Source organism: Pipistrellus hanaki, assembly GCF_964339955.1.
Source record: "Pipistrellus hanaki genome assembly, chromosome: 2".
NCBI classification, from domain to species: domain Eukaryota; kingdom Metazoa; phylum Chordata; class Mammalia; order Chiroptera; family Vespertilionidae; genus Pipistrellus; species Pipistrellus hanaki.
The window spans coordinates 41540134-41684312 of record NC_140504.1 but is presented as its reverse complement, the minus strand read 5'-3'; the positions used below and the strand labels follow the sequence as shown (position 1 = coordinate 41684312).

General features: G+C 41.8%; 2 protein-coding genes and 1 long non-coding RNA gene across 7 annotated transcripts; 1 reads left to right on the top strand and 2 right to left on the bottom strand.

The window, feature by feature from the left end:
* Positions 1 to 31978: 31978 nt before the first annotated feature.
* LOC311618248 lies at positions 31979 to 35781 on the bottom strand. Its single transcript, XR_014794282.1, has 3 exons — positions 35654 to 35781; positions 35336 to 35432; positions 31979 to 32208 (listed from the first exon to the last, which is right to left on the bottom strand). It is a non-coding gene; the product is annotated as an uncharacterized lncRNA (long non-coding RNA).
* Positions 35782 to 35973: 192 nt separating this feature from the next.
* Positions 35974 to 95038, top strand: MASP1 (MBL associated serine protease 1; the record flags this gene model as incomplete). 5 transcript variants are annotated; one of them, XM_084875644.1, is made up of 16 exons in its annotated part: positions 35974 to 36094; positions 41871 to 42102; positions 60546 to 60723; positions 61725 to 61856; positions 63973 to 64169; positions 65491 to 65638; positions 66925 to 67043; positions 68058 to 68136; positions 74548 to 74685; positions 75527 to 75601; positions 84508 to 84645; positions 88009 to 88122; positions 89068 to 89253; positions 90963 to 91030; positions 93787 to 93860; positions 94299 to 95038. In XM_084875644.1, the coding sequence occupies 16 exons, from the start codon at positions 36090 to 36092 to the stop codon at positions 94321 to 94323; spliced, it is 1908 nt and encodes a 635-aa protein (XP_084731770.1). In that variant the 3' UTR covers positions 94324 to 95038. The 5 variants fall into 5 exon arrangements, with proteins under 5 accessions (XP_084731770.1, XP_084731769.1, XP_084731768.1 ...); XM_084875643.1 differs by having other exon boundaries at positions 93761 to 93860; XM_084875642.1 differs by lacking the exons at positions 84508 to 84645; positions 88009 to 88122; positions 89068 to 89253; ... (1 more) ...; positions 93787 to 93860; positions 94299 to 95038 and adding an exon at positions 79913 to 82368.
* Positions 95039 to 109048: 14010 nt separating this feature from the next.
* RTP1 (receptor transporter protein 1) lies at positions 109049 to 111591 on the bottom strand (the record flags this gene model as incomplete). Its single annotated transcript, XM_084872855.1, has 2 exons — positions 109049 to 109568; positions 111320 to 111591. 2 exons carry the CDS (start codon positions 111589 to 111591, stop codon positions 109049 to 109051), a joined length of 792 nt encoding a protein of 263 aa, XP_084728981.1.
* Between the last annotated feature and the right edge of the window lie 32588 nt (positions 111592 to 144179).

Below are 144179 nucleotides of genomic sequence, written 5' to 3'. Positions count from 1 at the left end.
GAAACATGGCTCCTGCCAGTGCCCAGGACACCCAAAATGGGTTGGTTATGGCCAGGAGAGAGCCTTGGCTCTACCCTGAGACCCTTGAAGCAGCCTGCACACAGCCATGAGTCTCAAGAGCAATACAGTGGCCATGCTCAGAAGGAGCTGCAATACAAAGAGTTTTCCGGAGAATCCGAGCTTTCTAAATCAAGGTGCCTTCAAGGGTGTTCCTTTAATAATATCACCCTCACCCCCTTCCTATTTACCTTCTTAAAGGAGCCAAAAGGGCAGAATTAAAGCTTCAGGCGAGGAATGTTTGTAACTCTGGGAAGGTCCACAACAACATATGCAGAAAGTAGCAGACTTTCAGGCAGGGGGAAAGCCTCAAAAAGTCTGGAGATTTTCATTCTAGTCTCGAGGCTGACTGGGGCTGCCTGGGGCTGCCTCTGAGTGTTTGTGATGTGAGCAAGTCACTTTCCAGCTCTAGGCCTCAGTTTCCTCATCTGTGAAATGGACAAGGTGATCCTCAGGGCCTCTTCAGGTAATCATGCAGTTCAAGAGAGAAATTAAGAACCTTTTAAAACCTTTGCTTAATCATTGAGTTGCTACTGTCCCATTTTTTAAAGCAAGTGTCTTAGCCAAGCTGAAACATGAGAGACACAACCAGGGCCTCACAGATAGAGGGAGGCATAGAAATCGAACCTGTACAGGGGTGGACTAGGAGTGAGGATAGATATAAGAACTACTGGTGAGAAAGGCAGAAGAAGGTTTGAAATCAGCTGTGTTCTCAACACATCTCAATAACTTGCTCTGGGTGAGAAGTTTTTGAGGGAAGAAAAGGCTTAATTTCAAGCCATTTGGGAGTTTGTCCTTGAATGGGGCCAACTTACCCCAAGTGTGAGGGATCGGGAAACAATGGGACCTGGAAACTGCCTTGCACAGTGTCACTGCGGGGACTCATGTGGAGGCTGCTAGGCCAGCTGGGAGTCCGCAGACGGAGGTGGGTGCTGGGATGTACGTGGATGGTCCTGAGAAGGGATTCCGAGCTCCCTGCTGCAGATTCTTCAGCTCAAAACCCTGTTCTCTAAAAACATGTCTCATTTTGTACTGCTAATCATTTCGTTCCTTTCCTTTCATTTTTTAAAAGTTCTTTCCCAATGTCATACAGAATTAATTGTACTAAAATTATATTTAAAAACAAAACAAAAACATGAGGGCTCAGAATGGGGGAGGGCATGAAGCTGGGTACCCAGCACTAGATATGGTGAAGGAAGTCAGTCGATAAAAACTCTTGAGGGACATGAGACTTGGAGGATGCCTGGGGGTATGCTGTCCTGCCTAGATTCTCTGCAAGATCATGCCTGTCAGCCCAAACCCCCGTGGAGAATTTGTGTTTTGTTTTAATAGTGCAAGTCCCAGCCCAAGTAGTTTATCTTCTTGGAAGACAGACTACAATGAGAAACCCAGGACAGGAGGAGCCAGCCCCATTACAATTTCCCTCCCACCAGGGAGAAGGTCGTCAACTCTGCCTGGAGGAAACTTCCTGCCTTGTAATGTTTGTAATCCTGGGGCTGTTTCCTGTTAAAATAGGCTGCAAACCCATTCAAACAAAAACAGTAGGCCAAGGGTTTGTCAGCTTCATCAGGGCAGAGAAACTGTGTCTGTCTCAATCACGTCTCCACAGAGCTTGGAGCAGAGATAGGCAGCTACTAGGCACTCCATGCATATTTGTTGAACAAATGAACTCTGAGGGGTCATTATTCCCATTTTATAATGGAGGCCAACAGCCTCCCAGTTAATAAATGGCAGAGCCGGGGCCAGAACGAGATTTCCAATCCCAAATTCATTGCTACCCATTTTGTCCAGTTATGTTTCTAGGTCACTAGGCTCAGGAACAAAGAAGCCCAGGGCATGAGTGCAGGAAGCAGCTGTACCTTGCACAGAAAAGCACAAAGAAAGATTTCCCAAGAAAACGCAGGACAGAAATGTGGGCGTGAATCCTCCTGTGTATCAAAGGTGCGTTCCCAGCGCGAGCAGACAGGCGCTGGCTGAGAATATGCAGCTCTGCAGCCTCCCCTGCAGCAGAGCTCCAGAATGCAGCCTCTCTGAGTGGCTGGAACACTCATGGAAAGCCCAGATCCAAACACATCCTCGTTATGTCTAACTGACCCCTACATGGTTTGCTACTTAGGTATTAGCCATGATAAAACTCAGGACTCATCATCCCCACTATTCCTTCTCCAAGAAAATAACGAAGAGTTTAGTTTTCTACAAATTGAAGAGCTAATGTGTGTAGCTGGCCATGAGAGTGACCACATATTAGGTTCTTAAGGATGATTGGAACTCTGGGTGGCCTACTGCCTGGGTCTGAGAAGTTGCTGAAATAACATACATATTACAAATCTTCTCGAAGACAGGCTCCATGCCTTTCATCAGGTCCTCACAGGGGTCTCTTATTCAAATCCAGCCACAGGAGGAACTACTAGCATGATCACTTCAGCTCCCCAACTGCCCAGCTTTGCTCAAAGCCCCAGAGATGGGACATCGGTCCTTTGCAAGGCAGCTCATGCCATTTCCTGTGATCAATGTCTGCCCTCACACACACAGAGGTTAGGAGGAGCAAGTTGTCCCACTAGGACCTGGTCTCTTTCCACAAGTCCAGCACAGGTGGTCAGAACCAGAGCTGTAGCATAGAAATGCTAAGATAGCCCCCAAAAGGCATTAGCTGTCATTGAAGGGGCTGCTTTTTAAATTTTTTGTATTCAAAGGCAGCTAATAAATAGTTCCCCAAAGTGAGGTTTTTAATAGGAATTTATGCTCATATGACTCAGAAGATTCTTGCATAGAGGCCAGACCTGGAGCTGGTTGCACCCATCAGCTCCAAATTCCAGTGGACCAGCCCCAGAATAGGCTTCAATAATAAAGCCCAAATTTCTGTGGAAAGAGATCCTTTAGTGCCACCTGGTGGCTAATACTTATTAGTGCAGCATTCACAGCAGTATTTGTACCAAGTGCACATATACAGTATATAATGTTTTTGTTTTATTTTAGAGAGAGAGGAAAGGGAGAGGAAGAGAGAGAAACATCAATTGGCTGCTTCAGACATGCCTCCTACTGGCATTGAGCATGCACCCTGACCAGGAATCCAACCAGGACCTCTCAGTGACACTCAACTAACTGAGCCACATTGACCAGGTATATATATTTTTTTTATCTCTTCAAGGTTTTGGAAACTGAACTCAGTTCAAACTTCTCCCTTTATTTATATGCAAATTGCAGCTCAGGGATTGTATAAGCAATGTGTCAACCGTTTACCTGCGGCAGAGCAAGATGGAGGCTCAAGCTTTCACTCCGGCCTTCTAGGCTTTCTCACCCTGTGCAATGCTGACATGTTGAAGCTTTCCTACCATTTTGTACAGGTATTTTCCATCCTTCTCTGTGCTCCCACATTACCCTGCATTACTCTCTGTAACAGTATCCTTTTCCCAAGTTATCCTGACTAGTCTTCCTGTACCTTTTTTTTTTTAAATATATATTTTATTGATTTTTTACAGAGAGGAAGGGAGAGGGATAGAGAGCTAGAAACATTGATGAGAGAGAAACATCGACCAGCTGCCTCTTGCACACCCCCTATTGGGAATGTGCCCACAACCAATGTATATGCCCTTGACCGGAATCAAACCTGGGACCTTTCAGTCCACAGGCCGAAACTCTATCCACTGAGCCAAACCAGTTTCAGCTCTTTCTGTACCTTTTACTCAGCAGGAGATCCTTGAGAGCACAGACTGCTTATATTTTGCACCCCAGGGCCCATCCTGGAGCCTGGAACATATGAACAGATGAGTGAAGTCAGCCATCACCCAGATGAGTGACCCAACATGTGTCTGGGCCAGGAGTACTCTTGCCTCGCCTATCACCATGCACTGTCTTCCTGTTTTGTACTGTGGAGCCCTGTGCTTCTGGGGTCCTGGAGGGAATAGACACGGTCCCTTATTGTGAAGCTGCAGTCAGGTCAAAGGCCAGGAAGGTCAGTCATTGATCACAATACTATGCAGAGAGTCTTACCCATGGGGTGGGGGGCCCTAAGCACAAAGAGAAAACACTGGTGTGAGGCTGGACAAAGAGAGAACACCTGTGTGGGGCGGGCTGTGAAGCTCAAGGTAGTTTCAAAACAGAGCATTCAAGGTAGTTTCCCAGACTTGAAGGTGAATTCAGATGAACCTTGGTGGAGGGCATTGAGGCAACAGGAACAGCCATGCCAGAGGTGTGAGTGAGCAGGTGTGTTAAAGATATACCTAAGTACAGAAAGCACTAGACAGTTGGCAGAAGAGGGGAGTCAAACTCAGGAGCTGCTGTGCAAGGGACAGATGACAAAAGCCTTTAATGCCAGGATATGGAAGCTTAACCTCCATGTCTAAGAGTGAGATCTCTATGAAAATTTTAAGGGTAAAAAAGAAAAATGAGGCAGGGTCTAGGCAATAATGCAGACAATTGGGAAACAGACTAGAGAGTGTGGCCCAGGGAAAGTCTTTAGAGTCATTATCCTCATATTTTAGTGTGCTTTAGAATCTCCAGGGAGAGTAGCTTAGAATGCAGATTCCCAGGTCCATTCCCCAGATTCTGGTTTAGTAGGTCTGGGCTAGGGCTGCAGGAATTTGTATTTTCAGCCAGAAGCAAGCTCGTTGGGTGCTTCTGATAAAAACGGCGCAAGGGCCCCCCTTGGAGAACCATTAGAGACCAAGAGGGAGAACCGAGGACAGAAGGCCCACAAGGGAGGCATAGGAAGTGAGAGAAATACTCACAGCGGTTGCCCAGAGGAATAGCTAGAGGGGTGGGAAGGGAAATGGGAAGAAGTGGCGCCAGAGAAACCAAAGGAAGATTGTTTGAAGAAAGAGAATGGTTCCCAAAAGCAAACTCAACAGGAAGGTTAAATTAAGTATGAACTGAAAATGGGTTATTAGATTTGAGCAATGACATGGTCCTTAATGACACTACCCAGCGGTGGTTTTACTGGAACAGTGGGGAGCAAAGCCAGAAACAGAGGAGTGGGCAGCAAGTGGAGAAACAAAACACTTGCACTCAGGAGATATTCTCCCCTCCAGAAACTTGGCTGGGGACGAAATGAGAAGGGGATGGAGGCTGTTGTGCTGGAGAAGACTTTGGTTTTTAGACAGGAAATACTTGACTATCTTTCCTGCTATGGAGAAGGAGGAGATGGGGTCACAAGCAGAGGGTCCATGATAGAGGTGGCTGGGGAAGGGAAGCTCTTAGGGAACAATCAGGATTTGGAGACATGTCCTGAGCACCCCCTTCCCAATAGGAGGGAAAGGCCCCTCCTTTTCTGAGGCAGGTGGAGAAAGGGGGAGAGTGAGGGTGAAAATAAGTTTGCAGAATGATTAAAATAAGAGACAAAGAAAGCAAATACCATATAGATTCACTCTGTCCAAATTAGAGTTCATATAAATCTGGGAGAAATAGTCAGTTCTTTAAATAACTGATGAAGGGTCAAAAAGTCATTAAGAGTCTAGAGGGAAGAGCTAAGTACTGGCTGCGATAGTGCAAGTGTAAACTCTTCACTCTGTTTAAAAATAAGCTTTCACAAACACAGGAGGGCAACTTGACCAAATAGCAGCCAACAATTTAAAAAATTAATTGATGATGTTCTCCACCTGATGAAAAAGGGTTAGGAGGCTTTTAAAAGCTAAGAATCTGAAATGGTCAATGAGGCATCCAGGGATTTGCAGAATCCTAGCCTATCCCTTCTAAAGGTATGAAGGCAACGAGGGGTGGGTGGCATGATTGTTGAGAGAACTTGGTCCATACTTTGCTCTCTACTTTTTAATTTTTTAAATGTATTTTCTTTATTTCAGAGAGGAAGGGAGAGATAGAAACATCCATGATGAGAGAGAATCATTGATTGGTTGCCTCCTGCACTCCCCACAGTGGGGATTGAGCCCACAACCTAGGCTTATGCCCTGACCAGAAATTGAACCATGGCCTCCCGGTTCATAGGTTGATGTATGCTCAATGATGCCAGCCAGCTATACTTTTTTTTAAAAGCTACTCATTTGCAAACCTTGATATTTCACTCTGATAGAAAGCAGGTTTTTGAGGTTTCTCTCAAAACTTATTACACTGGTTGCACCAAACAAAATTCACAGGTGTCTCTGACCTCCAGGGAAATCTATTCGAGAACAAAGTGTCCTAAGACCTCCCTACCTCATATTCCTGACTGCATAGGTCTTGGGAGGAGAAATGGTCAATGAGTCATTCTAATAACCAGTTAGCTTTGGAAGCCACTAAACTGGTTAGGAAATCTTTAGAGGTTTATCATTCCCAATGTAAGGAGAGACAAAACATTCTTCCTTATGCTCCATAAGCATTGAGATCCACTAGATTGTGTTCTCTGTTGTTAGAGAGGATGACAAGCTTACATGCTTGAAACTGTGGCTAATTATGGTCTGCTGATGGCATTGGTTGGTATGGCATATAAAAATGTGAGATGACTTCCTTAGAATTTTAAAATCCTTTTCTAAAAACGTTTAGTTTTCAAGATAAGTCAGTCAGTATCTATTTATCCTTTTCTAATCTTTTCAAATGACTAAGTCATTTATGAGCAAAGATCTGTGCATAATAATGCTTGGATTTATGAAGAGAGATTGCTAAAGTAGTACGGTAAGAAGTGGTTTGGAATTAACTCATCATGTCTAAGGAACTTGACACAAATGAACACACCATGTATCATCTTTCTTTTTTAGGTTTAAGTTTGTTAGTTGTTATGTCTGAGTTATGATTTATCTACTATAAAATTTATCCATTCTAAGTATACAGTTTATTTTTAGCCAATTTCTAAAGCTGTGGAATCATAACCAGTTTCAAAACACTGCCATCATCCCACAGACTCCCCTCATGCCTGTTAATAACTCTGCAGCACAAGTAAACCTCTGATCTGCTTTTTATTTCTAATGGTTTGCCTTTTTTAGAAATTTAATGTGAATGGAAACAGAGTATTTAGTCTTTCATGTTTGTCTTCTTTCACTTTGGATAATGTTTGTGAAGATTATTCTTTAAGTTACATGAACACAGAATTCACTCCTTTTTTTTAGCTCTTACATTTCAGTGTATAACCCATTTTAATTCATTTTTTATGTATTGTGTAAACTAAGTGTCTAAGTTTATGTATTTATACAGTCCTGGCAGGGTAGCTCAGTTAGAGCATCATCCCAATATGTCAAGGTTTTGGGTTTGATCTCTGTTTAGGGCACATACAAGAATTAACCAATAGTCCCTTGTGTTGCAATTGTTGAGCATTGACCTATGAACCAGGAGGTCATGGTTAGATTCCTGGTCAGGGCACATTCCCAGATTGCAGGCTCTCTACTGCATTTAAATACCCAATTATGTCTCCACCATTTTAAAAGGTTATCTTTCCCTCATTGAATTGCGTTAGCACTTTTGTTGGAAATCAATTGACCATAAATGTGTAGGGTTTTTTTTTTCCCTGCACTCTTTTTTGTTCCATTGATCCACATGTCTATCCTTGTAGGAAGAGTGCCTGTTGATTTGTGAAACATTTGTTTCAGTTCTATACAGTGTGTAAAATGTATTTCTTATTGAGGATAATGGAAAAGTATTTTCTTGAAAAATATTTGGTCAGGCAGTACCCCATAATCTATACTAATAATAGCCTAGGTGGTTGTCATCACAAGGAGGCTGGGTGTGCTGCAGTCATGTGTGGGTGAGTGGGTGGGGATACGGTGCTGCATACGGGGCTTGGAGGCAGGGCCTGTGGCCACTCAGTGCAGCCAGGCCTGGGGGTCCCACAGCTGTAGGTGCTGTGGAGGCGAGACCACCAGCTCTGGCCTACCTCTTTGGGGCAATCTTAGGAGGAGCCCCAGGGTCCCAGGTACTGTGCGATTTTGTGTGCCAGGTCACTAGTATTCACAATAAGAGACCAAAGCAGGGCTCTGGAATAGGCTATAGGACCCACAAAGGCTGTGGAGCAGAATGCAGCCTCAAGCTTTGCAGAAGGGGAAAATGATGCCCATGGGGAGGAAGTAAATTATCTAAGGTTGTGCCAGAATGCATTGAGAACCAGTTGCCCCAGATGCAAACCAGTTGCCCTTCCTGGAAGCCCCATCTCCTCCCTGTGCTGCTGTACCTTCCTCCTCTTGGGCAACACCTTAAGCTGTTTCCACCGTTCCTCCCCCTACTAAGATCCTGCTGGCAGCAGCTGGTGGAGCCCAGGTGGGCACGGGGCTGGGCAGGGGCCTCAGGTGAGCCTGTCTCCCCCTCCTCCCTTTCTTCCCCCCTCACCAGCCACCTTTGGATACTCTCTGAACACAGTTCCTCAGGCCTTGCTGCTCTCAGATGACTGTTCCCTGAGTGCCTGCCCCTCCCTCTTGCTGGACTTGGCTTTTCTTCAGGGACTCTTCTCAGAATGGAAAAAAGAGAGCAGTGCCATCGACGTCAACTGGCTCTTACACAACGGCCGTGAATCGTGTAAAGAACTCGGGAACATATGGATTGAATTTCCCTCAACTTACCCAGGAATGTAATAAGTCAGGGCCATGGAGGAAGGCTGCCACTCTGCCACAGCGCTCAGAAAACTTGAAAGAGTCATCGCCTCCACAACCCCCCAGGGACTTCTTACCCTGCAGCTCTCCTTGTCCCTCTCAAGTTCCAAGGGCTCCCACCCTCCGCAAGGCTCAGGCATGCGGGCTTTGTCCCCAGCAGGCCTGGCTGGTGGGGATGGCGGTGGCCCAGTCAGCTCCTGCCACTGCTTTCCTGCAGAGAATCACTGTGCCCCCAACCTCACAGAACTGGGCAGAATGTCTGCTCATTACTTCATTCATTCCTCCATTCATTCAACCCTTGTTTATTAGCACGGTCCTGCTTTCATGTCTGGTGAGAGAACTTCCTCGCATGCCTGAAAGCTTTTAAATACAGGCAAGTTCCCAGCACTGGCAGTGCTCCAGCAGAGGTTGATAGAGACTCCAGCATCAGTGAAGAATGGGTGGCTGACCTCCCAGAGCCCTCCCAAGTGCAAGGTTTCGTGAGGTTTTATTATACAATAGGTCCCTGGAGCACTGCTTCCTGCTGGCACCATCTCTTTGGAAGGCACCTGCAGGAGCTCAGAGCCAGAGGCTTCTGTTCGAGGCACGGGTGGTCCCTGGAGAAGCAACAGTGGATCCAGAAAAAGCAGATGCCCATCCTTGCTGCTGAGAAAACCATTTTCATTTTCAATTATTTTTGTTTTTTTGTCTTTATCCCATCAGAAGAGATCTGAAAACTTTCTCCTGAGTAGGATGAACCTGAAGAATAAGACAAAAACACATAAACAAACATTAAGGTTCTGGATAAAATGTTCCCATTTGGGGAAACTGCAGAACCCTCTGTAATGTTTCTCGCTTTTTCATGTTGTAAACATTATATTCTTGTACAAATGTGCAGAGTACAAAAAAGCAGAAAAATAAAAGAAATATTATTCACAAGTCCATTCTTTTGGTGGTGCTGGGTGTGTGTTGTGTTATTTCTTATGACTGAATGCAAATCTACAATTACCTCAAAATAAAAAAATTAATTAAACTTGGCCAAAAGGAGTTTGGCTCAGTGGTAGAGCTTCGGCCTGTGGACTAAAAGGTCCTGGGTTCGATTCTGGTCAAGGACATGTACCTTGGATGTGGGCACATCCCCGGTGGGGGGTGTGCAAGAGGCAGCTGGTCGATGTTTCTCTCTCACCTACGTTTCTAGCTCTCTATCTCTCTCCCTTCCTCTCTGTAAAAAATAAATAAAATATATTTTTTAAAAATTAAACTCCCTGAAAGTTCTTGATAACTAGACTATGAATGTGTAAAATGTTACTTCTAGATAAGCAGAATGAGGAATGTGAGGGAACTTTAAATTATTTTCCCAACTTTTCAATAAATCTGAAATTATTTCAAAACAAAATGTTGAAATGCAGGACTGAGTGCTGGATGATGAATTAATACACATTGACTTTCTACATGACCTTGGGCAAGTCTATTGCCCTTCTGACCCTCAGTTTCCCTATCTGTAAATTAAACATGTTGGACAAGACAATCTTCATGGATAAGGTACTACCCCATCTATGGTCCAGTCCATGGTCCTATATCTGTGTAACTCTCCTCTTCTTCACTTTTCCCTTTCCCCAGCCCAAATCTTAGATTCTCCATCTTTAATGTAAGGGAAAACAAAATGACTTTAAAAATTTTGTTAAATTAATTATGAAAGAACCCAGTGGATGCCAAGTGCCTGCCCCATACTAGATACTTAGTAAAAGTTGGATCCCTGCCTCTTTGGCCCTGCCTTTCCCAAAGAGCATAGCTAAGTCTGAGTTCCTCCCCCTGCCCCCCATCCTGACCCCTGAGCAAGCACAGCTCTCGCCAGCAACTTGGGAGGTTCTAACTGAGCTTGGCAAGAAGATAAATGGAATGCTCTTGTCTTCAGTTGTGTCCCAAGACAGTGGTTTTCACACTCTGAATGCATCCAAATCACCTGGGAGCTGGTTAAAAGGATTGCTGGGCCCCATCCCCAGAGTTCTCATTGGGTTGCTCTGGTGCAGAACTTCAGAGTTGCACCCCTCTAGCAGGTTCCCAGGTTCTTTGTAGGCCTCGGGCACAACTGCTTGCTCCATGTGCCAGAGAAAAAAGCTGACTTGCCAGGGAACTGAGCTCTAAGGGCTGGAGCCCAGGAGGAGAAGGACACAAAGGCCTGGGGGAGGCTGATCGCTGCAAAGGCGTCTGGGAGATCAGAGCAGGGACCCCTCCAGGGAGGGGTAGAGGAAAGAGTTGCTGCTCCAGCTTTTCCTCTTTTTTCCTCCCTTTCCAGCAGAAATGAAGCATCCTCCCCTGCCCTGCATGCCCTTCTTCCCACCCCTCTGAAGGCTCCAGAGCCAGGTGAGGTCCTGGCTCAGGCTGTGGCGCTGGCTGTGAGGGCTGAGGGAGAGAAAGATGGGGGTAGAGAAAAATCTCCAAAGCCCTGGACACACAAGCTGAAAGGGAACTGGAAATTTAGTCAGTTCCAAACTGGTTGGCAAATGCTCCTGGGAGGTCTGGGGAATCTGTGTAAATAGGAGGTCACATGTGGCTGTGTTTGTCAACACCCATGTATCCAGTGGGCAGTGAGGTGGAAGATGCAGAAGAGCTAACTTTGTTAAGTTAGTGCCCAGCCCTGGACTAAGAGCTGTACACATTTTACCTCCATGAAGTAGGCATTATCCCTGTTTACACACAGTAACTGTTCCCAAGTTACACAGGTGCCCACACCTCCTGACTCCTGACCTACAACCCTGTTTTCTCCACTGGTTGGAACTACCTCATGACCTCCTGGGTTCTGTTGCTCCCAATAAGCTATTTGACTTTGACCAAATCGATTTTTCGGAGCTGTAGTTTCTCTGCCAGTAACAAAAGTTGATAGTAATTGCTCCCCAAAGAGCTTTAAGGCACAGATAAAACAATGAAGTGAAACTTCTAGGTGAAATGGAGATTTCTATGTGTGTCTCAACTATGCACCTAAAAGTTAATAGTAATGACCAAAAGAGTAGCCACTTAGAGGTCATATATTCGGTTCTGGGCACCACTGGGTTAACATTTTCATCCTGTCATAACTAAAAACTTACCAGTGTAACTAATGTTTTAATATTAATAATTCCAAAACCATTACACCATGGAGCCAGAGTTTAAAAAAGACTTTAATTTAAAACCAAAACATGCCCAGTAGCAATGCTTGTCTGATAAATAATTTTTGTTTAAACTCTAACTCAGTGTAAACTGGTTTTTGGTATATTTCATCTTTCAGTGTGTGATATACAGTGTCTTCATTGTGTTTCTGTACAGAGGCCTTAAATAGCAGAAAAATTACTGTAATAATAATCCTTCCCAGTTTTGCAGTGCCAAATGATAGGCTGAACAGTAGCCAGTGTCTCTTCATTATAGATGAGGAAACAGACCCAGGAAAGTTACAAAGGATGCTGAACATCTTAGAGCATCCAGGCAGCCTGGGTGCAGACACAGTGCTCTTTGTTGTGTATCATATGCTCACATAGAATACTTGAGGAAAGAGCATGCCAGCCCACCCAATACCATCAACCCAGCCCCCCTCCAAATCAACCAGCTCTCTTTTCATATGAGTGTATACTAGCCATACACTGGGAAATGTGCCCCTAGAACCAAGACTATGTCAGAGTTGAAAGGGGCCTATGAGATTGTCTAAAGAGTAATAAGTATTAATGTCCTAAGAAATCAAGAGAACAGCCTATGATCACACTGACAGAGACACTGGGAGCCTCATCCCACCATCTTTAGTACACAGGATTATGAAGAGGTGTTTATCCAACCAGCCCCAGCACTCCTGATAGGAGAGGGTGCTGGGAGACTCCCTGGGAAAAGGGACAATTAAAAGATTTAGAGTTTTAAAAATATGTTTGTTCCATATCTCCCTGATTCTCCAGGAAAATCCAAAGGAGTGAACTGGAATGGTGTTATATAATAATCGTATTATAAGAGAAGAAAACTGGTACTCAGGGAAGAAAGCATATTTGTCAAGGTTCACAACACCAGAAAGAGTGGTAAAGGCAGGACTAAAACCCAGATCTTTTGTTCTCCATCCCACTGCTGTCCCTGAGGATATGTGGGAAAGACTATTTTATATGATAAGTTCCCATCCCAACAACCAGTGGCTGATTTTATAGACCTTGTCTCAGGCTCTGGGAATGACTTGGGCTGGCCTTGACCAACTAGCTGTGTTGTGAAGTTTTGTTGATTGCATTTTCTATAAACATGTCTCTGGGAAGTCCTATGGATTCACAGCCACCAAGAGTTTCCTGTTAAGACCATTGTCCTAGGAAGAGTCCAGAATGACTCTCAAATGACTAGATTTTTTTTTCTCAGTAGTTTGTATTTTAGTACGACAGACGCCTGGGTTAGGTGAAGATTTTCTTAATACATCACCAATACATGATCTATAGAAGAAAATTTGATCAATTGTACTTCATCAAAATAAAAATAAAATGTTTTCTCTGCAAAAACCACTAAGATAAAAAGACAAACCACAGACGAAGATAAAATATTTGCAAATCATAAATCTGATGATAGACTGTGTATATAATGGATTCAGTAGACATAAAGACTCAATTAGAAAACAACACAATTTAAAAAATAGGCAAAAGATTTGAATGGACACTCTACCCTACCCCTAACCCCCCAAAAAAGATACTTCTACATACACATGAGAATGGCTAAAAAAAAAAAAAAAAAAAAAAAAAAAAAATAGAACTGACCTATTAAGTATTGCCAAGGATATGGCACAACTTTTGTTCACTCTTGATGACTGTAAAATGACACAACCACTTTGGTAAATTGGCTGAGAGTGTCTTAAAACATTAGACAAATACCTTCCATATGATCCAGCCATTCCACTCCTAAAGATGGACCCAAGAATAATAAAAACATAGGTCCAAACAAAGACATGTGATGAATATACACAGCAGCTCTGTTTGCAGTAACTGGAACCTGGAAACAAGTCATATGCCTTCTAACAGATAAATGGATAAATAAGTTATGGCATATGAACTAATGATACATACAACAATGTGAATGAACCTCACAATAATTATGCTAAGTGAAAGAAGCTGGACAAAAATGAGAACATATTGTATGATTCTATTTGCATAGAATTCAGAAAGCAGATCAGATCTTCTCTAGGGAAGCAGAGCAGGGTGGAGTGAGAAGAGATTATAGAGAGGCACAGGAAACTTTGAGTGGTGATGGATATGCTCATTATTTTGGTTGTAGTGATATTTCATAGCTGTGTCAATATTTTCAAATGTTATTAAATGGTACACTTTAAACTTGTGTAGTTTATTTGATGTCAATTATGCCTCAAAAAAGCAAGTCTGAAAAACAAAATAACATGAGCTACTGAGATAGTATGTGTATGAACAACTGAAAGGAAGTATTTCTTAAATGATGAATAAGAATAATTTCCTGGTGCAGCCACTATGAAAAGCAGTATGGAAGTTCTCAAAAAAGTAAAAATAGAACTAACTTATAATCCAGCAATTCCCCTTTTGGGTATTTATCAGAAATATTCAAAACACTAATTTGAAAAAAATATATGCACCCCTATGTTCATTGCATTATTATTTATAGTAGCCAAGATATGGAAACAACCCAAGTTTTCATCAAGAGATGAATGGATAAAGAAGAAATGGTACATACAATGGAATATTACTCAGCCATAAAAAAGAATGCAATCTTACCATTTTCATGACAATGTGGTTGGACCTAGAGGATAATATGTTAAGTGAAATAAGTCAGACAGAGAAAGACAAATACCATATGATATCACTTATATGTGGAATCTCAAAAGCAAAATAAATGAACAAACAAAGCAGAAACAGACTCCTAGATACAGAGAACAAACTGATGGTTGCCAGATGAGAAGGGGCCTGGGGGACTGGGTAAAAAAGGAAAGAGATTAAGTATAGCATAAGAAATATGGTCAATAGTATTGTAATAACTATGGTGTCATATGGGTACTAGACTAAATCAAGGGATCACTTCATATGTTATATAAGTTATATAAATGTCTAACCATTATGCTGTACACCTAAAGTTAATACAAAGTTATAATGATTGTAAACTATAACTGGAAAATAAAATTTTAAATAAATAAATTTGTCTGAGGGGTAGCCAGCTTTCCTGAGAGTTTTGTGTGTATGTGAAGTATTTTTATTTTTAAAAGCCTGCTTTTTAAAAAGAAGTCATTGTCATTCAGGGTTGCTGTGTTGTGACAAATCAAGTGTTTAAATTTTCCCTGTGGTTTGGCCCGAGAACGTTGCCAGCCATGAGGCCCATGTGCTCCACATGCCCCGAGCTTCAGCCAAGACCCGCTCTAGACTGCATCTAGGCAGGAGGTCTTCCCTGCTCTTTTCCAAACTGCTTCAGTTTCATTACATTTTTCCTGTGCCTGAGAGTGGCATGAGAATCAGGAGGCCTGGGACTTAGATATTGTTAGTTCCCTGGTTATTCTCCAGCTTCCCACCAACTCAGTTCCATTTCCCTCACTACTATCACACATGAATTTTTAAAAACCTTATCTGATCATGCTAATCTCCACTTAAAAATCATTTCTGTCTCCCCATTGCCTAAAAATGCAACGGTCCTCAATCCTTTCAAGGTTCTGGATCAGTGATAAATTTCCCACATCTAGCCTGGCATGCAGGCTCCTTACATTCTTTTTTCTTAATTTATTTTATTACTGAAAGTAATAGAGATGTATCCCTTTTTTCCTCATTACCCCCTTCCAGGCCTTCAGCACACTATTGTCTGTGTCCATGGGTTATGTATATATTAGTATTCATACAAGGTCTTTGGTTGACTAGCTCTCATCCATGCACCATCCCCCGCCATCCCTCTGAGATTCTGTACTTTGTTCCATGCTTCCATGTTTCTGAATCCACTCTGTTCATCAGTTTTATTTTTTCCTTTAGATTCCACATATGAGTGAGATCATGTGATACTTGTCTTTTGCTGACTGGCTTATTTCACTTAGCATAATTGCTGCTTACCTTCCAACCCTGTTCCCCTTCTCAGTAAGTGATGTCAACACCATATTAAGTCAGGACTCTGGAAGTTGTATTTACTTTCTCCCTCTCCCTCATTCCTCACTCTGAATTTATGCCCAGGTTCAGGCTTTTCTTCTTACAAATTATATTTTGCCTCTGTCCACTTGGCTCCATACCCACTGCTACCACTCCAATCCATCCGAGCTTCTCCCTCCTAATCAGGACTGTTCTATGACTTTCATGGGCTCCAGGCACTTTTGCCTTTATGGATCACTTCACCCATAAAAAATAAGATAAAAAATTATATTTTAATGCTGCATTGGTATAGAGGCAAATATTATCCAGGCTGAGTTCATTGTTATATATTTATTATTATTTTATGGGTTTCATTTTGAGTTTAAAAGAAATTAAAATTAAACATTTTCACTGTATCCACTATGTCTGATAGATGAAGGGACCCTGCTCCTAACTATTGCAACTGGCCTCCCTGCCTCCCCTTCTTCAAATCCATTTTTCTCACATTACCCAGGGGTCCCAGATTGGAGAGGGTTCAGGCTGGGCTGAGGGACACCCCCCTCAGTGCACAAATTTTGTGCACTGGGCCTCAAATCATAAATATTTGTATGTATTTTCCACATGTCATAGAAGAAAGAGTGGAAGGGGATATATCAAACACAACCAGTTACTTGCCTGGAGGGTGTCACTGAGAGAAACTTTATTAGTATCTATAAAAAGGTGAAGTCTTTAGTGCCTGCCCTTATAGGCCATGGTCAGAGATATTTAATCTTAGGAGCAGCACAATCCAATTTACAATTACAAAAGATCTTTTTTTTCTTCAAATATCACTTCTTTTCCCTTCTCTTTATTTACTTTTTAATTAAAATGTTATTAGATATATGAAGTACCTTCTGAATCTATACTTCTTTTTATTTTTTTATACTATTGATCTCTTTATCTGAGAAAATTCCTCAGCTTAATTTTCCAAACAATTAATTAATTCTTCATAGGGACTATTTAATTATTCATACTTATGTTTGCAATTTATTTTAATGTCAATAATTGCATTTAACATAATCATGTTTAATAAATTATAATTTATATGAGAAAATTTGTTGTTTTAATTTCACTAATTGTTTAATTGCTTCCTTTTGCATTTTAACTTGTTCTTGTTTTCAATTTCTCCTCTTCTTGTTATAGAGTTGATATTCCTCCTTTAGCTTTCTGAGATAGCTTACTTTAAATTCCCATTCCTTAGGTTCTACTAACTCTATTTTTTTTCCATGAAATTCTTCTTTTATTGAGCTTATTACCCCTTCTCCATATATAGGCTTTAAAATATATATTTGTTAATTCTGGTTTGAAAACCTTTCTGTGGGTGGTTCCTCCTCCTTCCCAAGAAACTTTATACTACAGCCTCATCAGCTTCCAGCTTCCCAGTGGGACCCTGAAGGCTTCCTACATGGTCAGGATGGGGTCATCTACCATCATCTACCATCCTTTTACAGACCTTCTCATTTTCTCATCCACAAATAATTTCTTTTCCTGATTCTGAGTGCAGCTATTCTTTTATTAATTTCATTTGAATATCTTTTTTGTTATTTTATGAATTGGATATAGAAATGGGGAATTTCCACATGGGTTGAAATCCCATCATTTGAAATATAACCCATCATTTGAAAACACCAACTCTTCATTAGCTTACTTGTACTCATTCTAGTCAACTTAAAATACCAAACCACTACCACTTTGCTGACCACTTTGTATAAATTAGGCCCTTCTATTAATCTCTGTCATAGAGCTTTGTCCTCTTCCTACCCAGCACTCATCACAACTTGTAATTATTGATTCAGCTGTGTATTTATCTGTCTTGATGATGACACAACTTTTTAAAAATTATTTAAATATCGGGGTCAAAGCATTTATTGATTCCAAAGTAAAAAAATATTGTTCAGGTCCTTGAAGTATTATAGTGAAAAAATAACACAGGTAGACAAAAATTTGCCCTATAATTTCACACATGCAATAATTTAAAGTATGTGTAAGAAAAGAGGTAGTGTTTATTTCTATGTTGGGTGACCAGGGTAGATTTCCCAGGGATTGACACTTAAGTAAGGTTTCAAAGGATAAATAAGAGAAAGTTCTACTGACAGATGAGGAAGAGGATACCATTAAAGACCAAGAGGACCAAGTATGTAAGTGCATGCAGGTATGAAGGATCATGGTGGAATCAGGAATACACAACAAGTTTGGTACCAGCTCTAACATTAAAGTGTGAGTATGTCAGAGTGTGCCAGCTGTGGGGGAGAATGTAGAGGGAAAAGAGCAGTCTCATATCACAGTAAGGTGTTGGTCAGGATAGGCTAGGTTATCTGCAGTAACAAATAATACCAAAAGCTCAGTGGCTTCACAATATTTTTGTGTTGTGTTTTTTTGTGTTGTTTTTTTTTTTTTTTTTTTTTTTTTTTAATTAATACAAAGTTGGCCATGGCACCGGGCAACTCTTCAGGACAGCTGTTCTCCATATGTTAGCTCAGCACTGCAGGCTACTTCAGTCTCGTGTCAACATGAGTCAGGGTTCAAATGCTATTCTGAGACATTTCTATTTTATTCTGTAAGCAAAGGAGCACTCTGGAAAGTTTGGCAAAGAGAAAGAACTAATAAAACTTGTATTGTTATTGGGACTAAATGTATTGAAACTAAGAGGTTGTTGAAATAATTCAGTGAGAACTAGTGAAGCCCTCCACTAATGCAAGGGCATGGGGAATGGAAGATATGCATGACAATGGATTTGATTGATACTTATATGTAAACAAGAGGACATTGATTGATGGCATATGAGAAGAAAGAGAAAACATAAATCAGGATTACAGTCAAATAATCTGGCTTTAGTTTCTGACTTGATGGTGATTCATAGACAGGGTTGGTACGGGAAAATAAGCAACTTGGGAATGTTTATTATAACCTTCAGATGGAAGTGGGAATAGACATTTGATTTGTGGGTGAGGAACTATGGGGAGATTTTAGGTTAAAGAAGTAGATTTTTAAGTGATCAGTATATAACAGTATTTAAAACTATACTGGTAGAGTATATGAGAAATACTCAGAAAGAATGGTTAAAGCTGAGCTTCTGAGCTTTCTGGCCTCAGGAGGGCCATCAAGCCCCTAAAATTATAGGCCAAGTTTTAAGAATATGTACATATTTACATTTTTCTTGGAAGAAGGCCCATTTCACAAATGTTAATTAAGGTATTACTATATGCAAGTGAAACACACTATTCATGGTGCAAGGAATACAAAGTAAGCAAAAAATACAAAAATCTTTGTTAACTTGGAGATTGAGTTATTCTGAGGTTTGGAAAGGAAGCAACAAATGAGTAAATAATTAAAATAATTTAGGCAATAATGAGTGTGAAGAAGAAAAACAAAACAGGATATGACTATAGCAATTTTGGGTGGGAATAGAATTAGTAAAACAGAGTGGTCAGGGAGGACTTCACTGAAAAGGTGACATTTAGAAAGAACTGAAGGCAGTAAACTATGAAGCTTTATTGGGGGTATTCCAGACCAAGAAAATCTAGCTCTCATTAGAATCTCAATGATTCACCAGAAAGATAAAGTACCATTCCTCTGAAGAGAGCTGAGAAACAGGTAAAGAAAGAAAAACATACTAAGGAGTGCTGGTGATTGGTTGTGGGATTCAGAAAATATGTAAAGCCAAGAAGATCTGATCAACTGAAGAAAATAGAATGATGTCAAATGACTGGATGTCTTGGTGAGGTTAAAGTCTAGACATAACGTATTGAAGGAGCAGAAAATCTAGGAGGTCAGAGAATGGGATAATATGAGCTTAAAATTTAACAGATGGTACAACCAATGATGGCATAGGTAAACACCTGAACTTGCAGCTGCACACAACTGCATCAAAACTACAACTAAAAGACAAAACTAATATCATCCAGAACCATAGGAAGGCTGGCTAAGTGAAAATTCTACAACTAGAAGGAAATAGAAAAGTGCATTGAGTCTGGGAGGAGGTGTGGAGGTATGGAAGTGTGGAGGTACCAAGGCACACGTGAAAGAGGTTGACAACTGGGTATGCTATTGTCTTTTTCAATCAGAAGGGAAATGTAAGCTCCTGACTGCTCTGAACTCCAGTTCTGGGCAAGATTCTGGGGGCCCAGACTCATATGGAGAGAAATTGTACTGCCTGGCATCAAGCCGGAATACGAGGGTGGCTTTCTCTCAGAGGTGCTTGCAGTGAACATTGCTCCTGCACAGTGCTGCAGGTCACAGAGACCTGGGGACCACTTCAGAGCAGGGCTGATGGGCAGCCATTGCTGTTTGCTGTACCCTGGTGATTCCCAGAGATCCCACCCCACCCAATTTACAACCCCCCTCCCCCCCCTTGCGAGCTGTGCTCAGAGACTTTTGCATATGAATGGCCTGGCCTTTTGCAAACTGCAGCTAGGTCAGACAACCCCAGAGCTTCCTAAAGAAGGCCCAAGGCTCCACAGCAGCTTGCATTGCTTCACAGCTGAGCCTCATCTGGGCACCTCCAAACCTCAGACAAAGAGAAGGAATCTGCAGATCTCTCTGTAGCTCCTGCTGGGTAGCCTCATGCAGTTGCTGACTTTGCACCTCCTTGGAGATCCAAGAGCCAGGGTACCCAGTGGTCAGAGTGAGACCATTCAAATTACAACTCATCATATCCATAAGAGACACACTCAGGGGGCAGAGTCAGTGAATGCCAAAGCCCCACTGAAGCAAGTCCTGCCCCATAAGGGTCTCTCCAGCACATAAGTTCTCCCATTGTGGACACAATTATTCCTCACAGCCAATTGGCCTGGAAGTCAATTCCTCCCGTGATATCAACAGCAATCAAGGTTTAACTACAACAAGACTGTGCACACAGCCCACAAAGGATGCACCAAGAGGGTCCACTTCAGGTAATTAGGAACCCTATAGGACACCTAGCACACAAAGCCATTCTATCAACATAGGGAAGCAGCCAAAATGTAGAGGGAAAAACAAACAAACAAACAAAACAAAACAAAAAAAACAGGTTACAAATAAAAAAAATGGAGGAAAGCAAACTACTGGATATAGAGTTCAAAACCACAGGTAATAAGGTTACTCAAGAATCTTCTAGAAACCTCTGAGAACTATAGTGAGACCCTCAAGGATATGAAAAAGGACCAATTAGAAATTAGGCATACACTGACTGAAATAAAGAATAATATACAGAGATCCAACAGCAGACTAGAGGATCCCAAGAATCAAGTCAAAGATTTGAGATACAAAGAAGCAAAAAATACCCAACTGGAAAAGAAAAAAAAAAGAAAGAAAGAAAGAATCCAAAAATGTGAAGATATGAAGATAGTGCAAGGGAGAAAACCAAAGAGAGACTCAAAAAGATGGCAACCAGCAAGAAGGTAGGAAGGGAAAGTGTGTGAGAGAGTGAGGGAGCGATAGAAGAGTGTGTGGATGTGTGTGGGTGTGTGTGTGTGTGTGTGTGTGTGTGTGTGTGTGTTTGTGTGAGTGAAATAGGGAAAGTTAGTTCTTGCATGTCTTCGAAGGGGCTGCCAATCTGGGCAGTCTTCAATGGCAAAACCCCGCTTCCACCACAAACACTCCAGGAAGGACACCAGCGGCACAGAGACCATGCCATCTTGAAGAACAGAACTGCTTGAGACTAGGATCCTAGCCTTGCCACCACCCAGTCTGCTGTTAGAAACAAACCAGGACCCTACAGACACTCTGCTAAAAGACCTGCGATCACAGCTGCAGACCCACAGACACTAAGACTACATGCACCCTGGCAGCAGATTTCCAAGACACAAAGCCAATCCCCCTCCCTGCCAGCCCTGCAGCAGCAGCATAGAAACTACCAGACCCTGGCCACACTATCAGGCTTTCTGCACATGCACAGGAGTGGCAGCTCTACCTGACTTTGAGCCTTGGTGTCGGACATGGGAAGTTATTTCCCACGACCAGTTTCCACACCCAGGCAGGGAGACTGTGCTAAATTTGAGCCTGGGTGTACATCCTTGGGCATATTGTTTTCTGTGTCCAATCCCACACCCACACAGGGAGGGAGACAGAGCTGAATTTGAGCCTGGATGTGCGAACTTGGAGAGCTTGTTTTCCTTGCCCAGACTCCACATCCAGGCAGGGAGGCTGTGTTGAATTTGAGCCTAGGTACGTGACCTTGGGAAGATTGTTTTCCGAGACCAGATCCCATACCCGCATAGGGAGACAAACTGAATTTGAGCCTAAAGGTGCAAACCCAGGGAGTTTATTTCCCATGACCAGACCCCGTGCCCACACAGGGGTGCAGCACTAAATTTGAGCCTGGGTGCATGGACATGGAAAGTTTGTTTTCCGCAGTGCACACCTGCATGACCAGATCCCACACCCACACTGATTGGCAGTGCCACCTAACTTTGATTCAGGGTAAGTGCACACAGAAGGCTGTTTTCTACAGTGCAAGAGTAGACCTCCTGCTAACAAACTGCAACTGTGCAACCCGGTCTCCCAAGCAGATCAGTGACCCTGAATCTCCATGAAAGAGGCAGCAATGAGCACCAGTGACTAGTCTCTGTTTCTCATTGCGTGAGCCTGGGATCCCTGATTCCCAGTACATTCACACTAAGAGCCATTGGCTTCAATTCTTGGCACATGCATACTCAGGGACCCTGATTCTCAGTGCAAGGCTTCATCAAGCAACAGAGACTCTGATACTTGATTCTCGATGCAGACACAAAGAGCCTCTGATTCCTGACATGCACTAGGGGACTTTGATTTTTGGCACACACCAGGGGGTTCTTTGTTTCAGCATGGTGCAGGCAGGGTTCCTGATTCTAGGTGCATACACAAGGCCACACTAAGTGCCTGTGACTCTGACCCAGGGTGAGTGTGGCTCCTACCAACCCCCAGCAACCACACATCTTGGCATGAGAACTTCAGTGATAATTGTGGGGTGCAAAACTCCCACTGCACACAGCCAGGCCCCCACAACTTGACATTTGAACCTTCTGGTGATAGTAAGAATGGGGAGACAATGAAACAATCCCCAGAGGAAAGAAAAAGAGGAATCGCCAAGAAAGGAAATAAGTGAAATAGAAGCATGCAACATGACAGATAAAGAATTCAGAGTAATGGTCATACAGTTCATATGCTGGATGGACGAGAAAATCAACAACCTATGCAAAAATGAGGAAGAAATGAAAAACTATATAGCCACAATACAGTCTATACAATCTTCAACAGTAGACTAGAAGAAGCAGAGGACGAAATTAGTGAGTTAGAAGATAAAGTAGAGAAATAAGCCCAATCTGAACAGCAACTAGAGAAAAAATTAAAAAGCAGAAGGAGAGCCTAAGGGAGCTTTGAGACAATGCAAAATGAAATAACATACATATAACAGGGATGCCAAAAGGACAAGAAGAGCAACAAGAATTAGAAACTTTATTTGGAGAAATAATGACAGAAACTTTCTTGATATGGGGAAGAAAAAAATTACACAAGTACAGAGAGTCCCAAGCAAGATGAATTCCAAAAGACCCACACAAAGACATGCCATAATTATGATGACAAATGTTAATGAAAAAGAGAGAATCTTAAAGCTGCAAGAGAGAGATAGAGAATTACCTACAAAGGATCCCCCATCAGATTAACAAATGATTTCTTAACAGAAACACATCAAGCTAGAAGGGAATGGAAGGAGATATACAAAGTGATGCAAAGCAAGGGACTGAATCTAAGAATACTCTAACAATCAAAATTGAAGGAGAAATAAGGAGCTTTGCAGAAAAAAAAAAAAGAAAAAAAAAAGGCAGCTAAGGGAGTTTATCACTACCAAGCCAGCAATGCAAGAAATGCTAAAGGGAATGCTATAAAAAGAAGAAATAAAAAGGTAAGAAGGAACAAGGGCTCAAAAAATAAAAATGGCTACAAATAAGTACCTTTCAATAATAACTTTAAGTGTAAAAGTACTAAACGCTCCAATAAAAAAAAAATTGAGTGACAGAATGGATAAAAATTTAAAAAAAAAAAACATGATCCATATATATGCTGTCTACAAGAGACCATCTCAGAACAAGGGACTCACCCACACTGAAAGTGAAGGGATGGAAAAATATCTTACAAGCAAATGGAAATTTAAAAAAAAAAAAAAATGCTAGAGTAGCAACACTTATATTTGACAAAATAGACCTCATAGTGGAAGCTATAACAAGAGATAAGGAAGGCCACTTCATAATACTAAAGGGATCGATACAACAAGAGTATATAACCCTGATAAACATATATGCACCCAATGCAAGAGCATCCAAAAACATTAAAGAAACACTCCTGGAAGATATCAAGTGAGAGATCGACAACAATACAATCATAGTAGGGGACTTTAATACACCACTGACATCACTGGGTAAATTCTCTAGACAAAAAAAATCAGCAAAGAAACAGCAATCCTAAATGACTCACTAGATCAGATGGACTTAATAGACATCTTCAGAACATTTCACCGCAAAGCCGTGGAATATACATTCTTCTCAAGTGCACATCAGAGGTTTTCGAAAATAGGCCACATATTGGATCACAAGCAAAGTCTTCCCAAATTCAGGAAGATTGAAATCATACCAAGTATCTACTCAGACCACAATGGCATAATATTAGAAATAAACTACAATAAAAACAAGCCAAAACAAACACTTCGAAGCTGAATAGCATGTTATTAAATATTGATTGGGTTACCAATGAGATCAAAGAAGAAATTAAAAACATCCTTGAAACTAATGACAATAAAAATATGACAATCTAAAACCTATGGGACACAATGAAAGCAATCCTGAGAGGGAAGTTTATAGGTCTACAGGCCTACCTCCAAAAACAAGAAAAAGTGGTAGTAAATCATTTAACTCTACAATTCAAAGAATTAGAAAGAGAGCAAACAAGAAAAGCGCAGAGTGAGCAGAATGAAGGAAGTAATAAATAATAGAGCAGAAATAAATGACATAGAGGCAAAAAAAAAAAATACAAAAGATCAATGAAACCAAGACCTAGTTCTTTGAAAGGATAAACAAGATTGATGAACCTCTAGCCAGGCTCACCAAAAAGCAAGGAGAGAGGACCCAAATAAACAAGATCAGAAATGATAGAGGCACAATAACAACAGACCCCCCCCCCCCGAAATACAAAGGATTATTAAATAAAAATACTATGAACAACTCTATTCCAACAAACTAGACAAGACAAACTGGAGGAAATGGACATATTCCTAGAAAAATACCACATTCCAAAACTCAATCAGGAAGATTCTAAAAATCTCAATAGGCTGATAACTATGGAAGAAATTGAAGCAGTCATCAAAAAGCTTCCCGCAAACAAAAGCCCAGGGCCAGATGGCTTTACAGGAGAGTTTTACCAAACATTCTAAGAAGAACTAAAGCCTATGATCTTCAGACTATTTCCAAAAATTTAAGAGGAAGAAACACTCCCAAGCTCCTTTTATGAAGTCAGCATCACCCTAATACCAAAACCAGCTAAAGACAACACAATGAAAAAGAATTATATGCCAATATCTCTCATGAACATAGATGCCAAAATCCTCAACAAAATTCCAGCAAATAAGATCCAACAGTACATCAGAAAGATCATACACCATAACCAAGCAGGATTTATCCTGGGGATGCAAGGTACAATATCCACAAATCAATAAACGTGATATGTCACATAAACAAATTGAGAAAGAAAAATCACATAGTCATATCAATTGATGCAGAAAAAGCATTTGACAAAATCCAACACCCTTTCTTCATAAAAACTTTCACAAGATGGGAATAGAAGGATCATACTTCAACATCATAAAAGCCGTATATGATAAACCCAGAGCCAACATCACACTCAATGGACAAAAACTAAAACCATTTTCCCTAAGAACCCACTCTCACCACTCCTGTTTGACATAGTACTGGAAGTATTAGCCATTGCAATTAGACAAAAAGAAGAAATAAGAGGCATCCAAATTGGAAAAGAAGTAAAGCTGTCCTTATTTGCAGATGGCATGATACTGTACATAGAAAACCCTAAAGACTCCATCAAAAATTATTAGACTTAATAAATGAATTTGGCAATGTAGCAGGATACAAAGTTAACACCAAGAAATCTATGGCCTTTCTATACACCAATAGTGAACTTACAGAAAGAGAGATTAAAAAAGCAATCCCATTTACCATCACACTAAAAAAATTTAAAGTACCTAGGAATAAACTTAACTAAGAAGGAAAAGACCTATATGCAGAAAACTACAAGGTGCTGAAAAAAGAGATAGAGGAAGACATAAACAAATGAAAGAACTATCATGTTTATGGATTGGTAGAATCAACATCATCAAAATGTCCATACTACCCAAAGCAATCTATCGATTTAATGCAATCCTTATTGAAATACCAACAACATATTTCACAGACTTAGAAAGAACGCTCCAAAAGTTCATCTTGTATAAATAAATAAATAAATAAATAAATAAATAAACTCAAATAGCTGTAGCAATCCTAAGAAAGAAGAACATAGAAGGTGGGTTCTCAATACCAGATATCAAGCTATTCTCAAAACAGCCTGATACTGGCACAAGTACAGACATATAGATCAATGTAATAGAATAGAGAATCCAGATATTAACCTAAATCACTATGCTCAATTAACATTTGACAAAGGAGGCATGAACATACAATGGAGTCAAGATAGTCTCTTCAATAAATTTGTCAGATACATGCAAAAAAAAAAGAAAGAAAGAAAGAAAGAAAGAAACTAGACCACCAACTTGCACCATACACAAAAATAAACTCAAAATGGATAAAGACTTAAACAAAAGATGGGAAACCATAAAAATACTAGAGGAATCCACAGGCAGCAAAATCTCAGATATTTGCTGAAGGAACTTCTTTACTGATACTGCTCCTAAGGCAATGGCAACTAAAGAGAAAATAAACAAATGGGACTACATCAAAATAAAAAGCTTTTGATCAGCAAAGGAAACCCCGTCAAGGAAGCCCACTACATGGGAAAACATATTTGCCAAGGTTATCACTGATAAGGGTTTAATCTCCAATATTTACAGGGTACTCATACAACTTAACAAAAGGAAGATAAATGATCCAATTTAAAAATGGGCAATGGACCTAAATAGAAACTTTTCAAAAAAAGACAGAAGGAAGGCCAAGAAACATATGAAAACATGCTCAAAGTCACTAATTATCCGAGAGATGCAAATCAAAATGACAAATCAGTACCATCTCACACCTATCAGAATGGCTATCATCAACAAATCAATAAAAGACAACTGCTGGTAAGGATGCAGAGAAAAAGGAACTCTCATGCAATACTGGTGGGAATGCAGACTGCTGCAGCCACTGTAGAGAACAGTATGGAGTTTCCTCAAAAAACTAAAAATGGAACTCCCATTTGACCCAGTGATCCCACTTCTAGGAATATATCCCAATAAGCAAGAAACATCAATCAGAAAGGATATATACACCCCAATGTTCCTAGCAGCACAATTTACCATAGCTATGTTTTGGAGACAGCTTAAGTGCTTATCAGCAGATGAGTGGATTAAAAAACTGTGGTACATCTACACAATGGATGTACTGCACTAAAAAAGAAGGAATTTCTTCCATATGCAACAACATGGATGGAACTGAAGAGCATTATGCTAAGTGAAATAAGTCAGTCAGAGAAAGATAAATATCACGTGATCTCACTCATCTATGGGAAATAATGAACAACATAAACTGATGAACAAAAACAGATCCAGAGATAAGGAAGCATCTACCAGACTGTCAAACCTCAGAAGGAAGGTAGGGGAGAGTATGGGTAAGGGGGAGAGATCAACCAAAGTACTTATATGCATGCATATAAGCCTAACCAGTGGACCCAGACATCAGGGGGAAGGGGGATTGTGAATGGGAGGATGAGGACAAATATGTAATACCTTAATCAATAAAGAAATTAAAATGCAAAAAATAATAATAATGCAAGGAGCCTCTGGGACAACTTCAAGCATACCAACATCTGAATTATAGGGGTGCAAGAAGAAGAGAGAAAGCAAGATAATGAAAACCTATTTGAAGAAATAATAACAAAAACTTCCCATGCCTGGTGAAAGAAATAGAGTTGCAAGCCCAGAAAGTGCAGAGAACTCCAAACAAAAGGAATCCAAAGAGGACCACACCAAGACACATCATAATTAAAATGCCAAGGGCAAAAGACAAAGAGAGAATATTAAAAGCAGCAAGAGAAAAATAGTTATCTATAAGGGAGTAACCAAAGGACTGTCATCTGATTTCTCAACAGAAACTATGCACACTAGAAGGGAGTGTCAAGAAATATTCAAAGTGATGAATAGCAAGAACCTACAACCAAGATTATCCTACCTAGCAAAGGTATCATCTAGAATTGAAGGTCAGATAAAGAGCTTCACAGATAAGAAAAAGCTAAAGGAGTTTATCATCGCCAAACCAGTATTATATAAAATGGTGAAGGGTATTCTTTAAGAAGAGGAAGAAAAAGAAAAAGAAAAAAATTATGAACAACAAAGTGACAACTACATATCTATCAACAAGTGAATCTAAAAATCAATTGAACAGAAAATATGATGAACAGAATAAACTGGTGAATATAATAGAATCAAGGTCATAGAAAGGGAGTGGGCTGACAATTCTGGGGAGGAAGGGGTTGTGGGGGTGTAAGAAGGGACTGGACAAAAATTGTACACTTATAGATGAGGACAGTGGGAGAAGATAAGGGCAAGGGGTAGGGGGAATTGGGTGGTTGAGAGCTTTGGCAGGAGAGAGGAACAACTGTAATAATTTGGACAATAAAGATTTATTTTTTTTAATTTCACAGATGGATGTGGTTATGGGTATACTATATGGCTAAGGTGAAATGGAAGTTGTCATTGAAGATGAGGAGGTCAAGGAATGACATTACTCAAGGTTTAAGGAGGAATTGAAAAGGAAAGGTAAGCAATAGTGCCCTGTGCTTAAACTTTTAATGAAGAGAATGAAAGATAGGACCAAGAGGTTGGAAGGTCATTAACGGAGGACCAAGAGGTTGGAAGGTCATTAACGGTCACTAACAGAGTTATAGCAGAATAGGAGAATTTTGGAAGGAGGATGGAAAAGTAGTGGTCATGAAACAGCTATAGGGAGTTAGGGAAATGAGAACCTGACTTCTCTATGATCTGAGTCCTGTCCTCCACACTGTCTTACCCCAGTTATCCATTTGCTTCTTATGGCTTAATCAACCCTATCCATGGTTGACTAAGATCTACTTAATCTATGTGGCCTTTGCATCTGAGTAACCTCTAGGAGAGAGGAGAACAAATAGGAGTGGATAGCTATAATTGACATAAAATGGATTTAGGTGAGCAAATCCAACAGAGGTATGTATGGTGTATTAATTTCCTAGGGTGTCCATAACAAAATACTGTAGACAAGGTCATTTAAATTGCATGAATTTATTTTCTCACCAATCTGGAGGCTAAAAGTCTAAGATCAGGTGTTGACAGGTTTGGTTTTTCTTGAGAACTCTCTCCTGGGCTCACAGATGGCTGCTTTCTTGAGGTGTCCTCACATGGTCATCCCTCTGTATTGCCTGTGTCCTAATCTCCTCCTCCAATGCAGACACCAGTCATATTGTATTAGGGCCCCCTAGAAGAGTCCCCTTTGAAAGATCCTATACCAAAATATAGTCATGATATGAGACACTAGGGTTTAGAACTTCATCATATGAATGGGGGTGGGGGGCACAATTCAGCCCATAACAAATGGTGTACGTCTCAAGGTCTTAAGGACCCCAAGATTCCCGCTTATACATCATCTTCTCCCATGATTACCATGAGGATAAACAGCCAAACAGGAAACCAGATACCCTGTGTTACCAGCTAGGCTAGTACCAGGTTCACAGAATCAAGCTCTTCAGTAGAGCTTGGTTAAATGGCAAGGCTTCCTTTGGTCAGAAGTTTAAGTGGAACATCCCCACCTCCTGCTAGTTTAAATCTTAATCTCCTCTCACCCTTTGTCCAGAGGCATGAGAAAGACTGTCAAAGAGAGCCAGAATTGTCTTAAAGAAGCCACTTCCAAGTTGTTTCTCACTGAATGAAATAAGGCAGAAAGCAGAAATTGATATGCGGTTGAGAGATGGGAAAAGGAGTGAGGTATCTCTTCTTATAGAGACAAAGGAGGTTCTATAACCCACAAGCCTAATGGCAGCTGAGAATGCATGAAGAATTTGCTCACCAGCAGAGGTCAAAACACTTCACCATACCTCTTTATCTGACAATACTCTGTGGTAGGGAGCCAACCTGTGTTGGCCAGACAAGTGTCTTAAAAGGTGCTTTTTAAAACACTTAGTCTCAAATAGAGTGGCCTGCAACTTTATATAAAAGAGCAGGAGAATATGGAAATCTGAGTTCATTGTCTCAGCTCCACCATCTAATTTCTATGCAACGGGCAATGCATATATAACCTCTGAGACTAAATTACCTCATCACAGTATTATTAACCAAGTACATAAAATAGAGATGATAATATATGGCCTTTACTGGCTATTTTGGGGATAAAATGAGTCATAACAGAGAAGCATTCTTCTTGGGTGTACCTTTTCCTGTTTTATCTTAGAGATCACCCTCTTTTATTAAAAAAAATAAATCTTCATTGTTGCAAGTATTTTATAGGTCTTCCTTCCCCGCCCCCGCCCCCGCCCCCCATTAACCTCTTCCAGCATGCTCCAATGGTCACCCTCTTTTTAAAACCACTTTGAGATCTTATAAATTTTAATCTCATCTCAATAGTAGTGTGACAGATATTGTTCTACACACTGAAACAAGGATGCCATGAAGTGTTTGAGTAGGAATGTGCTTTTAAAAGATAAATCAAAACACCTAGTCCAACATTACCATTGAAATTAGAAACTCCAAACCCAGGAGGACAGACAAAAAGCTCAAGGCTTCACATTGGGTTTAGGCAAAACGTGGCCTCCATTCCTGGAATCTTGATTCACAGGCCAGTCCTCTTCCACCGTGACTCCACCCTCTAGATCTATGCTCCCAACATGTAGCCATTTACTTTTACAATTTTTTTTTCAGATGCATATATACCAACTAATTATTATTTTTAAAACTTTTATTTAAATCAACTCTAGATTTATTTTTTAATTAGAATCCATATATTTGGAAACATGGTTCTGCCATAAATATAAAAATAAAGATAATGAATTAAAAAATTGTTAAATTCTAGCAAAATACCATTGCATCCTCAAGACTGAGCCTGAGACCTGCCTTTCCTTGTTAAAAGGGAAAATAGTATTCATGGTATAATGATACCACTTTGAGACTTTCTTTTTTATAATATCAGGAGTGAAGGAGAAACTTCAAAGGCAGGACTCTTTTTGGCATATGATGGTGACAGACATTGACAGTCAACTCATACAATCCCCACTTCCAACCTTTATCTTCTTTAATACCAGCTTCCTCTGTATAAGCTGTAAAACCCTCAAAGTTAGTGGTGGCTGTAGGAATCAGCTCTGGCCTGTGAGAAATTAAGAAAATTCCCCCAATGCTACCTTTTCCTCTTTATTCTTCTTTTCTACTTAGATAGTGATATGACATCTAGAGTCAATGCAGCCATTTTGTAACCATGAGGTAACAGCATGACAATAAAAGCCCAATTCCTACAGCTGGTAGAGCACAAAGAAAGAAAACAATGTTGAGTAGCTGCTCCAGAACTGCCTACCTCCTCACTTTTTACTATATAAAGAAAATAAATTCTCTATATTTCAGCATTAGTCAAAGTTTCTCTTTTTATTTTCCAAACAGAATTTTAACTGACCCAATGTTTATTAATTTCATGTATTTGGCACCTGCAACCAGCTTGACATGTCTTTCATGCTTTGGGGAAACCTTCTATAAGAGAACCTGTATTAGTTTGCTAAAGATGCCATAACAAAATACTGCAGATTGGGCAGCTCAAACTGCAGAAATTTATTTTCTCACAGTTTTAGAGACAAGAAGTTCAAGATCAAAGTGTTGGCAGATGTTTTAAAGAAGTTCAAGATTAAGGTGTTCTTTTGAGCCATCTTTTCCTGGCTCACAGAGGGCCACCTTCTTGCTGTCTCCTCACATGTTTTGTTTGTTTGTTTTGTATTTGTTTTTGTTTTGTTTTGTTGTTGTTTTTTCCATGTCTGTCCTAATCTTCTCTTCTTATAAGAACACCAATTACATTAGATTTGGTCCCACCCTAACATTCCATTTTAACTTAATCACCTCTTTAAAGAGCCTATTTCTAAATAGTCATGTTCTGAGATACTGGCTTGCTTCAACACATGCATTTTGAAAGACACAATTCATCCTATAAAAGAACTTAACAGTTTATTTATTTAGTAGAAACTATTTTTCCTTCCCCCAATTCTTTTGTTACATGACAACAAGGCTCATGAGTGTTCAAAAGTCCACAGGCAGGATCAGGAGTTCTCAGATGAGGGGAAAGTGTCCTGAATTTGGGGTCAGGAGGCCTGGGCTGTAAATATTGGTTATCCTCTTGCTGACACACTTAGTCTTTCTGAACCTGTGTCATCATCTGTAAAAAGATAGGAATATTACATGTAATAATATATTGAAGTGGTTTTTTTTGTTTTTTGTTTTTGGTGTGTTTTTTTTTTTTATTATTCCTCAGATGATTCTGATAGTCTGTTAGGCTCTGAAGTGATGGCTTTCAGCATACTAAAAGTCATTTTGTAGAATAACCCAAATTTTAATTCTAAGATGTGATTTTTGGGGCTATTTATCAGTTTCTTGGATGTTCTTAAGAAGCTTGGATTTAAGACTTTGCCAACAAAAAACCGTTTTCCAAATTCCTTACATTTTCTAACACATTCATGGAATTCCAGAAGGTTCCATCCTCAGGAGTTGCATATAATAAATACTTCAGTAGAACATGTAAACTAAGTCCTTTCTAGTGGTTGGAATGCTATGCCACTTATCCTCTTTGTAGTAGTTTTTCTGTTCCTTTACCCTGACCTTAAACTGGGGGTATTGAGCCCCCATCTCCCATTCTATACTCTCATGATCCTAAATAACACCCTGTTAGTTTCTTGTATGCATATTTTAAACTTTTTAGTGAAACTTTAAAAAAAATAAAGCTAGCCAAGACCGGTTTGGCTCAATGGATAGAATGTCGGCTTGGGGACTGAAAGGTCCCGGGTTCAATTCCAGTCAAGGGCATGTACCTTGGTTGCGGGCATATCCCCAGTAGGGGGTGTGCAAGAGGCAGCTGATCGATGTCTATCTCTCATCGATGTTTCAAACTCTTTATCTCTCTCCCTTCCTCTCTGTACAAAATCAATAAAATATATTTTAATAAATAAATAAATAAATAAAATAAATAAATAAAGCTAGTTGAAGCTTTTTAAAAATTATTGTTCTGAATACCTCTGTTTCAATTCTGATTAATGGGATGCTATTATGGCAACAGATAAAGCCAGTGTCTAGATTAGAGGACCACTTTGGACTCTTTGACTCGCTTTATAGGTCATTAGCAATCCACTTGATCTACTATAAGTCAATGTGTTGAATAACCCAAATTTTAATCCTTAGCTGTGATCTTTGGGGTTATTTTTCAGTTTCTTAGATATTCTTAGCTGCAATAGCATCCCATAGTCCTCCAGCCCACATGTATATGTGTTCATGATCTTAGCAGAGTCTAACTCTCTGATTTCACAGTGTAGCAAACTGATGCCTCCCTCCCCCTCCCATAGTCAACAACCTAGGTGACCCGCCCAAGGTCACATACAAGTTAGCCTACCCATATTGAGCCTACTTCCAGACCACTTCCCTTCCATTGCTCCCACTCCCCCATCTATTTATGACACCACAGGGAATTTTTACCGAAAACACAGAACAATATCACCAATGTAGTCCACCCCAAGGGGAAGCTTCCCTGAAGCCCACACAGATCACTCCTGAGCCACAACATTCTTGTTTTCACCCAGACTCCATCAGAGCCTTACCTCACGCTTAGGGAGGCACACATCAGATCTGCTGCATATTGGCAGAACTTTGGCTTAGACTTACTTCAAATGCCTCCCATTGAATGCTGGCAGCCTTGAAAAATCATGGCCAGAAGCCATTCCAGGAGGCTCAGTTGTCCTATGACACTTTACGAGGAGAAGCTGATGACTTTCCCTCCCAAGCTATCCACTTCGTGCCTGGGACAAATGACCGCATTTCCCTGTATGTGTCCTAAATTAGGAGAGGGCCGGCTCAGCTGCAGCATGAATGGAGGGAATGTCTTTAATGGGCAGGACCCTCTGCACAGCACAGTGTGCCTTGTGCCAAATTCTTTCTCTTTCAGTTTTAAAACCCTTGTGTATTCCAAGAGAAATGTAGTCCATGTGTTTCTGCTTCATTTACACTTAAATCATTTAAATGTTGTTTTGTGAGAGTTATTTGATGTCCAAGGACCCTGTGAGTCTTCCTAATGGGACTTTTAAGGGGTTGTTTCTATTATGCCTGAAACACAAAGCAACATTTCGTTGAAACAGTGACTGAGGACAAACCTAGTCTCTCATCCCTTGTACTTGCACTCACATTATTTACCACAGCCTGTTAATAAGGCCGGCCTTGGAAACTGGAGAGAAAATGGAGCAAGAAGGATTTCAGTGAGATTCAAGCCATCATTCCCTAAAATGTGCCAAGACAAAGTTGGGAGTGCATGCATGTGCCCCCCTGATTAGAAACGGTGGTAGCCCTTTCTCGGGTACCCCACTGGCTAGGTAAAAAAGCCCTCCATAAATATAATCCCATTAAGTTTCGTAGCAACAACCCCATTTTCTAGGTAAGAAAACAGAATTGAAGATGTTATGTATTGGGCCTAAAGTACACAGCTGGCTTAGATAGAAGTTTGGAGTCTAGCACTATTTTCAAAATAGTTCAAATTGAGTCTCTCTGTGAATGTTGTGTGTACTTGAATTGTCATATGCATTATAATACATTACTGAGAAGCAGTATAATATAATAAGTTAGAGATCAGATTTTTTTTTTCTCATTGCTTTCTAGCTGTGTGACCTTGGGTAACTTGTTTAACCTCTCTGGGCAGTGTTGACACCTGTAAAATGGTGACACTGTTACTACCCACCTAGCTGAGGTACAAAGATGATTGGAGGGAATTAACACATTATTAAAACAGGGCCTGATGCGTCATTAATTAGTGGTAGTAGCAGTAAGAAGCAACAAAGGGCTGGCAATCTTGGCAAGTCATGCAGCCTCTCTGAGCCTCAGTTTTCTCATTTGTAAAATTAGTATAATGGTATGACACTCACAAGTTGGTGGGAGTAACTAAGCTGACATTTGTGTATCTCTCTACCTAACACAGAAAAGGTTCTCAATAAAAATCTCAGTTTTATGTCCATTTGGTTGTCATTGTTGTGAAGGGAGTTGCCTCTCTTATTATTCAGCTCAGCTTAAATCTGGTGCTGATTTCTCCACAAACCTGCAAACAGGCCTGGCTCTTCCTACACTGGGGTGTAGGGCTTTCTGACTGTGGACCATCCTCTCTGGCTGTGTTAGACCTCTATACCTCTGAGTTGGTAAACAACACGAGTTCTGTGTTTCAGTGGGAACACCGAGCCAACTGCAGGGCCTCTGCTCCCAAACATTCCCGCCAGCAGCTCTGCTCACAGGAAAACCTGTGCTGTTTGCCCACAGACCTGGGGATCAGGGATCTGTTTTCTTTCCCACTGTGGATGTTAGAATTGCCTGCTTGGTTGGTTATTTCTGTTTAGTTGGTGTCCTTTCTCCAATGTCCTGAAAAAGAGCAGAAAACTATAGCCATCTGGCAAGGGAGACTGAAGAGAAATTAGACTTTGTCCCCCTCCACCCTCTACACTCACACAGACTAACAACACACAGTCGCACAGACTCTCTCTCTCTTCTCTCTTTTCTCTCTCTCTCTTCTTTTTCTCTCTCGCTCTTTCTCTGACACACACACACACACAGTGACACAAATACCTATTTGAGCCACTCACTTATTTCAGTTATTTTCTCTCAGGGACTGGAGCCAGCCATGCAGGATAAAGGAGGGAACTGGAGGAGCAGCAGATCGCTTCAGGAAGACAGATTCTGTTCTGTCAGGTTCCTCTGAGTGTGTGTAAGAGGGAGGAGGGAGAGAGAGAGAGAGAGAGAGAGAGAGAGAGAGAGAGAGAGAGAGAGAGAGAGAGAGAGAGAGAGAGAGAGAGAGAGAGAGGAAAAGACAGAGGGAGAGAGGGGAAGAGGGGGAGAGGGGATCTGTTGCAGGCAGGGGAAGGCGTGACCTGAATGGAGAATGCCAGCCAATTCCAGAGACACACAGGGACCTCAGAACAAAGATAAGGCATCGCTGACACCACATCGGGGACGAGCTCACAGACAACTCAGGCTGGGAGGGACCAAGGCCAGGCAGCCAGGAGCACCCAAGGCAAGAAAATGAGGTGAGTGCCAGGGTAGGAATGGGGCAAGCATGTCCCTTCAGGGACCAGGTGTCAAGTAGCCCTGCAAGGTCTGACCTTGTCTCTGGGCAGACTCACCTTTGTGTCCTGTGGGTGGTACAAAGGGTTTTTTTTTTTTTATCAATCCTTGGGGCTCTGAGAGGAAGACTGGGATGGGCGCCTTCCTGGGACTCCGGAGACATGCAACTTGAAACGGGAGACTTTGTGCAAATCCTGTCCAGGGCTGCTGAGGCTCAGATTCCTCCTCTGCCAGCACAGGGTGCTGCCTGCTGGCAAATGAGACTCTCCTCCTGCTGCCCACAGCTCAGTTTCTTGTTTTCCTCCTCTGCAAAGGACATTGGTTTACATATCCCAACACTTTGTGAGTTAGATGTGTGTTTGTGTGTTTATTTGTTCTGACCGGAAAAGAAACCAGCTTCCCACAGCTCAGCTCTGAGGTTTCTTAAACCCTCAGAAGTTGGCCAGTTAAAACCCCAATTTAGAAAACTGAAAACCTGTCCCCGTTTTACAGTTTTCTATAAATTTCTGAATTTCTGACTGGAATCAGAGGCAGCTGGTGTCATGAGTCAGAATACCAATAGCACCAAATGGCTCTTACATGATACCACAATTTTATTTTATTTTTAAAGGAGCCTTTGGTTCTGAACCCAGGACTTTAAATTCTAATTGTTTTTATGCTCTTCAACATTTCTTATTCCTCAGCTATAGTTTGAGTTACTTGATCCTTCCTACCATACATTGCTTGTAAGTTTTCCTCTGCAAGTCTCAAAACCTTATCACCATAATTATTTTTACTAATTATAAGTGTCAATGCTGTTAAGAATACAAAAAGAAAAAGGGAAGAAGAAAGAAAAGAAAACCACTGCAGATGTTAAGTCCCTAAACCCTTCTTTCCCCATTAATTTTTTTCTCCATTGAAAAAAAGGGTGTTCTATTTGTTTCTCTTTTGCAAAGTCACCTAGCAACTCTTCTGGGTCTGGGATCAATGAAGGGCTTCAGATGGTTAACTCTTTGAACTCAGATTACCTGTGGTTCAGAGAGGTAATCAGGTCTTTAAGGTTAATTCTTTTAAAGGAACATTTGTTCTTTTTAAATACATTATAATTTTAGATCTGCCATCTAACTTCATATTCCTTTCTTTTAAAGGAATGTCGACATGCAATGACAATTTGATTGATCTGTCACTGTTTGAATCTCACCCTACCCCCAGTGCCCCAGTCATACGGAACTGCAGGGCTGATGAACCGTTCTGTGTCTTTGCATTTATCTATTTCTTAGCCCAGAACATCCTTCCCCCTTATTTTCTACCTAGGGGACCCGATTGTTCCAGCCGACTCAAACATCACCTCCTCTTCCCTAGCCAGCATCCCCAGAGTAAGCATCCTCTGGGGCTACATCTCTTCTTGTCTTTGTAAGATCTCCTTGTTTAAATGCCCACCTCCTCTCCCAAGACCAAATGTCTCTTAAGATATGGAATCTTTTTGCATTTGTATGCCAGTATTTAGCATAATATCTATTTCCTGTTAGGCATTCAATAAATATTGGCTGAATTGCATTCAGTTGTGAAATAGCACAAATACTACAGAAAAGTGCTCCACTAGAAGTTTTCCAAGAGTCTTGCCTCATATAGAAGGGCACTTCAGAGTTTAAAAGAACTCTTTTACGGGCATTGTCTCTTCTGGTTTTCAGATTTTTGGATAAGGTAAGGATTTATAAAAAAAAAAAAAAAAAAAAAAAGTTACCATAAAAGTAGTTAACAATTTACCCAAAGCCACATGGATGATTTAGAAGGCTCAGACTTAAACTTGGGTCTTTGGGCTTCAACTCCAAGACTTGGATTTTTTTTTTCCTACCATATTCTACCAAACTCTCAATCAAGTAACATTCTACACTGGCCTCCTGCACATTAGCATCATCTGTAGTACTTCAAAGTGCCGAGGACTGTAGACCAATTAAACTAATCTGTTGAAGGAGGGGCTTTGGCATTAGTATTTTTTTCAAAAATTTTCACATAAAGACACGGGTTTTTGAATTATTTTTCACAGGATTAATTGCTTTGGCTAGATGCCTGGGCATATGGGCATGGACCCAGCTTCCTCTGTGAGCTTCGGTTATTCCTTTCTTCTGTTGAAGCTAATTCGCCATATGGTATTGGCTATGACATGTCACCTCTCGGGGTATCCTTTTCATCACCCATCAACTAAGGGTGTTGTCAAAGGGATCTATGCAGTCCCTTTCAACTCTTCTACTCAGAGACAGTCTGGATGTAATGTGGGTTGAAGTGAGGGGAGTGAGTGGAGAGGATAGAAATTACTACTCGTTGCACAATCACTGATCTGCACAGGCATTTTTATCCTTCCTGATGGCCTACTCCCACACTGGAGCCTCTGAAATCCCAGTTTTCAACATTACTTTTGACATTTCAAGCAAATGTAGCTCAACTTTTTTGATTAGTTAGAATATAGATAGCAGGTGTCAGGAATTGTACAGCCGGTGCCTGGTGTATAAGAAGCCAAAAACATTCAGAGAGTGTGATGGGGAATGAAAGCCGACACTTATATCCTCTGATTTGCAGGCCCTAAAGCAAGCAAGCAAGCATATGCTCAAGCCCATTATGTGCAAGGAGATATTTGTTTCATATGTTCAACTGTTTTGAAATGCAAACAGAATAGAACAGAAAGCTTCGCAGGCTTTCCTCCCACACTAAACAGTTGTCTATCCCACATGGTCCTGGGCTTCTGGGCTGTCAGCAGCCGGCCCTTGACAGCCCCACAGTAGGAGGCTGAGTCTCCTCCATGTGGTCTGGAAAAAAGCAGCCATGGAGAAAGTCGACCTTTGAGCCTTGCACAATCTGGACGTCCCTATTGCAAAGAAGTCCGATTTGGGAGCCAACGCTCACTCCTAACCCCCCTGTTTTTCGGGAAGCAGCATGATGGAGTAATCATAACTAATGTTTGCCTAGGGCTGGGCAGTTAACAAAGCACTTTCCAACCGCCTCTTTTTCTGAGAGCAACCCTATAGGAAGTCGTTATTATCACCAAATGGATGAAGAGGCAGAAACCTAACATGACTTTCCCAAGATTGGTCAGATAAATGAAGTAAAAGTCTGAACTGGAACCTAGTTCTTCTGCTCCAGGACCAACACGCTCCCCTTCCCAAGCAGCACTGCAGCAGAACTCCCTGCCCTGCTGACATGGGTATATATTTCCTCCCTTGAATGTAGGGCTGCCTGGGCCCTGTGAGTGAGTTTCTGGACTCAGCTTTCCTATGAATTCACTAGAGACTTGAACTAATGCCTTCCCTTCTCTCTGCCTCTTCCTCCAACAGATTGGTTTAAAAAAATGTTGACCCTGGCAATTGGATTAGAACAATTTGCTTCCTTAGTTGCGCCTCACATGATGCTATTGTAAGGGCCTTGGAAAAAATTTAAGTAATTTTATTGTTTTCTTTTTATTGAAAAAAAGATAGTACAGGTCCTTCAAGACAAATTTGAACATTTTGTATACACAAAAATAAAATTAAAAACACTCATAGTCCCATGTCAGTAATAACCACTGCTAGCACCCTACTGATATCCTTCTACTCCTATTTGCACTTACCTATTTACCGTTTATGTAAATATCATGAGAAAGCTATGTATGTAGATTCAAAAATGCATGCATATGCATATATACACATATATGCATCTGTACATGTGGGAAAGAGGGTTAGGAAAAACAGTTTCCTGACTAGAAAAAATATAATTATTAATCCTAAAATGCTGGGTATAATTTCCCAGAATTGACTTTTGGGGCTGTATAAGACTGTGGCCCCATTTCATTCATTCATTCATTCATTCATTCATCCATCCATTTATCCATTCAGTCATGATCAATTATTTATTAGGCTCTACACCAGGTCCTTTAAATACATAACCTTGAGTTCATGTGAGTTCTTTAATTTGAGAATAATCCCCATTTTCATATGAGGAAACTGGAGCTCAGAGAGACTACTTACCTAATATTTCATGGCCAGTAAGCAGAAAAATTGGGATTTGAACCCCAATACATCAAACTTCAGGGGCTGTTCCCCTAATGCAGTGCAGTGTAATATGTGTTCAATGGAGTGAAAGAGTCTCTGTAGCATTGGAAGTTTTAAACTGGATGATGAAGGAGAAACAAGGAAATTAGGTAGGAATGATTATGGCATGTGGAAGAAGGCCGAGTTATGGGTGGGCAAGGCATGCCAAAGTATGGCTGGCACTAAGATAAAGTTGGACAGGCAGATCAGCACTAGATCAAAAAGGGTTCATCAGCCAACCCGGGAGCAGATGCTTTACCCTGCAGGCATAGTGGCACAGCATGGTCAACATCTGTGTATTAGTAAATCAACCTTGGAAGAAGATTGCTGAATAGTATAAAGTGGGGGCAGGGAGACCACTTAGGATGCAATAGCAATCTATAATAATAAAAGCATGATATGCTAATTAGGCTGGACAGCTGAATGACCTTCCAGAAGAAGCTGCGGTGGCAGGGGCCAAGGCAAAGACAGTTAGGGGCGATCAAGCAGGCAGGCAAGCATTTAGGGGCAATCAGGATGGCAGGCAGAGTGGTTAGGGTCGATGAGGCAGGTAGGCAAGCAGTTGGGGGCAATGAGGCAGGCTGCAGAGTGGTTAGGGCCAGTCATGCAGGCAGGCATAGGTGGTTAGGGTCAATGAGACAGGTAGGAGATCAGTTGGGGGCAATCAGGCAAGTAGTCAGGCCAGTGGTTAGGAGCCAGTAGTCCTGGATTGTGAGAGGGATATCTGACTGTGTTTTAGCCCCTACAGGATTGTGCCTAAACTGGCAGTTAGACATCCCTCGAGTGGTCCTGGATTGTGAGAGGGTACAGGCAGTGCTGAGGGACCCTCCCCCATGCACGAATTTCAGAGCATTTACATCAATTGACCATGGGAAGCAGAATAAATAGTTCTTATGGGAGAAGTTGATGAGCCAGGTTTGGGGTGTTTGAATTCAAGGTCCTTGGGTCTTGCTTGGATAGGGGAGGGGTCAATCTATTAGATGCTTAGTGTGGTGTAGATTGACCATTAGGGTTTTGACCAGCCTTGACCATTCTGTCTTTATTGCATCAGTCACGTTGGGTGTGTTCTGTAAGTTTTATTGAGTTTTCCTTGCCCTTTATCCAACTCTTTTAATAGTCCATTCTTTTTTATTTCTACAGCTGGAAATAAATTGTAGGGTTTTTATCATTTTATAAGAACACTTACCAAGAGGGAAAAATATTGTATTACTAAGTCTTTCTTAATTCAACATTTTGCATACCTTGATTAATTTTGTTAAATTTGTGTAAGGTACTGCAGATCCCATCCTTGAGTATAAATCTCATCCCAAGATTACTATGTTAATATTAATTTTTAGAAAATAGAAGAGGTTACGGTTCTTAAATGAAGCTGAAGAAATGATAACAATTTTTACCTGATTATGCAATTTACATTTTCAACAGAAAAATAATGTGTCTCAAAGTCCCAAATGTGGTATTTGCTGGGAAAGTTTAATACTATTATCAAATCTTCAAAAGATGACAACTGACAGAAACCTTAGAAATCACTAAGTTACCATTTTCTGTATTTTAGACTGGGTAACCAAGGCCCACAGGGGAGGAGTAAAGGCAGAAGTCAGTGGCTGAGATATGCTGAGAACTTGATCTCTGGGCTATTGACTTAGTTAAATGGTGAGCAACTGTGTCCATGAATGTAAGGTGATCCATTTATGTCTTTTAGGTGGCTCCCTCTTTATCATGCTTTGTGCTTCTCCTTGTGGAAGGCTTTGGCCCACACTGTGGAGCTTAACAATATGTTTGGCCAGATTCAGTCGCCTGGCTATCCAGACTCTTACCCGAGTGATTCAAGAGTGACTTGGAATATCACTGTTCCAGAAGGATTTCGGATCAAGCTTTACTTCATGCACTTCAACTTGGAATCCTCCTATCTTTGTGAATATGACTATGTGAAGGTGAGACCCCTGATATTCTCTAACTGGGCCAGGATGTCTATTGGGGAACCTGCTGGGAGTTAGGAAAGCCTAGATGAATTAGATGCTGTGCTTACTCCTATGTTGGCAGTCCAGAGAGGGAGACACACCAGATTACAACATGATGAATGAAGGTGTGAATGGCATGCTAGGTGCAGGCTGAGTACACAAACCAAGAAAGGACCATGAGGAAAACTGAGGCTAGTAAAGTGTAACTCAGCCAAACACAGCTTCCTCTTTTTATTTCCGTTCTCAAAGTCTTTGATGTTTTCACTAACCTCTACTCCAAGGTCACTTTTAATTCACAAAAGCAGAAAAGGGGAGGGACCCTAGCATAAGCATTAATCAGACTGAAACACATCTGTATGTCAAAATCTGAGGCACTGGAAAGTATTGCCTAGTTAGGATCAAGTGTTTTGGGGAGTGTAGGACATCCAGTAGCACACAGTTAGAGGTGAGAGTGGAAGGTTAGATTGGGAAGAGATTCTGAGGGGCCTTGAATGTGACGCTAAGGAGTTTGTATCTTATCAGCAAAGGGTATAGGCAAGAGTGGGGGTTACTATCAGAGGGGAATGTAAAGAAAAAACACATGGATGAGGGGCAGGAAATAATCAACACCATATTCCCTGGAATTTAGAAAGAGCCCACAAACAAGACCATGGATGGAAAGTTATTCTTTAAAAGTGAGGCTAAGAAAGGTTAGAGAATGTCTTTCTTTCTTTCTTTTTAAATTTAAATGAAAAAAAATATGATTGGAGTATTTCTGAGAGATTGAGTTTATTAAGGTTGTATCTGATTTGAAAAGATGAGAACCTGCTTTCTAAACTTTCTCTGACTTCCTGGAAAAGGTTCTCATCAAACCACTCTAGAGCAGACTTAGCATATTGTTAGGATTGTTGTAGACTCATTTTTCCACAGCCAATAATTCAACAAGAGTTAGCCTTGTATTAGCCAGGATGTTTGATCAACAACAAAGTAGTGTGTTTGCAAGGTGCTTTTACACTTATAATCTTATTCAACCTTTAAAACAATCCTTAGAGATAGGTACTACTATCCCATTTAATAGGCCAAGAAAAAATCCAAGAAGGTAAAGCAACTCACCCAAAGTTGTATAGCTAGAAAGTGGCAAAACAAGGATCTAAACCCATGTGATGTGACTGTCAATCCTATGCTTTTTTGGCTATACAAGCTATGATCCACTGAGCCCCAGGATACTGCAGGGGTTACAAGGCCACTAGAAGCAGGGGGAGCCTGATAAGTGGGGCTGTGAACTCCTACCCTGTTTAAACTCATTTTAATTATTGGTTGTTGCTTATCATTTATGTTGGTTCTGTATAAAAAATATTACTTACAACAAGGGTTTTGTGACTATAATAGCTTCCAAAATTGGGACTCTGTGGCAAGGTTTCTAAATATTGACATTTTAAGCCAGATCATTCATTATTGAGGAAAGCTGTTTTGAGAATTATACAATTTTAACAGCATCCCTGTCTTCTACTCACTAGATGCCAATAGAACTTCCCTCTTGAGTTTTGAGCACCAAAAAATGTCTCCAGATCTTACCAATACCCAGAGAGACAAAATCTCCTCATTTGAAAGCCACTGCTCTAGGGGACGCTGCCCCTCTTTGAATGTTTTGTGCTAGGAACTATGAGAATTTAGGGATACAAAAGATCTGGTCCCTTACAAAGAAAGATGAGCCCCAAAAAATAGACACTGCAAAAGATGGAAAAGAGTAATAACAATGGGAGGGTGACAAATGGAGCCAACCTCTCAGGCAGGGGCTGTTCACCAAGAACCCAGTGCATCATCCTAAATTGAAATTTCTGACAAACTGGAGAAATATGTCCTTTAGGACACAATCTAGCCTCTGTCAGAACCAAACCCTAAGAGAAAACAGATTATGGGTAGGAGTATTAGGTTAGCAGAATCCCCCAGCCCAATCCCCCAACTAATACTGGTCATATAACCAAGATAGTCTTGAATATTTGGGTTGAAAAGTGAATGTCACCAGAAGGAAAGTGACCAAACATTGCCTAAATAAAACAGTATGTTCCATAGATTTAGACAAAGCTAGATGTGAACTTCCTAACTGCTTTTTCCTCTACTTTCAAACATGTCAACCATCTAGAAATTTTCTTAGTAAGAACACTTGCTTTTATTGGTAGCTGAAGCCACAAAACCATAAAAAGTACAGATTTTTTTTTTTTTCTTTAGCTGTAACAATGGCTTATTTTCATTATTCTCCCTTCTCTATCCCTAGAATTTACTCTTGGTTGATATGCATTGAGCAATCATTTCTTACAAGTTTTCCTCTCTTTCAGACAGATGCCAGGTTTGACTTTGTTAGGACTCCTTTATCAAGATGATAAACACACAATAGAGGATTTAACTTACTCCTTTGCCCCAAATAAATTCAGTCTCCTGGCAAAGCAGATTAAGGAGCTGACATCAGCTGCGTTTTGTAGGGGGCGGAAGTGACAAAGTACTGTTCAAGGGCAACAATAGAATTTGAAGACCTTTCTGACAATGAATTAAGGACATTGGAATCCATTTCTATCCAAAGCTTGATCTTTCTGGCTGGAGAATATGTTGGATATTGATTAATGGTTTCCAACACCTTTCTGAAAGCCCAAGGAGATGAAACTAAACCTTCTGGAAGGACAGCATAGTCTTGGGTTCTTGAGTGGGTTTTAGGAAATGCCTGTTCTAGTCCCATATCTGCCATTAATTTCCAAATAATTTGGAGTAGACAAGAAAACCTCTTTTTGCTCCAAAATCAGACTTGTAACCAAAGATCAGTCTACTTAAGACAATGCAGAAACTGAACTGCCTTCCTGAAGTGCCCTGCAATCCTTGTAGCTCTGTCCCAGACACATTTTGCTAAATCCTTGGAGGAAGGAATTAATACATTGGGCAGAGAGGGCAAGATGCCTTGTCCAACTGACTCCCTTCTAGAATGCCAATGAGCACCAACATTAGCCTCCCTGCAGAGGCACTGTGCCCTGGTCAGCTGACAATTGGTGCTCATATGGAGACAGGTCCTGTGCCCTTGGCCACACATGTCTTGCAGAGTTCCTCTCTTGGAATCAAGAACTCACGAAATATCAGGCTGCTGAGGCCCTCTGGAGACTCATCTAGTCCCATGCAATATTTGTTTTTCAAATATTATGTCTCAATGAACACTTTCTTCTAAGAAATCTCCTAGTCAGCTAATAGAGAAAACAGAAGTGGGCCTGCTCAGAGTGAAGGTGGCTCAGAAGCTCACTCTGCTCACTCATTCTCCTTGGTCACCCTAAAGTTCACACTTTTTTGGGAATTATTGACTGTTGCTTCTGTTCCTGTTGGACAAAAGAAGTAACTGGAGCTCATAATTCAGGGATAAGACTAGTACTCTGGCCTCTGAACTCACAAACCCAAAAGCCTTACACATACAATTGAAACCCATTCACTTTTTCTAATTGCCCTCCAACCTTTGCCCCCAGAATATGTCTTTCCTGGCTACTAAGGAGAAGGAGGCTCTTTGCTTTCCATCTGCATGAGTATGAGCATACCACATACCACCGCTGGATAAGTCAACGTCTTCTCCAAAATTCTGTTTGTTTGTTTTTTCATCTGGTCCATGAAGAGGTGGGATGAGATGATCACTAAAGTCCCTTAAATTCCAGAATTCTAATCCTAATTCTTCTTGCCAGAAGTTTCCAGATGATCCCACCAAACCCTTAATTTCCTGGTTATAATAATGCCAAAAACCAGTAATGGTATGTTATGACAGCCATCTCTCAAGGTTCCATGGCCATAAGCACTCCATAAGAGCCTATAGTCTGCTGGGATGCCTTAGTGACATGTCATTTAAAGAAAACTTGTAAACATATCACACCACTGCTGTCTTTTTTAAAGCAGTTTTAAATATCACTGATTTCCATTTGATGATTTCTATCCAGGGATGTTAAATGCTCATACAATATGCCCTGTTTTGAGGCTTTATCACTCTGTGACTAAATTGCCTTGGTAGACTTTGAAGTGGGTTTAAAGAACTCTCCAGTTCATAAGAACCCTTTTCAGCATAGCCCAAACCCACAGACCATCCTTCCCACCCTGACCAATCAAGGTGATGATGACCACACTGCTGACACTGCATATCAGTATCTTACAGAAAAGCAGGACCCCAAGGCTGCAGTTCAGATGCTCCCATTTTAGGAAATTCCTCTTTCCAACCTGATTTCCCGAAGTCCTTCATCTTCAAAATGCATACACATCTGCACAACAGCATCTGCTTTCTTGGAATGTGTCTGCAATGTGTGGATTCCTGCAGTGCACAAATGAGGCATACAAATCATAGCTGGTTAATGTAGCAGGTGAGGTCAGAGCACAGATGCTGGCCAGGGAGTCGGTAGGCCTGGATTCTTGAGGCCTTTCTCTTCTAACTAGGTACACTGTAGGCAAGTGACTACTTCTAGGGGGGTCACTGAAATATAAGAACTTCAACAAAATGGTCACTAAAGCCAATATAGCCCTCATATATATGTATCTAAGACTTCAAAAATCATAGTTCAATTCTATCATCATTATGATAAAAGCCTAGGGAAGGGAAATTTATTGGCCAAGGTCACACTTGGACCAAAATTTATATCTCAAGATTTTCAGATTTTCAGTCTCTTTCTTCTTAAGAAAAAAAAAAAAAAAAAAAAAAAAAAAAAAAAAAAAATGGCAGTGGAGTACCATATTGCAGATGCTTAGGGTTTTGTTTTTTTATGGTTTGTTTTTTTTTAAGTGTAATGTAAGTACAATGTAAGGCAAACATTATCCATAGTCAAACTTACTCAACCTCTTAAATATAGTAGAGCACTGTCTTATAGTATATCCAGAGGGACTTTTTTTCCTCATAAATGCAACAAATTGCAGTTTCTTTGGTTGAGCATCAGATGGAGTGGTCAACTTGTGCTTAGAAAGGGGCCCTGGAGTTGTTGTTGCTGAAGGAGGTACTTAGAAATCAGAACTGCCAAGGGGATAGCATATGCACACATCCTATTTTCAATTTCACTACATGACATCTGTTCATTGGAAAGGAAGACAATAAAAACCTGCATACGGCTTTTATCCCCTTTCTCCCTTTTACTCATTGAGTGCAAATAGCTCAATTGGCATCTGTTAAGTGCTCATGTGATGTAACAGCACTGTTCCTCTGTTAACTCTATATCCTTTATGTATTCAGCTTTTCTTCCATTCTTTCCACTGTTAGCCACTTAATTCCAATTCTTATTCTTCTCACCTAGCCTATTGCAATAGCCTCCTAGATGTCTACCAGCTGTCAGTCTCTCCTCATCCACTCCACCATTTATATGTATCCAAAGGAAAAGCATTGCTTTGATTGTGCCATCTTAAAATCTTTCAATATCTCCCCACCATCTATGGAATAAAGTCCAAGAATCTTATGTAAACTCCCCCACACTTGAGCATTGAAAACTTTCCATAAACTGAACACTACATTAAAGGCAGGGTCCTCAAAGATGAGTACCTGTCCTCAAGGAATTCTTATGGGACAAGTACATAATTAATAAAGTAAAACTAGGCAATTAACACATGTTAGGCAGTATATATGTTGGGGAGTGGTCATTTCTGGGTGTTCAGGAAAGGCTTTGGAAATAGTTAATGCTTGAGATAAGTCTTGTAGGTAAATAAGAATTCAATAGTGCATTTCCCTAAGCTTCTCAATCTAAGAATTGATTTTATCATCAGTAAAAGAAAAATAAGTTTATAATGATATACAGTACTTTTCTCAAAGGTTATGGGAATGTTTAAATGAGATAATGTCTGTAAGTGGAATCAACACTGTAAAAGGCAGTCATGCTCAAGGGTTCAAAAATCCATCAGAGGGGGGTGCGGGAAGAGCCTGAACAAAAACTGTGCACCTATGGATGAGGACAATGGGGGGTGTGGAAAGGACAGAGGTGGGGTGGGAACCTGGTGGAGGGGAACAATGGAGGGGGAAGGGAAATGAGGAACATTTGTAATAATATGAACAATAAAAATTTACTTAAAAAAAATCATCAGAACTGGGGTCAGGCCCTGCCTCCACCTCTTATTGTAAATGTGGATAATAATAACAATGCCTATCTCATGGGCTCCTTGGGAATGCCAAATAAGATCAGTGCTTTAATGATGTATGTCGTATACATCTGTGATTAGATCAATAAATATTATTACAGTGGTAATGATGGCAATAGTATGAGTAACAAAATGTCTGCTGGTATCAGTTTTCTCATCTCTACCACTAGTTGGCTATCCATGACTTTGCTCTTGTCAGGCAATTTATAGAAAGGTGCTTTGAAAGACCTGTATAAATGCAGGAGGCTATTTCTCATATGTGTTCCCTGCAACAACATAAACTTTTGGCAGATTCTAAACTATTGCCTTACTTTATTCTAATAGAATAGGAAGAGCAAGGAGTATTATACCTAATTTAAAGAAAAGAAAACTGAGCACAGAAAAGACTTAAATGGATTTGTCCAAGTCTCCATAGAAAGCCAAGTCTCAATTTCTAATCTACTTACTTCCAAGTCATGATTTTTATCTTCACTCGGTCCCTCTCAGAACAGTCTTTATCCTGGTAGGGACCTTGATATGCTTCCTGGCTATGCTTTTTTTTTTCTAAGACAAGACTGCCTGTCAGGGTAATTTAGTAAAATGAAAGGACCTAGAGGATTCTGTGTTGTCTAGATTTTGTTAAAGAACTCTTTTATCCTGATTTTGAGGGGAAAATATTTTACAAAAAAGTAATTGGAAATGGAGTCTGAGCTATGAAAGCTAGGAAATGCTCAATTTATCTGTTGGTGGTACACAAGTTCTAGCGGTGAACTCAAGGTCATTCCACTGGACTATCAGCCTCATAAGTTCAGGGCCCATGTCCGCGTTTTTTCCCAGCAGTGAGCACAGTCTGGGGCAGAACAAAAAAAGGCATATGTCTCTAAAAGGTGAGCATAAAGGGAAGGACACTGGTCTAGAAATCAGCCACTGGCTTCTACTGAGACATTGGGCAAATCACCTCTCTGCTTTGGTCCTCAGTTTCCCCATCTGTTCAGTGAGAAAATTGGACTAGTTGGCCTTTGAAAGCCCTTTCAGTCCTGATGGTCTGTACCTCCCAGTCCACCGCCCACTTCCCCAGGCCTCATTGGTCAGTCCACATCCTACTGCATAACTGAGAGATGAGTCCCTCTGTGGCCCTGCTCTGACACCACCCCACCCCCCCACCCCCAATTTCTGCGCAAAGCTCTGTGTTTATTCGACCTTCAGGCTGGGACTGACCCCAGTTACTGCAGAAGCTCTGCTAATTCTGTGGGAGTGAACAGGAGGCCTTGGATCCTGAAAGAAAAGAGAATGAGAAATAGATAAATGTCTATCGTGAATTTTAATTGTATTCCCTGGTGCGATTTTTTTCACTACAGAGGTACCAACTCCCAAACACCAATTCTAGCTGATTCTGAAGAATCAAGAGGTGAAAATGAGCTTCAGAAAAGTGTGGGGGGGGAAACTTATTTTATGCAGGAAGTGCAAACAGCACAGGCTATGGGTGATAGAAAACAGAAGGAAGGTCGCAGTGCTAGGGCAGAGAATGTGCTCAAGTGTGGGGAAGTTTGAGGGGGGGTGCCTAGGGGGTATGGACACACCTTGTGTGCAAATCTGTGTGCTAGTGTGTACACAAGAGCTCTCAGATTCATCTTAGTAAAAAGTGGAGTTGAATTTACTTTGGTGTGCTCATTCATAAAGGAAAAAGTTAGGTTACAGGACATATCCATTCATTTGACACATGTATTTCTTGAATGCCCACTATTTACCAGAGCTTGAGGTATAGCAGTTAATTAAAACAGACAAAAATCCCTGCCCACAGGGTACTGACAATACACTGGGGGAAACCGACAATGAACATTGATTGTAATCCATAAGTTCATTATATAGTGAGTCAGAAGGTGATAGGCAATGAAATAGAGCAGGGTAAAGAAGGACCCTGTGAGCCGGGGTGGGGGTTATGATAAAATAGGTTAATCAGGTTAGTCCTTATTGAAGGGGTGACATCTGAGCAAAGACTTGAAGAAGTTGGAAAGTTAGCCATGCAGCTTTCTGGGGAAAAGCATTCCCATCAGAAGGAACAGCCAGTGCAAAGGCTGAGTGTGTTTGAAGAACAGCAGGGAGGGCAGTGTGTCTGGAGCAGAGAGACAGGGATGGGAAATGAAGAGAGAGGTGCTGGCGATAGGGAAGGAGAGCCTGCTCGCCATGGGGCTGGGAAATAGGGTCCCTGCTAAATGCTGACAGGCGGTGGCAGACTTGACCAGCTGCTTTCACACCAACTTTCTCATTTGACCTCTTGACTCTTAGAGGACAGAACTAATGTCCACCTTATATGTTTGTGAAGACTCAGCCTGCACATAGTGTGAGTTCATAAATGATTAACAGCTGAATCTGGGTTGGGAAGGAAGAAAAGATGCACAATAGCCCACCACTCACCACTCATATACTAGACATAATATCTCAAGAGCATCAATAATAGTAAAATGCTAAAATAGTAGGTGATGAGTTTTTATATAATTTGGTTTTGATATATATATATATATAAAATCTTATATATAAGTTTATGAAACTTGATTTTTCATGATGGCTGTATTTAACAACAGGGTCACAAAAAGAACCTTGAAAAGTTGGCCTTTGGCTCCTATAAGCTGGTACAAGCTGGCTCCCCGCACACCATTGCCCAGGAAGGTTAAAATGACACATGAGTGAGGGGCAGAGCAGTGACCAGAACCCAGGCTGTTTGGTTCCTCTTCCAGCTCTCTGCAAGGGAGAATTTGAGGAAGTGCATTTGGGCTAGGGTGGGGCAGGGGCCTGGGCAGTGGCAGTGGCAGAGGATAAAACCAGTTCACACATTCTTAGAACTGCTGGGTGACATTGGCCCCTGGCAGGCCCCTTTGTCCACTCAACACTTACTTCATCAGTACTTTCACTCCAGTCCAGACTGTGACTCACCTTGAGCCAGGCAGCCCAGCAGAGGAAGAACACAGCGAGGCTTTGTCTTTCGCAGTCCTCCAGCAATTTTCCTGTCCTCAACCGCTGGGCGCAGCCTCCTATTTCCCTGGGGATTTGCATGTGAATGGGCCTGCAGTCACTGAAGGGGTCAGGTGGGGCGTCGGAGCCATTCACAGGCCAACAAGAGTATAAATCCTTCCTGGCCCGCCTTCCCAGCCTGGATTCCCAGGCTCTCCCTCCGCCCATCCCCCCTGCTTCCAAATCCACTCCCACTGAGCTGGTGGGCACTGCCAGTTTCCCACCTGCAGGATGCCTGCTTTCCAGGCTCCCAGCCACTCCTCCCCAGCCAGCTCTTTTCTTCTCCCAGGCTCATGCTGCTTGGAGATGATTCCCTTTTCTGTCCAGAGCCCTCCCTGAGAATGGGCAGTCCTTGCTGCAGGAGGCGGCTTGAACTCCAAAGACCTCTGAGTGTAAGGGAGCTGTGTCTCAGGCCCCCACAGTGTTAACTGTGCCAGTACGTGATGCATTCACACAATACCTTGTTAGGGGCTCCCCCACCCCGCACCCCGCACTCTGTTAGCAGGTTTTCACTCTGACTAACAAGTAAATAAGAACGCTGTGCTGGGATTCTCAGTATGCCTGGGCCCTGATCCTGGCTCTGCCATTAGAGGGTCATGTGACTTTGAATCAGTTGCTTCACTTCCCTGAGTCTCAGTTTCCCCATCTAAGAAAGGAAAGAGAGCCAAGACTGATTTGGCTCAGTGGATAGAGCGTTGGCCTGTGGACTGAAAGGTCCCAGGTTCGATTCCGGTCAAGGGCATGTACCTTGGTTGTGTGCACATCCCCAGTAAGGGGTGTGCAAGAGGCAGCTGATCGGTGATTTTCTCTCATCGAAGTTTCTAACTCTCTATTCCTCTCTCTTCCTCTCTGTAAAGAATTAATAAAATATTTTTTTTTTTTTAAAGAAAGGAAAAAGATAAACTCCATAGCCTTTAATGTCCTTTCGATCTCTGATATTCTGTGGTTCTCTGATTTCAATGACTGAACCAGGGCAGGAAGGCAAGGCATCTGGAGTTTGTCTCAGGTCTGCTGCTCCCAGGATGTGTGGCCTTGGGGACTCACATCACCTCTCTGGGCTCAGAATGACGAAAGTCTACCTGAAGTGCTTCCATCACAAGACTGCCATCACAAGCAAATGAAATAAGGTGAAAGTATCCTTCCAAGTGTCACACAGAGCAAGGGAGACTATTTCAACTGCTATTACTGGTGTTAATATTATTATTGTTATTGATTTTATGGCCATATGTCTTAGGCCAGGATTGAAGCACCAACCTCCAGCCCTTCTCAAATGAGGCTGTCTTGAATGTTAAACCCACCATCTATGCTATTTTGACTTACATGGCTTTCAAGAACCTCTGAAATACAGCTCAGCAGGTGTGGCTCAGTGGTTGAGCATCGACCTATGAACCAGGAGGTCTCAGGCAGTGTATCAGGGATTCTCTCTCATCATTGATGTTTCTCTCTCTCTCTCTCTCTCTCTCTCTCTCTCTCTCTCTCTCTCATTTACTTTCTGAAATCAATAAAAAAATATTTTTTAAAAGGAAGCCATTAAGAAAAAGAGCTTCTGAAATACAGTACACAAACACACACACACATGCACACACATCTTTTTTTTTTTTCTGTCTGGCATCTGGTACATTTAATTTGCTCCTTTTCATCATCTTTAACTATAATTTGAACAGTTGGAAAAAGTAGCAAAATCAGGCTGCACCCTTGGTGCAGTCCCTGATGTGACAGGCTTGCAATGGGGGTGACCTCAGGAGTCAGGAGTACAGAGCATTCACCTGTAAGTCAGGAGTCCTGGGCCCATGGCTGTCACTGAATCATTGGCCTAAATTCGCATATCTGGCAAAATTCTTTGAAACACAGGACAGTGGTGAAATTCTAGACTGAATACTGTTCTCCTGAGGATGGAAGCTTTTAGAGATCCCTCATTCTGGTCCTCTCTCATAAGATAAGGGTAATGCTGGGCTGTGAGGTTCCCTTTCTGCTCCAGCAGACTGAACTTAGGGATCTCATAAGAAGGGAAGTCTGTGCAATGGCTTCAGGGAGATTAGGAATGGAGTGGTACCTGGAAACAAAAACATATCCAGGAGCAGTTCCAGTCTCTTAATTCTTCAACTGAGTGAAATCACCCGTACCCCACTTAGCTGGGAGTCCGAAAGGTGTCACTTCAGTGAGCTGGATCTCAGTGGTCCTGTTCTTCTCACTGATTTATTGAGTGCTGACCGTATTTTAGGCACTTTTCTAAATGCTTTACATATATTAACTCATGTTATGTTTATAACATTCCTGTGCTATAAATACTCTCATTTGCACTATTTTACAGATTGGAAAACCTATATTCATAGTGTATTAGTTTGGTAATGCTATGTAACAAACTACCATAAACAAGGTGGCTTCTCCCAATAGAAGTTTATTCTCTCATACTTCTGGAGGCTAGAAATCTTAAATCAAGGTGTTGGCAGGGCTGTGCTTCTTCGGAAGGCTCCAGGGAAGAATCATTCTTCCCCTTTCTAGTTTTGGTACTCCTTGACATTCCCTGGGTATGGCAGAGTATCTCCAGTCTCTGACTCTGTTTTTATAATATTTCCCACTGTGTTCAAGTTTCCTTATTCTCATAAGGACACCAGTTATTGGATTAGGGTCCAACCTAATCCAGTATGATGTCATTTTAGTTACATGGGCAAAGATCTATTTCCATATAAGATCAAGTCAAGACCAAGGGTTAGGACTTGAACATACCTTTTTGGGGAATATGATTCAAGTTACAACACAGAATTGAAGTAATTTCCCAAATAGCTAATAACTGGTGAACTCATAAAGATGAGGTCCCACATGATTCAGTCTCAATAAGGAAACTGAAGCATCCAAAAAAACAGGAAACTTAAAAAATGGAAATCAATGCACAATCAACTCATTCACTTAAGAAACAAACAAGGCAGATATATTCTTATCTCAAACATTCAATCTCTCTCCCATTGATTCTCTATCTATCTCTGCTCCCTACCCCCCAAAGTCTTCATGAACTCCATCCACACCAAGGAATTCTTCTGTTTCTCCTCATCCATCATCCACTTACACCAACCAAATTTCTTCTTGTCTTGGTGACACAGCACAGGATAATCGCAAAGAATTCCCATTGAAAAATGGGAGGAAAGGGAAGCATATCATAGTCACTGCTCCATAGTAATCTGAAATCTAGCCAGGCACATGCTGCTGACTCCAGAGACCAGTTCTGAATAACAGCCCGGTGCTGTTCGCTGAGAGGGGGGCCCAGGCCACTGCTCTCTGTGGCTCTTGGCTCTGCCTTCTGGCTTCTCAGCTTCACCCTCTGAGACATTCTTTTTCACAAGAAATGGTACATTTTGTAGCTGAATAGACCTTTCCACCTATTTCATGTTCATTGAAACTTGAGGTTGATAGTCCTCCTTTTATTTTGAATTGTCTCAGTCATTTCTAGTCCAAGCTGGTTGGTACATACAGTATCTTTTTAAAAAAAAAAATTTGGTGTCTAATCATATATTTAAATATAGTCCACTCTAGACCAAAACTACACCCACAGTCCTTTCCAAAATAGGTCTCTCTCTCTTTCTCTCCCCCCACCTCCCGTTGAAGAGCATGTTAGGGTACTATGGAACAATGTTCTTAAGATTCCTCAGTGTCCTTTGATCTAGCTAATAGGGAGCACTAGGCACTGCCTTAAATCTTCTACATTTAAATGAAGGATCTTATAGCCAGAACTTTGAAATTATTTTTATCCTGAGGCCATTTTTACTTTTAAAACTTTTGCTAGTATAGAGATGAGAAATAATATTATTTTCCAACCCAGCTAGTTCTGGACCCTCTGTATTTCCTCTAATTTCTGCTTTTACACCAAAGACTTACTTCTTCCTGAAGTACTTTGCCATGTACAGCTGGAAGAACATACTGGCACTTGCAACATTCTACATAAGATCTCCTCAGCCAGATCCATAGTTTATTACTATATATTTTTCTACATTCTAATTGCCATAGATAAATTTTGCCACTTGTTTCACCACTATGTAACTCAGGTCACCTTTTGTCAAGCCTCCTGAAGCAGTTTCCTCACTTGTAGCCAAACTGAAGCCACATGTACTAGTTTTGGTTACTGCAGCATCCTACTCCTGATGCCAATAATAGTATCTGCCAGAGTATAGTCAGAAATGCAGAGCCTCTGAATATTGTGAGATAATGACTATTTATGGGCATTAGAACTCATACAATTATAAAAACAACTAAGAAAGTGATGGTCCCAGCTCCTCATAGACAAAGGTGGAGGACCACAGAAAGGTGACTATTCAGCTCTCCTGAAACCCTGGAATGGGTGGAAATGATGGCATTTGCAGAGGAATTTAGGAATTAAGCAAGTCCAGCTAAGGAACCAGCATGGGACTGTGAAAGGGGAGCACATGGAAGAGCCTACGAGAAGCTGTTGGCTCTAAGCAGCTTCCACCCCTGTCGGTCCACCTACAAGCATCTGGTGGTAGGCTTTCTGGTCATCAGAACCAGTAGTTAAAAAGAAGAGCTGGATGCAGATTGAAGAGAGTGATGACCAGTTATAACCTATTGAATATATCTATATCTATTCATTTCTATATATGATCACAACCTTCAGAGAATAAAAAACTATTGTGTTCTAACCTTACACAAGTTCCTCTTTAGCCAGCACTACCCTGGAATTATATGGGGAAGAAGACCCTGGGAAATGTAGTTCCAAGATCAACTAATCGACAAGAAGACAATCAAGCACACTCTAAATGTCTGCCTAAATTAACTCTGTAAAGCTCTTCAAGCGCCCAGAGAAGATATCAGAGGGGCCCAGGATGTAGCTTTTGAGCAATGACAAGCAAAACCTGGAGCCATTGGGTCTTCAGGACAGCCCTTGTTGGTTGGTCTCATGCCTCATAGGAGCATGAGTGTCATTGGCTATGGAATCAGAATGCTGTGATTTTGGACGAGAGCCACCACTTGCTAAATAATAACCATGTCTGATTCATTTGGGTCATCTGGGTTTCAGGTTTCTCATCTGTAAAATGAAAACAATTGCCCCCAAGTTACCTTCTCCATCTATTGCATCAAGGTACCAATGGATATCTGTCTATAAACTCTGATAACTTTATGGGCACGTGGAAAGCAGTTGTATCTGTCATTCTACAGAAATTGGGCCAAAGTTTCTGCTGTCCTGCCCTAGTTTTGCCTAGGAATTTTTTATGCTGTTTCTACTAAGGTAGAAAATTCATGGAAAACAGACTCTAGCTTCTCCTCCTTAGATCTCTCTTTCCAGATTTATTTCCTCAATAGAACCCCTTTCCCATGTCAGATGTTGGTTGAAAAGAAGGGGTGGTTGAGACTTTGAATACCTCTAAGTTCTGTCTGAACTGTAATGTGGAGAATGCCAACATACATTTATTTGTTGCATATGCAAGTCCCATGCTTCTGGGAATGTGGAATTTAGTAGCAGAATAAGATAAGTACTCAAATGTATACGCATTTGGGCATTATCAGACTGCAGTGAAAGACAGGAAGTTCAAGTACCCCTGCCTACATGCTCTCCCTACTACCCCTCACCTATCTACCTGCTCACCTTTCAGTCCCCAGCTCAAGAACGTTTTCTTCTTCCTAAATGTTTTCTGATTCTCCTCAGGTGGATGATTTTTTTTTTCTTTTTTCTTTTTTCTTTCTTTTTTTAAACCCCCAGAACTTCCTATCTCTCACTGCAATAACTATAGCCTGACAATGCCCTAAAACATATACATTTGAGTACTTATTCTTCTACAAAATTTCACATTCTCAGAAGCAGGGGATTTGCTTATGAAGCTCATGCAACAAATAAGTAATTTTTGGCATTCTCCACATTACAGTCCAGACAGCACTTGGATTATAAATAATTATTGAATTAAGTTGAAAGAAAATAAGTTGGGAACATGCATCCATGTGCTGGTGTCTTAAATAACAATAGCCTGAAAGGACATGGTTACCCATAATAAGATATAGAAAAATGAAGAGTCTGTGATCCCCAACCAGATAATTCTTGGTTCCCTATTATTATGAATTTTGTGTCATGTGATAAGGCATTTCCCTCCATATTGTTAATATGATGGACCTAAGCAGGACAGTCCAAACAAGAACCAGGGCTCAATCTTCCACGTGTACTCAGAAATAAATTATTTTTAAAGAATATTACAATTCATAGCAGCAGCTGCAAATCTTAACCAGGGCCAGTGACCCCCTCTGTTTAGGTTATAGCTGGAACTTTCACTGAGCCACATCCTCTCTGAGAGATAGTTCATGCACCCAAGATAGGATTTCAAGAGGCCCTTGAACCAGAAAAGTTGTTTGTCAAAGTGTCTATGTCTTTTGTCACAGGCACTCTGGGTTGTTGGGTTTCTTTCTCCAGGGTCAGAAAAGTTTCAAAAGCAAAATTGATATCAGGAAATGCTTGTGATTATCTCTCTACTCTTAAGCAAATCACTTCCCCTCTTTAGACCTCAGTTTCCTCTAGAAGGAGAGCAATTGAAATAGCTGTGAAAGGTCCCTCCCTCCCAACTCTGATAAATCAGGATTCTATTCAGAGCTGCAGGCTGAATTCCCAGAGTCCCAGGGCCTTTTCTTCCCTGCTTCTAGAGGTGTATATGACTCAGATTTTCCCATGGGTCTCATCTGGGGCATGCTTACCTATTCTCTAAAATAATGTAGCTCTGCAGGTGATGACTTTATCTGCCATCATAAAAAGGTCCCTAAGCCTGGAATATATGAGGAGGTAAGTTATTTATCACAGAACTTCATTAGGTCTCTTCCTTACAAATTATCTCTGATTGGTTTCACTTAGAAGTACCCACGTTACAGGCATTATAGACCCAAAAAAACTTGGGGTACCAGATTACAGGAAGGAGGCTGATGTGTCTCCTTCATCAAGACATCACTATTCATGATAATTGTTTATGTATTATATGGTTACAGACCACAAACAAGTCCATCAGATTTTTTAGCAGGAAGAAATGTGTGTGTGTGTTGAAACTCCTGCTTCCATTTCCTAGTATGTATGAATGAATCTGTATGGATATTATAATTTGGTAAATCACTAGTATTTCAAAATTGGAAGAGAACATAGAACTCAACTATTTCAAACCCCTGTTTTATTAGGCGGATAACTGAGAACTAATGAGTAGGTGACCATATAACATTTTATTGTAGATCAGGAATAGGGTTCAGGATCTCTAACTACAGCTTTCATTACTCCAAAGCAGTGGCCACCAAAACAGGGCACTCTAGCTCACGCAGTTATTCATAGCAGAAGCCCTTTCTTAGGCCCTCACTCCAAACCTATTTAGTCTTATTTTTATTGAGTTCTAAGAAGAGCAGTTTAACTTGTTTGTATTTTATAACATTTCAGCTAATAAACTCATAAAGATACAGCAAATAAAACAGTACATAAATAAGACATACGAATTACAAAGGCATTATAGTCTGGGGATGATCTATGTAGGGTAAGCAACATTACACAACGCAATATCCCTAAGATGGTTGATGTTCATAACAATCCCTGGATCCTAACAAAGGGTCGGCATGTTTCACCTAAAAAAGAAGGGTTTTGTATTAAGCACTTTAAAAAGTATTATAACAAAAATATTTTTTACTTTTTTTTTATTGTAATTAAGTAAAACTTCAGCTATATTTAAAACTCAGATAACAAACCAGCTGTGATGTTCAAGGAAGTGACATTTCAGCTGTGTGCATATAGGCACGTTCTACAGTAATAAGTCTGGTGAAGTTTGTCTAGTATCTGCAGAGAAAAGAAATAAATAGCAAAGCCATGATCTCATCTTCTGTTTACACTTCAATTCCCAAAGTTAGCAATTAATTGTCCTTGTGTTTTGTTGCCATGGCAAATTGTTTTTCTTTAAAACTCCCACTTATTTTAAATAAATAAATCATTAGTTTCAAAACAGAAGTGTCAAATGTCAAGATACTCTGGCATACTAAACTAAATGAACAAAACAATGAATTCATTAGAATCTATTAGAGATAGGCAGCCTTTGAGAACTTTCCTTTAATGACTTTGAAAAGCAGCAGAAATTATTCTTGGTGAGAGATTTTCTTATGCATCTTGACTAAAATCAGTCTAAAAGTTGCAAGTACAAATATAGGCTTACAAGAATTGGGAAAGGTGTAAACAATAGAGTCATGGGTAGGCCAAGCATTTGTGGTCAAATAAATACTATCAAACAGCTGCTATCCAGTGCTTCCCAAATAAACACCCACAATCATTGTTAGGCAACCAGTTTGAGATCTCTGCTTGGGTCTCCTGCTCTCCCAATGTAAATAATTCTTTTAGCAAATAGTTATTTTTTACATCTGACTCTTAGTACAGACATACACAAAAAATATACTACTTCTGGATGATCCCAGTAGTTTTGGTATTATTAAGACTACCTATTAAATGTAGTACTGATGACACGTCTTTCCTGTTCAACAGTTTTCAATGTCTTCTTTATTCACAAAATTAAGACTCACTTATTATTATGGCATTCAAGGTCAACCATGATTTAAATAAATTTTTAAAATCACCTATCTTTCTAAGTGCATCACCTACAATCTTTACAGATTACCTGGCTTCTCATTGTTCTCCAAATGGGCCTTGTTCTTTGAGATCTTGATAACAAATAACTGCTATGTACCAGGTCCTGTTCCATATACTGATGACACATCTATAAAGAACACAAAGTCTTGTTGTCCTGCAGCTTACATTCTAATGGGGATATTTCACCTCCTTCTGTGTGAATCCCCAGTGCTTGTTTTCATTAAACCACCTGTCACACTGAATAATAGCTCTGGGTGTTTTCATCAGTCTGAACATGCACAGCTCTATGTCTTAATCTTCTCTCATCATCCCCATCACCTATTTTGCCCAGCATCAGCACACACTGAATGCTCAATGAATGACTTATATTGTATATAAAGTTTCTTTTCTTTGGAATGTACTAAGTTCCTGTAGCATATAAAATCCATCTGTGATCTAACTCTTTTAATTTTAACATTGAGTCATTTTCAACAACAATAACAAAAGCCATTTGGTTGTCAACAGGAATGAAAAAGGTCAAGCTACTTTTGATGGATCTAAACAAAATGCATGCAACAGTGATCAGATGGCTACTTTTACTTAAGCTGTAATGTGTCTTTCCTTAAATTCCATAATTCCTAATCCCTATCCTTTGGACTTCCCAGGCTGCTTAGTCTACTCCGGGGAAGCCTCTCCCTCTTTTCTACTGAAGAAACTAATTTGAAAAGCTGCTCATTTGTTCCCTTTCTCTTTGACCTTAAAGGTAGAAACTGAAGACCAGTTGCTGGCAATCTTCTGTGGCAGTGAGAACACAGACACTGAGCATACCCCTGGCCAGGAAATGATCCTCTCCCCTGGTTCCTTCATGTCCATCACTTTCCAGTCAGATTTCTCTGATGAGGAGCGATTCACAGGCTTCGATGCCCACTACATGGCTGTGGGTAAGTGAGAAGTGGGTGGCTCATCCCCAGGTCTCCGTTTCTCAATAAAGATTAAAAGTGTCTTGTACTCTCTTCTTTACAATGAACAGCTATGTACTCACCACGCAGATTCTACCATGAATGTCTTACTGCATTTGCTCTATTACATATCTATCCACCTGCTGACTAGTGACCTGGAGCATCTTTACACATGCTTGCTGGCCATTTATATATCCTTTGGGGGGAAATGCATGTTCAATTTAAAACAAAACAAACAAACAAAAAACATTGTTATTGATTTCAGAAAGGAAGGGAGAAGGGGAGAAAGAAAGATCAAATGATGTCAGAGAATCATTGATCAGCTGCCTCCTGCATGTCCCACACTGGGGATTGAGCCCACAATCCAGACATGTACCCTAACTGGGAATCAAACTGTGACCTTCTGTTTTATAAGTCTATGTTCAACCACTGAGCCATGCTGGCTGAGCCAAATTTTTAAATTGGATTGAGAACATACATCTTTTTTATCTTTATATTTCTAGTGCTTAGGACAGGGTTGGGCCCCTATAAGCAACATAGAGACAGGTAGAATGGAGTAGAAGTTAAGAGCCTATGCTCTGGGACCAGCCCATGCTGTCCCTACCACTTACTATCTGTGTGACTTGGAGTCAGTTGCTTAATGCCTCTAAATCTGTCAGTCTTATCATCTGTTGAATAGGAATAGTAACAGCCCTGCTTACTATTTTCACTATTGTTATAAGATAGTGGCACAAGACAGGTTGCTTGGGTTTGAACCTGGCTCTCTATAATCTTGGTTAAGTCTCTTACCTTTCTGAGTTCTAGTTTCCTCCTATAAACAGAAACATTGGCTACTTCTGGGCTTCATGTGAGGATCAAATGATGAAATGCAAGCATCTCACAACATAATGAATAGCTTACACTAAGTGCTCTAAAAATGTTAGCTGTTGTCTTCATCATCCCTCATGGATTCACTGACTGAGAGGCTGTGCCTGCCCCCACAGATGTGGACGAGTGCACAGAGCAGGAGGACGAAGAACTGTCCTGCGACCATTACTGCCATAACTACATCGGTGGCTACTATTGCTCCTGCCGCTTTGGCTACATCCTCCACACGGACAACAGGACCTGCAGAGGTGAGGCATGGGGATGATACTATTCATCACCATTGTGTGCCACATTTTCCAGTCAGATGAGGCAGGCTTAGAAGAAGGACTGTAGGAACAATTAAAAATGAAATCTGAGATCTGTGCCTCTAGGTACTATGTGTTTGAAATGCCCAGCAGCCCTAGCCTATTGGCCATCTTTCTTCCTGGGCAGCAGGAATCTCTGCCCTTTTCTCCCTATCTCCTCTCCCTCTGCAGGTCTGCTAAAAAAAAAAATAAAAAAAAAAAACTTTCCCTGTCCCCTCTCTCTGAGCCATGAACTATGCCTCCCCCAGAAATTTCTTTTGCTCTTTTCCATAGCCCCTAAGTTCCTCTGTGATAAAGAAAACCTTGGTCCAAAGGAAAGAAGAGGGAGGAGAGAGGCAAAGACAGAAACAGCATTTCTAGCTCTCTCTGTTTTAATCTTTTATCAGCATGCCTATTCTGCCATAGTCTCTGGGCTGGGCAGAGGTGGACAAGCAGAAGGGTCAGCTACTTTCCATGAGGACCAAATGGTTAATGGGAAACAGCCACAAAGCAAATGGTGAAAAGTAGTAAAAGCTGTACAAGTAATGTGGCCACAGTACAATCAGACCTGAGTTTGCCTGGGGTGTGGGCAAACATGTTTCAGAACTGATAGCCCTGACAGATATAGAAGAATAAGGCAAAGACAGAGAACAGCTTCCACAAACCTGCCTACACCCAGTAGATTTTGGATCGTTTGGGGAATTACCATTTGCATGACTGCAGGGTAAGGAGCTGAGTTTCAGAAAAATCCCTTGGAAGCTGAGTGAGAGGTCATTGGAGGAGAACAAGTTTGGAAATGAGAATTCTTTTTCTTTCTCCTTCAAAAGTTTCTACTTGCTTCTGAAAAGAAAAAAAAAAGAAAAAGAAAAAGAAAAAAGCCACAAAAAACCCTGTTTGACTCATCAATAGAGAAAAGGCACATATAGGAGTTTCATCTCAAGGGTTATATTTTCTATGGTTTCCATTCAGTAAGTTTTTATTGAGTATCTACTATATACTGAGTTCAATGGGACTAAGAATGAGCGAGATTTCTTTATCTTTTTCACTTTGCCTGTGCCTCCAGGAACTTTTTAAAACATTATCTTTCTAATCTTCTTAATATCTGCCCCTACCCATGAAATTTTAATACCACAGATACACTGTATATATTATTTATGTACTGTATGCCTAACTATGTATCACTCATAAAAAGGGTAGACTTCTCCCAACCAAGAACTAATTTTAACCCCCTTTGGGGCAATATCATTGCCATGAGAATGTGTAATACAGAAAATGAAAACAGGTGGGAATTCAAGTTACCTTGACCTAAACTTTGCTCTACAGCTGAGTTGTAGACTTTCAAGTTAGTCATGCCCCCTTTTCTGGGACACAGTCCACTCTTATGTAAATGAGCAGGATGAGCTAGTGCTTAGAAGGAATTGACATCCTACATCTAGGATGGGTCAACCCAAGGACAAAGGTCCAATAGCAAATAAAAGGACCTTAGCAGAGCTAAGCCACAGCCAGGTGCTGCGTCCTTGGTGTAGCAGATGAAATAGGGACAAAGAATCCCTAAGTTCAAGGTACTTACAGTCTAGTGGGGGCAAGAGAATCCACAAACAAGTCTATCACATAGTGGCAAGTAGTGGTCGGCAGCATAAAGGGAAACAAAGCAAAGCCAGGTGCCAGAGGAGAGGGGGTGTATGAGGGATCAAAACAGGCTTTGAGCAGAGACCTAATGGAGTTCTTGGCTGAAGGGAGAGCAGGACAAAAGCATTCTAGACACCACCACCTCAACCATTCCATCTCAAAACCTTTCCATCTTAAACCCTGTCCTTCCCTCCTTCCCCCAAATGCCACAGAATCTGATGAGAGGCTTATAACACTCACTGCCTTTGAGTCTTGACCCTGCAAATTATTGGTGTGTGATTTGGATAAATCACTTTCCTCTCACTGAAATTCAGTTTCCCCATCTGTGATGGGGATAAGTATTCCTTTCCTACTAGCCTCTAGGGACCACTGTAGAACCATACAGTAACAGATAAGAAAGGCATTTCTGTGGCCATGTGTGGGTCACTTTGCTCTGATATATTTCCCATAGTGGAGTGCAGTGACAACCTCTTCACCCAGAGGACTGGCGTGATCACCAGCCCTGACTTCCCCAACCCTTACCCTAAGAGCTCCGAATGCTTCTATGCAATCAGACTGGAGGAAGGTTTCATGATCAGCCTGAAGTTTGAAGACATTTTCGACATTGAGGACCATCCAGAGGTGCTTTGCCCCTATGATTATATCAAGGTAAGCCTGCAATGGACCTTCCTCTGGCGATACTGGAAAATCTTGCTGAATTGGGGAAATTGATGATCTTGCCCTCTACCTTCTCCCAGGATAGGAGGCCAAACATCTGTCTTCCAAAAAATAACTATTTCAAGTAACATCTACCACCTTAATCAGATCCAGTCTAGAAATCTTCCCTGATCCAAAACTAGCCACTTGGCCACCTATAAAATCCCTTTTGCCATGTAGCATAATATCGTCATGAAGTAACACCTGGAAGGAAGCTCATGAGGACCACCTTAGAATTCTGCCTACCACACATAGTTGCCAGAGCTCTGCCATGAGCCTTATCCAGGTACTTAATCATTTGGGGATTTACTTTCCCCCCCTCTCCACAGTAAGGCTGACAAGATGAAGATATCACCCAGGATTGTAGAAGTCACTAAATGAGGCTTAAGGCGTTCTCATCCTCAGAGATGGGAGGAAGACAGTTAAACACATACGAAAGACCCAGGTCTGGGAGTTGGAAAATCTGGATCAGTGAATAGTACCTATTTCCTTTCCTCCATCCCACCGTCCTATCCTAGTCCAAACCCCATTATCTCCTGGGCAACTGCAAAGCTTCCACCCTTGCCCTACAATTCCTGTTCTCCCATAGCACCCAGGCTGATCTTCATAAAAGTCATATTAGATCAAGGTTGCACTTGGAAATAAGCATATTCCTCAGCACAATATGGCCCTTGCCTGTCTTTTCAACTTCATGCCATGGCACTCCCTCTGTTGGCCTTAACCTTCACATACACTGTGTTCTCCACCTGGAAAGTATTCTACCCTCCTTCTCCAATGAAAAACTCCTATTCATCCTATATGTCTCAAATCCAGTATCGCCTACTCAAGGAGGCCTTCCCTGGCCACCTATTTAGAGTTATTATCTATCATATTAATGATGAATTCCATAGGTTACATAGATTTTACTACATAAGTTAGAAACAAAAAGCACATATTTATTATCCTCCCCCAACTAGACTGAAAGTTTTTTGAGAGCAGAGGCCTTTTCTATGCTTTGCTCAGGACAAGGTCTGTCTCTCTCTGAGGCATAGTATGTTCATCTTTGAGCAGATTATTAGCCTGCCTAGTCCACTGTCAAGGCTATTATAAATTGTAAATTGTGGGACTAATGATGGAAATATCTGGTGAATGGTAAAATCCACTAGAAACGTGAGTGAATAATATGTTTCACATGAAGGCTTCCAGAAAACCCCAGCACAGTGTAAAGGTGGTCCCTGAAGCAGCCACTGCTATTCTGACGTGAACCTCCTTTTCCTTTGTCTTGTCCTCACAGATTGAAGTTGGGTCAAAAGTCTTGGGACCTTTCTGTGGAGAGAAATTCCCAGAACCTATCAATACTCAGACCCACAACGTCTCAATCCGGTTCCGCAGTGACAATTCAGGCGAGAACAGGGGCTGGAAGCTCTCATACAAGGCAGCAGGTAACTTTGTCATTGTGCTCAGCCCTCATGGAGCTCCGTAGCTGAGGGATGAAGAGGCTCCAGCCTGGGACTCCTCAGAGATTGTAGTGGGATTACCAGCTCTGCCACTGGTACAACAAGGCACATTTTCTCTTCTGACTCAGTTTCTCTTCTATATAATGGGGTGATCATGGGGTGATCGTGGTGTGTTCGAATTTACTGTATGTCGGAATCATATGGGGAGATTAAAAAAAACAGAACTTGGGTTTTGAACTGCACCCTCCCACACACACTGTGATTCATTGGGCCTGGAGAAGACCTTTCCAGCTCCATCCTTCTCTAAGTCTGAGGCTGGAATTTTGGTGTGAGCCTATAGCTCAAAATGTTCCACTACTGCGGTTTGTCTCTTTATGTTCCTCCTAGACTGGCAAAGCCCAAGGGTTTCATTCTCTAATACCCCAAGGCAGCCAATCCTGGCCCAAATATTAATAGAGCCATTTGACTCAATTTGTATGCAATAACTTGAAAAAGAAAAGGGTGGGCATCAGCGACAAGACCACAGCTGGGCATGACTATTTTAATTCATAGACTCCAATATCCTGGCCTGAACTGCACTATCAAATTTAGTGGCTGATTCTGCAGAGAAAAGTGAAGCAAATGTTAACGAAAGAGAGTTTGTCCAAGAAACATTTTCAGGGATAGCCCTAGGCCTGGGAATCCTGTCTGACTTTGCCTTTTGAAAATAGAGCTCAGAGGCATATGATCACAGACCAACACTTTGAGGCATGGTCTTGGGAAGAAAGAGCCATTGGTGTCACCCTGAGTTCCCCAAGAGGGCAAACTACTCCTGATAAGTAAATATTAGAACGGTATAAATTTCAGTTGCATATGGAACTACCATTTCTTTAATCAGATGAATTCAGTATGAAAGGTGAAGCTTTGGGAAGTATGGAGCTCCCCTGTCACTGTAGAAATGCAAATAGATGTTTGATGTCTACTATGGCAGATGTTATTTAAAAATAAGAAAGCATCAGACTAGGTTTACATTCAATGGCACTTAATATGCTATCCAATCGTGAGTTTTGATTAAATCATCTGGTTAACCACCTCATTATACAAATGAGAAAAGAGAGGTCCAAGAATCTACTCAGGTTCCAGTAAGTTTTCTTCAGGTTTTATTAGGTCCAGGCCCCTAACACCCAGTCCTGTGTCTTCTCCTCCATCATGCATGGCAGTCTAGGGACTGGCCTCTGGCTGCCATACTTTTCCTTGTTTTCTCACTTGCTATTTTTCCATTCCTTCACCAGGGAAGGAATGTCCAGGGCTACAACCTCCTGTCCAAGGGAAAATTGAGCCCTTGCAAGCCAAGTATTTCTTCAAAGACCAGGTGCTCATCAGCTGTGACACAGGCTACAAAGTGCTGAAGGTACAGGGTCCTGGTTGGGGAGTATTTGTAGACCAAGCTAGAGAAATTCTCTCGAGAGCTTCCCTGAATAGATGGGCTTCCAGAGCTTGTGATGGTCCCACCATAGTATTTTATAGATTTCCCATAAATCTACAAAGCACTCCAGAAGTTTGTCTTCTAAAAGTTTAAAGCATGTGTCCCAGACTCTCGCTTCTGGAAGTGGCACAAAAGTCTTTTACCAAAGTGTGGGCTGGTTTGAATTTCAAAAATCTAGCTCTACTCATCTCTACAATCAGGACAAACAACCTTAACAAATTTGAGGCTTATTGGGGAAAATGGGGGTGGAAAAACAGGGATTTTAGAGGTGACAGATATGTATTGCTAACTTGTCCACCCTCTGAAACCATGATTCTCCTAGGAATCACCTGCTTAACTTAAAAAAAAAAACAAGTCCACTTTCTAGGCCCACCTGAGCTCAATGAAAGCAGAATCTCTAGGGCAGTGCCCAGTGATTGGTTTTCTGTTACGTCGCCCAGGTGAGTCTGATGTGAGCCAAGCTGGTGGACCAGTGCCCTGAAGGAATGGTTCTCGAAGTGGGGTCCCCACTGCAGCATCAACTCACTTGTTAAAAATGCAAAGGCTTAATTCCTAGGTCAGAGCCACTGAATCAGAATCTTCAGGGGCAGGGCCCCGCAATCTGTGCAAGTGCCTTCAGGGTGCTGATGCTTGCTCAGGTTTGAAAGCCACCGCTCTGAAAAAGGAGTAAAAAGTATAGATTTCCCTTCAGAGACAGTCGCCCAAATCCCTTCTCATACCCTTTTTAGAAGTGGCAGGACTCTCTCCAAGGCAGGAATTGAGAATACGAACTCAGCATCTACTTTTTTTCTCATCTTTAAGCTTGCTCTTGGAGACATATGTTTGGAAAACTTCATGTTAGGACACCCAGATTTGTAGTTTGAGCTGCTTGTGCTGAAAAGGCACCACCAACCCCACCTGTTTTCCTTCTCCCCACATCTTTGTCATGTTTCTTCCTAGGATAATGTGGAGATGGACACATTCCAGATAGAGTGCCTGAAGGATGGCTCGTGGAGTAACGAGATTCCCATTTGTAAACGTAAGAAAACAAAATCCCTTTATTATAAAAACCATGAGTTCCCCAGCACTGGTGGGATTCGAGCAGAGACCACACAGGGGGGACCACTTGGCAGGTGCACTTTAAAATAAAGGGGGCAGGAGGTCAGCAGACACATGTGAGTTGGACAAAAGAAGTATATATCTTTTAGCAATAAAACAATAAGATTCCAGCCGAAACCGGTTTGGCTCAGTGGATGGAGCATGGGCCTGCAGACTGAAGGGTCCCGGGTTCATTTCCGGTCAAGGGCATGTGCCTTGGTTGCGGTGCATCCCCAACCAAGAGGTGTGCAAGAGGCAGCTGATCGATGATTCTCTCTCATCGATGTTTCTAGCTCTCTATCCCTCTCTCTGCCTCTCTGTCAAGTCAATAAAATATATTTTAAAATAAATAAATTAAAATTATAATGTTGAAAAAAACAAAAAAAAACAATAAGATTCCAAAAGAAACTTTTTGTGGGTCTTTACTTTCTAAATGCGGATTTTTACCTCTGCCTGCAGACAGGTTGCCAAACTTGCTACAGAAATAGCATGTCTCCAGGTTTGAAAGTAGCTCTCTGTTTCAAATAGCTAATTCAGGAAACTATTTTGGCCCCAGTGCCCAGAGCCAAGTGACCTTGCCAGTCCATGTGGCTGTCAGTCATATCCACTAAGTCTTCTGGGACGGCTTATGCTTTAGGACTATGGAGTCAACACAGTGGATGTGTGTGAAGCTGGGGACACAGTTCTGCATGACCTTGGGACTCAGAGTTCTTGCCTTGTCTCTGCTCCTAACCCACCCTATGACCATGGACTGGATCCTCCTCCTTAACTGTTAAATAGAAAGTTTGAACTATTTTAATATTCTAGAATATATCCTGGTGGTTCTAACATAATGTGTTCCATATAAATAACCTAGTAAACTTTGCAAAAATACCAAGTGTCAGCCACTTCCTCCTCTCCCCCTACCCATGTGACTTCAATGCAAGACTTGTAAAGACCACAATTTTAGGACACTTATCTACAGTGACAAAAAAAAAAAAAGGGAGGAAAAAGAGACAGGAAGGAAGGGGAGGAGGATTTGCTTTAGAACAGAGAGGTGAGAAGTCAAGAATTAGGATTAGTCTCGCCTGCCCCTAATTCATGACTGCATGTAAACTTGGAGTGGTATCCTTGTCCCACCATCTCCTAAATGGCTCAGATCCATTGGGCTGGCAGATCTACTCCCACTGCCCCAACGGGACACTATCAGGCTGGGACTCCCTTGAAGCAAATCCCAGACAGAACTTTGGAGCAGTGTGTGCTTGTTGTCAATTTTCCTTTCTTTATAGGATGATGTGGCTTGAGTCAGAGTCTAGTATGTATGTGTGGGGGACATGGGAGGGGGCAGGAGGTGCTTTTTATGGCTTCAACCAACATTTCCTGGATGCTTTGGCAGAGGTCTACAGAGAACTCAGATGGAAAAGACTAGAGCCAGACATGGAGAAACTTAAATGCCAGCAGACACATCTGCTGCCTCCTCCCACATGTGGCTCATGTGTGGTGCTGTGGCTGAGTTCTACCCATGCATGAGGCTGTTGAGAAGGAGGTGCTAAAGGAGAATGTGGGTGTAGAGGATGGAATGTGGCTTTGGAGTCAGAAAGTTGTAGATTCAAATCCAGATTCAAGCAGTTGCAGGTCCCTAAGAAATTTACTCAGACTATTTTTGCCTCAGTTTCCTACATTCTTGATTGTTCTGAGGACTACCTATGTTAATGTACATATCATACATGGGGAGCACCAGGAATAAGAAAAAGCTCAATAAAAGATTATTTCTTCCCCTACCCAACTCCATCACTAGGAAAAGTTTTGGTTTCTCTCATTTACACATGTAGAAAACTTTGATAATAATTTTCTTCCCTGAATAAGACACTTCTTATTGTAACATAAGTGTTGGTAGAGTTAGGCACTATTATATTTAATGGTACTCTTTTATGTGACTTTTGTTAATATACAGAAGAATGCCTGTTGTTTTGTGCCACAGAAAAGAGGAATTTTTTGTCTCCCTAATGTGATCTGGCTTTCCCAGCACAGCCTGGTTTGGGGCTATTAGAATTCCTATTTAGACACTTGGGACATCCCTGCTCATTTATTAGTAGGTATTTATTGAACATCTCTCTGTCCCAGGTATGTGCCAGGTCATAGGGAAAACACAAAATTGAAAAAGACTGAGAAGTTGAGAGTCCCCAAAGATTCTGAAAGACGTTGGGAACTGACAGGAAGTGTGTGTGCAGTGAAGAAACCTGCACCAGAACAGGAAGTAAAAATTATGGGACCTGCCACCACCTTGCTGTAGTGACCCCTGACAAGTTCTGTTCCATTCTGAATGCCATCTGTCAAATGAGTGTCCAGGTCAGGTGAATGCAAAGTTCACTCCGGAGCAGAATATTATACTCTTCATGAGCCAGCATTTATGACTGTGCAAATTCTCTGAATGGTACAAATTCTACAATCCCAAACTGCCTTCACACTGACTGTACCTAAACTGTGCATTCTTAATCAATTCTGGTGCAGTGATTTCTGTATTTCCAGCATGAACTGCTTCTGGTTTGCTTGCTAATTTTTCTCTTCTTTCTCTCTCTCCATTCCTCTCTCTGCTTCCTTTCTCTGGACCCACTGATCCCTCTTTGATCCTCACCATGGTGACAGAAACTGAAATGGATGTGGAGAGTGAACTCAAGTCAGAGCAAGTGACCCAGTGAATGACGGGACCCCACACACTGCAGACATCCAGGAATGGATCACTCACAAGACCCCGGGTCCCAGAGCTACTCCACCCTTCCCCACCCTGCCAACACTCCATTCCCCATTTCATTGCGGATCAGAAAGGATGCTAAACAAGACAACACATTCTCAAAGAATTGAAACTCCTGCCTGTATGAAAACAATTTTCATTTTGAGGGTTCAACCATTATTCAAACATTACTCTAGAAAAGAATAAATTAAAAAAAAAAAGACAATGGGAGATTTATCACCTCTAAGTGGACCATATTCTTCTCAAAGGAAAAATGACTTTGGTCCTAGAGACACAAGATTTCATAATATACAATCCCATGGCCTTAGGTTGACCAGGTCAAAGTGGGCCCTGGTTTCCAATCCACTTTACACTTCAAATTAAAATGGGTCAGAATGCCTGTGACTTTATGTCTTTAATATTTTTACTTGTTGCTATTTTCTTAACATGAGTAGGTGGAAGTAGGAATAACTCATATAGCCTGGATTTTTAGGGAAACTAAATATATCTTCATGCCTAAAAACTTCCCTTCCACTTATACCTAAGACAGGGCTAAGATTCCATCTTTCTTCTGGGGCTTATGCGTTTTGAATTTCTGAAAAATCACTCATTAAAGTTTTGCAAAAGATAGGGATCACATTGAAAGCAGCACCCCTCAGCTCAGGTGCCCTGGGAAATCCCAGGGTCAATTGTAAGTAGTGATAAGGGCTGTGGAATGCAGCCAGCATACTGGAAACCTCTGCTTCAGCCTGAACAAAATCTGGACACACATATCAGAGAAGCCTTGCATTGCATTGTGACTACTAGTTAGTGTGGTGAGGAAATGGCCTCTGGAGGAGGGCAGAATCCTGCAAGGGTGGACAAGGAGCTGCCCGGAGGTTTCAGTGCCCGCATAGGACAGGGGTGCCCCTAAGACAGGACATAGGATGGTCACTAAATACAATTGAATCAATATTTTTAAGCCCCAAAAGTATAATATATATGGTACTTGATGTGATAGAGGAAATTATAATTTAGGCAGAAGGTTTGAAATGGGCCCAAATAATTGTAATAACAGGCAACATGAGATGCATACATCAGAGAGAAGTCAATAAATAAAGGCTCTGCAAAGAAAATTATGGAATCATCCCTATCTGATTAGAAGAATAAGAAAAGTTTTTCAAGAAAAAGCCACATTTAAGGCCTTGAGGTGGCTAGGACACGAATACATAGGGTTTCCCATGTGGGCAAAATAGCAGGGGAGAAAGAGGTACAGGAAGGGAACTGTGATGCTGGAACAAAAGTCCATGGAGGGAAAGGATGGAGGTGAGACTGAGTGGGAGGGGGCCATTCCTGGGTTGAGCCAACTCTGAGTTCTCTAAGAAGCCCTCAAATTGTGGCAAAGTATGCTCAAGAAAGGCATGGGGTGGTACACCCCATTCCAAATAATGAGAAAGGGAGGTCAAGGGAATGGGGAAGAGTGTAGAAGTGGCCAGAGGAATCTTTAGAGAAAAGGATGAAACTCTTCCTAAAGCAAAGAAGACAGACTAGTTAAGGAAGCACAGTCTGGATACAGCATCTTTGGTGATACCAGTCAGAGCTTCTCAAGGCAACTAAAAAAGGGAAGTTGTCTTTGGGCCACCATAGCCTTTGGGAGAAGGCATACCCCTTTCCTGCTCACTCTACCCAAGCTGAAGTGATTTCCACTTTCCACTATCTACCACTTCCTCTATATGGTTGTAGGACCATCTTTAGAAAGTGGGCAAAGTTACTTTTCTAGAGTAATATGAAAGCAGGCCCTCCACCCAGAATACTTCTCACCAGTGCTAGCTATGTCACATAGCTTGACTTTCTCACCATATCTAAGATCAACCCTAGAATTCCTCCACCTGGAATTAGGTATCAGGTTTTGAAGATATCTTAGGCAAAATGAACTGCTAGATTGGAGTTAAGGGAGATGAAAGTCATGCCAAGATTCAAGCACCAATCAATGGCATTTCCTAAAAAAGTAAAGAAAATGTGATGTGCTGTGAGACGCAGCAGGAAAATGCATTGAAAACTGTTGATAGCTTTCAATAATAAATATTACCACCTCTTGTCATCCTAGTGCTAATCTTCACATGCTCTCCTCACAGTGTAGATGAATGTGCCTACTTTGAGTGATCAAGACAAATGGGAATGATTTGTCCCGGGGCGGGAGGGGGGGGGGGGGGAGAAGGAAAGCAGATGCCAGAACAAAACACTAACTAGTTCTCCTGGTTTTTGCTATCCTTTTGGGTAGAAGGGATCTACCTACATTTATTCCCATTCTTCATCCTCTGCTCCATCCCGAAGGGTATTGGAGTTAGTTATATTTTAAGTTTGACGACTCCTTGTTCAATCAAACCGAAGAATTTGGAGTCCTAAACTTAAAAATCACAATATCTGAGTAGCATCTCAGGGGTAAATTGTCCCCTTTCTGTTTTCTAAGGTGAGCAGGCAAAATTCAGAAAAAGAAAAACTCTGGAAATTCTACCAGAGCCTTGGAATGCAGTCCTCTGAAATTATCAGAAGGTTGACAATCAATATTGATCATTATCCAGCTAATACTGATTATAGGCAGTTTCAACTAGCAAACAGATCCTTCAGAACTGTCAGCTTTGTTTAGTTAAGAAAAACTGAGTTAAGGTCAGGTCTAGTTCCCTGATCATAATTCGCTGTGTGACCTTAGACCAGTTAAGTCTCTTCTCTGAGCTCATCTGTAAAGTTGACCTTTTTGACACCTGCCTTAGCAATCCTTTGCAACTGTGAACTTCTGTGATTCCTCTATGATTCTTCAAATCTGGTAGAGGTTTTAGACCTAAGAATAAGATTTCCTTAGGAATGAGCACCATGGAAGCCCTAATGGAAGCCCATGAAGAAACATGGACAGTTTGGGTCCTCAGCCTCTGACCTGGCTCCTGGTAGACTCATAATGGACTTTATCCCTGCTGGAAACTTGCCTGAGACCTTGTTGGACTGGAAATCTCCCCTGAAAAGCAGATATCTTTGGTCTTATTCTATAGCCAACTTCAATGTCCTGCCACCAATAATTAGAAAAAATAAGCAGGTGAAGACTAAAAATTGGTCTACCCTGACCACCACCTCCTGACTTTTGTGTCTACAGAGAGCCAGCAGGGTAGGGCTTTATTGCATTTCTTTCTGTTTTATTTATTTATTTGTTTGTTTATTTATTTACTGAGCTTCAGTATGAGCACATTAATGGCTCTTAGCGTGTGGTTGGGTCTGGAAGTATTGAACATCCTTTGGTTCTTCTCAGCCAGAATTTCTTGCTGAGCCACAGGCTTCAATTTTGGGAAGAAGAGGCTAAGAGGAATGTACAATAGATCTGGAAGTCAAGGAAAGAGCCCTGGTAGGGAAGAGATGGGTCTGCTTAAATCTTAGAAGACGTGCTCTTGCCCTGAAATTGAGATTAGGATAAGTGAATTGACCACACAATAGATGGGAGAGACCCCAAAAGCAAGGCCACTGGTGATTTCATAGGTCGTGCCCGCCATAATCTCCTGGAATCATTCTCAGACTATAGCATGACTTACCAAAGCTATGTGCAGTGCACAACAGGCCAAATGGCCCCAAGAAGAAGAGCAACAGATAATTGAGGGATCTTACTCTCTTCTCGCTCAGTTGCAGACTGTGGTGCCCCAGCAGAGCTGGAACATGGGCTGGTTACCTTCTCCACAAGGAACAACCTGACCACATACAAATCTGAGATCAGATACTCCTGCCAGCAGCCCTACTATAAGATGTACAACAATATCACAGGTGAGCCCTGCTTGCTAAACCAGCCCCCTTCCACCTCACACATACTTTGGGTTTCAGGGTTATGTTGGGGGCTGAAACAGTCAATCAGTTGGCCACAGTTTGGCAGGATTGGGAATGAAAAACATTTGGAGACATGCCTCTCCCTGGCTCAGGCCTGCATGCCAAGAGGTAGGCCACATGGTAATCCACACATCTACATTCAAAGCCTCCCACAGAGAAAGAATCCTCAGGGACATGGGACTGATCAGTTCTGCCTCTGCCAAACTTGGGGTTAGGGTTAGGGTAAGCACTAAGAAAATTCTCCTAATTTCTCCAAGTTCTCACTTTAAAAAGGGAGCAGTGATGGAGCTCACAGAGCTACTGTAAAATGCAGATGAGATGGTAGACATAGGTGTGATTCATTAAAGCATTTGTTAAGTGGAAAAGGAAGGGAAGAGAAAGTGTGCCAAAGAGCACTGTGTGAACCAAGGCCTGTGTGACTAATAATAAGTGCCTGCCAGGAGCTAGGCAGGGCTGGGCGGGGAGGGAGCAGTCGCAGACAGGCAGGAGTCAGATTGCACAGAGCCTTGGACACCATGCTGAAGCTTTTGGTATTTGTTTTTTTAGGGCAATGAGGAGCTATTGGTAATATTGAGAAGAGGAGGGACATGGTGAGATCCTCATTTTTAGAAAGAGGCCTCAGGTTGCAGAGTGGATTGGCTCAGATGGAATGGCATCAGAAAGATAATTTGGAAGACTCAAAATGATCCACAGTAGAGGAATTAAGAACCAAGATCTATTTTCCATGTGCTTTAAATTGACCATTTCCTCCCCTTTCTTCAATCTTTTTTCACTCTCCCAGGTATATACACCTGTTCTGCCCAAGGAGTCTGGATGAATGAAGTACTGGGGAGAAGCCAGCCCACCTGTCTGCCAGGTACCTCACCCTAAGTCATCTGCTTCAAGGTCTCCTATTCAAGGCCTTATGGCCACAGGAATTCTGGGTGTTCATGGAGGGGAAAGTTGAGGGCATGATGCTTTGATTGCTTTTTAAGATACCTTTAGAGGTTCAAAGGTCAGATAAACGCAGCCTCACACCTTCTCAAACTAATTAGCCTCTATATTTCTAAATTCACATGTTCTATCAGCCCAGGAGCCTTTCTGTCTCTTTTCTCTGTAGTTTTGCTCCCTTCACACCAAGTTTTTTAGTCTATAAGTGTGTATGTGTCAGGAAAATCAAGAAAGTGGACACCCATCCTCAATCACCCACCATGTTGGAGAGGAAACAAACAATATCAGAGAAATAACTATAGGATAGAGTAAGTTATTTCAAAGATCAATGTGTTCAAGTCTTGCTGACTGCTGCTTCCCTGTAGCTCACCTGAACCATTTTAAATTTAAAAAAACTGTAGTAATAGGGAGTCAATGTGCAGCTATGGATTTAGGGTATATTTTATGGATACTTGTGTTAGCATTAAAAGTATAGATGGTTTGCATCACAATCATGTTGCATATATGTATACTAGTATATTGCAACCAATTTAGTAGAAAAGTATAGCCCTAAATGTAGGGTTAAATAAATAACTCACATTTAAACAATTAAAATTATATTTAATGTTCACATTAAACAATTAAAATTATATTTAATATTCACATTTAAACAATTAAAATTATACTTAATATTCGCAACAGAAATTTATGCTTTAAAAAAAGCAAGAATAGCAGTAATTGAAAGACAAAACCATTCAAGACAGCACTGAGGAGCAGTCCTGATTCTGTCTGCAGATTCCTCCAGCAGTAGGAGTTTCAGAGTGTGGTGAAGTGGTGTGTAGCATCTGTATTTTACTGAACCAGACGGTTAGAGAGATGGAGGTAGTGTTGTTATTTGATGGAGATAGTGTTATTTACACTTTAGTAATCCTCAATATCACTCAGTAGGCTTTTAGATGTTAGAATAGACATTAAAATGGAAAAGCTACAGAGTTGTCTACCATTAGCCTTAAGAACTGAAGAAAGTGTCAGCATTTGGGAATCAGTTTTGGCCAACACTGAGGAGCTATGAGATCCCAGAGAAGAAAGAAGTCAGTGCCTGTGGTTGTCTGGGAGTAGAGGGGTGAGGGCTGGTTAGGAAGACTTCACTTAGGGTTTTATGCTTAGAAAGGATTCTTGAGGAAGTAAAAAAAAAGGGGGGGGGGGAAGGTCAATTCATTTATACTCTACTAATCCCCATAAACTTGCGTAGGCTTAGTCAGAAAGACACACAAGACTATACTGTTGGTGAAGTCTAAGAGAAGTTGGGAAATGGTAGAGCTGTGACAAACTGGAAGTTTACATCTCTACTTTGCTAAAAATACTATGTGGACCAAAGAAAATAGCACTGCAGGTAGATTCTGGGCAGCCATGTTATGACCTCTGGAAGGAGAAGAGGCCCTGTGCTGGGAATCAGGGGCTTGAATCCTGATTCTGGTATTATCATTTCCTAATTGTGATCTTTGGTAAGTAATATCTCTGGGACTAGGATTCCATAACTCAGAGGTGAAGGAGCAAACCCATGTGATCCATTACATTCTATAACTTTTATGGTCATCATCCTCTATATTTATACAAAGTATTGGATACAATGAGTCATAAAATTATTTTAACACTTGATGTTGGGCAGAACCATGGTGCATCATTGGACCAGGCTAAAGATTTATAAATTCTCTCCTCCTAAAACACTGAGATTGAACCCAGAAAGAAGCCAGAACAAAGAAAAACGATTTCGCCAAGTGTCATAATATCCACCTTCTCACAAAAACTACTAAGCAAATATTATTTTCCCCTTACTTTACACATGAGAAAACTAAGAATCAGTGCAGTATGGTTTATCCAAAACTACCCACAGAAAGTAAGGGGCAGAGCTGGAAGGTGAACCCAAAACTTTTGATGTCAATATAGCACTCTGAACACTTCTTGATTCTGATTATAGTTTATGCCATCCTCATGAACCCAATATCACATTTTTGTTTTGAAAGCACTCCCTCAGTTCCTCCAGTCTTCTAAGGCTCAAGTCTGGCTGCAGTACAGCTGAGGCTATAATATTTCTTTTCTTTTTTAATTATATTTTTATTGATTTCAGAGAAGGGAGAGAGAAAGAGAGCATCATCAATGATGAGAGAGAATCATTGATCACTGCCTTCTGCCTCTCTCCTGGGGATTGAGTCCACAACCCACGCATGTGCCCTTAACCAGAATAGAACCTGGAACCCTTCAGCCCACAGGCCAACATTCTGTCCCCTGAGCCAAACCAGCTAGGGCAAGACTATAATATTTCAAGAAGATTCCTTTCTCTAGGGAAGGACTAGATGTAGAATGGTGTCAGTTGAAAGAATGACCCTGTTTCCATGAGCCTTGTCAATGGCTTGTTGCATTATCCAGCTCTTAAAAGCAAAAAACCATAACAAGAAGAAAAACAGTCTTTGTGGAGAAAATGAAGTTAGAGTCATAAGAAATGGCTCTGACTTTGAGTATGTCACTTGCCTTTTCTGAACCTTGGTTTCTCCATCTGCAAATTAGCTGTTTTCCAAGCTACCCCAACTCTGACATTTTAGGACTTGGGTTATGCCATTGACACCTTGGTTGGAAAAAAAGCGCCATTTTTTCCAGCACTGGTTTTGTTATTATCATGGACTAAGCCACAGGCATGTCTTTTTGGGCACTAGATGAGTCATTGTGCAGGGCTCATTACAGACCTGCCTTGAGCTGTCACCTTGTAGGCTGCTGCTTGTAATTGGGAATCTGGCCTTCAACTGTGAAAGGCCAGACCACAGAGAGTTAGCAAAGGCCAGCTCATATGTGGCCTGGGGTGAACAACAGGGTAACTCAAGAACAAATAAGAAACATTTGGCATCAGGAAGAAGCACATCTGAAAAGCATTAGGTTTCTAAATGCCTTCCCAAAGGTGCCAAGAATACTCAAATGCTCTTTAGTCTTTGTTGCTAGTTTCTAGGGCCAAGGAGTGTAGCCTGGCCATTTGCAACCAAGAAGAGGCCCATGTTCCCACCAGGCTTACCTCCCAGGCCTAAGAACCATGCTGGAAAGGGTTCATGTGAACTTGTTCTTAGCCAGCGGGGCATGATCCTGAAGACCCTCTGCTCATGAGCCAAAGGTGTTTGGCTGTAGGAGGCTGGTGGTGCATGTGCATGCTTGGGGTACAACTCAGAGGAACGAAGTTTGATCAGACCTTTCTTCTTCCACTGAAGGTATACAGAGTTCCTGTGTGCAATGATGGGTGGCTCAGAACAGAGCCCATGCATCATTGCTTGTAGATTATGCCACCTTTTTCTATCCTTACTTGCCCTGGGCATCAATTTTCAGCTTGAGTCTTTTATGCTAGAGAAGAAAAGGTTAGAGGGACCATCACATGATCTGTACATGTAATGAGGCATTGTGGAATACAGGACAAAACATTGGTTGTAGAATCTAGTTAAGCCTCTGCTACTTAATAGCCATGTGACCTTGGATAGTCACTTAATCTCTGGAGAGTTTTACTTACCTATAAAATGGGGGTGACCAGGACAAACAAAATAAAAATTAAAGGAATTTGGGATTTAAAAGATCCTTGGAGATAATTTTAAACTGCCTCATTTAGCAGATCAAAAATTAAAATCTAGAGAGGGCAATTTACTAGCCAAAGTCATACAGGACATAAGAGAGAAAATTCAGGTCAAGGCCTCAGGTGTGTTGGCTCCTACTACAAGTGTTTCTTGTGACTTACTAGACCATATTTTAGTTTCTTTCATCTCTCAAAGCCCATGACCTGTGGTTTTAAGAAGTTTTATAACTTCCCACAGTATGGACTACTGGAATATGAGATGCCTTTCTAGAGAGAAAAAAAAAAAAAAAAAAGGAGCGGGGGGGTTGTTGATCATATTGGAGACTGGCCAGGCTCAAGATGGTCTAGCCCAAAAGTGATCCTGGCTAGAAATGGTTCAAGATGATTGATGGTCCATGCATGAAATGGTCTGATCCATAGATGGCCCTGATTACACAAGGTCCAGACTATAGCTCAGCCAGGCTAGAAAAATTTAGGCAAACATAAAACCCAGCACAGAGATCTTCTAGGCTAGTGTGGCCCATGTTGTAGAGTAGGGTCCTGTGGTGGCAAAATCTACAGTGGGTGAGGTATGAATTTCTCTTAGTGTCTCTTTTCACATGATGACCTTTTCACAGTGTGTCTCTTGTCCCCACTCCCTCCTTCTTCTTACAGTGTGTGGTCAGCCCTCCCGCACCCTGCCAAACCTGGTCAAGAGAATCATCGGGGGCCGGAATGCCGAGCCCGGCCTTTTCCCATGGCAGGCCCTGATAGTGGTGGAGGACACCTCGAGAGTGCCAAATGACAAGTGGTTTGGGAGTGGGGCCCTGCTCTCTGAATCCTGGATCCTCACAGCAGCCCATGTGCTGCGCTCCCAACGCAGAGACAACACAGTGACACCAGTCTCCAAGGAGCACATCACTGTCTACCTGGGCCTGCACGATATGAGGGACAAATCAGGGGCTGTCAACAGCTCAGCTGCCCGAGTGGTGCTCCACCCAGACTTCAACATCCAGAACTACAACCACGACATAGCTTTGGTACAACTGCAGGAACCTGTGCCACTGGGACCCCACATCATGCCCATCTGCCTGCCAAGACCAGAACCCAAAGGCCCTGTGCCCCACATGCTAGGCCTGGTGGCGGGCTGGGGCATCTCCAATCCTAATGTGACAGTGGATGAGATCATCAGCAGTGGCACTCGGACTTTGTCAGATGTCTTGCAGTATGTCAAGTTACCTGTGGTGCCACACGCAGAGTGCAAAACCAGCTATGAGTCCCGCTTGGGCAACTACAGTGTCACGGAGAACATGTTCTGTGCCGGCTACTATGAGGGTGGCAAGGACACATGCCTTGGAGATAGTGGTGGGGCCTTTGTCATCCTTGATGACTTCAGCCAGACTTGGGTGGCCCAAGGCCTAGTGTCCTGGGGAGGCCCTGAAGAATGTGGCAGCAAGCAGGTCTATGGGGTCTACACAAAGGTCTCCAACTATGTAGACTGGGTGTGGAAACAGATGGGCTCTCCTCAAGGCCTCGGGGAGCTCCAGGTGGAACGGTGAAGCTGACAGGCCTCCTCAGGGCCTACCCGCCCTGCCTCAGCCCAAGCGAGGCTGACTCCACACTTCTGACAGCACACTCCATGTTACTCACTAGACCAAATGGAATGGAATATGCTGCTCCCATCCTCTGAGGAAACCCCAGGACCCTGAGAGGCAGTAGAGTGGTATAGAGGAGAGTCTCTACACAAAAAAAACCTGGGCCCATGGCCCTGAGCAAATCCCTTCCCCTATCCAGGCCTCACTGTCCTCAGCAATACAAAAGAGCTGGAAGTCTGGGCCAGTCCTAGCACTACTCTCCAGTCCCGCTTTATTCCAGTGGCCTTATTCACTCCTATTCACTTATCAAATCCATGGTTGCTATAACTGGATCTGATTGTTAGAAAATGTTTTCTTACATTGAACTGAACTCCAAGTGCATATATTTTCCTAGATCTATCCTCTGGACACAGACAAGTCTAGTTACTTCTCTAGGAGAAACCCATTCAGGTTTGGGAAGATGGAGATTATACCCTAAGGCCCTGCTCTCCTAGTGAAATCCCTGCAGCACTCTTATCCGGGATTTCTCTCCCAAAAGCTTCTTGGAGTCCAAGCCTTAGTCTTTATGGCATCTGTTAAAGGGACTTAAAGGAACAAAAAGAAAGCTGGGGATAGCTGGATGACTTGGAAAAGAGAAAAGCAGTGGAAGGCTCTCCAATCCTCTTAAATTCCTATTGTCAACTCAGAACATGTCATTTTGGACCACATGTCTACCCTCAAATACCAGCTGACTGCATGAGGTACTCCAGACAAGCATAAAGCAACCTGCCAGCCTTGGAATGTTTCATCTGAAAAGGTTGCCTGAGCCCCAGCCCTAGGCATGGAGACTCATCTGAAAGAAAAGAAGGCCCATGCTGTGCCCTGCTGTGCTTCTGAGCAGGAAAATGAAAGAAGGGTAAGCTAAGGACATTAGGAGTGACCTCATCCTAGCAGGCTGCCCAGCATGCCCATGATCTGAGCTCTGCAGAGAATCCACCAGCATGAATGTTCAGAGGCATGTACTCCTCCAGTTTGCAGGAGCCAGAGTAAAGGGCAGCAGAGACTTACCTATGAAAGGCAGTGAAATGAGACGGAGAGCCAAGAATCCGAAGTTCCAGCCCCAGCTTTGTTCCCCACTGGCTGTATAACTTTTGACAAATCACTTTTTCTTTGGGGGCTCATTTTCCCCATCTATAAAAGGAAGGCATTGGATCTCCCTCAGGGTCCTTCTAGCTCCAGCACTCAGTGCTTCCAATTGCCAGCAGCCTCTCCATGGCCTTTACAGGACTGACAGTCTTCCTGGGATTTTTCCACCAGAGACAGATGGCCAGAGAAGCCCCTGAGAGGGACTCCCAAGAGAACAGTTGGGAAGTGTCCACTTTTCTAATGGGTTCATGAAACCACACTCCTGTGCCTATGAACACTGCATGTAGAGGATGCTATATATTGTATATCTTATATCACAAGCTCACCACTCTGTAAGGTGCCTCTGCACTCCGTGTCTCCTGTCAGAGATCTAAAGTGGAAATAAAATCTCTGTGGATAATCAATAGCCTTTATTTGGGGGGGTTTGATTATTGTTGATATTTGTTTGTTTGTAACTCTTTAAAAAGAAACTTGCCCCTCATAAAGCCAAAATCTCTTTCATTACAGAAAAGGTACAAAGTTTGTCACCTAGATATCATCCAAGAAAATGTGTCCTCTCAGAGGCTGTACATTCCTTCAATGCATTGCCTGCTATTTTAAGTCCTTGACTTCAAAGAGCTCAAACTAGCATGCAAGGAAAGGTCCTGTGCTTCTATGTCTCACACATAGGCAAGAGGAGTTAAGTGTCATAAGAGAAGTGTAGATTGCAGTATTATGGGAACTTAAAAAGAACAAGAAATCCATACAACTTAAGAGGGTCTGGAGGACCTTTGCAGAGAGTTGTTCTGGGAGATGAAAGCACAGGCAGAATGGACAAAGATCAAGCAGGAAAGGGTGCATAAATAGATTGAGAGCAGTGGGGATTAAGGGAGAGTGGAAAGAGTCTTGAAAGCCATTTATGTTTGTACTCTGTCCTGAAACTAGTGACTCTGTATTTTAGGGTATATCATAATCACCTGGGATGCCTGTTAGAAATTCAGATTCCTGGGTCCCCCTGGGAATTTCTCAATCAGCTAGTCTAAAGGTGGGCAGCATAGTGTGGAAAGTGGCTTGTGGCAGGGAGTTGCTGAGCTACAAAAACAGGTTGGAAAGCTACTGCAAACATTCTGGAGGGAAATGGTGAAAATCCACCAACCCTAGGGCTATGATAACACAGATGTGTGGGCAGGGAATTTTAAAATATTTAAGCAGTGTGTTCAGCAGGGCTTAGTGTCTAGGCATAGAAAGAGTGCTGATGTGGGTGTGGGGGTAGCACAACCTAGCCTGTCAGTGAGGGCTGCCTATGGGTGCAGTCATGATATGCCTTGGTTTGGAGTTTGTATTATAATGACAATGTCATGCTTTCTACATCATTGGGAACTGAAACAATCCTAAACTATGTGTAAAACTTTATATGTAGCTAATTTCAAGGATTATCATGTCCTGTGTTCTATTATCTTTCAGATTTTTACTTTTCTCTAGATATTTGGACTGTGTGTGTTGTGACATATTGAGACACTGAGGGGTCATGAAGGTTATGTGGAGAGCACACTGTGACACGGTGCTTCTTCCAAATTCACCTCAAAGGAGAAGGAAGGATGTGAAAACTGTCACCTCTTCTCCCCAGAAGCTTGGTTATGGAAGGAAGGGATAGGAGAAACTTTTAAATGAATGGGATGCAGAAAGGGTAGAAATTTGATTTTAGGATGAGAAGGCCTGACCCTGTTTTGGAGCCATAGATAAAAGAGGGCTGCAAAATAGAGAAAAGGGATAAGAGTTTGGAAGTGAGGAGATCCAAAGCCCAGAATTAATTTTGGAGACAAGAAAGTTTACAAAGGAAGCAGATGGAGTGAGGGATGGTTGGGGCATTTCCCACCCAGTGGGCTTTGAGTCTCTTCTGGGAATAGGAGAGGAGGTTAGCTTAGTGAAAAGAGAAATATAGACTATATAATTGAAGTCTATACCAAAAGGTTTCAGGTATGGTTAGATCAACTGTTTCAAATATCAGGATATAATCTCTCCCTTGCTTCACTCCTCATCTTCTAGTTCCACTTTTCTCTTCTAGTAACATTATTATCAGCAGAATCTCCATGAAGTGATCTTTGGAAGATCTGGGCTTATAGCCAGTAGTTTAGCAACCCCAACAGATCTCTCTCTCTCTCTCTCTCTCTCTCTCTCTCTCTCTCTCTCTCTCTCTCTCTCTCCCTCCCTCCCTCTCTCCCATGCTTAGCCCCCAAGTCAGGCTTTCATTGGCCAGGCCAATTTTATATTCCCACCTCAGAGCTATTTCTGTAACCAGAGGATGAGAGGCATGAATTAGTCAGGTCTGGATGACATTCCTACCTCTAAAACCAGAGATAAAGTCATTCCAACTCAAGATATATAGACTAGGAATAGGGGAAGAGTGGATCCCAGAGGAAAATTGGCATGCTGTCCCTGAATGGGGCCATGGATGCTTGGAGATCAAAAATTAACAGGTGTTTCTAACAGAGAGTAATGAGCTGGTAGTTCCGGAAAAAGGCGGGATGGAGCCAAGAGTGTGACGTGTTCCCTCTCCTTTGGCTGCCGCAGTGTGTGGGCTCCCCAAGTTCTCCCGGAATCTGATAGCCAGGATCTTCAATGGGCGCCCTGCCGACAAGGGAACCACCCCCTGGATTGCCATGCTGTCAGACCGGAATGGGCAGCCCTTCTGTGGAGGATCCCTTCTAGGTAAGGAGAAGGTGGAAGGGGTGGGGAACTCAGAGTTAGGAGCCAGTGTGGGAGCAAAGGTAGGTTGATCAACATTTCTTCATTGAGAACCACTGTGTACACCAGTAGCAGGGCCAAAAAGTATAGTGTTGTAGAAAGGGCCCTTAGCTGAGGCCAAGAGATATGTGTTCCTGTTCTAACTGGTTCCTTTAGTCAACAAACACCTACTGAGTCCTGGTCAGTCTCTGGCACTTGGAAGGATCAGAGAGTCAGCCCCTCAATCATGAATTATAAGACCTGGCTCAAAGGCAGGGTGTGCCAAAGCTATGGAAGCAGGGAAAACCAGGAAATTCACCCTGGAGAAGTGAGGGAACTTAGTTACAAAGGCCTTGAATGCCCTACTTAGGAATTTCTATTTTATCCTGAACACTATTGCAGACTTATAAGCATGTTCTGGAAAGTTCTCCCAAGATAATGTGTATTGAAAAGGAGGGTGACTCAGGAGGTCAGGGTTCAGTGAGGTAGCTATTGCAATAGTCAAGAGGGAAGTCATTAGCTTTAGAATGAGGAAAGGGGGTGAGTGATGGCAATGAGAGAGATTCAAAAGCATTGGGAAATAGAATCATCAGGCTTTTGTAATGGATTAAGTGTGGTGGGAGTGGGAGCAAGAGCAGGACAGGAAAGGCTGACAGACCTTCCTGCCACAATTGAGTCCAGATGACCTAAGGTCCATTCCAGTTCTGACATCCTAAGAAAAAGTAATAGCACTCTGGAGTCTGCAGCCAATGCCTGGATTGATCCCATCACAAAGGAAGAAGGTCTGGATGGGTTCACATCTGTCTACACAGCTCCTGGGGCTGCTGATCTAGCTTCTCACTGACCCACTTCCTCCAGGGTTCAGTCAGGTGAGAAAAGCTCCCCACCAGGATCCCCCCAGGTACCAGACATGGACCAGGACTACAGTCAGACACTCTGGAATATGTGAAATAGCAATCAGGTGTTATCCCTCCTCTTCAAGAAATTGATCCTTACATTCCCACAAACACAAAGGTGAGTGTTCCCACCCCATTAAGCCTCCCAAAGAGGCACAGAGAGTAACTACAGATGACAGGGGCAGCCAGCCCTATGAGAAATGGGCACAGGAAAGGACCAAGGGATAGAAGGAGGGAGAGGGACAGAGAGACAGAGCTAGAAGGACAAAGAGAGGACAGAGAGATAGAGAACATGAGAGAGACCTGGAAAATAAGAGAGAGGGACTGGAGAGAAATAAAGGAGAAAATAAAAATAAACAAATATGACAAGAGGAAGAGAGGCTGGTAGAGCACAGATAGCCCAGAGAGAAGAGAAATCAGGAAAGACAGAAAAGCAGAGAGGAACCAGAAGTAAAGGAAGAGTCAAAAAAGAAGCAGAGAAATGGTGAGGAGCAGTGGGGAGAGTGGAGGCATGAGACCACTGCTGGTTTTGTTAGAATGTGAGAGATGGATTATGTGCCCACAGTTTTAAGAATTAAGAATTAAATTTTAACTCTTAAAATTTAATTGAGATTTTAAGTTCAATCATGTCCAATGCTTATTTGTATCCTCTGCATGTTTATTCCATGTCATGTTTTGAAGGTGTTAGAAGTCTGCTTCTTTATCCTTGACCACGCTATGAGTTCTCCCATGCTCCACCCTGCACAGCTCTCCTAATCTAGAATTTCTGTCCTCCCCTGGTATTCAGTTTTGAAGAGGGAGTGCAGGGTGGGAGGGAATGTGGGGAAAAGGCTGAGGGACAGAGGAAGGAAGGAAGGAAGGAAGAAAGGAAGGAAGGAAGGAAGGAAGGAAGGAAGGAAGGAAGGAAGGAAGGAAGGAAGGAAGGAAGAAAGAAAGGAAGGAACCACCATTTCGATGGCTTGGGGACTCCAAGAGTATTTGCAAAGCTGGGAGGCAATGCCATATCTCTGGACTTCCCATTGCACACCCCTGGGTTCATTTAAATGCTCCAGAGCCTTGCTCTGAGATGGCTCTCTCATCCCATTTTATCCACATGGGAAATTTGGTCCCCGGCTGTGGACAAAGCTCAAAAATTCCTCCAGACAAAGAGAGTGGTTTGCATCGAGCTCTATTTAGAACCCAGGAGCCAGAGAACATAGCTGCTGCTGAGAGGGCCTGGAACCTGCTCCAAAAATGTACCTCTACTTGGAACTCTGAACTCTGACCTGATATCCACACCCCAAAACCCTGGTGCCTTTTCTTTCTGTTTGGCTCATTCTGGTTATGCCTCTAGTTTTAGTTACTTAAGAATTTATCATCTGTTTCACCTAAAGAATGAGCCAAAGCCTGACCCTATATTAAACAAAGGGCAGGAACCAGTCCACTGAGGGGAAAAGACAGCTGAGATAGAAGACATGTTTTAAGCTGATGGTCAGGAGACCCAAGGTCTGGCCCTGTGCTGTCACTAACCTTCTGAGTGACCCTATAGATCCCTACTTTCCTCCAGACCTCAGGATCCATATATATAAAATGAGAGGTTAGGATCAGAGCAGTGGCGGCAGTAGAATCATCTGGGGAACTTTAAAACATATTTGTGCCTGGGCCGTACTCTCATAATTTAGCTGGTTTGGCTTCATGCCCCGGTATTATTTTTTTTTTTTTTAATTCCCCAGGTAGTTCTAATGCATATCCACAGTTAGGAAGCAGCATGATATGTCAGTGCTTTTACAACCTCAGTGTGCCTAGGAATTACTCGAGGATCTTGTTAACATTCCCAGATTTCCCTACTGAAAGCAGATTCTGCTTCAATAGGTCTGAGGTGATGTTCTGAGAATCTGCATTTATAAGCCATTTCCAGGTGGGGCTGTTGTTGCTGGGCCAGAGACCACAGGCAAGAGGAGTAGCCAGTGAGCACAAGGCTCTTTGTGGACCCACTTTGGCCTGTCTGGAGCTCACAAACTTTATGGGTTTAAGGGGGTGCTGAAACCCTGTTAAAGTTGTCCCGCCTTAGCTTTGGTTGGAATAGGCAGATAAAACCACAGATTCAACTCCTTGTCTTCAGATTAGAATATGAGTGTCTGACTTGAGGTTTTGAAATGCAATGGTGAGGGGTGCCCTAGAGCAGTGGTAGGCAAACTTCGGCTCGTGATCCACATGCGGCTCTTTGGCCCCTTGAGTGTGGCTCTTCCACAAAATACCACCACATGCAGGCGTGCATGTACAGTGTGATTGAAACTTTGTGGCCCATGCGCAGAGTTGGTTTTCGGCTCTCAAAAGAAATTTTAATTGTTGTACTGTTGCTATTTGGCTCTGTTGACTAATGAGTTTGCCAACCACAGCCCTAGAATAATCTGAAGGCTCAAGACAGGTCAGGGCAGTCCAGGGCAATATGTATACACAATTCTGTTGTTAGGCTCCAACTGGATTTTGACGGCGGCTCACTGCCTCCACCATTCGCTCGATCCAGAGGACCCAATCCTCCACGACTCTGACCTGCGCAGCCTTTCTCACTTCAAAATCATCATGGGTGAGTAAGGAGCAAGGTGAGTAAGGAGCAAGATTATTCCTGAAGCCAATTGTGTCCACACAATCATTCATCAGGGCAAGACCCCTGAGATGAAGAACCAGCTGAGACTGAAGTCCAGGGACCTGAGTCTAAGCTCAAGGCAATGATTTACAGGTACAGGGACCATGAGCAAGTCATTGAAGTCTAGGCCTCAGTTTTATAATGGGGAAATAAAGATCCCATCTAGATAAATTCTATAGACACTCAGAAAAATAAATAAATAAATAAATAAATAAATAAATAAATAAATAAATATAAAATAAAGACACTCAGACTTCTATGAATCCATGCTTTCAAGTCATGGCCTGTCTTGTGATTTCATGAGTCATTCACATACAATTCCATCCCAATACCACCAGTTTGTTCAATTTACTTCCCTGCTAACACTATGCCAAGATCTAAGGACATAGCATAATTAAGACCTAGGTCCTGCCCTTAAGGAGCTTACAGTCTAATAAAGGAATAAAATATAAGCATGGAGACTTCTAGTACAAGAGAAAAAGCAATAAGTTCTATAGGAGAAAAACAGATAAAATGTCATGGGAATTCATAGAAAGAAGACTTCTAACTTCTAAGACTTCTAAGAAAAAATCAAACTCAAGAATTGGAGAGGCTTCATGGAGGAGGCAGCACATGATCCAGAAGGGTGCTTATATGATTTGAACATGTGGTGATGAAATTTGGAATGGGTATTACAAAGCAATGAGATCAGCCCATGAAGAAAGACAGAAGTAGAAGTCCATGAGAATTCATGGGGAAGAGCAGGTAGGACAGGATTGCTGAGGAAAGGTGAATAAAAGAGTTAAGGTTGGAAACGTGGACTGGATGAGATGGAGGGCTGACAGGAAGTAAAGTGTGACCTTATTCTCTGTGCCTCCATGCCTCATGTGCCTTCTTCTTGACCAGGTAAACATTGGAGACAGCGGTCAGACAAGACTGAACAGCATCTAGAGGTCAAACACATCTTTCTCCATCCCCAGTATGACCCCAACACATTTGAGAACGACATGGCTCTGGTGGAGCTGTCAACGGGCCCGGTGCTGAATGACTTTGTGATGCCCATCTGTCTCCCAGAGAGTACCCCGGAGGAAGGTACCTCTTCCCACCCTTGGCCCCACCTCTGCAGAGCAGCAGGTGCCTCCAAAGAGACTTCTTCTCCAGCGTTGGTGAGGCTCTGGTGCCAACAAAGCCAGCTGATGATGTCTGCATGATTCCTCAGCTGCCTTCCCTTAAACAACTGTCAGGCTGGTTCCAAGATGGCACATAGTTAATAGGAAGTACTATATCGGTCAGAGTCCAGATGGGAAAACAGAAACTAGACTAGTTATTGTTACGGAGAGAATCTAACATAGGGTCCAGGAGGACTAGAGTAGTAATGGGGGAATGCTGAGATAATAGAGGTAGTACTTGCAGGAAGAAACTACTGCTCCTGGGGCTGGAGGGACAAAGGGAAAAGGTTGGAGTTACAGAACCTAGAAGCCTGGACAGGGACCCTTGGAGCAAGAACTCTGACTCCTGTGGAAGAAGCCCCATTAGGGAAACAACTGGAACCAAGCACCACCGCTGGGTTAAGAAACCACTGTTGGGGGAAGGGGTGATGTCAACAGTAATGGCAAGCCTTCCTGGAAGTGCCCTCTATTTTCAGGATCCCCCTGAAAAAGCAGAAGTGCCAATTCATCTGTAGGGTTACAAAACAGAGTATAGAAGGGTAAGTTTGGAACTGAGGGACAATAGATTTATCACAGCATAGACTCGCTCCCCATGCTACATTTCCTAACTGGTTGACCTTGAGGAAGTTGCTGAGCCTCAAGTCCCTTGCCTCTATACTGAGGATAATACCCCATGGGGTGGTCATTATATTTAAATGAAATACTATATTCAAATGTATCCAACACAGAGTGAGAGTCCCATCAGGGCAGTTAGCTTCCCTTTTATTCTGTTAGAAGTTCAGGGGTGCCATGTTACAGCTAAACTCCTTCAGTTCAAAGAAGTTATAAAAAAAATGGCTGAATGAAATTTGAGAAGTATTAGGTAGAGTAAGCCAATGTGAAAGGCATGCCTACCATATATAGTTGCTTTATATTCATTAACTTATTTACCACTTATAAAAGTATTCTGAGGTGGTATTATAGTCCCATTTTTCAAATGAGAAAACTGAGGGTCATCCAGGTGATGTGACTTACTCAAGGTCCAGCTTGTAAGAAGCAGATCTGGGGCCAAGAATCCAGGTTTTTCTTTTTCTTTTCTTTTTAATACATTTTATTGAATATTTTACAGAGGGGAAGGGAGAGGGATAGAGAGCTAGAAACATCGATGAGAGAGAAACATCTATCAGCTGCCTCCTACTGGGGATGTGCCTGCAACCAAGGTACATGCCCTTGACCAGAATTGAACCTGAGACCCTTCAATCTGCAGGCCGATGCTCTATCCACTGAGCCAAACTGGTTAGGGCTAAGCTGAACTTTTTATTTTTTCCACCTAATATGTGCCAGTACTGTTGTAGGCATAGGGATACAGCAGTGAACAGGACAGATGAGATGACTGCTGTCATGGAGTCTAGGTTCCATGCTAGTTGGGAGTGGGAGAGAATAGACAACTAAGCAAATCAGCTAATGATTCATAGAAACAAATGCCTAGACCTCTGTTGCAGGTTACCTCCAACCCAGCAGTCTCCCTCCTCACCAAGCTGGCTTTCTCTGAGGGATCAAATTCAACCCTTCCTCCTCAAGCAGAGGGTGATGCAACCTTCTAAAAAGCCCACAAACAGTCTCTCTTCTCCTACTGTGTCTTCTCTCCTCCAGGGACTATGGTCATCGTCAGTGGCTGGGGGAAGCAGTTCTTGCAAAGGTTACCAGAGACCCTGATGGAGGTAAAGTTTAACTTATGCCCTACAGAGAGTGACACCCCTGCTCTGCATGAGACCTTCCTGCTCCATGTTTCCCCTTAGGGCACATGTGTCAAACACAAGGCCCGCGGGCCAAATCCAGCCCGCCAGGCCTTGCAATGTGACCCGCACCGCGCTGTCATCACTACACTCCGCTGTCAGTTTATGACATTGTCAGTTTATGACTGTTCAGTAAACCATTCGGCCCGCGATTTAGGCTGGATTTTAGATTTTGGCCCCTTCTCTGATTGAGTTCGACACCCCTACCTTAGGGACTTGGAGGCTGGAGCAGGGAGTGGTTGAGAAAGACACCAGAGGTGAGCACACACCTCAGTGTTCATTAACACTTTGACTCCCATCAAGCTTAATCTGTTTGTTCTGCATGTCATGGATCTCTAGTCTCTAAACATTGTTGACTGTTTCTGTAGCATATTAAAGACTCAGCTCATAGAAATTTTTGCAGAAAATAGCAGGCTTGGACACCCAAAAGGATGGTCCATCTGTACAGAATAAAGACTCACATTGCAGATTAAACAAGAATGAGCCAACGAATAAGCTCTTGAGAGCTGCAGTCCTTACAATAATGAACTTAACTATTGGCATTTAGAATTTCACATTCACATCGATAATAATAAAAGCATAATATGCTAATTAGATAGGACAGCTGAACAACCTTCCAGACATCATTCCGGACGTCCTTCCAGATGAAGCCACTGCAGTGGGGGCCAAGCCAGAGGCGGTTAGGGGCAATCAGGCAGGCTGGCAGAGTGGCTAGGGGTGATCAGGCAGGCAGGTGAGTGGTTAGGGGCGATGAGGCAGGCAGGCAGAGTGGTTAAGGGTGATCAGGCAGGCAAGCAAGTGGTTAGGAGCCAGTGGTCCCAGATTGCAAGAGGGTGCAGGGCTGAGGAACCCCCCCTCCCATGCACAAATTTCGTGCACTAGGCCTTTAGTCGTTACATAAAAGAACACTAAACTAGACGTAAGAAACCATGGCTCCTAGTCCTAATTCCTGCTAACTTGCTGGGTGAACTTAAATAGGTAATTTTCCTCTGTGGACTATAGTTTGGTATCTCAAGCTGCAAAGTCAGGGACAATACTTGATGTCCTCCAAAAGCTGCCTGGCTCTGATATTGCTGGGTTCTATGACTGCCACAGCTGGTTTCTAAATCCTTCAACACATGTTATTTTAAGTACTTTAAATTTTCAAATTTGCAACAGCCATTCTCTCTTCATTTATTAAATCCCATGTTATTATTTGGTGCCTCCCATGTACTAGACATTGTACTAGCTACTAGGTATGATGAGGGATAAAAGGACAGATCTGGTTCCAGGACTCTTTGGGCTGATAGTCAAGTGGGAAATACAGACAGTAGTTACCAATGTTATAATTGTGATGCTGGAGAAATGTGGAATGCTCCTGGATGTATAATGGGAGATATGACCTTGTCTTAGGGGCTCAGGATGACTTCCCAGAGGCAGTAATATCTAAACAATAAATAAAGGCCAATCAGGCACTTAACAGTTTTCTCACAACTTCCCTGCCCTTATTTCCTCTCCCCACTTATGTGGGAAGGCCAAGGCCCAAGAGCGATCTGAATATCCTCTGGTCCCTTCCCTGCAAAGGTCAACAGAATCTGTATTTTGGGGCCATATGACCCATTCAGTTATTGGTTTGGCTGAACTAAACTCATAAGTTTCCTTGTTTTAGTCCACACATCTATGCTAACATTTAGCTTCAACCTGAATCAAGGGCAATGATAATGACAACACCTCACTTTCAGGTATCAATTTATTACCTCAATGCAAAATCTATAATAATAAAAGCATAATATGCTAATTAGACCGGACAACCTTCCAGATGAAGCTGGGGCTGCGAGGGAAGCCCAAGTTCTGGCTACCTGCTGGTGGCCCAAGAAAAGCCTGAATCCCAGGTGCTGGAGGGAAGCTGGTGCTGGCAGCTGGGGTGGGGGTGAAGGGTGGGGGGAGGAAGGCCTACTCTTGCACAAATTTCGTGCATCGGCCCTCTAATATGCTCCAAGTTACATAAGACAGAAATGGACAAGATACAGACCTAGTGTCTAGAAGCTCATACTGTAGTGAGGGAGAACGTCAGTAAATGCTTGCTGCAAGGTGAGCATCAGTAACCCTACAGTACTAATATTTATACAGCATTCATAGTTTACAAAGCATCATATATCTGCAAATCCATCTCCTCTTTGAACTGAATTCAGTTTTCCTCCATAGTCTGTGTGGTTAGTATGTCAAATATTATGACTTCTATTGTTCAGATGAGAAAACAGTCACAGAGGTCTGAAAATCAGGGATTAAGCCACATGACTTAGGCCCCCAGTCAGTAATGGTAGGAAAAGGGGAAAGAAGACTGACCATAAATTTTGCATACAGTGCCATATTTGAAATAATGCATGTGCTGGGCAAGTATGATTACCAGTTTACAGATGAGAAAACTGAAACTCAAAGTGGGCAAATGACTTTCCCAAGGTCACACAGCAAGTTTATGACTAAGACTATACCTGATCATGGATCTGCTGATACTCCATGCAGTATTTCTTCCCCTGCACCATAGGGCAATTTCTGAGATCAGGTCTAAGGTAGTTCCAAGCTCCTCCAGCTGGGGAGCAGCCAACTGTAGGGGGTGTCATAACAGCAAGGATACCTCAGCCAGGAGTGGGGACCAATGATGGCCTTGTATTTCAGATTGAAGTCCCAATTGTTGCTCACAGCACCTGCCAGGAGGCCTATGCCTCACTGAAGAAGAAAGTGACCAGGGACATGATCTGTGCTGGATTCAAGGAAGGTAAGTCAAGTGATTGGTATATAATAATTTGATGTCTAATTCATGCATTGAAGTGGTGCAGAACCCAGGAATGGAAGGGCAGAACACCTGGGAGTCTGGTAGGCTAAACAGGAAAGGGGTGGAAGGGGGGTGGGGTGTTCATGAGAGGGAGGGTTCTGCCAGAGGAATGACGTCAGAGAGAAGAATGCTAAGAAATTTCCATTACTCCCTTCTCCAAGTTCACTTTTTCACCTATGAAACACAAGAATCCTTAACTGGCACTTTCTAAAATCACTGAGCTCTCAGGAGCCCATGTTTGAGGCAAATGATCTGCTTGCACCCCCTTGTGCCCAATTCTCTGAACTACAAGTTAGCAGTGGGAAGAAAGAGGCTCCTTTGGATTTGGGGCTAGGGAAGGGGACAGATTACTTTGACTTGCGTCTCTTTTTTTATATTTAGGGGGGAAGGATGCCTGTGCGGGTGACTCAGGAGGTCCCATGGTGACCCTGGATAAAGAGACAGACCAGTGGTACCAGGTGGGCATAGTATCCTGGGGCAAGGACTGTGGAAAGAAGGACCTCTACGGAGTATATTCCTATGTCTACAGCAACAGGGACTGGATCCAGAGAGTCACCGGTTTGAAGAACTGAATTCAGTTTTTCACCACCTGCCCATGGTCAGTCAACAGAAGAGGATAATTACTTGACGCAAGACACCTTCACCCTTCACCTGCCTCATTCAGCCCACCCATTCCTAGCCAATAATGGAGTCATCTCAGCCCCCTTTTCACTCTCTTTTGAGAAGCAGAGTAGCTGAGTGATCAGAACACAGGGCTGAATCCAGCCTCCATCACTTACAAGTTTTACAACAATAGACAGGTGACTTCAACTCTTTTAACCTCAGTTTCTTTGTCCATATTCTGAAAATGGCATGCCTTACCTACCTCATAAAAATTTGATGAGAATCTAATTAATTAATATATACATAGCACATAGCACAGTGCAGGCATAAAGTAAATATGACTTAGCAGAATATGAGTATGTCTACAAGGCAGGCAAAATTCTCTTACAAATCCTGGCTGGGCTTAGGTCTGATCAGTGTGTACTCTTTCTCTCAACCTTAACTATCTTTCATCTGCCCCCAAATATCCTATGCTTCTTTGCTACCATGCACCTTTCCAAGCCCCAATCCCTGTCCCCGCTAAAAATGTAAAAGAGAGAGGATTTTAGTCCTATAGCATGTCCCACAGCAATGCATGAGTTAGACACCTAATTTTGAGAGTGCCTATGAGAAGCAGGGCAAGGAGGGAGACTGGGAATGGTTGACAGACACCAGGTTTTAGAACCAGCTCTACCCTTAGCTCCCTGTGTGGCTCTAAGGAAGTCTCTTCCCCTCATCCCAAAGGACCCTCCCAGCCCTGACAATCCAGGACCCAGTGGGGCCATTTTTTTTTTTATTAGTTAAAGCCAAAGTAATTAAAAGGCCAAAATACCTTAAGGTTCAATAGAGTTTTGACAGAAAATACTGCTGCTGCAACACCAAACCCTAGTTCCCAAAGACATAGCTCAGCCAAAATGTTAGTCAAGGGATCTTTCCTTATTACTAAGCAGAGCATCTGCTCTATGCCCAACCTCCTTCCTTTCCTGAGAACCTGAGCTGCACAAGGTCAGCCCTGAGAGACTAGACTCAGGCCCCTGAACCCTTTCTCCCTGTGTCCACAGCTTACCCCATGCAGTCCTTCTGATTCCTCACCCCTGTTCCATATCCTGTACACCCTAGGCCAGGGGTCGGCAACCTGCGGCTCCGGAGCCGCATGCGGCTCTTTTGAACCTTTGCTGCGGCCCCCAGCAGGTCCGACACTAGCAGGGCAGATAGCAGGGCGGGGCGGGGAGCTGTATCACTTATGTCGCAATGGTTTTGCGGCTCCGAGGTTTTTTTTTCCTTCGAAAACGGGTCCAAGTGGCTCTTTATGTCTTAAAGGCTGCCTACCCCTGCCCTAGGCCCACATGGTCATAAGTATTTCCCACATAGTCCCCTTGGAGAGCCAACTCTTCTCTAGGGAAGCTCCCAGAGACCTCATCCCCTCCAGAACCTGAGACTTAAGTCTTTCAGGGGATCAGAAGCCCCAAGTCCCTGTTTGGTCCTATCAATTTTTGTCTTCATGGAATATTTTAGTTCTTGACCTGCTCTGCAGCTGCTAAAGTCATTCAGGGTCTCTTTCTGAAAGAAGATATAAGGCATGAGACTTATGGACACTGTCCTAGGCTGATAGCTCAGGATCAGCAGTTCACAGCCTGCTTCTGGTTCTTTTTTTTTTTTTTCTTTTTTTTTAAATATATTTTATTGATTTCAAAGAGGAAGGAAGAGGGAGAGATAGATCAGTGATGAGAGAGAATCATTGATCAGCTTTTTCACACCCCACACTGGGGATCAAGCCCACAACCAGGGCATGTGCCCTGACCAGGAATTGAACTATGACCTCCTGATTCATAGGTTGACACTTGACCACTGAGCCATGCCAGCTGAGCTACTTCGGGTTTTGTGTTCTGGTCTTTCTACCTCTCTGTGCGCTGCAGTTTATTCTATAAAGGGAAGATCACAGTAGTACCCAACTCCAGCAGACATTTGTCAAGCAAGCTGGAGCTGTTTCATACACCAAAAAAGAAGTGTAATGCAAAGTTTGGAATTGCCCTAAGTCATTCCAAAACTCCATACTTCTCTGACGCACAGTACTGTCTGGCAGTCCCCATGTCCCAGACTGTGCTGACTGCCCCAGAGACTCCTGAGATGAGGGAAATATGCCTCCTACCTTCCAGGACCTCCAACAGAGGGAACTGGCATACACAGGTGACCACCATGATTAGAATGAATGAACCCCACCCACTGCGATGTGTGGGAGCAGCATGGAGACATTGGAGGGGGAAGCATCAGGAAGGCATCCCAGAGGATATGGTGCTGGAGCTGAACCTTGAGGAGGGTGGGTACTTCCACAGGTGAGACAGGAAGGCCTTCCAGGAGGAAGGAGAACAGAGTAAATGTCCCCTCAGGCTTTTCTCAGATTACACTATCTTCTTTCACAAAAATGGCGTGTCTGGTAGACCAATGTTCTGATTCTGGAAGCAGACCAACAATTAAAGGGACTTTCTCTTTAAAGTGAGACAACAATGGGACTTGGCCTTAGGATTTGTATGCAAATACTGATTTCCCTCCACTAATCAAAAGGAGAGCATTCCTATGAAACCCTCAGAAGTCAAAATAGTGTAAAGTGAAGAAACCATTACCTTAGGACACATATTGCTAACAGGATGCATAAAATAAGTGGAGGTACAGTAACAGATGCTCACAGACACAGTGCAGAGCTATGGTGCCAGATGCTGAGGTGCTGTGTGAGTTTCCCAAAAGAAGCTTAGCGGGACCACTCTGGCTACTTTTATAGCAGCTGCTGCAAAACAAATGCTGAACACTAAATTTTGCTTTTCACATTTTTTTCTTAAAAGTGAAAATTCTCTATGAAGCAGATGTTAATGTACGTCTTTTGTGAACGTGAAGTGAGATAAAGCAAACTTTCAAAAAGTGGGGATATTTGTACTGACTTATGGCTGGACATAGTTTATCCCATCTGTTCTCCCATTTGCAACTTCACCCTTAATTGTGAGCAGATGTCTGACTGTGCTGCGTAAGACTGTATCAGCCCCTGCACTACTGCCAAGGTCCAAGAAACTGAAATCTCTCACAGAGGCAGAGGCAGAGGATTAGAGTGTCTGTAAGGACCATCTTGTCTAATTCCATGACCCCTTTCTTGAACATTTCTGGAGATGGGAAACTCACTACCTCCAAATGCAGCCCATTGTAACTTCGAAATGAACCCAAAGATCTTTTCTATGAAACTAAAACCCACCTCCCTAGAAGACAGGGGGTTTTTTTTTGTTTTGTTTTTTATAGCTAAAGCTATGATTTCATACCATGGAGGTTGTTATTTTCAGTAAGCACCATGCCAATTTCATTAGCAACAGAAGCTGTTGTCCTTGTAGGTGACTACACATTTGTTCCAATAAACATCTGCCTTGAGTCAAAGCATCCTAGTTGGCTTGTATGTTGTCATGCACTGACATTTCATCCAACATTTGTCTGTATCTGATTAGGATCACTGTACCATAAAAAGAGAGACTATGATAATATCGTATTATCAAAATAGTAGCATGTCTTAAGTTTTGCTGGTCAGTTCTGATTGTTTTTTTTTTTTTATAGCTAAAGCTATGATTTCATACCATGAAGGTTGTTATTTTCAGTAAGCACCATGCCAATTTCATTAGCAACAGAAGCTGTTGTCCTTGTAGGTGACTACACATTTGTTCCAATAAACATCTGCCTTGAGTCAAAGCATCCTAGTTGGCTTGTATGTTGTCATGCACTGACATTTCATCCAACATTTGTCTGTGTCCGATTAGGATCACTGTACCATAAAAAGAGAGTCTATGATAAGATCGTATTATCAAAATAGTAGCATGTCTTAAGTTTTGCTGGTCAGTTCTGATTAAATACCTTGTCCTACTGTTCCTGTAAATTATCAATATATCTCAAGATGTCAATTTTTCAAGGTCAAATTACATATATTGATTTCATCCAAACCCAGAATAGAAAAAAAAAATTTTCCAGATCATGTGTTCAATTGTTTGGTTCAGAAAATGTGGCACTGTATCTATGAGTGGCCTGTTATGGATTGAAGTACATTACTTCCTTTATGCCATGAGCTAATATTTTCTGGTGACAGATATCTAAGAATCAATACAACCAAGAAGTCCTTCAAACAAAGGAAGGCAAGAATCAAGGATATAAAAATCCATACCCCTCAGTTGGCAGAGGTGGTGATCCATTTGGGTCTATAATAGGCTTGAAACTAAGACACTTAGGTTCTAATGCAGCATAAGTTGACTCCCTTATCCACTTAATTTCTCCATCTATAAACTATTAGCAGAAAAAAAATTCTCTGAGGGTTTTTCAGGAAAATGAGCAAATAGAAAAGAACTTTGGTGACTAAACTTAGCTCACATGCAAAAAAATTGTATGGGAAATAATCACTAACATTTTTGATCACTTACTATCTGATAGAAACTACATTAAGCTCTTAAACAATTCCCTAATTTAATCCTCCCAATAACCTGTGATGAATATACTATTACTGTTATTATACCCACTTTACAGGTGAGCAAACTGGAGCAGAGCAAGGCTGAAAATATGGCCCAGCCTAGAAAGAGCAACAAATTCACATAGTGTTCAAATTTTGGCTTTTAATACTCTTCTCCAATAAAAGAAACTCCTTGAAGAAATGGCTTATCCAGGACTAGAGCAAAAAAAATGTTCCCTGCTCTAATATGGGTATTTTTCTGGTACAAGATGAGCCTAAAACATCTTGGATTAGAACTTAAGGAAGTGCAATGATGGAGGGATGACAAAGGGATGCAGGAGCCAACTAGAAGAGCTCCAATGGCCAAAGCTGGAATAATTTGAGCAACCAAACAAATAAAATTGTATTGTATTATAACTCAAAACATAAAGTAAATATCCATGAGTACATACTTATATGAATAAATTCTGGATACATAAATAAATGGGGAGAATAGATGACTCTCCCATGAGAACGCCAAATAATTTATGTAAATTATTTGCTCTAAAGGAGCTGGAATAACTTTCCATCCCTTAAGTGTGGGCTGCATATAGTGACTTCCTTTCAAAGGGTTCAATATGCAAATGGGGGAGGGAAAGAATAACTTTATAGTGGAGAAACCTGACTGAACACTACTTTAGCCAAGTGTCCACAGTTAATATCAACAGTGATGAGTCCTGTTGATAGTATGTGGCCTTGATAGGCTGTGGTGAAAGTGGCACTGCATCTTTGTGCTTTTTCCTTCATCCGCAAATCTCATAACCCCAGTCTAATCATGAGAAACAAATCAGAAAAATCCCATTTGAGAGATATTCTAAAAATACTTGACCAATGTTCCTCAAAATTGTTCAGAGCATCAATAATAAGGAAAGTGGAGAAGCTGATACAGCCAAGAGGATCCTGTAATGCAGTGTTTCCCAACCTTCTCTCATGATGAGAATCACCTGGTGGAGTTGTTAAACTACAGATTCCTGAATCCCAACTAAGAGGTGCTAAACTAGAATTTTGGGGAGCATATAGGTAAAATTGTACAGAGCACTAAGTTAAGTATACAATTTTACCTATATGCTCCCAAACATTCTAGTTTAGTACCTCTTAGTTGGGATTCAGGAATCTGTAGTTTAACAACTCCACCAGGTGATTCTCATCATGAGAGAAGGTTGGGAAACACTGCTGTAATGGGTTGAAGTGTATTGCCCCAAAAGATATGTTGAAGTCCTAATCTTCAATGCATCCAAATGTGACCTTATTAGGAAATAGGTTCCTTGCAGATATAATTTGTTAAGGCAAGATCATACTGCAGTATGATCTGGTTCATATTAATCCAATATGACCAGTGTCCCCATAAGAAGAGACTCGAGAAGCAGACACAAGAGGGAACACTGTGTGACAACGAGGGAGAGATTAAAGTCCTGTAGCTATAAGCCAAGGAATGCCAAGAAACTGATGACAATCACCAGACACTAGGGTCAGGCAAGGAAGGATTAATTCTTACAGGTTTCAGAGGGAGCCTGACTCTGCCAGCATTTTGATTTCAAACCTCTAGTCTTCAGATTGTGAGATAAGGCATTTCTGTTGTTTTAAGCCATTCAGTATGGGGTGCTTTGTTATGGCAGCCTTAGGAGACTGAACCAAAAGCTAAGAAGGCATGATGACTAAATGTGATATGGTACCCTAGTTGGCCTCCTGGAACAGAAAAAGGACATTAGGTAAAAACAAAGGAAATCAGAAGAAAGTGTGGACTTCAGTTAAGAATAAGATATGAGTACTAGAGGCCCAGTGCACAAAAATGCATGCAAAAGTAGGCCTTCCTTCCCCCTGGCTGCCAGCACGGGCTTTCCTCTGGTACCTGGGAATTATAGATTGATTTATTAACTGTGATAAATGTACCAAACTAATGTAAGGTGTTAACAATAAGGAAGACTAGATGCAGGTTATATGGGAACTTTATGTACCATCTTTACAATTTTTCTGTTAATTAAAATAATTCTAAAAATAAAAGTGGGTGTTTTTTTTTAAGGTGTGACCCAAGATCTTGCAGTTAGGAGATGGAGGGACTGGGATTTGAAACCAGTTCTGATGGACTCTGGAGCCCAAGCTCTTCCTACACTGATTCTGCACCAGGGTTCTCAAAGTGGGCTGCACAAGGAGTCACCTGGGAAGTTTCAAAAACCACTGATGTCTGAGCCCCGTCCCAGAGATTCAAATATAATCAGTCGGCATTGGAGGTGGGGGATTAAAGTTCCCCAGATAATTCATTTTGAGAACCACATTTCCAGGTGACCCTGCTTGGTGTGTAACCCCTAAAGAATGTGGGCAGCCTCCATTACCCAAGCTCAGGTCTTTGTTTTAAGTCACACAGCTGGTAAGAGGCAGCAACAGTGTGGGCACCTGCTGCTCTTAGCCATGACCCAGAACTTCCATGTGACTCTCAGCCACACCCACGCTCAGAAATGTCTGCATTGTTTTCCTGGAAAGAAGTCTCTTTTACTCCACAGTATAACCTGAAGACAGGGAGGCATTCCAGGCATGGGGTATTGCACTTGTGAAAGAAGGGAGGTAAAAAGACAGTAGTGTTTGGGGGAAACAGTGACTTGATGTACCTGGAGAGCCAGACAAACTGGGAGAGAAAGATCTGAAGTCTCAGCCTGGGATGCACTGCTTGGTTTTGGAAATGGGGAGACATTTGAAGTTTGGGGACCAAGGAGAGACATGATCAAATGAAGCATTAGTGCAGAGTAAGCTGAAGGAGAAGAGGCACAAGGTAGAGAAATGTAAGATGACCTGTGAACATCAGGCAAGGGACTCCCCTGGCCCTGAACTAGGTTAGGCCTGTGGAAAGAGAACAGAAATCTGCTTCCTGTGGCTCTGAGAACCTAGGGCTGGACCTTTAAAAAAGCCGGTTTTAACAGTTTCCCAACCTCTGCTAACACTTCAGGATGAATTAGTAAAGAAGTAGAGAGGAAACAGGGCAAGGACTCAAACCCAAAGCTGGTAATGGTTTTCAGGCCCCTGCTCTTTCTGTGGCTGCTGCCATCCATGCTTGTCACCAGAAAGGAAGGAACTGGGTTCTCTGAACCTGACAGGAGACAAGCAAGGCCTTTGTAACCAAATCCTGCATCTGGTATGTGTTGGCCTTTTTTCCAAGAAGATAAGAAAAATGTCTTTTAAATGCAAAAACACAGGCTCAGTTCCCAGCATTGAGCTTCTGATCACAGGAAAAAGATCCAAGACCCTTTCAACACTGAGGCCAATCACAAGGCTCCAAGTGAGTTCCCTCTGAGGAATGGGGCATTAAGACAAGCCAGTGTTATGACCAGAAGGTATGTCAAGTCTGGATCGTGCCCAAGGTGAGCATGTTGACTAATGAACAGATCCATGTGGGTGGGAACATATCTTCCCCATCAACATCTGCCAGTCCCAGTGGAGGCCTCTACAAAGTCACAGGTTGTGATCCCCAGTCCATACCAACAGGCCAGCACTAACCAGAGCAAGCTCCAAAGACCTGAGGGGTATGTGTCGATGCAGTCCAGGTCCAAGTCTCAGAAGATGCTGACTTACTTTGAAAGTGAGGACTCTCATCTCCCCTTGAGCTGTTTATCCTGTTACATTATTCCATGTCGCCCATCTCGCCCATCTCCTGGGACTTTCTGGTTTATTTAATCCCACTCAATAAACACTTACATGTGCCCCATGCCTGTCACTGGGATCCAAAACAACAGAATCTTTCTTTTAAACAAGACTGACAACATCTTCCTTTGGTCTTAAGTTTGCATGTCCAGTGCCTAAATCCATGTTGGAAGTCTACACCTCCCACTAAGTCTTTTAATTTTAATTCATTTAAAAATTATTAAACACTTCAAACACACTGAGAAAAACAAGACAAAAATCCATGTCCTGCTCAGACTTGATGAAAGCACATGTCCCAGGCAAGGGACATGGACAGAATTCTGGTCCAAAGAGTAAGTTGGTTCCAAGAGAGAGAAGGTGCTTTGGACAAGTGGAAAGAGCCCGGAACCTCAGCTTTGAAGACCTGGGCTCCAGTCCAAGATCAGCTGCCTAATGGCTCTGAAAACTCAAGTGAATCATGCTCTCTGTGCCTAAGTTTCCACAGTTTCTCTATTGGTTTCTCCCTCTTTCCAACCTCTCTTCATGGAGAGCCCCAGCGCTCTGTATAAATAGCCCTACCTAATCTCATGACTTTAATATTATCTAAATGTTCATAACTCCAATTTTATCTCTAGTTTGGGCCTCTCCTCTGAACTGCAAGTGTGAATAGTCAACTGCCATCTTGGTATTTCTCACCTTTACTGTCTAACAGAATGCCTAAAACACATCTCAAACTTCACATGTCCAAAACCAGTCTCCTCATCGTGCTCCCAAACCTTTTCCTACACAGCCTTCCTCATCGCAGAAAATGGTAACTATATTTATTCTTCCAGTTACCCAGGCCAAAACCTCAAGGCTTCTTTGATTTCTCTATCTCTCAGACCCCATGTCTGAGTCATCACCATATCCTCTCAGCTTAGCTTTAAAATAGATCTTGACTCAATTCTAGTTGCTGTCACCTTAGTACAGACCACCACCCTGGAATGCACCTTTTTCATTATTCCATGGTTGAAACCCTCCTGTGGCTTCTTGTCTCATTCATTAAAAACCAATGCTCCAACCCCCATTACCACTCTGACCCCCATTACCACCTACAGTAGTCATGACTATTAAGCCTGAACTGCACTCCAGCCACATTGGCCTCCTCACAGTTAAAAATTCTATCTTCTTTGCCGGGACCGGTTTGGCTCAGTGGATAGAGCGTCGGCCTGCAGACTGAGAGGTCCCGGGTTCGATTCTGGTCAAGGGCATGTACCTTGGTTGCGGGCACATCCCCAGTGGGGGGTTTTCAGGAGGCAGCTGGTCGATATTTCTCTCTCATCAACATTTCTAACTCTCTGTCCTTCTCATTTCCTCTCTGTGTAAAATCAATAAAATATATTTTTTAAAAAGTTTTAAAAATTCTATCTTCTACTTCAGAGTCTTTACACATGTCATTCCCCTTATTCAATTCTTTCATCTTTTTTCAAATGTCACTTTCTTGGTGATACCTTCCCTACTTACCCAATCAAAAACTGTAATTCTATTTCCCGCTCTTCCTATCCCCTCTGCCAACTTTATTTTTCTCCTTGCTACTTAACACTAATACACCACACATCTTACTTATATTGTTTATTGTCTAGTTCCTCTACTATCCATAAGGTCAGTGATTTAGTCACTTTGCATTTCACTATATCCCCAGAGCCTAGAACAATGCCTGATACATAATATGTACTCATTAAACATTCATTATAAGTTAATATTGAAAATAGGTAATATATTATGTCCTCATAATATAGACAGATGTGAAAATATCGGGCTTATTTTAGAAATGAGGAGATTAAGACTGAAATTCCATCACTACCACCCAAGTCCTTATATAAGTCAGTATCTCTCAAGGTAACTGCCTTTCAAAATATGAATATCTATAGAGAAGTCTAGTCAGAGTAAGATTTATAAAAGTTTGCTTCCAGGATGGAAAGGAAAGAAAGGTGTGGCTATTTAGTTAAGAGGGTCAAATTCCAAACCAACCTAAGCAAACTAAAATCCTGGGGTAACATCTAGATGACCTACTAGAGGAGTCAGGGTCAAGTCACCACCCTAAATGCTCAAGGATAAATAGGAATAAGCAACAATCTGTGACAAGGTCAGAGCTAGCAGGGATCCTTCAGATCATCTTCCCTCTTTGCTTTACAATTGAGGAAACTGAGACTCAGGGGGGAAAGAACTAAGTCACCCAAGGTCAGCAGCCTACATATCTTCATAATGGCTAAACCAGGGCTGAAATCCAAGTTGCTCAGCTCCTATATTAGCCTCACCCACCCTCCCAAGAAGGTCCAGTGACCAAATAGCCATACAACAGGAGGATTTCATTTCCCTTCTGCATGTGGCAGTACCCACACAATGCCAAAAATGACTCCAAAGGAAATTCCTTAGCTGGAAGTCCTACTGAGAAGCAGAATGGATCTTGGAAAAGAACTAAATTCCTTCTGGGATATTTCAACCAGTGGAATGAAGCCCAGAAACCACTGCTGTTTTCTGTTTGGGGAGATTTTTTTAAATATCTATCTTTAAAGAATGAAGAGGGACTACAATGCTGCTAGAAAATAAAGTATTTGCTTTGAAATATATTGAGGAAAAGAAAAGAAGGGACTCTACATATATTAAAATAGACCAGGTCTCAGCCTTGTGCTGGGTAATTAACTCTTGCCTTTAGGATTTTCCTAAAACATTTACCATCAGAGCTTAAACTCACAAAGAAAAAGCCTTTCTGGACTCAAAATGGGGAGAAGCTGTCAATTGAAAGGGAAAGGGGAAGGAGAGGAGGAGCATGTGCTCTTTATCAGGTAACACCACAGACAATGCATTATTTATTTCTTATCATTGCCCTCCAAGGCAGATAGTATTGTTCCCATTTTTGATGAGGGGGAAAAAATGAGGCTGAAGAGCTTAAGTAACTTGCCTAAGGCCATACAACTGGTAAGCCAGAGAGCCAGGGATCAAATGTTTCTTAACCCCAAATTTCAGGATCTTCCCTTACTTCATGCTGTACTATGACATTCAAGTTCTTTACTTTCTCTAGCCTTCGGTTCCCTATCCATGACATTAGGGCCCAATATAAAGTATCTAATATGTCTTACAGCTCTGATGGTCTATAAACTTAATCTGTTGACCTTAGTGATTTAAATTTATTTATTTATTTATTTATTTTGTTGTTGTTGTTGTTGTTGTTGTTGTTCTCAATGCTCCTAACCCCCAGGAAGAGTTCTTCCACTGGGCTGGTCCCCAGTCCCTATGAGTTTGAGGGAAGTAGCTCAAGGCAGCACTTCTTGCTGACCCCACACTGAGTATTTCAGCCTCCAGAACTACAATCCAGTGCCTGAAGGTCTCCTCCCAACTGGAACATCAAGGTCATTGCACAGAAACTCCATTGGGAGAGGTTTGAGATCCTGAAATATCCCTGAGGAGTTCATTTGTAACACCTAGGGTACATTCTAACAAGTCCATTGTGTGGCAAGTGGCAATATGTGCAAAGAAAGAACTGTCCCAGAGAAGTCTCTGCCAAGACAGGACAAAGCTCGTGAACAAGCCTAGAACCCCCATCTATAGCAAGTATCAGGGAGACAGAGGGGCCTCCATAGGTTGTAGACGTCTTCCTATAGAGCAGGACGACCTAATGCTTTAGGAAAGAGTTCTGGACTAAAAGTAAAACTAAGCCAAAACCGGTTTGGCTCAATGGATAGAGCGTCGGCTTGGGGGTTGAAGGGTCCCAGGTTCGGTTCCGGTCAGGGGCATGTGCCTTGGTTGCGGGCACATCCCCAGTGGGGGGTTGCAAGAGGCAGCTGATTGATGACTCTCTTTCATCGATGTTTCTAACTATCTCTCTCCTCTCTGTACAAAATCAATAAAATATATTAAAATATATATATATTAAAAATAAAACTAAGTCAGGGTTAGAATCCTCACTCTGACACTATCTGGCAGTGAGATCTAAGGATGTCACTTCCACATTGGAGTCACATTCTAGCAGGGAGTATAGTCATAGACAAGTAATTATAACAAAGTTTGATAAGCATCTGGCAAGTATGGTCAATTAAATAATGTAGACTTTCAGAACAATATAAAGCCAAGGTTGAAGACAGGAGCTGGAAAGATCAAGTCCCCAGGGTAGGGAGTGGGAGTAAGAAGCTGAGCTGTAGTCCTAGAAAATCCAAAGCAGGTCATTAAGGAAATCTCAGGGCTCATTATTACAAGATCAGGTGTCAGCAAAAGCCTGTTCCTCAGAAAGCATTGTACCAGACAGCACAGGTGAGTTAGCTGGGAGTCTTATTCTAGTACAGATATTCAGACTCATGCCCAGAAATTCTGATTCTAATGGTCTGAGGAGGAGGCGGGGCACTGTTATGTCTTTAAAAGCTCGCCAGGAGTTCTCAAGTGTAGACAAGGCTGAGAACTTTTGTAGTAAGCAAATATCTGTTAGTGCCCATTGGATCCCAGCACCCAACTCAGGGCTTGCCCGATAGAAGGTGCTCAGGATATGTGATCTGAAAAAAAGGAATGAATGCTGTGTGACTGACGCAAAGTCACCAGCCAGTTACTAGAACTAGAGCAAGGGCAGAAATAGGACTGACCTTATACTGGTTCCCTGATCAAGGAATTCTTGCGTCCTCTTGACTATGGACACATTGGCCCAAACCTTGAAGCTGGAGGGAGATAAAGCCTTATGTGGGGACCACAGAAAAGAGAAAGAGTGGATAGAAGATATACAACAGTCCATTACAGATCAGGGACTGTACAGTGAGTGAATCTTAAGCACACATTAATGACTACTAAGCCTGATTGAAGATATCCCATCTTTATTAATGTATCCCATCTTTATATAAGTGGACCTCTTCCCTTCACCACTATAGATGGTGATTATTTTCCATTAAAAAGGGGAGCAACGGGCGAGGAAATAATGGAGTCAAGTTATTAAGAGAGGTGAGCTGAACAAGGAACCTCAAAAGTGCAGGGTGGCATCTCACCTCTCATTTCTGCCTTTCCCACCCACCCCACTCCGTAGCCTTATTATCAGAAGTCTTCTCTCCTCTCACTCCAAACTATAGTGCATCCCATTTTAAATAGATGTAAGATCCACATATCTATGCACTTGTATATGGGCACATCTTTGATGCTTCCTCTCTTACTAATGACCCCTATCCCTGTTACTCTAGGTAGGTAGTTGATTTTGGGGGAAAGGGCCCATGCTTGGCCAATGTAAAAACCTCTCAGTGAAGATTTCAGCAGAGTCCAGGAGACCAGACTCCTGATCTTATGTTCCAACCATCAGAACTTCTGAGAATCTGTCAGACTTGGTCCCCTCTAAAGACCCTTTGTTATGGTGGAAATTCATTATATTTGTTTCTTAGGGATTCTACCACTCTACTTTCTAAACCTCCCCTAAACTCTCTGCCAGTTCAAATACACTGGGTCAGATGCCCAGCTTTATTGGACTCCACTCCAAGCAATACCACTGAGCCAGGTAGACCCCAGAATTCGCCCTGAGTGGAGGGAAGCTGGGGGCCTAAAGAAGAGAAGCAAGGGACCCTGTGGACCCAATAGCAAAAAGACAAACCAGTGCCTAACTCTCTCTCTTTTAAAGGAACCTCTGCTGTGTGCATGGAGGCAGAGCTGTGGGTGAGGCTCAGACATTAGGTAGAGGCTAATTTAAGGCTGCAGCTCCAGATGTGGAAGACATGAAGGGTATGGTGTTGGGGAAGGGGGTAATAAGAAAACAGGGATGCACTCATCACTGAGGAAAGGCCTTTGGAGATCATTTAGTCCTGTAGTTTTCAAACTTTTTTTAAAAAGCAGTTGGCCTTGCCAAAACCGGTTTGGCTCAGTGGATAGAGCATTGGCCTGTGGACTGAAGGGTCCTAGGTTCGATTCCGGTCAAGGGCATATACCTCGGTTGTGGGCACATCCCCAGTAAGGAGTGTGCAGAAGGCAGCTGGTTGATGTTTCTCTCTCATCTATGTTTCTGGCTCTCTATCCCTCTCCCTTCCTCTCTGTAAAAAAATCAATAAAATATATATTTTTTAAAAAGCAGTTAGCCTTTTTTTATATATACAAATTTTTTAATGGAACTCCAAGATGAAACTGTTCTGATTAAAGCAATAGGAGGAGGATGCATGGTTTTTCCAGGATGACCCAGACATACAATCTACCTTCCAATTCCAAAAGTCACCTATGCAGAAAATTGGGGCCCTGGGTTTCATTTTGAAAAACCAATGATCTAGTCCAAACCCATGATATTATACATGGAAAAGCTGGGTGAGCTGTCCAAGGAACCCGCTGAGTCAGTGGCAGCACCAGTGCTAGATCTTAACCCCACTCCCAACCCAGATCTCTCTGCACCCCTCAAACTAGCCCCCTGGCCTTGGGTCCCTAGAGTTCCCTGGGGCCCACCATGGGAATCTTAGACGGAGCTGCTGAAGGAGAATTGCAGGTAGATGATCAGCAGCAGGACCGTGGCCCAAAACAAGCACCAGGGAATAGAGCAAAAATTGGTGCTAGAACCCGTCTCAGCTTGCGGTTTGGAGGGACTGGGTGCCGGCTTGAAAGTGTAGATGGCCGCCTCCTCCTCCAGCAGCTTCTGGCTGGGCTTCCAGTGCACGATGCCCTCCTGGCAGGCCTCGCAGAACTCACTGCGGTGCCTCCTGTTGTCTTGGCGGCTGGCCACGTGGATGCGGTAGTGGCCACCACGCTCGCCGTAGCACTGCTCGCGCAGGCTGGTGATGAGGTTGTCCACCAGGCTCTCGATGTTCTCCTCCAGCATGCTGGACTCGTCCAGATGAGCCGTGCCACACTCGTAGCAGAGCTGCTTGAAGACGCGCATGCGTACTGAACCCGCACGCTGGGCCCGGTCCAGGTACATGTGGAAGAGGATGACCACGTGGGGCGACTGCCAGGTGTGCCAGCACCAGGAGCAGTGGAACCTGCGTGGATAGAAGAGAGGTAGGAGGAGAGAAAGGACTGGAAACAGTGGAAACAGCCATAGGAAATTGATGAGGGTCAATAGGCAAAGCATGGAGGCAGTGTGTTTGTGATCCTTTAGGTCATTAGCTTTCCCCAGGTGGCTGCTCAGCCCGCCCCTTTGTGTGTGCTGCTAGGCCCAGAGCACACTCTTTGGATGCACCTGGCATCCAACAACTCTCCGCCAGTCACTCAGGCCCACCTCTGCGGTGCTTTGTGGAGGCCTCAGCTCTCTCCATCCCAATGCCCTCAGGCCTTGCCCTTGGGCCTTGGTTTTGGCACCTTTCCTCCTCTGTAAAACATGCAAGGGCACTAGATGACTGGAGGCACACTGCATCAAATAGGAATCACATGATCTATCCGCACATTCTTACCTGTCAACATTGACTGTGAAAAGGCTAGACCTAAGTCAGGAGAAAATAATATTATTATCACTTCTCAGCCTCCAGCCAGAGACAGGATTAATGCATCCCAAGGCCTGGAAGTGCAAGCAATCCTGGCCCAGAATGAGCACACTGGGGCCAGCTGGGATCACAGGTCACCAGACTGGAGGAGCCACAGTCCTCTCCACTTAGCCCCACAAGCCTTCCAAGTCTTTGGAGAAGCTCCTGGGCTCTGCCAGGAAGTGTCCAGCCTCTTGGGCCCACAGAAAATATCCAGCTCTTTGCACCCCTTCCATCAGCCAATTGAGGAGCATCACATTTTCATTCTCATCTCTTCTCTTTTACTCATATCTTTGAGGACTTTTTCCCCTCTTTCAGACTAGACTACAAAACTTGGATTAGAAAATGTCAAGACCTTAGAAATCACCCAATTAACTCTTTGTTTTATTCTGAAGCAGAGAGAATAAGAAAGCAATCTTAGACAAAGAGCCAGTACCCTGCACATAGCAGGTGCCCAATGGAAAGTTCTTGAATTGAGTTAAATAGACTGAACCAGGCCATGAAGAAAGGCCTTGCTTCTGACTCTCAGACTGCCCACTTAGTCTCCCTATTTTATGTCCCAAAGATAAGTTTTTATATAATAGACCCATGGACAAGAGTGATGGAAAGTAATCTCGAATACTATTGCACATACTTAGGGGCCTTTATCAAAATGAAGATTCTGATTCAGTAGGTTTAGAATAGGATTCAAGTTCTTCATCTTTAACAGGTTCCAATGTGATTTTGATGCTGCTGGTCCAGGAAGCACAAGACAAGGATCTAGGCTAACCCCTCCTTTTGTAAATGGGAAAGTGAGGTCCAAGATGGTATTTGAGCTGCTCAAGGGCCACGGAGCTAAGAGTAGACCCAGTTTCTACACACTTCTTGTATTCAGTATTTTATATTAAGTCAAGCTGAATTAAAGAGGTTGAAATAGAACTGTCCCAGGACCCCCAATAGACCTTAAGTCCTCCTCCTCTTAACCATTTCAGACTATATCCAAAAGTATGTAAAATGTCAGAGTTTAGAACTAATTAATATGTTCCACCTCTTTTCTAGAAGGGGAAACTTGGGCTTGGAGACGAAAGGTTATACAGGTGCTCATTGGAAGAATGGGAAACAAATTCAGGTATCTCAACTCCCAGTTAGGAACTCTTTCTCTGCCTCCAGTCTACATGGACCCAAGAGTGAGACTGACTCTTACTTAGTGCCTGGCTTCTCCATATCTCTGTTTCTACGGGAAGGTGTCCCAGTGGCTGCCTGCAGGACCTTTAACCGATAAGACTACTCACCTGCCGGAGGCATGCAATTCCAGGTACTGCTTCCAGCCAGGGGCCAGCACATTGTGCTTGAGGTTGGGGTCTATAATGAGATCCCAGCTGTCAGCCGGCTTTGCCACCTCCATCTTCTCATAGAAGGCTTTCTTCCATTCACCTGTGGTCACGCTTTTACACATAGTCTCGTCAGTGGTGAGGGAGGGCAAGCTGCACCTGAGTGAGAACACGGAGAGTGAGGGCAGGTGCAAGGTAGGGCAGCGCAGTCTCCACGGTCTAAAAATCCTCATCTACAGGACCAAAGAAAGCAGGACCTGGCTCCCTCCTTTGTCCGCAATGGAACCTGTTTCCAAGGCAACCCGGCAGGGCCCCAGAGATAGAGCTTGGGGAGAAGGAAGTCTCTGGAAGGATGTTTCAAGGCCCTGAGGCTGCAAATGCAGGATTTGTGTGTCTAAGTCACCTAAGATAGAATAGGGGTCCTGAAAGGGGCTGAGCTTCAGAGCATCTCACTCTGGCCTGCAAAGGGCATGCAGAGATGAGGACCTGTGAGCCAGCTCAGCTTCACCTTGCTGTCCCTGGAGACATCATCAGCATATGGCTGCTATGGTAACCATGATGCCTTAGGGAGCCTAAGAGAAATAAGGGATGAGAAGATTAAACCTGTTAATAGATGCAGCAATAATAATAAACTCTCTCTATACCTTCACCCATCCTGTGACCAAGACTTTGCCATTTATAAAAATTAGTGGAGGTAACTTGACCCACAGTTTTTATTGCTGCTATACAGATTAGGAGCCTGGGCCTTACCTAGCTTATACTTGGTAGAGCTCCTATCCAAATCCAAGTAATTAAGCCCCTACAAATGTATTAATTTATTCATTTTAAACATACTCATGTGGCAGGCTCTCAGCCAGGTGTTTGTAATTGAGTATGTACTCACTAACCAGAATGCAACAGGATCTGTGCTATGACAACATTTACAAGAGCAGTCCTGTGCACACAGGTGGGAGCCATTGCATCAGCGGGGCGGAGTGGAAAAGAGGATTTTCAACTTCACTATAGAAGGAGGAACACAATATCCACAGAAAAAGCAGCCTTTACTATAGGTGCCCCTCCTGCTAGTTTCCAATAAATTATTTTTCCTTTATAAAAGTCATACAGGTTTATTCTAGAAAAAAATTGGAAAATAAAGATAAAATAAGGCAAAAGTGAGACTCTTCCTAATACCCATATTAAAGATTATCAACATTAACATTCATGATATATACACTTTGCCATTGTCTGTACATGTATATGTGTATGCATGCATGTGTATATAATATATATACACACATTGTACATATCACGTACCACACTGTGATCTATTTTTTTAAATAACAATATATCATGAATATTTTTCTAGGTCCTTAATAGTATTCTATCTTGTAGGCTACCTAAGTTATGTTATGTAATTGAGCATAACTTGTCTAGCCAGTCCTCTATTTGGGGACATACATTATATTAATCTCTCACAATTACACTCTTGCTACCTATTTGTATAGAACTCACTGACGAAGCTCATAGACCTGCATTCCAGGAATCAGAAACAATGCTTTCTGCAGCCAAAATACACATCCCTTTACTTTCTGTAAAAGCTTTCTGTGTCTAGAAGAATCTGAGCAGACTCTTCAAACAGTATGACTATGGACAGCCCTTAGGTCCTGAAGTTTAGTGATGGGTTTAATCTCCCATCTGGTACTGAAGATTATCTTCCAAATGCTCACCCTATCTTTGTATGAATGCTTGACTCCTTGATGTCCTTTATTTTAGCCTTAGCTTATTCTTCTTAGCAATGGATAATTAGGAAATTGTAACTATAGTGATTAAAAGCGGGAGCTCTGGAATTACTTGCCTGGGGGATATTTTGGGGGGAGGAAGTTTTTTGTTTTGTTTTGTTTTGTTTGTAATTCCCTTATATCTTGCTAGGTAGATATGCTAATATATACAACTAGAGGCTCGGAGTCCCTCAGACCTGCATGCACCCTCTCCAATCTGGGACCCTTCAAGGGATGTCTGACTGCTTGTTTAGGCCCAATCCTCCCATATGGGCTGTCGAACATCCCTCTTACAATCCAGTACTGCTGGCTCCCAACTGTTTGCCTGCCTACCTTCCTGATTGCCCCTAACTGCTTCTTCCTGCCAGCCTGATCACCCCCTAACCACTCTCCTGCCAGCCTGATTGATGTCTAACTGATCCCCTGCCAGCCTGTTTGCTCCCAGCTTCCCTCCTCTGCTGGCCTGGTCACCCCTAACTACCCTCCCCTGCAGGCTTGATCACCTCCAACTGCCCTCCCTTGCAGGCCTGGTCCCTCCCAACAGCCCTCTCCTGCTGGCCATCTTGAGGTGGCCATCTTGTGTCTACATGGGGCCAGGATCTTTGACCACATGGGAACAGCCATTTTGTGTGTTGGAATGATGGTCAATCTGCATATTACTCTTTTATTAGATAGGATAGAGGCTTGGTGCATGGGTGGGGCCAGCTGGTTTGCCCTGAAGGGTGTCGTGACCCACAGGTTGAGAACTGCTAGCAGGGTCGCCTAAGACCATTGGAAAACACAGATATTTACATTACGATTCATTAATAGTAGCAAAATTACAGTTATGAAGTAGCAAAAAAAAAATAATAATTTTATGGCCGAAACTGGTTTGGCTCAGTGGATAGAGTGTCAGCTTGCAGACTGAAGAGTCCCGGGTTTGATTCTGGTCAAGGGCATGTACCTTGGTTGTGGGCACATCCCCAGTAGGGGGTGTGCAAGAGGCAGCTGATCAATGACTCTCTCTCATCGATGTTTCTAACTCTCTATCTCTTTCCCTTCCTCTCTGTAAAAAATCAATAAAATATATATTTTTAAAATAATAATAATAATAATAATAATAATAATTTTATGGTTGGGGGTCTCCACAACATGAGGAAGTGTATTAAAGGGTCGTGGCATTAGAAAGATAGAGAACCACTGCTCTAGAGTTAGGTAATAAGTTGCAGCTCCATTTTGCACATATGTAAGTTAAGGAAAAAGGTTAGATAACTTGCACAAAATTCCACAGCTAATAGTTAATGGAACTGGGATTTGAAACTACATGACTGTCTCCAAAGCCCCAGCTTAATTACTGCACTGCCCGCATGGAATCTAAAAACATTTTTTTAAATAAATGTCTTTCTACTTTCTCATCAGCTGAATATGGTCATTTCATCATACTCTGAGAATTGAAATTCATATTTATTCAGCAAATGGTTCACTAGGCCACACTGAGGCCACAGCCCCCAGGAAGAGGATGAGGAATATTTGACTAGCCAGGCTCCCTGTTCCTACTAAAGACCACCTCTGCTGCTGAACCTATGAAGCAACAGGTCCACAAATTCCTGATGTCCAGTGTAAATATTTTAGAGCTGAAAGAAAAATTCAATGTGAAATATTACCAAAGAAAATATAGTGCATAACTTACTTATATTTTAGCTTCACAGAATGTCCAGGTTTTCCCCATGGAAGAACTACAAAGTCTTTGCTGTTCATGATTACTGTCTTAATATTCTCTACAAATTACTGTTATTTGTGGAAACTTCTAAAAAAGTAACAAAGACAAAAGAATTATGTCAGTGGTAAAGAGGTTAACTTACAAATTTGAAACTACATGTAACTTGGAAATCGTTAGGAGGAAAAAAACTAAATCAAAGGTTAAACAACAAAAAATATTATATGTGGTAAAGTATTATAATTTATATACATGTACATACCAATAAAGTTATAAATACAACATTTCTGATGGAAATAAAATTTTACAACAACAAAAAAAAGAAAATATAGTGCATAAAACTATTGCTATGTACACCATTCCTGCAAAGCCATAATCATTTGATGGCAGGTGCCCTGGTTCAAAGGAAAGTGCACTGAACTGGAAGTCAAGATACATCCTATATAATAGAAGGTTAATATGCAAATCGACCAAACAGCAGAATGACTGGTCACTATGATGTACACTGACATCAGGGCACAGATCCTCAATTCAGGAGCTATACCCTGGTGGTCAGTGTGCTCCCAAAAGGCGAGCGCCACTCAACCAGAAGCAGGGCTCACTGCTGGTGAGTGCAGAGGCAATGGTGTGAGTCTCTTCCACCCACATGGAAATTGCCATCCCCCAAGGACTCCCAGACTATGAGAGGGCACAGGCCACACACACAAAGTGCATGAATTTCATATACCGGTGCATCTGTAAATATATATTTCAGCTCTAATACTGGCTGGCTCAGTGACCTTCAGCAAGTCATTTCTTTTGTCCTCAGTCTGTCCATTGGTTCAATGAAAAATTAGAGTGGATGGTAACACTGAGGTTCCCTCTGACTGTGGCTATATGTGGATTGAAAGAGCTTTATACTTAGAAACTGGAATCCTTTGAGGCAGAAGGTAGGATGGAAGCCACTGGATGGAGGGCAGCACAGCATTGTAGGCAGTGCCTGGAGTCGGGATCTATCTCCTTGGGGGCTGTTACATAGTTAAAAAGTGGAGAAGTGTCACTTTATTAGCTTTATACTGGACACAGTAAGTCAGACAGAAATTAAATCAGAACCACTGGCCTGGCTGATGTGTCTTAGTTGGTTGGCATCATCCCATGCACCAGGAGGTCTCCAATTCTATTCCTGGTCAGGACACATGCCCAGGTTTTGGGCCCAATTCCCAGGAGGGGGTGTGTAGGAGGCATCCAATCTATGTTTCTTTCTCTTTCATATTTCTATCTCTCTCACATCTCCCTTTCTCTCTCTGAAATCAATAAAAACATATTTTTTAAAAAATCAGAGCCACTGATTGCTAACACTGGAAAGGATTTTAAGTTCATTAAATTTTTTAGTCTTCAAGTCGGTATTCTTGCCTCTGAATTAAGGCAGAGCCCACAGAAGTAAAGTGACTTAATCAGCCTCAGAAGTATGATAAGAGAGTCTCAGGTTGCAGCCATGGGCCATGGTGAGAATGGAGGCTGAGGACATTCCCAGAAAGTGTGTGAAGCTGAGAGAAGATCTTGTCCTGGAGCTAGAGTGTATTACCCAGCACCAGGAACAAATTCTCTAGAAGTATTTTGCATCTGTTGCTACAATAAACATTATGATGAAAAACAAGAACACTGAAAGCAAGAATCGCCAGGGTTGTGTGTGTGCAACCAACTGATGCAATCCCCATTGGCACAAATTAAGCTTAGAGCCTGAGCTTGCTATGCAGAGGCCAATGTAATGCATCCTTCTATATAGCAGAATGTTTTATCTAATAAAATAATTTTTCTATCAAGACAAATAATCCTATGATATTGTAACTTGCTCTCTATCAAATGAACTCTCATGCCCTGAAATGTACACTTTTGAGATTGCCAGTCTAGATAGATATTAATGGCCTCACCTTAACCAATTTAAAGTTCATGCTATGAATAGTTTAAATTCACAAAGTGGTTTAAAACTAAATTCCAACTGGAGAATAGAGTGGGGGGGGAAAACTAAAAAAAAAAAAACTAAAGGAAACCATGTCTCTAATTTATTGTTTGGCTCAATAAGAAATATTTTGTAAAGCTTATTATTTTATTACTGTTTATCAAAATGCTATAAACATTTTAACATTACCATTCTTGAAATAATGCACTAATGAAAAGTGATTCTCAATAGGTGCAATTCTAAAACCCTAAGGGACATTTTGGAAGGGAGAGGAGTATATTTGGGGACTGGGTCGATGACTGGAAGTTTCTACTGACATTCAGTGCCCAGAGAACCAAAAATATAAATGTGCCTAACAATTCCACAACAGAGGATTTTCCTTCTCAACATGTCCCACCCTTGCTGAGCCTGAGCAGTCAGCTCCCCCGTGATGGACTAGTTTAGGGATCAAAGAGCCCAGATAATAGTTTCAATTTCCACTTTAATGGAACCATTGTTTTGTTCCCTGGTGGAAACATTCCTCCCTGGGAACCAAGACCTCTAAGCCAGCAGAGTCCAAAGTTGTGGAGATAGGAAGCAAAGAATAAAAGTAAATAAAAATAAAATTACTGATGTGTTTTAGAGGTAATTTTGAGAGGGATTTTCTACCTCTTCATTCCTGGAGCTGGGAAAAGCAAATCTTGGTTGCTAAATGAGAGCATATGCTTATCCTGGAGAACATTAACACAACCCTGAAAAGTGCCATTACCTAGATGGCTCTATACCATAGTCATCCAAAGGCATCCTGCTGTTCAATCAGGCCAGATGCTTCAGGGTAATAGAGGATATAATAAGACAAATGAGTTCTATGAGCATGAGCTCATTTCCAGACTTATTTGCTTTAAAATGAGCTCCTGGCCTTACCTGGTTTGGCTCAGTGGATAGAGTGTCAGCCTTTGGACTGGAGGGTCCTGGGTTCAATTCCAGTCAAGGGCACATGCCTGGGTTACAAGCTCAATACACAGTAGGGAATGGTTAGGAGGCAGATCAAGGATTCTCTCTCATCATTGATGTTTCTATCTCTCTCTCCCTCTCCCTTCCTCTCTGAAATCAATAAAAATATATTAAAACTAGAGGCCTGGTGCACAAATTTGTGGATGGATGGAGTCCCTTGGCCTGGCCAGCAATTGGGGCCAATTGGGGGTGCTGGCCGGCCATGGGGATGGACTGCAGGAGGTTGGCCAGCTACAGGATGTTGGCTGTGGGGTCACACTGACCATCAGGGGGCAGCTCCCGCATTGAGCATCTGTCCTCTGATGGTCAGTGCACATCGTTTGGTGGGTTGGCCACTTAGGCTTTTATATATATAGATGAGCTTCTGGTCAGAAGCAATGCTCCACAGAATATTACAGTGGTAAATGGGGTATTTTCTAAATCTACTGCTGAGTGTCCATCCAAATGTTGTTAGCAGAAATCAACACTAAATTCTTGATAGGGACACAGAAGCAAAGAAACACACCTGAAAACTTACTCTCCACATGCTGAGTAGCCTACCACTTAGTGATTGTCAAGGGCTTGATTATCTCACTTCTGCTCTGAGGTAAGAAGGAGTGATGTTTCCCTTGGGTAATAGTGTCTGTAGACATGTTATAGATTACTAACTAACTCATCAAGTGGAGGGGGCATTTGCTAACACATTAGAGTCCATCATTGTTACTCCTGGGCTCTTTCTACTGACTGTCTCAGTGTCACACCTGCTGTGCACAGGTTCAGACACCCACGAGAGATGAAGACTGGATTCTGGAATCAGTCTATCTGAATTCAGATCTTGGCTTTACCACTTTCTGGTTGTGTGACAATGGGCTAGATGACATAATCTCCTTAAATCTCAACTTCCTATCTGTAAAGTGAACAAAATAAATGAGATAATATGTGTAGAGTACTTAGGATAGTATTTGGTACATAGTAAATATTGTATCATCTCTGGATCAACTGCCAATCCCAAAGAAAGAATATTCTATCTACTCTTGTTCACATTTCCAACTTTTTCTTGAATATCTTCTCCTATAATCAACTCACTACTTCATAACCTGCCTGATTTTGACAAACAGTGTCTTTTATCAAACTGTTTCAATGAGTTGAGTCCTCTGTTTTTCTGTTTCATTCCTACAGTGATCCCGGGTTTATCATCTGGACCCATGTTAACTTTGTGTTATACCACTTGCACCCCTATTCCATTTTATAACACCCTTCAGATACTTAAAGGCAGCAGCTATTACAGTCTCTAGAGCTTTCCCATCCCTCATTTCAAGGCACAAGCCTCCAAAATGTCCTGTGACTAAACTTTAATTAAATACAGAATGCTGAAGTCATGAAGTCTCCAGGGAATATCTGCACACCTAAAGCTCCTTTCCATCTTTGAGGCATTAACACATGAAAACATCTCCAGGGTAAGATCCTTTGGACTTCTGTACCACTTCATTCAATTCACTCTATACTTTATCCCAAGTCTTTAAAAAACATTTACTTTGGTAAATCAGGACTACTTTAATCACAATGCTCTGGGGTTTAAAGACCTAAACAGACTTTAAAGTACTTCAAAATGTCTCCCACTTTCTATATTCTTGTTGCCCTGTCCCTCATCCCTACATATCAAAACTGGCCTTCATCTTATGCCCAGTTCAAAGAAACCTCCCCAACGAGCCTTCTTAGATTCTCTGCTGAGGATATCTCCCCTGCTTGATATTTCACTTATTCCTTCATTGTTGGATCATTATCTCTTCATACTTTGTATGAAGGCCAAACCCACATCTGACTTCCCTCTGTCTCATTCATCACTGTGGCTGCAGAATGCAGATGATTGTGTGGGTGAGGATAGAACACCCATATTGTGTACATCTCCTGATACCATGCCAGATGGCCATCCTGATTTCCTCCTGTCTACAGATGCCTTCATTCCTTAGCTGGGAATATTAGGCATGCTAATGGCTCACTGGGAATTGCCCTTCACAATCAAATTGGGACAACTCTGATGGGCTATCTCTGTGAAGAACTCCCCACAGTATCAGCTGATTCTTAGGTGAAACAACATTGCATGTGACAGTTTCTTGCCTGGCCAATTCTGCTATCTTCCCCTCCCTGCAGGTGTAACCCTTGAGAGTGCTTTTCAGTAAATTCTGCATACAACTCTCCAGCTCAGAGCATGTTTCCAGGAAACTCACTCTAAAGGGCATCCTTAAACTACACAGGACATCACTGCTGCCACACACTTGGTGCATCTTGCCTTCCTTAACAATCTTCAACAAGTGAACATGGGACCAAGGGAATGGAATGTAAGACGTGAAGTCAAAGGGAGGAAGCTTCAAGGAAGAGAAACTTCCCTGGGAGTCCCAGAGCCATAGGGGATTTGGAACATTAGAACCTAACACACCCTCCATGACACAGTATGGAGAATGAGGGGAAGATTTAACGAAGTCAACTATGTCATCCTTAGTAGGAACCATTAACTGAAAGAGACAAAGGGAAAATAGGGAAATAAGATGAAGAGGAAGGAAAAAAGGGAGGGAGGGCAAGTAGAGAGGATGAAAGAGGATTGAAAGTGTGTGGAACACTGAAAGACTCAGAGAGATAAGGAAGCCACAAAAAGGAAGAAACAGCTGGAGACAAAAGAAGGGAAGAAGATTCTTAACACATGATTTTAATTCATATAGTGCCCTCTTTACGTTTGTACTTCCTTTATACCTTTAGAGTAGTCCTATGCTTTTCTGTGACTTGTTTTTATTTTAACTGGCTTGATTTGGTTTGAATTGTGTATTTTTTTCTATTTGCTCAAATTTGAAAGAAGATGCTCAATATTTTCCAGCAGATAGTGGCATGGGTTCCTCTTGTTCAGATCACCCCAGAGCCTGGTGGTTGTCCTGTGGAAACGTAGCAGGAATAGCTCACCCAGACTAGGAAGGAACCCTACACTTCTCCCACTGCCCATTTGTGTGACTATGAAAAGGAGATAATATTGGCCATTCATTACAGAGCCACAACAAAAAGAAACAAAATCCAAAAAGGTATTGAAAAATAATTTATATTTTATTGGCATCTTTCAGAGAAGTGCTTGATGGGGAATTACATTATATTACACAAAACAAATTGTCCTAAACTTAACTTTTCATCAATCCATTTCTCACCTACCAAAGCAACCATCCCTCTAAAATCTTTTTTTTTTTTCTTTCTTCCAAACCACATGGAAACCTATTCCTTGCTGGCTCTCCTGAGTTCCTCAGTACCCCTGTCACACACACACACACAAACACACACACAATTGTTGACTTTCTAGTTCTCTGTTACTTCTGTGGTCACAACAAGGCTAATGCAGGGAAGGAGGAGGACAGCGTTGTCTCAGAAACCTAAGCCTCTGAGTGCTCCTCCTCAGACTCCTTCTCTGCCTGGCTATTTTTATATCTTATGCCAGGAAGAAACTAACACAGACTCTTTCTCCCACTCAGGGAATTGCTGTGTCCAGTGGATATGGTGACTTAGAGATGGGGGAGGGGGTTGACATAGCCTGGAGACGGGACAGGAGGGAGGGGAATGTCAAATTTGCTTTCCAGCATCGTCACGACTAGCTTTGTCGTTCTGTTTCAAAGTGAAAGGTTTATTTTGAACCTCCTCACATTTCACTTAGTAGGACATTTCCCAGATGCTGGCAAATGGCCCACACCATCTTTATTTCCCTAATGCTATGGTAATTGTGTCCTTGGTGTGTTTTTGCACATTTTGGTGGGAAGTAGGTCTGTAAGTTCCCCAAGTTACTGCAAATAGGACCTCTCTGGAGGAAAGAATCCTGAATTCAGGCCCCGGATTCAATGATCAACTAAATAGAGATTAAAAGCATCACCCCCAGGGAATGGGTTTCCAGTCAGCCCTCAAGCCACCTGGGACCAAACCCAGAAGATGTCTTTCCTAGGAGATAATCCTGTGCAGGGTAAAAGTGGATGCTCCTCAGGCTTTAGCCAAGGGCAGCCCAACCTCAGTTTCTTTTCAGATGATGGCCACACTTGAAAAGTTTCTGTTTAGCCAATACGTTGGCTATTTGTAGAGTCAGCCTTTATTTTCTGTTTCTATTTTGTTGTTTTTTTCTTTTTTAGGAATTTTGCAAGTGATTCATATAGTTTCATTCCGGAAGACCTGGATTTGAACATTAGGATGTAGTGGACATCTAGCATGACTCAGCCTCGTCTTATATTTAGAAAGAGACATACTTATGCTGTAGGTACATGGATGGGCTTCATTTAGTACCTAGGATGGTACATATATATTAATTCATACATAACTGACTTCACACTGACAGCCGAGTTAAATCTTAAACTAGCACTAACTGTAACGCATTAGGTGTTCATATTATGCAGTCTTGATGCTGTAAGTCCACTCTACCTGTGTTATGTGCCAGATGAATACAACAAGAGCCAAACAAATAATTCAGAGGAAATTTATTCACTTCTCCTAGAGAAGAAAAAAGTTTCAAAGTCACAAGCTGCAGCAACATTTCTCACATTCCGGGTTCTCCCATCTGCTTTCTACTCTGTGTCCTCTGGCACCTCCCATTTGCTACCTCCATCTCTCTAGTTGCCTCTGTGGACTTGGTTTCCTCACTTCTCACCCTTCTACCTCCTCCCTAGGTCATTTTTCTCCGTTTTATAATGCGAAGGATGGGGAAGCACCGGGGAGAGTTGGGGAAGGGTGACCTGGCATTATTATGTTCACTTTGGTGGGCTGGAGTGAGAAGAAAGTATGTGGATAATTCCTGATTAATAAATTTTTACCACAGAATCTTATGCATATGAATGATAAAGGTACAATCATAAATTTATTTTATTTGATGTCTCATAAAACATTATCATAATAATAAAATAAATGTATGCCCCAACTTTGTTGAAAAGTAGTGTAAAGTAGCTTTCAAAGTTATGTAAAATATAAAGATGTACACATAAGTAACTGTTTGACATTGAAATGGGGACTCAGAACTGTTGGACATTGAAATTGGGACTCAAACATTTTTTTATTATTATATGTTTATTTCTAGTCTGCAGAGGCAAGATTTTTTAAAGGAAAAAAATGGGGGGAAAAATAGATTCAGAGGCAAAGAAGCATTGAACAGATTGTCAAACTACAGTGGGAAGGCAGGGGAGGTTGGGGCAGGGCAGGTGAGGGCATGTACTGGGGGAAGGGGAAGCAGTGAGGAAGTCAATGGGGGGGGCGGGGGAGGAGACATATGTACTACTATTTGTAATACTTCAAACAATAAAAAAATATATATGTGCTTTCCTTTAAACAGCCAAAAAGATGTAATGAAATAATATAGCATTTTCATTCAATACAGCAATCTCATGTTTAAAAATATATTGCCTAAAATACACTGGCAACAATATAAATGGTATACACAAAAGGCTGTTCATTGCAATGCGATTTGCAGTAACCAAAGACTGAAAACAATCTAAATGCTGATCAGTAGGGTGCTAGAGGAGTAATATATGGAACATCCTCCCAGGGGAGAACTGTGTTGCTGAACAAAGTTATGGGGTCATCTCTGTAAGCTGTTATAGAGTAATCACCAGTGTATACTCTTAACTTAAAAAAAGAAAAAATAAATAAAACAACAACTGAAGATCAGAAATGTATATACAGCTTGCTACCTTTTATCTAAGCATGGGAGATAAATATTTACATATATTTAAAATAACTGGAAGGGTTTAAAAAGAAGAAGAAGAAGAAGAAGAAGAAGAAGAAGAAGAAGAAGAAGAAGAAGAAGAAGAAGAAGAAGAAGAAGAAGGAGAAAGATAGAACAGTTTTGCCTATCAGGAAAGGAGGAAACAGGATGGTTCAATCAGGAAAAAAAAAAAAAAAAAAAAAACAGCTAGAAATTCTGTGCCTCCTGATATAAGGCCAAAGTCATTGTACAACACTGACCATGAAATACTCATATCAAAAAATTAAGTCTGAATCAGACAAGGCCTCTAGATAATCTAGAGAAAATACAGGGTATGGAGGAATGTCTTAAACAACACCATAGGATGCTATCAGCAAAGTCAAAAAGGTGGAAAATTCTATAAGAAACAGGAATTTTTGTCCTGGTTGGCATGGCTCAGTGGTTAGAGTGTTGGCCTGTGCACTGAAGAGTTGAGGTTTTGATCCTGATCAAGGGCACATACCTGGGTTTCAGGTTCAATCCCCAACCCCAGTAGGGGCAAGTGTAGGAGGCAACCAATAGATGTGTCTCTCTGACATCAATGCGTATCTCTCTTTTTTCTCTCTCTCTCTCTCTATCTCCTTCTCTCTTTCTTTCCTTCACTCCTTCCTTTTCACTCCCTCTGAAAATCAATGGAAAAGAATATCTTCATATGAGGAATAAAAAAAATAAATTAAAAAACAGGATTTTTGCCTCAAATAAATAAATAGAAAAGAAAAATGAGGGAGAGGGGAACTATCTATATATATAAAAGGTTAATATGCTAAGTGTCCGACCATCTGAGCAGTTGCTATGATGAACACTAACCACCAGGGAGGCAGTCACTAAAAGCAGGAGCAACCATGACACACCCTGGCCATTTACAGAGAAACAGCACCACAGATCTAGCACCCATAAGTGGGACACAGGCCCTGTCACCACCCTGGAGTGACACTCTACCAAAGCTCAGCCAATGCTGACAAGACCCCAGAGCACAAAACGTGACCCACAACCCAGCCCAGCCTAGAAATGGTCACTGTGGGTACAGGGTAATGACATCACATGGCAATGCTTGGCTTCCTCTTCCTAGCAAATAGGCTTCTTGCAGTTTCTTCAGCTCAGGAACACAACTTGCTTTATAGCCAAGTGGAAACATTTTCACTTTAACCAAATGTCTGTGAAGTCTTTCCCATGCCTCATCTCATTTGATCCTGACAGAAGTCCTGGAATAAGTAGATAGGAGACTCAGTGGAATCCTATTTTATTTTCATTAGCCAGAAAATCGAGATTTGGAAACCTTAGAAACTTGACCCCACTGAAAAGAAGTAAGAAATGGTGGACCTTGAAAATGACTTCAGGTTTTCTCACTGCATAGAATATAGTCAAAACTATTGAAGTTAAATATATCACCCTTTGTTCTCCCTGCATGATCTATAATAATAATCTGTTTCGTGTTGATATTTACTGCTGTGTTGCTGACAATTACCTGAAAGAAAAGTTGGGGTGCTTCACTGGGCTGGGAAAAGTTTAGTTAAATCAGAAAGCAGGTCTAATTAAGCAAGATTATTCTATATCTATAAAAGGCTAGGTTGACGTACACATGCATGATACATATAAAGCTCTCGCTGGCACCAATTGCATGTGTGTGTTTCCATCTGTCATTGTCAATCATGAATTTGGTTGACACTTCTATTATAGAGAAAAGGCATATAGCAATATTAAAATATTTTTTTCTAATTGATTTTCTTTCAATGTGCACAAAACTGTGCACAGGGCCACTAGTTATAAATTAAAAGAGAATTGAGATGTACAACCAAACGTGATGTGTGACCTTCTATGGATACTGATAAAATCAAATTGGCTATTAAAACATATTTGAGATAATATGTCTTTGATTTGATTATGGACTGAGTTAGATGAGTCTTGAGGAATTAAAAATTTTGTTAGGTTTGATAATGTCATTGTGGATTTTTAAGTACTTGTCCAAATTTTCAGAGATGCACACTTAAGTATATAAAGGTTAAATGGCATGGTATTTAATACTTGCTTCAAAATTCTCCAGCCATCAACGATGACATAAAAGAAATGAATTATGTAAATAGAGCAAAATCTTGATAATTTAAGTCTGGGGGATAGATATACTAGTATGGAGGCTTGTTGTATTATTCTCTTTACTTTTAAGTAGGTTTGGAAATTTCATGCAAAAAAATTTTAATCAATAAAAATAAATAAAGAGTAAAAAAAAAAAAAAAAAAAAAAGAGAGTAGAACTATAAACAATGAATCCAGAACTAAAGTTTGTTCACAAATGAATTTCATCTATTTCTATATAGGTGTTATAGGGCTGGCCACAAAACTGGCTCCATGTTTGTAGCCACCAAAGTGAAAAAGTAGATGGAAATATTGAGAAGGTTCTTGGGGACTGTACAACAAAAACAAACAAGACTTTCAGGTAGAGTACCCTTTCTGATACTGAGTCCTAAGCAAAACCTCTCCTGTGTGTCTTCATTAGAGAGCCACTGAGTGGTGCTTCAAAAAGCATCGTCCTCAACAACATATTCACAACAAACTCAGGAAGGCTTCCCTGGGGCTGTGACTGACCTCCTGGGCCCACACTTCACCATCCAGCTCTTTTCGTTCTGTGAGTCTGTGATCCTCAGAAATGCCCAGAGCTCAACCAAGTGTTCTTTTTTTAAAATATATTTTTACTTATTTCAGAGAGAAAGGAAGAGGGAGAGAGATATGAAAACATTAATGATGAGAGAGAATCATTGATTGGCTGCCTCTTGCATGCCCCTTACTGGGGTTCAAGCCTGCAATTCTGGCATGAGCCTTGACCTGGAATCGAATCTGTAATTTCCAGGTTCATAGGTTGATGTTCAACTACTGAGCCACCTCAGCCATGCACATTTCCCTCCCTTTTATCTGAAGTGTTTGGGACTGAGGATGGCTCTCTGTTCTTCCCCCATGGGGATCGAGCCCACAACCCAGGCATCTGCCATTGACCAGAATTGAACCCAAAACCCTTCAGTTTGCAGGCCGACACTCTATCCACTGAGCCAAACCATCTAGGTTTGGATTGTTAAGGGACCTTTTCAAGGACTCCAATGCTCTGTGCTCTCAATTTTACAATGGTTTTCAGTCTGAACTCTTTTTGAAACACATTGCACAAGCTCTTTACCTAAATTAATTTGTCCAACTATATTTTCTATTGTTAAAAATAAAATGAAGATTTTATCTGTCACTATGGAATTCAAATCTAGGTGGACAAATTTTTACCAAACTCAGATGGTCTGTTTGAAACAGTCTGATCTAGACTATTTTGAATTAGAGGCCGGTTGGTATATATATAAAAAAGAAGGTCCCTAAGTGACAAAGGGAAAGAATAATCATCTTTCAGCGTGGCTGAAACTGAAGTACAATGAATGGTCACGATGAATACTAATCTGGAGATGTATGTCATGTATACAAAAACTGCACAGAGAAAACACTGATCTGGAAGCAAGGATATATTTACTTCAGAATGATTGATGACATTTCCAAGAAATGCTAGAGAAATAAGCCAGATCTAAACTCTTCACTTCCTGAACATAACCTCCAAGCCCACAGCATGTCTTTTATCATGCTCTTTCCTTCTCAGATATTTCCTTAGGTGAAAAAATTGGCATTCTGACAGGTAAAGTGACTCCCAAGATCACAGAGCTACCACAAAGCAAAATACTCTAAGCACAATGTTCTTTGCATGAAACCAAGACAGTTCAGCAAAAAGGGGACTTGAGGGGAAATGAAGGATAGGAAGATGAAAAATGTTGTACAAGATATAAGAGGCTGAAGAGAGTTGAGGGGCATTCCATATTTTGCCAAGTCCCAAGTTGTTTTAAAGCCTCAGCAGTGTTTTCCTACAAGAGAAGGAAGAGGGTTGAAGAGAAGAGCAGCATAAGGCTATTCCAACTCCTTAAGTTTGCCCAGTAATGTTACCTACCTTGTCCACATTTTCCCATGTCAGTTCCTGGGTCCACCTGTCATTGGCATTGTAAACAAGCTGCTTCAGTTGTGGGCTTGTGATATATCTGCCTCCATCAAATCCACCCAGAGCTTTCCTATCCTTAATAGTAGGCTGAGGGCTATGGAGGGTAGAAAGGGGAGAAAGAGACCTAGGTAGACTCTATATCCCTGTATGCTTTCCAAAGAGTACAGTCAGTCCCTTTCTGATGTCAGTCAGGCTTTCTAAGAACTCCTTTCCACTCCCTCCCAGCCCTAAGAACCTCGTCTTTCATCGTTTTCAGACATGGCTCCTCTGCTATTGAGCATCTTGCTCAGCAAACTACAATCTGTATGTGTCCTATAGCCAGTGATCTAAGTTCCATGATGTGTGAATTTCTTGTATAGCATTCAATTAGCTATCTATTGCTGCATAACACATTATCCTTAAAGTTCTTGGCTTAACAACAATAGATACCATCTCACACAGTTTATGTGAGATAATATAATTAGCAAAGAGCTCAGCTGACTCTTTATGGCTCATGACCTTCCAAAGGTTTCAGTTAATATATTGACCAGGACTGTAGTCATCTGAAGGTTTGAGTGGGTTTGGAGCATTCACTTCCAAGATGGCTTGTTCATGTTGCTGGATCTTAGCAGAAGGCCTTAGTTTCTTGTCCAGAAGGCTACTGAGCATCCTTGTGACATGGTAACTGGCTTCCCCCAAAAAAAGTAATCCAAGTGAGAATGAGATAGAAGCCACAATATTATTTTATGGCCTAGGATCAGAAACCACACTGTCATTTCCACAATATTGTATTGTTTGCATAGGTCAGCGCTATTCATGTCCAAGGTCACTATGGAGGGCATGAATATCAGGAGGCAGAAATCACTGGGTGTCATCTCAGGGTCTGGAATATCCACAAAGAGGCCTCCCATCTCTGCCAGGTTGCTTCTAATAATGGGGGCACATTCTACAAGGCAACCTGCTTTACTCTTAGGACTGACAAAAACTCTCTTGCTTTGAATTATTAATACTAACCCTGTCTTTTTTAGTTTTTGTCTGTATGTAGAGACAAAGAAAAAAAAAATGAATTATAGTTTTTGTCTGTATGTGGAGACAAAACTAAAATTCTCATAAAAGAATTTTAATCCTTCTTTTTAAGAAAGAAAATCCTTCAGATATTTGAAGACAGTAATTCTATTTCTCTGAGTCATCCTAAACTATATTTCACTCGCATCCCTTAATTCCTTCAGCTGTGTGTGTGTGTGTGTGTGTGTGTGTGTGTGTGTGTGTAAGTAACTTTTGAACAAGATTTATTATCTTAAAATATTTCTTTAAAAAGAGGTGAGGGCAATTATCTCCTTCACCTACTGTGCCAGCCCTTATCTCAAAGTCTACTCCTTTCCTTACCCAGGGCACCATTTCATCACCTGTGGGTGATACCCAGGTGCCATCTCACCAGCTAACAAAGCCAAGCTTTTCTTGAAAATTTTACTTGGAATCTCTGCATTTCTTCTTCCTGATCTTAACTCAATCCTTCCCAACCAAGCTTCCATTTCATCACCCCTACTAAGATCATTCTTGCCAAAGTCATCAATGATTTCCATCTTGGAAAATGCATTGGTCAGTTCTCAAATCTCATCTTACTTGACCTCTTAATAGCATTGGGGGGGGGGGCATTTATTACTTTTCTTTGTTAACTACTATTAAAAATTGGCTTCTTGGGAGTGGGGGCAATGGTATTATATATGTACACAGATAATAATTTAATTTAAAAAATTTTTTTAAATTGGCTTCTGGAACACTGAGCTCTCTTTGTTTTCCTTCCACCTCACAGACCATACCTGCTCAGTCTCCTTTGCTGGCCCCATCCCCTCTTCCAGCCATCTAAATAATGAGTGCCCCAGAGTTCAGTCCTCAGCCTTCTTTCCTTCTACACCCACTCCTATATAATCTCACTCAGTTCCATTTATTCCATGGTGACTCCCACATGTATGCTTCTAGTTCTAATCTCTCTCTCCTAGACTTATGTAGCACCTGTTCACTGGACATGTCCACTCAGATTAGTAATAAACATCTCAAAGTTAATGTACCTTAATAGAATTTAAAATATGTTCCCCTTCCTCTGACTCCTCTGACCTCCACCCCTCCACTACCAACTAAGTCCAAATCAGGAGTCATCCTGGACTCCCTATTTTCCTCATTTCACACCTCCAATACAGCAGCATGTCCTATGGGCTTCATTTTCAAAATACATCTGGAATATGACCACTTCTCACAATCTCCACCATTTCATAGAGTCCAACACTATCCCATTTCTTGCTGGGATTTGTAGTAGTTTTCCTCCACTACCCAACAGCCAGAGTGGTCATTTCTAAATGTAAATTAGATCGTACCACTCTCCTGCTCACACTCTCCAATGGATTTTCCATCACTCTCTGAGTCAAATCCAAAATTCCTAGCATATTTACAATGTCCTTCCTATCTCTTCATTTCATCTCTTGCTACTCTCTGCCTCCCTCCTATGTTGTTATCATACTGAACTTCTTGCTGTTCTTTAAGTATACCAAAGTCTTTCCCACCTTAACCCATTTACCCTTCAGTTCCCTTTACCTACACTCTTCCCCTTCACTTTCACATGGCTTGCTCCTTTATTTCACTCATATTTCGCTATGTCATCTTCTTTGAGTGGCTTTCCATGGACCAACCCATTGCCCTCTGTTTCTTTACTATTAGTTTGTCTTCTTTTTAGTACTTATCACTAAGTTCAACAACAATTATTTGCCTGTTTGTCTACTGTATTTGTTTAGTTTTATATTTAGTGCCCAGAACAATGTCTGGCACTCAAACATCAGTTGGATAAAAGGATGGAATATGCATTGAAATAAATTTCCAAAGCTTACTTTCAGAGTGGGGCTTGGTATCTGAATTAATAATATTGTAAAAATTATCTATATCTTGGCAATTCTATTTATGACAAATTCCTTTCTGTTCTGATGACTAGAACCTCATCAAAGCTGATCTTGGAGCTAGTAATTAAAGTCTTTCCCTCGGTTGAGTCCTTTACAACGGACAGGTGTGGTCTTCTCAGCCCTTACTCGTAATTTGAGAAAGCTGTTTTGGTGAAACTCTAGCTGGTTTTTTTGAGCCTTTTGTCCCTTGTAAAGAGTAAGAAAAATACATAAATCATGTTGCTATAGTTGTTGTAAAACACAAGGGGGCAGCAAATCCAACTCTTTTTTTTTTTTTTTTTTTTTTTTTTTTTTTTTTTAAGTGAAACAGTTACTCTGATTACTACAATTTGGCATTCAATAGATTGGATAACTTTCAGTATGTCCATACAATGAGAAGTAGGCAACAATGGAAATGAATGAACTATAGCTAGAAGCAGCAACATGGATTAATCTTACAAACATAATGTTTAGTGAAAGAAGCAAGATACAAAAGAATATTGATATGATTGCATGTACATAACATTCAAATACAGAGAAAACTAAGCTATATGGTTTAAGTGGCATACATAGGTGATCAAACAATAAAGAAAAGCAAGGAGATAAAAGTCACAAAAGCGAGGTGTATGAAGGCTAAAGGGCTCATAGGGCGGCACATACTAAAAGCTACAGATCCTAGCAATCACCTATTTTTCACCTTAGCAAAAGCACATAGGTTCCCAAGTTATACAATTTGCTAAAGTTTACATTAATGGTTTGTGCTCTTCTTTGTATACATGTTTCTATTTCACTTTATAATGTCTTTTAAGGAAAAGAAAAGAGAAAGAGGTTAAGGAAGTGAGCAAGAAGAGAGAAGCACACAGAGACTGGTAGAGAGAAATAGAGATTAAGAAATAAAGTAGCAAAGATAATCTTTGAGTTAGATAAGAAGAAAATAGAGATACTAAGAGAGGGGAGAAAGGGGGAAATATGGGGAAGAGATGAGAAGAAAGAGAAAAACAAAACAAGAGAAGTCCATAAAGAAATTTTGAAAGGAAGATAGTATGAGGGAGAATATTTAAGTGATAAAGGTCATTAAGGAAAGACGAAAATAAAGAGATCAAAGATGACAGGAGAAGCAGACGGTGAAGAGGATTGAACACAGAAGAAGTCTAAACGATGAAGACACAGAGTTCCTGGGTGGGAGTATCAATCAGAAAACACAGAAGAACAAGAGGTCAGGGCAGTCAACCCTGAGCCCTCAGGGTGGCTATGTTTTGCACTGGGCCACAACTAGAATATGACAATGGCAAAGAAAGATGCCAAAGACCTTTGGTGTCAACATAGAATTCTTTTTCTGCAGATCTATACAAGACAGACAGGGCTGAGAAAGGCAGGGGTGGGGCCCGCGCAGGGATAATGATCTCCAATACACATCAGAGTATGAACACAACTCCCATCCCATTGGATACTTTTATATAAACTCTACCAGTTTTCTCTCTTTGCCTGACTACCTCCAGGTTTATAACTTTCCCTCCTATGCACTCCCATCCCCGCATTCCTGGTTACTTGGCAGGAATCTTAGACCTCGGAGAACGTGTTGGACACACTGCTGATGCCCTGGAGATATCCACAGTGTCCATGAGGGGGGAAAGGTGGCACAGGCTAGGGCATGTTCCCCCCTCTTTGCTCAGAGAAAGATGTTCACTCAAAATTATACCATGAGGCGGTAAATTAACCAGTTAAACAGGGATTTTACTTAACCTCCTCAGCACTTTATCACTATTCACTTTTCTCTGCAACAAAGGATTCTATGGCTTGGGAAAACTCCAGTTTTATTAAAAGTTGGAATCTAAAAATTGGTATTTTTGCTTCTAATCAGAGTGAGATAAACTCTGCCTCTTCCTCCTATCCAAGCTCTGCCCTTCCCACACAGTTGTGTTTTATCTAAAAACACAACTCTGGTGACCTGAATCCAGACCTGGTTTGTTGTATGAGGCCTTTCTCCTCAAGGAATTCTATCTAATAAAGAGGGAATATGCAAATTGACTGTCACATCATCACAAAGATGGCTGCACCCACAGCAGAGGCAGGTTTCTGTAACATAAGATTGCTGCACCCACAGAGGAGACTGAGTTCCCGTAACAAGCTTTAAGGAGCAATCAGCAGGGACCTGACTGAGGCTGCATGGCACTGGACCAGGGCAAGAGACCTGAGCCTATGCTCCCTGACTGGTCTTAATGAGGAACCTCAAGGTAAACCCCTTACCCAGTGCTGGGTCAGGGGACCTCAGGCTGCACCTCCCATCCTGGTGCTGGGCCAAGGACCTCAGGCTGTGTCCCCCCACACTCCTGCACCAGGGACCTAAGGCTGTGCCCCCCACCCAGAGCTGGGCCAGGGAACCTGCAGCTGCATCCTTGCCCAGTGGGGCTTGACATGGAACCTGAGGTTGCGCCCCTCACCAAGTGGGGCTTGACAGGGGCCTAGAGGCTGTGCTCCCCACCTAGTGGGGCTTGATGGGGGACCTGAGGCCATGTCCCCAACCTGGAAGGGTTTGACAGGGGAGTTGAGGCTGTGCCCCCCACCCAGACCAGGCCAGGTGACCTGAGGCTGTGCCCCCTGCCCAGCAGGGCTTGACAGGGGTGGGACTGGCTGGGTCTGGGTCTCGCACAATTTTGAGGTGCGGCGGGTGGGCAGGGACTTGACTCTGGGTCCTTTAGTGCGCCCCAGACTCTGACAGGAGAAAGATTTTCATATACATTTTACTAATTTTCTTTCATCTCTTACATTTCTATTATAAATAACAATATTAAAATATTTCTTCTAATTAATTCCCTTTTAATGTACATGAATTTTATGCACCAAGCCACTAATCCTATATAATAAAGAGGTAATATGCAGGGGATAAAGGAGAGAGATCAACCAAAGGACTTGTATGCACTCATATAAGCCTAACCAATGATCACAGACAACTTGGGGGTGAGGGCATGAGAGAAGGGGGGTTGGGAGGTTTAATGGGTGGGGAGGACACATATGTAATACCTTAATCAATAAAGAAATTTTTTAAAAAAGAGATAATATGCAAATTGACCATCACACTCTCATACAAGATGGCCACCTCATGTGGTCACAACATGGCTGGCAGGGGAGGGCAGTTGAGGGCAACCAGGACTGCAGGGGAGGGCAGTTGGGGGAGGAGGGTACCAGGCCTGCAGGGGAGGGCAGTTGGAAGCAACCAGGCCAGCAGGGGAGGGCAGTTGAGGGTGATTGGGCCAGCAGGGGAACAGTTAGGCACTGATCAGGCTGGCAGAGGAGTGGTTAGGGGGTGATCAGGCTGGCACGCATAAGTGGTTAGGGCCAATCAGGCAGGCAGGCAAGCAGGCAGGCAAGCAAGCGGTTGGGAGCCAACAATTCCGGATTGTGAGAGGGATGCCCAACTGCTGGTTTAGACCTGATTCCTGGGATTGGGCCCAAACCAGCAGTCAGACATCCCCCAAAAGGTCCCAGATTAGAGAAGGTGCAGGCTGGGCTGAGGGATACCCCCTTCTCCAGTGCACAAATTTCATGCACTGGGCCTCTAGTCTCTCTATATAAAAGCCCAAGCAACTGTTTCAACTGGACAATAGCTATAACACACACTGACCACAAGGGGGTAGTCACTCAATGGAGGAGCTGCCTCCTGGTGGTCAGTGCATTCCCACAGCCAACCTCCCATAGCTGGCCAATCTCCCACAATCCTTCCCCGCTGGCAGGTCAACCCTGATCAGCCTTCATAGCTGGCCAGGCCAAGGGACCCCACCTGTGCACAAATTCTGCACCAGGCCTCTTGTCTAATAATAATTCTATTTAAAACTCAAACCTTGGCCCAGGCCATCAGAGGTCACATTAACTAAGAAGTGAGGGTGTAGGTGCTACCAGGGAGATAACCCATGTCCTCTCTCCTGCCATTAGGAGTTTTGTGAGGGGTCCAGCCAAAGGGGGATGGGCTTCCCTGAGCAGGGACTGGAGCTTCTGTTGGAATCAGAACTATGGGAAGCTTAAACCAACTACTACCCCATTGGGCCTATGGAGCTGGGGTTCTGCCAAGGTGTCTTTGCCATGATGCACTTTGGAGTCCATACTCTTATCACCCCTTCCACCCAAACTTCATGAAAACACAGAAAAGTATATAATATGAAGTGATCATCTGCAGCAACAAGAAATAGTGCCATCAACAGACCATAAATTTGGAATGTGTTGATGGAATGAGACTGAGAAACATCTTAACGAACCAGTCAGATGTAAACAGAGGGCCTGAGAGAAGAGTAAGAGCCCTGCCAGAACTTCAGAAAACTACCAAGTGGAGCAGGAAGGCTGAGGGTAAGGGCAGGTCCAAGGTGACTGGGGAATCGGGCAAAGGAAAGATGGTATAGCAAAGAAGTTGTGATATGAAACAAAGTATTAACTGTAATAACATACAGAACAATGTAAGGTAACAAAATAGTTTTTGAGAGATAAAGAGCACAATGCAAAATATTAATAACCTGTATAAATTAATAATACGAGGTAAGCTTTATTTTTTTTTAATATGTTTTTTATTGATTTCAGAGGGGAATGTTTCCTCTCATGTGATTCCAACAAAACTTAGAGTCCACGGGACAGGCAGAGAGTTAAGTGTTAGGAAATCTGTGCTTTAGAAACTCATAACACCATGTAACATTGTTCTCAGTTTTCCCACATGAAAGTGAAAACCTGGTGTAATTAGAGCTTACCTGTTCCAGCTTAAACAATTGGTGAAGCTCACACCCTGGAAATGCTTACAGGAGTGGCATTTCTGCTCTTTGGTTTGGTTTAGTTTTGTCTTTTGAAAGATTTATACTTGATGGATTGTGTTGAACATGAAAGTCCTAACAGCTCCTGACCACAGGTATTTGTATTTTCCATTCTGGGCAGCATTTCAGGGCCAGGACACAAGAACAATAGAAAATTGCCTTTAGAAAGGGTCACCCCTGATAAGGTTCCATCTTCTCCCATGGCACTTCCCTGGTGTCTCAAAGGGAAAATTCAAGGAAATGATGCCTGCTCTTGCAAGCCGGGACCTCTCAACATTGCCCAAAGGGAGGAAGAGCCTACAGGCCAGAAAAAGGCCCAACAGTACAGAGAAGGAAGGGCCAGCATCTTCTCCTGGACTAGGGCAATTGGGGCAGAAACAGGACCATAGCTGGGAAGAGAGTAAGAAAAGAAAATGGAGAGTAGAGGGTGGACAGTGAGGAAGAAAATAAAAAATGTAATAAATGTGATAAATGACAAAAAAAAAAGATGGAAGGAGGAAGGGAAAAAGGGACAGAGAATGGATGGCAAAGAAAGGAGAGAAAAAAAGGAATCTTTAGAAAGAGTGAAGCAGAGATTTGGAGAGAGAACTAGAAGGAGAGTTATCTACAGATAAAAAGATAAGAGAGAGAAGCAAAGGAGCAGAGTCTAGAGAAAAGAATAACAAGGAAAAACAGAGGATAGAAAGAACAAAAAGAAAAATTATTGGGCCAGAAAGATTAAAGAATAGAACATCAAAGAGAGAGGAAGTAAAAGCTAGGGGAAGCCAAGATAGGGAGGGCAGAAAGGAGAAGAAAGAAGGAGACTAACAGAGAGACTGAGAGAGAGAAATAAGAGGAAGGGGAGGGAGAATCCTGGAGAGATAGAATGGAATGAAGAAAGGAGAGAAAAAGAAAAGACAACATCAGAATATCAGAAAGAACTGAAGGGAAACAAAGAGAGAGAGAGCTGGTAGTTAAATGAGAGGGGGAAATGAGAATAGGAGGCAAAAGGCCAAGAGAAACAACAAGCACAGAGAGAAAGAATTTGAGAGGGCAGGAAAGTATAGATAACCGAGTCGTGTTAAGGAGAAAAAGGAAGTACAAGTGGTAACATTAATAGAAAAAAGAGGAGAGCAAAAGAGAAAGGGTTGTGTCAGAAACAGGATACAGGAGCTTTGTCCACTAGTCATCTAATTCTGATCACGTCTGGGTCTTAGTTTCCTCAAATGCAAAACAAAAATGCATACTAGTACATCAGTGATTTTTGTGACAATTAAATAAAATAATGTTATGTACAGTATGTAAAGAACTTGAAACACTGATGATTTTTTTTTAATTTTGCATATTTATAGGTCTGAAGCCAACAATGAGTCTGATGTAGAGAAATCCATTGTCCTAAAAAACAGCCAAAGGATTCTGTGGCACAGTAATCTCTTCAGGACCAGCAGTGGCAAGACTTTTCCTTCAAATGTATTCGTATGGTTTCATTTCAGCTGTTTCCAGGAGATAGGAAACATTGAAGTCCATTTTGGGGGAAGGCCTGGGATATATCAAGTTCATTTCTTTTCTTTCTTTTTTTTTTTTTTTAATATATTTTATTGATTTTTTTACAGAGAGGAAGAGAGAGGGATAGAGAGCCAGAAACATCGATGAGAGAGAATATCGATCAGCCGCCTCCTGCACCACCACCCCTGGGGATGTGCCCGCAACCAATGTACATGCCCTTGACCGGAATCGAACCCAGGACCCTTCAGTCCGCAGGCCGATGCTCTATCCACTGAGCCAAACCGATTTCGGCTCAAGTTCATTTCTGATGGCAGGGAATTTTCAGGTGGCTCACAGATGAGATGGAGATTAAGGAGACAACAAAGACTGAAATAACATGAATGATGCAGGGAACCTGGGAAAATTATCCTTTATCTGGTTAGGCTATAAAGCAGGCTATGGCTGAATGGGCTCACCTCTAGGCCCAAGGTCAAGGAAAAGTCACCATACCAGATATTCAAAAGGAAATATTCAGTAAGATAAATATCCACCTTTGGAAATTCCTCATTGACTACCTTTCCTCACCTACTCTTCCTGCATCAACAATAATCCCCAGCCAGTTCTCATGGCTGGGAGAGGAAAACTGCAATAGCCTAAACTTCAGCAAGAGAAGAGTTTAGTTTGAGGATCTCTGGTTGGAAGATGGGCATAAGGTGTCCATGTCTTCTTTTTCTTGGAGATCAACCTAAAGCAACCAGCAAAATCAGAAGCAGAAATGCACACTCTTCCTTCAGAGAAACTAGGAGATTGATGAAACCTCTAGTCAAAAAACGAGGAAGCAGGAAGGGTTAGGGAGATTTCTTTTTTTCTTTTTTTTTTTTTTCTTTCTGTTGGAGGAACTTTTTTTAATCTTATTTTTTTTCACTATAAACATTTTTATTTAATATTTTTAAATAGGTAATACATTTCTGGGGTGGGTTAAACGTGGCCACTGATATATATTAAGAAGTGTGGCTATTATTTAGTCTTTTTTTTAATTTTTATTGATTTTTTTTTTACAGAGAGGAAGGGAGAGGGACAGAGAGCCAGAAAAGTTGATGAGAGAGAAACATCAACCAGCCACCTCCTACACACCTCCTATCGAGGATTTGCCCGCAACCAATGTACATGCCCCTAACCGGAATCGAACCTGGGACCCCTCAGTCCACAGACCGACGCTCTATCCACTGAGCCAACCGGTTTAATCTTAATTTTAGTTTAGGTCTGCTGATAATAAATTTTCTTTTTTTTGTTTGTTTGTTTGTTTGTTTTGTGTGTGTGTGTGTTGTCTATCTCTTAAAGTTTATTTTTCCTTCATATCTGAAAGATATTTTTCCTGGATATGGTATTCTGGGTTAACATATTTTTTAAATATGTTTTTGTTGATTTCCGAGAGAGGAAGGGAGATGGAGAGAGAGATAGAAATATCAAAGATGAGAGAGAATCATGGATCAGCTGCCTCCTGCACACCCCTTACTGGGAATGGAGCTCACAACTGGGTAATGTACCCACACCCAAAATTGAACCATTTCCTCAACAGTATTTTTTTTTCATTGTTGTAAAGATGATACTCCACTGTATTCTAGGTTGTATAGTTTTTAAGTCTGCTGTAATTCTTAACTTTGTTTCTCTGTAATATCTTTTTTTCTCTGTTTTTTTTTTGTTGTTGTTGTTGTTTTTTCCAGCAGTTAGAATATGATGTGTCAATGTGTGTTTTTGATATGTATCCTGCTTAGGAATCTATGACTTTTGGGTTGTTTAAATTTTTTTTTCAATTATAGCTGACATTTAATATTATATTAGTTTCAGGAATACAGCATAGTGGTTAGACTTTTATATGTTTTACAAAGCAATCAGTCAAGTACTCGCCTGCCACCATACAGTTATTACAATATTATTATGTTTTCTATGTTGTACTTTATATTCCCATGACTATTTTGTAACTGACAATCTGTGCTTCTTAATCCCTTCATCTTTCCACTCAGCCCTCACCCCCTTCCCATATGGCAACCATTAATTTGTTCTCTGTATCTATCAGTCTGTTTCTGTTTTGTTTGTTTATTTCATTTTTTTAAGATTCCATATATAAGTAAAATCATATAGTGTTTATCTTCTTCTGACTTATTTCACTTGCCATAATACTCTCTAGGTTCATCCATGTAGTCTACGAGCTTTTTGGATTATGGTGTAGTGCATTTCATTGTTTTTGGACTATTCAGCCATTCTTTCTTCAAATTTCTTCTACTATTTCTCTCTTCTGAAATTTTGAAAACACTTCTGTTGCATTATTTACTATTATTTTACAACTTTTTGATTACTCTTTTGTGTGTTTTTTTTTCTCTTTGTATTTTACTTTGGGTAATGTTTGTTAACATGTCTTCTAGTTCATTGACTCTTTTCTTAGCTGTATCGAGTATATTGATTAGCTGTTGAAAGCATTCTTCATCTATTACCATGTTTTCTATTTCTAGCATTTTTATTTGACATGTATCATTTTTATCTCTGCCAAAATTTTGTCTGTTTATTTATGTTATCCACTCTTTCCACTAGAACCATTACTATTAATGATTAATATTAATCAAAATTATTTTAAATTCCCTCTCTTCTAGTTCCAACACTTAGGTTACTTCTGAGATTGCTTTTTATTTTGACAATGGGTTGATTTTACTTCCTTTTTATGGTTCTCAATTTTTTTTATTAAATGCCAGGCATCTTGTGTACAACAGTAGAAATTAAGATAAAGAGAATGGCCCTGACAAAGTGGCTCAGTTGGTTGGAGCATCACCCCATACACCAAAAGGTTGCAGTTTTGATTCCCAGTCAAGGCACATATCTAGGTTGCAGATTCCATCCCCCAGTGGGAGAGCATATGGGAAGCAACTGATTGATGTTTCTCTCTCACATCAATGCTTTTCTCCCCCTTCCTCTCTCTCTAAAATCAATAAAGACATATTCTTGGGTAAGAATTTTTTTTAAAAAAGATAGAGAATGTATGCCTCAAAATAAGCATATTTCTTCTTTTTTTTTCTAGGTCAGTAATATGGAGTAGTGAATCAGTATAGTCAGTAGTTACTCTGTGTCTGGGTTTTTGTTCCACCTCCAATACACCACTTCTTCCATTTTCCTCTAGTGTTACCTTGTGCTTAAGGTGTGGGCTGGAGGGTTCCACTGTCATCTTCTAGCCTGCTCCTGAACCTGCACCTCCCTCCATGCTTTTGTTTTCCCCCTGCTTGTTGTTACCTGGTGCTTGCTAGCGTGGTGTCTTAACTTTCAAAGCTATTTTATTTTGCGAGCTAATTATACTAGGAACTAAAGTGAAGGAAGTTATATCTTGGAACTTTACAAGCTTCTATACTTTTTACTTTGAAGGTTGATTATAAATGAGGGATGATGGTGGATAGGATTAGTACAATGGCATCTGCCTTACATGAGTGAACAGTAAAAGGACAACTGGTGAGTTCATTATGCCTTAAAATACAACCATATAATTTAATGATTACACTTGTGTAATCACCACAAAGATTAAGTAATTGAAAATTGCTAGCATTACAGAAAATGTCTGCATGTTGCTTCCAAATTGTAGCCCTTCTCCTTTCCACAGGTGACCACAGGTCTGACCTGCATAGTCATTCCTTTTTTATACCAGTGTCTCTCTAAGTATGGTCTGGCATGAGCATCATCTGGAAACTTGTCAGAAATGCAAATTTTTGGGCCCTCCCCAACCTAATACACTTTCACATTTTTCTGTGGGATGCATATTTATGTGATTAAAATCCTCCTACTGACATGGCCTAGGTGACCTATTAAAACAAAGATGCTGAGCTCTAACACTAGAATTTCTGATGACCTCCTGCTGTTGTGTGTTTTATTCACTGACTCTAAGTCTCTGGGCATACTTGACTCTGTGCTAGCCATTCTACTGGTATGTGAAACGTTATCTTATAGGAACAATTGTGAGGCCTGGAATGAAAACACTTTGTTCCAAAGAGTATTTGCATTTACTTCTGTCAGGTACCTGGGGGCACACCCACTCTGTACCACCTGCTCAAAGTTTGACATTTCCTGGACAACCCCAGGGATCCTTGTATTTTTATTTTTATTTTTAATTCTCTTTAGATCATTCCAGTTCCTGTTCACCTTCACTCTGGGATCTTTGAGCCCAGATTGTTGTAGTGGAAGATTTCTTCTCAGACTCCACAACTCTACAGACCCAGGGCTCTGTTTTCTGTTCCCTTCTGTGTCCTGAAAAGCCATGAAAATGGAAGTTTTATCTTTCTGAGATGAGCTAGTGCTATCGGGGAAAAGGGGGTTTCAGACCCGTTTACTTCTCTTGATTGACTTTACTTTGGGCCTGATCATCCCTTACTATTTTATCATCTCTTTGATGCTTTTAAGAGAGTTTTAAAAATATTTTATTCAATATTTTAGTTATAGGACTGATCCATCATTACCAGAAATGGGAAATCTTAAAAAATAAATTATTAATGCATAGAATTTCTTCAACATATTGTGGTTTTTCCCAAAATATTAAAAATCCATTGCATCTATTATATCCTTGGTGGGGAAAAAGACACTTCTGTTTGTACAAGAGGGTTTTGGTACAAAACCTCTCCTTGTGAAAAGATCCCCAGGGCTGCGTATTTATGACCTTTAACCATTCCAGAGAGCTCTGCTGTTTACTACTGGGTTCCAAGGAATGCCTCCCACAACTTTAGAAAGCCTCCCAGAAGGCAGAGATGTGCCTGGTACAGACTCTGTGGCACTTTCTATGAAATGTAAATTTTTCCAAGACTTTAACCTGGGAACACCATATTTAGGAAGCATAGGTGGTTTGTGCTCCTATCCTTAGGAAGATTTCTGTCTGGGATAGCCTGGAGAATGCCCCCAACTTTATTTACTGTCAAGTTCTAAACATTTGATAGATAACTTGTTATTGAAAAACTCAAGTTCATCTGCTTGCTGCTCCAAAACTAATACTTGAGAAACAGGTGTTGGGTCAAAAGAAAAGGTTGCTTTGTTCAGGAAGCCAGAGGCATAATGGGAGGATGGTGGACAAATGTCTGAAGACCATCTCTGAAGTTCCAGAGCAAGCAGAAGGGTATTAAGTTAGAAATCGCAGGAGCTACACACTGGTCAGTGCTCAGCCAGCATGCAGTTCATTGTTTTCTTTTTTAAATATATTTTTATTGATTTCAGAAAGGGGAGAGGGAGAGAGATAGAAACATCAATGATGAGAAGGAATCATTGATTGGCTGCCTTCTGCACACCCCGCACTGGGGATCAAGTCCGAAACCCAGGCATATGCCCTGACTGGGAATTGAACCATGACCACGCTGGCTGTGCCAAGTTCATCATTTTCTTGGTCTTGAGAGTCACCAGGCTGCCAGCTTCCTGCTGTAATATTTGCTCACAATTGCCACCTTAGGGTGGAAAAATACAATCCCTTGGTTATGCTTGCTTGCATATCTAACATTGTTTGCAGTAGGACTATGCCACATAATTTAATTACTCTCAGCATCCAAATCCTTTTAAAAGTAACAATTGTGCCTCTTTGCCACAAGTTCGGGATTTGATATTTCTTTTTTTTTTTTTTTTTTTTTCCAAAAACTAAACCACATACTTGTTATTTTCAAAACTTGAATGTCAAGAGCAAAACTCTGGCTATTAAATAATAACAACAATGCCAATGCAAAACAACAAAATGAGAAATCAGAATTATGGACATATTAATATTTTTAGCTACTAAATGAGTCTCTTTTGTTGCTGGTGTAGATGATATTTCTTATTAATGGAAGGTCTGAGATGGTGGAGTGGTGCCATCCAATTCAGTAGACAGCAAGTTGGCCAGTTTTGACAATTAGGTTAAAAAATTAATATCCAGAGCTACTAGCTTTTAAAATAAGAGTAATCTGAATGTACCATTAAGATGATTTTTACAACATATAGCCTGTTTTAAATGTGTATTTTTATGTTTTAAATTTTATGGAGATAAATTACTTTCTTTTTAGATTCCTATTTATTGTTGACCAGCTATTCTAGTTTTGTATTATTTGTAATAGAGGAACATTGGAGGGTTTAAGATCACAAATATAAAGGTTATTGCAACAACTTACAAAGTTCCAAAGTTGTCACATATTGCTTAGATGAATTGTGGTTACAAAATGGTATCTACAAATGTTTTTACGTTAAAGAAAGGTCATTTCTGTGTGTACCTACATATTATCTGGAAGGCTGTTACATCAAGCTGTCAGTTTTTTCTAGATAACTGGGATGATAGTTTTTGTTTGTTTGTTTGTTTTTGTGTGTGTGGTTTTTTTTTTGTTTTGATTTTTAGTGTTCTATTGCTTTTATTTAATCTTTCTGCAGTGAGCTATTAACTTTTTTATAAGATCAATTTTTTAAAAGATGAAAAAGTTCTTCTTGATGAACATTTAATAAGAGAAGCAGGAGAGTGTTTCTAAAAAATGAGCAGCAGGCACTAAGGGACACTTGCTTTTGTCCCTGAGACACCAGCATAGCCAGAGGACTCAGACTGCTACAGCTCTGCTCCTAAGCTGCCTGTGGAGTCTGAATAATCAGCCCTAGCTGTGTTGCTGGGGTTGCTTTTTGCTGCTTGTACTTCCTCATATTATCTAACCCCATCTCATGTTAACATGTCTCTCTGGTCCTTCAAAACTACTTTCACCCTGCTGGCATGGCTCAGTGGTCAGAGCATTGGCCTGTGCACCAAATGGTCATGGGTTTGATTCCTGTCAAGGGCACTTACCTGGGTTGCAGGTTCCATCCTGGACCACATGGGGGAGACAACCAATCTATGTGTATCTCACATCCATGTTTCTCTCTCTCTCTCTCTCCTCCTCCCCCTCCCTTTCCATTCTCTCTGAAAATCAATGGAAAAATATACTAAGGTGAGGATTAAAAAACAAACAGAAAAACCCCACTGTACTTTCATTTATTCAACAAACACTACAATCTGAGTTATATGCGAAACCTCTGAGTAATAGCCGAGACTATACCAATGAGCCAGACTTCATTGAATAGTCTTCATAGAATAGTCTATGGTGAGAGGGAGAAAGGCTAATCAATCATACAGATGTGTAGAATGGGACACAATTGGACAAGGACTAGGAAGGAATAGGCTGCTGAGAGGTGGAGTTACTGGGCAAGTGGGGATATCCAAATTACATCATGCATTCAATTTGCATTCAGAACTCAATTTAACTGAGAACTACATAAGGGGCAAGAATCAGGTATGTGATGATTGTGGTTGGGGGAGCAAGTAGTTAAGAGGAAACAGCATGTGTGAAGGCCCTGAACAGCAAAGAACCTTGTAGGGTTAAGGACATGAAGGGGCAATAGCAGAGAAAAAGCAAAGAAAATGGCTCTAGATAAGCTTGCAGAGTTAGCAGAGGCCACATCACACAGGATTGTAAATTATGATAGAACTTTGTCTTCGTTCCTATGTAATTAAACTGTTAAAAAGTTTTGAACTAAAAATGCCTTC